Source organism: Dermacentor variabilis, chromosome 10 (genome assembly GCF_050947875.1).
Source record: "Dermacentor variabilis isolate Ectoservices chromosome 10, ASM5094787v1, whole genome shotgun sequence".
Lineage (NCBI taxonomy): Eukaryota > Metazoa > Arthropoda > Arachnida > Ixodida > Ixodidae > Dermacentor > Dermacentor variabilis.
In genome coordinates this window covers 80,971,410-81,115,588 of record NC_134577.1, presented here as the reverse complement: position 1 = coordinate 81,115,588, position 144,179 = coordinate 80,971,410, and the positions used below count along the sequence as shown (strand labels likewise).

The 144,179-nt window shown below is 47.3% G+C and overlaps 1 long non-coding RNA gene across 1 annotated transcript; it reads left to right on the top strand.

Moving 5' to 3' along the window:
• Positions 1-79,158: 79,158 nt before the first annotated feature.
• Positions 79,159-142,262, top strand: LOC142559622 (uncharacterized). Its single transcript, XR_012823177.1, has 2 exons — positions 79,159-79,223; positions 142,169-142,262. It is a non-coding gene; the product is annotated as an uncharacterized LOC142559622 (long non-coding RNA).
• Positions 142,263-144,179: the final 1,917 nt, after the last annotated feature.

Below are 144,179 nucleotides of genomic sequence, written 5' to 3'. Positions count from 1 at the left end.
ACGCAGTGTGGGAATAGATGTAAGCGAAGCATGCCGTGCTGGATGCTTTGATAGACGATAATTAACGCCGATGTTGATCGCTAAAGCTTATTTTCGGCAACGTTTAGTCTAACGCGAGACTGATGAGTTGGTATTAAACGTTACCTTGCGTGCACCACTGCTGCTTGTCTGTGTAGTGCACGGAACACACAAGGAGAGGTGTGTGCTTGAGGCGTTGTTGTGCGCCAAATTTCATAACCTCTGAGAGGGTTGACCATAGCCATTGCCTCGGATGGCACATCGCATTGTGGCAGAAGTATTAAACTTGAATTGGTTTATGGGGCTTTACGTGCCAAAACCACAATTCGAGTATGAGGCACGCCGTAGTGGCAGACTCCGGGTTCATTTTGACATTGTAATGTCCTTGAAAGGACCCCTGAAGCGGTTCAGACAAATTTTCTAGACGCGTAGGGTACAGCTTAAGTAGAACATTCGCACCACAATTTAAGTGAAGCGTTACTTATTAATGGAGCTACAAGCGATTACAAGGTACCCTCCCCTCCCTATCCATGCTTTTCCTTCTCAACTCGTTCGCCGAGCGATCGGGTCCAAGCTCCGCCTTCACTGGCTGTGCGTCACGATGGGACGTCACATCGTCCACTTCCGGTTGTTTTGGAGCCCGCCCTCGCCCGCGAGAAACCTTTCGGCTAGCCGCTCGGCCGTCGACCCCAAGCGAGAGCTATCGAAGCAGCGTGCGTTACGAGCATTCTGTCGTAGCGCCGGACGTGTCTGGTATTCCGCTAATCACACACTACCTGAATATTTCCACGGAAAGGTGGAGGCATGAACTCAAGCTGATGATGTTACTTTAGCGCGAGCTAGCGTACGTGAGCTGCCTGATCGGTCTCCACGATCCAGCCACCTGTTGGCGCAGAGCTTAACCAGCCGAAGAAAGAGCTAATATTGCGCTAACCAAGTGTAAAACATTTTAAACATTTACAACAACAACGTGTTAACGATTACACTGCTGCGAAATATTTACACCTGCAGCAAAGAAGCATACATTTTGTTACTGCTACTGTGTGTGGTTGAGCTCTATGCCACCAGGTGGCTGCACCGTGCACACCATTCACGTTTGCGCTTCTGCTCATCCCCTGAAACGACACGCAAGGGGCACGGCCAGACCCTGTCCCCTTGCGATTGCGCTTACCCTAATACCGGACTCGCCAAACATTATTGCGTTAGTAATCTTCCCCTGTAAAGTGACGGCCGCAATCGCGCAAATCCTGGCGCCGATCGGATAGGGGCAGTCCAATGCACTGCATTCAGTCCGCTCGTCTACTGGCTTGCAGAGGGACACGATGTCGCAGTTTGACACATTGCAAGCCGCTACGTTTGCAGTCCACAACGCAACAAAGTCGAATCATAGCCCTCGAGAAAGGACAGACCGACACTGACGGCGGAGCTCTCGTCAAAGACGGAAGCGTTGCCAGATGGGAAGAGGACTTGGCACCTTTGAAGGCGCCGCGCCCATGAGCTTTCGTGTAATCATCACCCCAGCATCATTCGATACAAAGACGGAGCACGTTGTAACACAAGCAGACGACACTTGCTGTGTGCCGGAAGTGCTTAGGTGTACTGAAAAGTTGTTCTTGTGCATTCCCTTTATGTGACTTTCTTTTTACAAAAAGAAATTAACTAACATCCCAACTATTACGAACATCATCTGTTTACGATCAAGTTGGAAAAATGATCGATCACGCGCCCTGGTCAGCCAGTCGGATACTTCGCCAACCTGACGTCATTGGGGTCGAGAGAGAGAGAGCAAATGATAAAGGAAACGCAGGGAGGTTAACCAGGACTGAGGCCGGTTGGCTACCCTACACAGGGGAAAGAGAAAAGGGGACTGAAAGATTAAAGGAAGAAGAGAAAGTCTACTGGGTATATCGTGCGGCCACTCAGTCCGGATTACTGACGCCATTGGGGTGATTTCGGTCATATGGGCAGGGCGGCTTAAAATTCCTCCGCGCAGTGTGCTGCGATCGGCAGCGATGTGCATATTTAAAACCTTATAAGAAATTACATGCTTTACGCGGAGCGCTTGTATGCGTCAAGTAGTGATCAGAAGGACCTGCACTAACGAGTCAGTACGTTTGTAGAAAATTGACAAAATCGTTTAAGGGTGCCCTTAACATGTCCCAAAATCCAAGTGCACGAGCGTTGTTTATTTTGCACCCGTCGATATGCGGCTGCCGCAGTTGAGATCGAATCCACGACCTCTAGGAATGCAAGAGCAGCAAAGCTACCCCGGCGGGCACAGAAATGTTCACTTGACGGTCGACTGCTTTGCTAGTGTTCCTCGACGTTGCAGTGCGCTTTAATTAATGTGGCTCTGCTGCTTCGCGCCCTGCGTAGTTTGTCTGCTTGAGATATTTGCAAGGTGTTTATTTTTCAGAAATAGCAGCAACATCCTGTACCGTAGCTTGACCCAAAGCTTATCAAGCTCGTATAGTAGTACGGTTAGCTTGCCTTCCATCCGGACCTCCCACCTCCCTTGTATGAGAACTGCCTCTTCCCCTGCCTCCTCTCTACAGTTCTATCTACGTGCCCTCTTGACTCGCACCTTAGTAGAAAGGGAAATGCTGCAGCTGCAGCTTCTGAGGGGAGTCACGCATAATTGCAGCTGTCAAGAGGCTAATGTAGCGATGGCCAGGGAGCTCCAGAGGGCACTGTGCACATTCCATGCGATGGGGGGGGGGGGGGGAGGAATAGTTTGTAACGTTGCGTTTCTTCTCCCACTGGCTCCTGTCATGTAAGCACACCCAGTGACCCTCCCCCACCTCCCACGACGCGGTGTGCTTCGCTTTTAGACACTGCTGGCAACGCCGCGCGCTCCTATTCTCAAGGCGTATGGCTTTCCCGCATAACTTTATAACCAAACCTGGCCGACTAAGTTGCAAAAATCTTTCGCGGCCGCCATCTTGACCCGTGAAAATTCAAGCACGAAAGCGGCCGCCCAATCGTCGTAATGTCGCGAGTAATGGCTTCTGCAATCGCCTTAGCTGCGCGCCAGGAGCAGCTCGTAAGAGCGCCACTGCGAGCTGAAATATTGCAATCATAATGGCGTGACAGCCGATAGAGAGACCACAAAGGGGTCTGTAGCAGTGGCATGCAGGCGCAGACACTGTGCATCATTTGAAGCGAGGACTTGTTGCGCCTCCGTTGGGCGTTAATTTTTATAATGCAGAACAGCTGCTTTTGCAGGTCCTGACATAATAACCTGCATTCGTAAAGAACTTGCTCGAGCAGCTCACGTGAGAGGTAAATTAGCGGCATATACAGTGCTAAACAAATTCTGGTATAGCTACAGACGATATGCCGTCAGTCTGTATACTGTCAACGGCGAGCGCATGTCTTCATAGCGGCGCCTAGCGTTCAGCAGTATAGGAAGCTAGCAGCAGGTGCAAGGCGAGTGTTGAAATTTGCATATATCGTGTCGTACCCGCAAATATCCGTTTTCTCAAGCAAAGATATACCTCGGTGTGATTATTTTAGATATCATAGTGTGGGCAGGAGGACGCCGATATGTAGAATAAAGCATTTCTGAACGCGTCCATTGTATAAGGTGCCTAATGCAACTGAAATGTCGTTATATGTATGAGAGCAAATATAGGAAGAGAATATGCCCCCTTTCTATAGAAGTTCTACAGTAACGTAAATAAACACAACTATAATAGCCTGTATTGTCTTGAGAAACAGCGATAACGATTATGTCTATCGGCAGTGTTTTAGTTCACATCCAAGTTTATCACTTGGAGGCATGCTGAAATACTTCAGCGTTATCGAAGCAATGTCCCTCTCTCAGCATCTATTAGGACAAAAGTACCGCAATGAGAATACCGTTTTCAACTGCTTAGGCGACAACAGCGCCGGGCCCTGGTAGTAGTGACTTTGTCAAGATAGTGTTAATGTTATCTTACATACGCCTCACTGACATCAACCACTGAGGACAAAAAGCGACCGCTTCGCAATTACGGACCCGTATTTTCAGCGGTCATCATTTAAATGTCGTGCATGCGCACGCAAGATCTGGCATGCAGCGCTAGTTTTACCTTACTACGTTAAGGGGCAACGACGTTCGTCCAACTCCCGGCCGTTTCGGTTCGGCAACGTTTGATGTCTCTCTCAACAACCAAAGAAGAAGCAAAGGCCATGTACACGAGTTCTCATTACCAATTCAAACCGGTTACATTGACGACTGGCTTCGTCAGTTTCCAAACATTCGTCCATGCTTGTTGCGCGAGCGCTCAAAAAATCATTGTAAAATATAATTTCGACCTAATATTTGTTGCCGTAATATAATGCATCGGCAAAACACGAGATATTGACTCACCTTATACGAGTGCCGGATGCTTTGAGTTGTGGTCCCGCACGGCTGCACGAGGCGGCGGTCCTGATAGGCGATGCGACCACTCAAATGATATCCACGCACTTCACTCCAGGCAAGCAAAAGTCAAATGGCAGAGAGCAACTCTTCCGTTGGTCTCGTGCTGTCAGGCTAGCCTGCTCCTACTGAGTCGATCGCGATTATGGATGAGCGAGACTGAATAGCTTGCCGAAAAGACAGGCACCACTTGTGGACGCTTTCAGTAAGAAATTCTCGTGATCCATTACAAATATTTGCAGTGATTCGAAGGAAGGAGGAAATGACGCTTCACTCTCCCCACCCCGTTCTTCTGAAGTGGTTGCCCTTGGTGCAGGCAATGTTCTACGAAACTGCCGAACCCTTCCGAACTGAATAGTGCGAGGCCACCGACCTCCGCGACGAATCAATTGGCAGCATTCAGAATTCCAGAGATCTGCTGACCCTTGCCGTGGGGGCCGGTTTTATGCAGCTTGTGCTTCTACTTCCACGAAAGAGGCAAACGACGTGGTTGACATCAGCATAGGACCTGGCCCTTCCTGTCCACGATGGGAAGCCCAAAGGGATATTAAGCGGAACCGGGCCATTGTTAGTGAGAGTCGCCCCAAGCCGACCCGTGTCGCAATCCGCCTTCTTCATTTTCCTGTGCGGCTCCCTGCCGCACGCCGCTGAAAACCTTTTGGAAGGATCTGGGGGCTTTCGCCGCTTGATTTGTGTACCTGCGCCCACGTTGAGTGCGCGTCGGTTGTGCGTTTCGTGGATCGCGAATCATTATTAGTGGCTTCTTCGGGACCGCATGTATTTCCGTGGAAACCACGTTGCGCTCACCGACTGCTGGGTGCATAGACTTTCTCATTATAGCACGGAGAGGCAAATCTGGCGCCACCGTCTATGGGAGTTTCCTAAGGGGCCCTGTGCCGTCATGGGAATGACGGTGTACGTGTCTGCGAGGCTTGTTTTGGCTTGTGTTGTAAGAGGCGTCCTCTAAAACTTAGATTTGGCTAAACAAATAATGCACTCCTAATGTGAGATCTTCATAAAATGTTTCCAATCACGTATATTACATCTTCCAGTGACGTTTACTCACCTACGATTCATAATCAAGCGAAGAAAAGAAAGAACAGACGACTTGCGGTTCGAACGCGAGCACGAATCTTGTCGTCTCTCTCCCAACTTTAGCGGCACGCTGATACTTTTTACATTGCATATAATTGTACATGCAATAACAAGATTTCATAGTTAAACAAAACATGTTTTTGTGTAATAATAAAGATATAAGAGATTTTTGCATGCTCTTTTAGTAAAAAAAAATAATCATTACGGCAGACGGGACTGTGCTTCCCTGGGTCTCCGAGAATGATGCGAATGCGAATTTACTATATACCGGCATTCCCATGCATACGACAGCGTAGCTAGAGTGTACTCTAGCACAGGAGCGCCATATTTCCCTCTATGGGTAATATAGTGAGAAACAATATGGCTTGCCGAGCAGGCCTGAGTGCGCTGTTCTGCAAACAGTGCGGCCGGTATAGGCACGCCGAGTTCCGTTGGGTGACGCAGATGCCTTGGAATTTGTCGCTGACTTCAGCACTGAGACATCGCTTATTGTATTCTTTTTACGCAGTATTTAGACAATTCGCTTTTTCAAGAATTCTTCGAGCGCAACCTTCTGCGTCAGATTTATCAAAGCGGTGCACTTGTTTACATCGACATGTACATCCGCAGATCGTTGTTATCGTCAAGTATTGTGGAAAAGGTGCATCGCTGATATGAAATAATGTCCAGACGTAGGAAAACATACATATCTCTGCCTATGGGCCGTGGTGTTACAGCCTGAGACGTGTTAATATGAGCGGCCGAACCACTTAAACAATGGCAGCTGTGGTCCAGATACGCATATCACAAATGTTGGCTCAGCGCTGTGTCGCCACTTGCCGCTCATGGTGAGCGCGTCATGCGAAGTGAAGTATAGTTCATTTCGAATCGATAAGGCTAGAACTTCACTATATAAGCAGTTTCGTTCGACCTAACTGCTTACAGTTCAGTTCAGGTCCACTGTTAGAGGGTCAACGAACTCGACGATGCCAGGTTTCGCCTTCGCTGAACAGGATCGACATTAGCTCAAACTTCGTGGGCACGGCTTGATATGGTTGAAGCTTGTGCATTTAAACTTGGTAGGCGTCTTTGGCTCATTTTCAGCACGAATAATTATGCATAAAAGCGAAGACGCAGTCGCTATTGTGTTGTCGGTTCGGTCGAACGATGGTCGGCACGCTGATTTTGCCGGTGCCGTCGACAAGAAAGCCCATCGCAGTACGACAATTAGCGCTCGTCTGTTTCGTCGTTGAAGGCCTGGTACGATCGGATCGCTTCGGCGACCCACAATAGTCGGTCAATAGTTGGCATGGGCGTCTTGTCGGTCGCGTATCGATCCTGTGGTACCGCGCTCTACGAGTACGTGAAGTCAGGTACGCGCTGCCACCACCAGCAAGGGAGGACCGACGTTGCAAGAAGACTTCGTTAGTGGCTTGATCTAATTAAGTGTCGTCCAAGTGTAACGCACATCTTTTTTGTTAAATTTGCTAGCCATCAATGAAAGGCGGCAACTACCTGACTCGCGGTGCAGGCCGGACGACTCGGACGAAGCCCTGGCGGATTCCTATCTTAAAGTGGAGTTGCAGTCTTACGCTGCGCATGTTTTCGGCCCCGCACCGACGTCGAGCTACCAGTAGAATTTCAACACGGTACACCGCACGAGTGCTTTAACAGCGCTTTAACAGTGCTTTAACTCCCTTCCAAAATGTTTGGCGACTAATCCGCTAGGACAGAGCTCATGCGCTGTCGCGCCATGAAAAAGGCGGATTGTGGATGCAAGCTATGAAATGGCTGCTATAAAGGGGGCACGTGACAGCCGTGTCCGCGCATGCACAACAGCATTTTTGCAAACCGTCAATTTCTGCAGCGCTTGTTCTTGCGTTGTGAGTGAGCATGCTAATTGTCGACATTCTTCTGTATAACGGGACGCTTCGGAAACCATTGCATTCCACTGACAATTCGCGACGGTAAGAAAGAATAGTGTCAATGGGGAACGACAGTTCTCGGCCATTAGTATAAAAAAGGAAGAAAAGGCCGTCGTTGCCTGGGGTGCCCTATTGCAGGCGTACGCGACAGCGGAGACGGACGAGGTCACAGTCTATGTGGTTGGAGTCGACATACATCGAAAGCATGTCGCCAAGAGTCCGGTTAAAGCGCTTTGCCAAGCCGTTTCTTTGCGGGCGATATGCGGTGGCACGACGATGAATAATGCGCATCCAATGAAAAGTTCTCTAATGAGATCGGCGAGACAGACGCGGCCTTGGTCGCTAAGGAGCTCGCGTGGAGCGTCAGAGAAGTAGAACGAACCGTTGAAGCAGGATGGAGGCTATAGCGTTACGAGCCATCGCGGCTGGCAAAGCGGCTGTTTCTCTATACCTCGTGAGGTGGTCTATGGCAACGATGACCCAGCGAATGCCAGCATCTGTGTATGTCAGAGGGCCGTATATGTCAATCACAACCCGGTCAAATGCTCGCGAAGGGCACTGCAAAGATTGCATTGGTCCTGTGAAGCGACAAGGATAAGGTTTGCGGTGTTGACATTCTGGGCAAGAACGAATGTACTTTTGCACAACTGTATATACATACCGCGCCAATAAAACCTATGACGTAGTCTGGCGTACGTCTTGAAGATACCAGCGTGAGCGCAATAACGACCGGCGTAGAAGAACAGCGCATACATCAGTGTGGAGATGCCGGGGTGTTACTATAGCAGCCATTTTATCGTGCATGGCGAAATGCGACGCTTCTCGGCGTAGCACTCAGAATGACGGGTGTGCAGGCGTATCAGAGGTGTAATCTATCAAATATGAAATACAAGAGTCCTTGTGCTGCTCCCGAAGTCATCTAGAAGAAAGCTATAGGATCAGGTAGTTCGTCTAGGATGTTGACACTCATGATGTCGGAGTGGATAGGCGAGCGCGAAAGATCATCGGCAACGGCATCCTTCTTGTCTGAGCGGTAGACAAACCGGATGTCGTACTCTTGGAGCCTCAGTGTTCACCGCGCTATAGGCGACCGCAGGGATCTTTGAGGGACGACAACCAGCACAGGTCGTGGGGATGGGTAACGACAACGAAGGACAGGCCGTACAGCTATGGACGAGATTTTGTTATGGCCCGGATAATCGCTAGACATTCTTTTTGCGTGACTGAATAATAGACTTCAGCTTTCTTGAGAGTGCGGCTCGCGTGAGAAACAACATGTTCTTTGAAGCCGGGCTTTCGCTGGGCGTGCGCAGCGCCAAGACCAACACCGCTAGCATGCGTATGGATTTCCGTGGGAACAGCTTGATCGAAATGGCGCATTATCGGTGGTGTTGTGAGCAGGCGACGTAGCGTCGCATAGGCATCATCGCAAGGCGGGGACCACACGGAAAGATTGAGGACTCCACGAAGATGCTCTGTCAGTGGTGTCATAATCGAAGCGAAATTTCAAAATGTAGCGGTGGTAGTATCAATTCAAAGGGCAATGAAACCGGGAAATTTTTTTTAGACGTGGGTTTTGGGAATTCTTTAGCAGCACGCAGCTTGGCGGCATCAGGGATGAACCCCGTCCTTCGGCACGACATGTCCGAGAATGGTGAGCTTGTGTGTACCAAAGTGACCTTTCTTTTTAGAGTGTATATGGGGGCCAACGTCACTGAGGCAGCGTAACGCCTGCTACAAGTGACGAATGTCAGTAGGAAAATCTGACGCGAACACTACCGCATCATCCAAATAACACTAGCACGTGTTCCATTTCAGCCCCCGGTATGGTCGCTGCCTTAGCGGTGAGTGAGCACCGATGTCAATCCGGTGACATGCAGTCTTCGTTTGGCCAAGAGAAGCGCTGTGGCTGTCAAAAACAGGGCGAAATTTGTGGATAAGAAGGAGAAGATTTATGGCGTTGTCGATGATGTGGCCGGAAATGTCTTCAGGCGATGTGGCTGTTATAGCACTACAGTAGAGGCTGTTGACTTCTGTGGATCCAAGAGGAAGTTTTAACGTTGTAAGGGTGTCGTAAGGCGTCACAGTGCCTAGAGATTCACCGCGAAGCAATGTAATCGGGAATGGGAAGTGATTGTGTATTACAGGAAGGTGAGTAGCACCAGCTTGAAGGACAAGCATGGCGGTTCGGCGTGGTGAGAGGTGGCGATGACTGAAAGCAGTGGAATGTGTGAAGAGTACGGTAGAGTCGGAGGCAACGGAACAGGGCACAGGTGCCAAACGCGATTTGTGCGGAGGTATCTGGACGTCGTCAGATATGGGATTGTCAAGCGAAAAGATGGCGAGTTCTCCACGAGAGAAATCAATGACAGCTTGGTGACGGGAGGAGAAATCCCAACCTAAGGCAATGTACAATATAACAACGGTAAAGCAACAAAACAATTGCATGCAGAGCCCGGGTGCGGAATTCCACACTTGCACGATACCCAGCATACCTCCAGCAATTATGAGAAAGAAGTCTGACACGGCTGTGGAAGACGCGACTGAAGCCAACTGGAAGACGCATCAGCGTAGGCTTAGCCAGTCACCCACACCAGGAAGAACGCCTATAGCCTGAGCCCCACTTGCGTAGCGCTGGCGATGCGTGGCTCGCACAGCGCACTTCGTGGTTACAGCTGTAACAAACTCAGGCGGAAAAAGATTGCGTTAGGAGCGAAAGTAAACATGAAAAAAGAGAATATTATAGAACTTAAGTTATAATAAATTTCCAATACTTTCACCCGTTTTCGGAACGGTTCAAGAATGCTGCTCACTGCTTCAAAATCAAGGGGGCGACAGATCGAGTACCACGCTTTGGTATAAAAGTTACAAACAGGGATAAAGCGCCTCAGGAAGGCTGGATGACGTTTCCATAGGAGTGTCTACCTTCGACAAAGGCGGCCTTGTCATCCTCGGCAGGTTAGATATGCGGATCCCACGCAGTGTGGGAATAGATGTAAACGAAGCGTGCTGTGCTGTTTGCTTTGATTGGCCATAATTTGTGGTGATATTGACAGAGATGTTTAATTTATTCAACGTTTGGTTCAGTACGGGAGTCGTGAGTTGATGTCAAGCCTTACTCTAGGTGCAACGTTGTTGTTTGTTTGCGTAGTAAATTGAACACACCGGAAAAGGTGTTTGCTTGAGGCGTTGTGGCGCGCTATACTTAATAACCTCTGAGCGGGTTGAGCCTTGTCATTTCCTCGAATGGCACATCAAATCGTATCACGAGTATAGAACTTTATTAAGTCTGTCTGTGTGACGGCAGAGGGGCTCGGCCTCTCTGTAGCGACGTGGGAGCGGCCCGCATCAGTCCGAGACTTATCCCTCAAGACCTAAATAAAGTTATTCATACGATACCATAGAACTTTATTTGTAATATGGAGCTGCACGTGCCAAAACCGCAATCGGGTTATTAGGCACGCCGTAGTGGCTTACTCCGGTTCAATTTTAACACCGTGACGTTATTGAACGTGTTCTTTATTCTCAGTGCACGTGAGTTCTTTCTTTTTTTTAATTCGCCCCGTCGAAAGCGCGGCTGGCGCGGTCAGGGTCAAACCCGCGACCTCTACCAATGGCATAGCGGCCTAGCTACCGCGGTGGGCTGTCAGGATTGGGGGCTCAATTCCATCGCTCGTGATCCGTTGTCAAGGTTGGAGTCGGGCATGAATTAGAAGGTAGCTGGCCCATGCCGTCGTCCAACGTATCCACGCTGAGGACGTTGATGAAGGGAAGGACTGCTTCTCATCGAGAACGACGAATATGGGTTTATTTACAGTATTTATATCAGTCTAACATGACTGCTTGAGAGAGATTGTCCAGAGCAGCCGCACAACAACGGTTTTTAAACACTCGGTCCTCTTCCGATACACGGTGATGCGAACGTTCGTTTCGTCATAGCAAACTAGCCGCCTCCCCGCAGGACGGTCTACACACACAAATGCACACACGTTCGAATGTCCGGAGCCGACGTCAGAGGGGCCCCGTAGAACTCGGAGCCGTTCCGGGTAACGCGTTGGGGAGTTTGGGAACAATAGTTGGCCCGCCGAACTCATTCCGTCACAACGGCGATGAGGCTAGAGGTTGGGGGCGGTTTCAGCACAAAGCCTGCTTCATCGAACGCATCCTAGCTGAAGCGACGGAGAGTGGGGGATGCCCATATTGTTCCCCGATACAAAGTCGATTTAGTCACGCTGTGGCTAGAAGTTGGCGGCGACGCTCTCGGAATGTTGCCGCCTTAGTTGAAACTAGGTGGCAAACTTGCACTGCAGCTGGCCGTTCTTAACAGGGCACAGAAGTGTTGATTTGACCTGCGACCGCTTATGTAGTGTCGCCTATACCGTACGGTGTGCTTTAATGCGGCTCTGCTTTTGTACGGCCTCCGTAAGTTGTCCGCCTGAAAAATCTGGCATTTATACCGTGTTTATTTTGCTAAGATAGCAGAAGGCTACCCTGCCGTAGGTTGAACTTAAATTTATACCGCTTGCCTGCACCTTTCTGTAGTAGTAGCGTTTCCTTGCCTTCTCACGTCACCCGCTTCCTAACTGTCTCCCTCCCCCTCTTGTATTGGAACAGCGAGCGAAGAGTTTCAAGGCTGGTATTCACTTCTTTCGCGACTCTGTCGGTTCTACTCTCTGCTCTCTCCACCCCTCCTGCTTGTCATTCTATCTGGCTTCCCTCTGGTGTTATCATGAGAAGCCTACAAAGACACCAAGGGAAACATAGGGGAAATTACTTGTACGTACTAATGGAATTGAAGAAATGACAAAATGATCCCCATGAAAGTTGATGAAAAAGCAAGTTGCCGCAGGTGGGGAACGAACCCACGTCTTCGAGCATCGCACGCATAATACAAATACATGAGATCGTTCCCCACCTGCGGCAATGTGTTTTTTCATCCACTTTCGTTGCCATTATTTATAATTTCTTTAATTCAATTCGTAAGTACAAGTAATTTCCCCTATGTTTTCCTTGGTGTCTTTGTTTGTTGGCTTCTCATGATACGATTAATAAAAATCGGGCCCCTCGGTTAACGCCCTTTCTCCTCGTTCCCTCTGGTCTGGCACGTTAACAGAATGGTAAGCTCGGCAGTTTCTGCAAAGCTTCAGCTTATGGTAACGGATAATTACAGCTGTCAGCACTCTAATGTAGCGACGACCAGGGAGCTTCAGAGGGCATTGTGCACATGCGACGGGATGCAAAGGTCCGTACGGCTAACTTTCTCTCGTCGCTTTCCTCTCTGCTGTGCGTCTATCATGCGTAGACATGCTCTAAGCACCCCCTCCCCCTCCTCCTCGACTCGGTCTTCCAGAAACAGGATGGATGGATGGATGGATGATTGTGGCTCCACCCTTTGAATCGGGCGGCGGCGGCGCGCGCCACCTAGCCTTTAATGGTTCTATATGCATGCATACCTATGTATTTACTCCTTTACTTTTGCGTTGATATTGTCCACCAATCAGATAGCCTCCGTTTAGTTATTTCTACCTGTTCAAAGTCTATTCTACTTTCACTGTCTTTAAAACCCAAGGCTTTGAATAGTTCCCCGTTAGATTCAACTGCAGGGTGAAGTTGTTTACAAGCAAGTATCAGGTGTTCCGCCGTTTCCTCCTCCTCTCTACACGCCTCGCACACCAAATCTATCTCCTGGTATCTGGCTCGGTACGTTTTAGTCCTCAGTACACCTGTCATGGCTTCGAACAACAATGAGCTTCCCTTAGAGTTATCGTAAATATTTTCTTTGGCTATTTCTTGCTTAAACGTCCTGTATGTCTCCAATGCCGATTTGGTTTGCATCTCTGTACTCCACATACCCCTCTCTGCCTCCTTAACCTTTTTCTTGACAGATGATTCCTTACTTGTTCCCCCGCTACTGCCCAAGTATTTGCTTGTCAATTTTCTAGTTCGCTTCCTCCACCTCGTGTCAACATTCCTCGTGTATAAGTAACTGAAAACCTTCCAGCAGCAGCAAAAGCAGCGCCAGCAGTGGGAAAGTCGAAGCTAGAGGCAAAGACAGCTTCGCTTTAAATTGAGCGATGTAGCTTGACGGACGAGGGGACAAGGGCGGGTGAGTGGGAAGGTGGCAGGAGATTAAAAAAGGAAGACATGGGAGAGTGTTAGGAGGGCGATAGGTTATTTTCCAAGCCTTCGGATAACAGAATAGAAGCCGTAGACAGCGTGCCTTTAGGGTTTTTGGGCTATTGGGTTCGGTTCCCATCTGCGGCAAGTTTTTTCTCATCCACTTAAATTTCCATTAATTTATCGTTTCTTTATTTTCGTTTATTAAGCACAAGTATTTTCCCCTATGTTATCCTTGGTGTCACTGTTTGTCGGCTTCTTATGATATGACTAATAAAAATCGGGACCCTCCAATAAACACCCTCTCTTCAAAGTTTCATTAAAATATTTGTCCTCAACTTGTTCATTTCATGGCCTCTAAATTTTTCATATCAGGTACACGTGTACGATATTACTAACAAAGCGGGCTGCAACCCTAACGAGCGGGCCCACTGCCTGGCTCCTGAATTCACGAACCGTGCCCGAGCTAACAGTCCGGTTCTCCCACAGGATTACCCCTTAAAGATACTCTTGCCAACTACCACGAAGTTACGTCGCATTACAGACAAAACAGGAGTAAATTCCCTCCCCCAAGCCCCAAACTTAACGGGACTCAGGCCGTTACTTTCAGGCTCTTACAGACGAGATCCTACATCACCCCCAAAGTGCTTAGTTGGATAGATCCCAACTTCCCGCAGTCGTGTTCCCAATGTGGTCACGCATGCATGCTGCTCCTTCGACCACATGCTCTGGCTGTGGCGGTACAATGCGGGCTCCGAACATCGCTACAAGTCCAAGTAGGACGCCTTGCTGAAGAGCTCGGAATTCACGCACCAACTAGACGCCGTCCACAGGGCCCGCGATGTCGCAGATAGTCACCACTTCCCGGTTCCATTGTGGGTGGAGTCACCAACTTGATTGGGGAGCGTTGGTACCCGTATCACATTCATCGGGACACTTCGATAAGTCCTTGTCAATTGTCAGTTGCATACAGTGCTTTGCCGGTTTCGAACTGATATATTTCTAAGTGTGTGTGATGTTTTCTGTACCTATTAAATAGACAAAAAAAATGTAAGGATTGGCATCAGCTTTTTCGGGCACAATTTTTGGGACATACGAGTATATTCTTTTGTTAAAAGATACATATTTTACTTGTCCTGACAGTTCGCAGCGTTCATTAATTCGTTTGCAGCATCTTTGGCAGTGGCAATGCAGTTATTATTCACGTATTTGCTCCCTCGACAAGGGCTACAAGTAGGAGGCCGTACTGCAACGTGAGCCCCCACGGCTACGCCACTGAAGCCAGCAGCATTAATGCAGTGCTGCCACTCATTCGCTGCACGATTCGTCGGTGAGGTTTTGCATATCACGGAGACCTCAGAACTCTGGTTGCCAACTCACAAACGCGTACGCGTTTAAGCAATCAGTATGCTGTACTTTATAACGGCCGACTTACGTGCACTAATCTCATACACTACACCCGAAGTACGAAGACTTCACTGCCACGCCACGCCATCTCCTGGTTTTTGAGACTTTCTTTGTCAATTTAAAATTATCATTCATCTTCATCATTATCAGCCTATTCATGTCCACTGCAGCACGAAGGCCTCTGCCATCTCCAATTACACCTGTCCTGTGCCAACCGATTCCAAACAGCACCCGCAAATTTCCTAATTTCGCCACTCCATGTAGTCTTCTGCCGTCCTCTACTGCGCTTCCCTTCTCTTGGAACCCATTCTGTTACCCTAATGGTCCAACAGTTATCTAGTCTGCGCATTACATGACCGGCCCAGCGCCATTGTTTTGTGTTAATGTCTATTAGAATATCGTCTATGCCCATTTGCTCTCTGATCCAAACTGCTCTCAGAAAGAGAGCAGCAGTAAAGCCTAGCATTCTTCGTTCCATTGTTCTTTGCCCGGTCCTTAATTAGTTCTCAAGCTTCTTTGTCAGCCGCCAAGTCTCTGCGGCGTATTTCAGCACCGGTAAAATGCACTGATTGTATACTTTCCTTTTCAATGATAACGGTAAGCTCCCATTGAGGAGCTCACAATGTTTTCCGTATGCGATCCAACCCATCTTTATTCGTCTGTTAATTTCCTTCTCATGGTCCGGGTACCCTGTGATTAGCTCACAATGTCTTCCGTATGCGATCCAACCCATTTTTATTCTTGTGTTAATTTCCTTCTCATGGTCCGGGTACCCTGTTATTAGTTGACCTAGGTAAACGTACTCCACCACAGACTCTAGAGGCTGACTTGCGATCTTGAAATCTTCTTCGCTTGCCAGGTTATTCATCATTATCTTTCTCTTCTGCACATTAATCTTCAGTCCCACTCTTACACTTTCCCTGTTAATGTCCTCAATCATTTGTTGTAACTCGTCTGCATTGTTGCTGAATAGAACAATGCCATCGGCAAAACGAAGGTTGTTGAGGTATTCGCCGTCGATCTTTACTCCTAAGCCTTCCCAGTTTAATAGATTGAATACTTCTTCTAAGCACGCAGTGAATAGCATCGCAGAGATTGTGTCTCCTTGACTTACACCTTTCTTTATAGGTATCTTCCTACTTTTTTGTGTAGAATTAAGGTGGCTGTGGAATCTCTGTAGATATTTTCTAGAGTATTTGCGTAAGCGGTCTGTACTCCTTGATTACGCAATGCCTCTATGACTGCTGGTATCTTCACTGAATTAACTGCTTTTTCGCAATCTAGGAACGCCATAAAGCGAGGTTTATTGTTCTCTGCGGATTTCTCGATAACCTGGTTAATGACATGGATGTGATCCATTGCACAGTAACCTTTCCTGAAGCTATCCTTTCCTCCCTTGGTTGACTAAATTCCAGTGTTGTCCTTATTCGGTTGGAGATTATTTTTCTAAATTTTTTATATAATGCTGGGAGTAAGCTAATGGCCCTATAATTTTTTCGTCCTTTAACATCGGCCTTTTTATGGATTAGTATAATGTTTGCATTCTTCCAGTTTTCTGGAACCGACTTCATGTGGCGCGACTTCATGTGGCGTATAGGGTGGCAAGTACTTCCAACTCGCGACAGGCTAGAGATGTGGGGTGTCGTCTCATTTTCGCTGTGTCCCGACTTCCCCCTTCAAGAATCCAATAAACATGTACTGCATGTGTTGTTGCCGGGATATTTTGGAGGGCCATGCATACTGGTTTCCGTGGCCTTGGAATTAACCGCTTTGTTACATCTAGTCGCCGCTCACGCGGCCGTTTCGCACGACTTTTAATTTATGCGCGGGCATTTTGTCTAAAGCGTAACCGGTGCGAGGCAGCTGCCGCAGGACGTCGTCGCCGCGCTCTCTTTCCACTTCTGGGGAGGCTGTACGCTGAGCTGCTGTCGTTTCTGTTGGAGGAGTTGTTCTTCCTTGGAGAATAAGAGTTCCTTCGACAGTTGTCATGCCGTTTTTCGTCGGTGGCTGATGGACGCGTATGGCTTAATTTTCGACCAGCTTGGTTCTTGTTGCCAAATCATCAGAAGTGTTCATTTATTGTTTATAGAATGTAGGTGCCCGTGATTTTCTTGTGTGTGTGCTGTGGTATGCGTGATCATTTTTGTATACACATCACTTCAAAATTGTGTAAAATGTTACGTCACATCATCATTGTACATAACCATTGTTTACACTGTATATATGGAACATCATTTTATACATACTTTGAAAACGTGCCGTGTTTCGTTCTTTTATATGTTGTCGGCCTATTGGAGTTGTGCCGTGATTGTGACTCAGTGCTCGTATTGTCTCTTGTCGAAATAAACTTTTTCTAAACGCAAATATTTGACAGTATTTTGTCCTTAGCGACATCACGCTCTAGTGGAGTTGGTATGATTACATTAAACAGAACAGTCTTGCGAGATCATCATGGCTTTTATGATGGGACAGGGCGGGTATTGGCATTTGATTGTGTACTATCTTCATTTGGGTTACAGATTTTGTGCGTATATGGACCCGCGCAGGTCATTAAGTCCAATGATTTTTTTCTTGACCTGGACGTGTATTTCCTGGACGATCGTCACGGGCTGCTTGTTGGGGATTTTAACCGCGTCTTAGACACGCGAGCAGATGTGCAAGGCCCGGGCTGGGGTCGCCCTGATTGGAGCGCGCGGTAGTTGCGTCGCCTCGTCCATCACTTTTCGATGCTGGATACATACCGACATTTTCATGGTTCTTCATTTGCCAGGACGTGGCGACGCGGCGCGTCGTCAAGCAGGATAGACCGTGCCTGTGTGCCAAGCACTTAGCTCAGTATGTCACCCGATCTGATGGGATGACTTTACCTTCATTCCCTGTTTATATTTCCGATCACAGACCAGTTATTCTTGAAATTTGCTTCCCTGCTTTTTCGTCCGCAATACCTTGGCGTCCATACATCCGCGTTGTACAAGACGCGCGCTCGCGTTCTTGTTTGTCAAGAGTCTTCCGCGCCTTTGCTTCTAGATCTGACCCAGAGTCATGGGACGCGCTCAAAAAGGTGCAGTGGCGTCTGTATTGTTAAGTTGAAGGACGTGCACTCAGACGACGTGTGTCAGAAGAACTGGCGGATACTGCCAGGAAGCTCCGTATTGCCCTTCGGTTCAATCAACTGACTCCGTTGATGCGGTCATGGCAGCGGGAGCTACGGAGGCGTTTCTAACGCCCCATCGCAGCATCGTCTTTGTCAGCTGCTGCTTGGCGATGCAGACCTAATCCGTGTGCACAACCTGAAGTTCTGCGGTTTGCAAGAAACTCGATTTTTAGACAACCAAATGCATTCGGTTCTGTGGCCCCTAGAGTACTTCCTGTTAGGTCGGCTCCCATGCATTATTTTTCGCACATTGTAAAGCATTTTGAAAACATGGCCCGTACGACTATGCAAATAGATCCTGCTTCTTTCGTACAATGCTTAGTGGGCTGTCTCAGGTTCCACCTGAAGTAGCTGAACGTCCTTCTGCATGATCATCAGCTGATGAAGTGAAGGCAGCATTATCTTCCATGAAGCGTGACTCGGCCCCAGGGCAGGACTGTTTACCCGTTCAGTTTTACGTAACATTCTGGGAACATATTGCTGCCACTTTCATGTCTCTTTTCAGCCGCTGCTTTGAGAACCTTGAATAGCCCTCTAGTTTTCGCGACGGTGGCATTGTGCTGTTACCTTAGCACGATCCATCATGTGTTTGTCCATTGGAATGGAGGCCACTCACGCTTCTCAACGTTAACTACGAAACCTTTACAGCTGTTCTCATCCGATGCCTGGGAAGCCTGATGCCTTTCTTAATAGGACACCATCATGCATGCTCCGTCCCTGACAGAGACATGCTCACACCAGGGCTTACATTCTTGACAAAATTATTCCTCAGCATGTTGAGAATGGCAGGGCACATACAAATGTCAGGAAATAAAACACCGACGGCGCATGCATAACTTCTTTGAGACATAAATTTTAGAAGTGCGAAACAGTAACAGAGCTGAAACCTGAAATTAATGTAATTTAATCAGCCCGGATTTCCACTACCTCCGGGATCGGCCCAGATAAGAGGTTTGAAACATAACCGATACTGGAAAGTGCCGTTCGCAAAGAAAGACATTGGCTTTCATTTTTATACTGTTTTTCATATTGTTGTCACCTGTTACATGTTACCTTTAGCGATGTTGCATATCCCCTCTATGTAATACCTTCCAGCGGAGGGTCTTCAGTGTATACTTAAATAAAATTTTAAAAATAAATAAGATGAGATTGTCCGACGGCAGGATTTAAACAGAGGTGTCCAACGCAACAGCTCGTTTCTACATAGGCTGCTTGCGTTTACTCCAATTCGTACTGCCACTACAGCTACGAACATTGCACTTCGTGTAATCATGGCTACCGCATTCATTACTTGGCCCTCGCATGGAAATGGTGGGGTTTTCTTTTTCTTACGAATTACGAAAGTCACTTATTCGCCTCAACTGCCCCCGAAAAGATTGAAAACGACGAATTAAAGGCACTGGCAACCAATCTCTTTGGTACCCATTGTTTTAGTGCAACGGGAAGCTTACTGGACTGAGTGTCTGTCCAGTAATGCATAGTGCTAATGCGCAAAACGCCGTGGCAAATTTTTAGTGAAAATTTTCGGACATGCCTAGACTATCTTGTCGCGCTCATTAAACATGCTGGAAACAGGGATAGGAGAGTGCGATATCGATGATATGCTGGCATTGGTGGGAAGCCGGCAACAAGTATGGCTCTAGCAGACGAAGGCATTGGCGTAGCGAGAAAACTATATATTTTTTTTTTGGGGGGGGGGCTCTCTGCCGAAAACTACCACTCCTCCCTCTCCTTCACGTTTCTCTCTCTCTCTCTCTCTCTATATATATATATATAACTCTCTCTCTCTAACCCTCTCTCTCTCTCTCTATATATATATATATATATATATATATATATATATATATATATATATATATATATATATATATATATATATATATATATATATATATATATATATATATATATATATATATATATATAAGGAACCGGAAGAAAGGGAACCGAGGGGCCCCATTTTGGTTGACCATAACATCAAAAGGCAACAAACAAGGACACCAAGAGCACCATAGGGGAAATTACACACTTCATAATTATATAAATGAGAAACTAATGGAAATGAAAGTGTATGAGGAAGAACTGGCCGCAGGTGATATACGAACCGACGTACTCGCATCAAGCGTGATGGTCTTGACAATTGAGCTACTGCGGGGACCCCGGGTGTCCATTCACTCTCTGCGGTTTACTCTTGGAATGTTAGCCAGCGCCACCACTCAGGAACCAAGGCGTCGGATGCGGAACATCCATTTTGTCGCAGGCGACACGAGTACATGATCTATTTCGGTGGCGGCAACCGGCCTATAAACGCACACAATCTACGTAAAGGCATTAATGTCGCCGGATCCGAGACCTTCGTAATGTATGATCGAGAAGAAATGGAACCGAGAGGTACGATTTTGATTAACCATATCATAAAAAGCCATCAAGGACAACATAGGGTAAATCACTTGTACTTACAAATTGAATTAAAGAAATGATAAACTAATGGACATGACAGTGGATGAAGCGATACACTTACCAGTTAAGCTACCGCGGCGCCGTTTTGTACGCTTTGCTACTAAATTAACGCTGTGAGTGTTAAATTTCTGCATTCCTTGTATACACAGCATGCAAACTATTTATTAAATGGCCACAAACAGTCTTATTGCCATGACAAGATCAATTTATTGCAATCTTTACTTACAGACAACAAAAACACAAATCTGTCGACAACGAACTTGTTCTCCAGTTTCTTCACGTGCCACTGTGACTATGACATTCTGCTACTAACACAATGTGAGTGGTTCCTGCGTGAATGAAACTCACTCGGTGGTGGCAAAATTACTAGAAATTTTCAGTGCGCCTAGTCCTTCACTGCCCTCCGCCCCCCATTTACATGCCGTCAACATCCACTGTGTGAATATGTCATCGTAATACAGTTAGGCAATCTCGATGACTATACCTACCATCACTACTCTTTTCGGTCTGGGGAGCTAACTGTCCGTTGAGTTCCACCACAGTAGTATCAACGCGCGGTTTGAGATCAGAACTATACATACTCTGATATATCTAGTTCAAGAACGAAACGCCTTCTGACTGTCGGTGTAGCATTTCATACCGAGGTAGTAAGGACGATAATATAAATACACCTGACAGTTTATGTCGAGTGCGTGGTACTGTATTCTTGACTTTTCCCCTGTGTAGAAACTAACTTAAATACAAGGCGCTAAAAGGGAATGAGAATCCGTTAAGGTAAATAAACAAAACTCCGTCATGTTCAAGTTCAAATACATTCGAGTTTTTTACTCCAGTCTCTCAAATTCAGTGTTTGTAGCGAACTGATTCCAGCTCTAAGGTCTAGCTCTGGCTCCAATGCAGAAACACGCATGGATTATTTCTTACTTTCGTCAGGCATGACGATTACAATGCAAAGTACAACACTGACAGTTGACGCTTTACGGACAGAGTTATACAAAAGTACAAGAATGGTCTCGGAACTCGAACACATGGTGGTAGACACGCTGGAAGACGCGCGTCCGCTTTATTGCATGTTTTTAATTGCCGCAACAAAATCCATGGACATTACTTTGCAGAACACTAGCGCCTAATAAGTGCCTCAAATCACTCGCTCCGAAGTGCACAATGCTAATTAAAATAACAGCTGCACATAGTATCGGGTGAGATAGATATACATCTAAGCTTTGTTTCAGGACTGAAATCAGGGTCAATAAAGAAAGATGGCTGCGCCGCTATCGTTGCAAAATTGGCACGTGTCAAGCAAACTCCAATCGCCGTTCATGTAATGTAATGTAACGCGAGGAAAATGACAGGACGCCTCCTCCACTGCTTCAATGCCACCACCTCAAAGCACATTGAATAAACGCTGGAACACTTCCACATCGGCGATGGCAAACAGTGTTCAGTGGCTTCCTAACAGCTTCCTGGGTCGGCGATGTAACGAGTGGGAAAAATCAAGAGGCGCACAACCGAACCCTACTAGTTGAAACGTAACAGCCCTTCTTTACAGCCGCACTTCGACGCCAGCAGGAGGAGCCACCTTGGTTTCTTCTCCCCACACGCGGCCAACCTCTCCAGCCGATCACTGCGGAATGAATCAGATGTTGGTAAAATTTATTGATTAGCATTACCAACACAACGAGGAAGCGATAATCATACATATGTGTGAATACCCTTAGTCGTCTCAGTGTCACACTGCAGGTTGTGTAGAAAATAAAAGCACTCGTGCATTCCAACTCATTCAAAATAGGAGGTCGTAATATGTCATCACTTTCTAGTTTACAAAAGCTCTGTTTCAGTTACGAATGAAATATGTATTGCATAAGTCTAATCTTTCAATCAATTGGACCTTATATGTTACGTGTGTTTCTGGGTGTCATGATAGTATTGACAGTAGTTGAAGTTTGGGCATTATAATTCTGTTCATTTTTTGGGGTCACCGTTTTTTTTTTTTTTGTACTATATACATACAGAAAGAACTCAGTGTGAACGGCCACTAACTTTCCCCTTTCAGCTCCATGTTGTTTCTCTAACATATGGTAGCTTGTGTGCGTTGAAAATAAAGGCGTTAGGAAAAGATGGCCTTTAGCAAGGTAATTTATGAAAAATTAATTAACTCAAGTAAAATGCTCAATTGTGTCCTACATAGCAACTTACTGCGCAGCTCTGTGTGGCAGCAACCGTCCCGATGTTTACATCCCGTGTGGCCATTTTCTGCATTATGACGTCATGACACACAAATCTCCCTAGAAATGAAAGCAAATGTAGCCTGTGGACCAGCTAGTATGAAACATGTTCTAGGTTCGTCTAGCACTGTTGGTAGTATTTTACATGGTACATGCCGAAGACATTCGTTTAATGCAAGAGATGACTAGATAAAATGGCATGTCAGATTATCCTTAAATATACACTGAAACAAAAAAATAAGCAATTGGTAAATGCTACACGCAATCTCAACTATCAAGCTCGTTTACTATTAATTTTTCCCTTTCATTCTATTCCTCCTACTACTCTTTTATGCTCACTAATTGAGCTAACAAGGCCTGAATAACCGGCATGGTACGTTCGCCTTTCAATAAACTCACTCGCACGTACAGCTAGCTGTCAATGAATAAGTAAGCCGACCATCTGGAACCAATCGCGTTGTCTGTTATGTCATCACAAGATTATAATTGTGTATGAAAAACGATAAAGGTAGTATTAAGATAGTAATCTTTTGATACCCCATGTGACTGAAATACTGTCCAAGACGATTTTGAAGATTTACTACATATGCGCCTTCTCAGCTTGTGCGTTTTATACTACCAAAGCAAATATGTGGCACATAGAAAAATCAATCTGAGCTTTACGACTAAGTCATAAAATGGCTAATGACGACCGTAGCAGGAATCTCACAAACTCAACAAATTCTTCGCAAGTTACTGCCGAATGCCTTTCCTGCAATGTATGACAAACTCGTGTTATTTTCATTTTTTGTTTATAGACAACCACATTCGCTTTAGTCATGCTGTGTTAAACGAACTATTCCGTCAAGCCCCGACCCCATGCAAACGGTGAAACAAAAAAAAAAAAAAGCTGCTAGATTGTTTTCACTGACCTAGACTGGCTCCACGTGACACGACGTCCGCTATCTTCAGGAAACTTCGAATGTGGAGCCAGCAGTCGTGGCCAATGTCGGCGAGCTGAAGCCTCCTGGCACCGGGCTGACTGAGGCACTGCACCGCCTCCTTGACGACGCCAGTCATTCTCATAAATTGGTCAATGCTGCTGCTGCGGACGCGAAGCAGCGCGCTGCGGATCATCTCCTTGGCTTCGGCCTTAGTGACGTCATCATCTTCCATCAGCATTTCGAGGAGACGCGGGTGGTCACGCATCAGCTCTATGGCGCGCGCACCCTCGACGCCATTTTGTTCGCCCAGCACGAAGTCTGCAGCGTTCAAGACGGCGGATGCATTCTTCTTGGCCACTTCCTGCGTGTACAGAGATGAGCCACGGTTGGGAAAGGCAAAGAAATTAAGCCTGCGAAAGCCAAACGTTCGAAGCACTTCTGCAGTGTACGCGAAAACGGAACTGAAGTGGATAGCGCGTGCGAATCAATAAGGAAATTGAAAGTAGCCGTGCATATACTATAAAAACGTGACGCGCCTTCTCGATCATAGCATCGCTTGTTTTGTCGCACAAATAATCTCGTAGGTTGCCGATATCAAGTCTACGCAATCTGATTATGAGCATTTTAGCGTTAAGCGCCATCCAGTGCAACCACAGGATTTCACATACTGCAAATCAACATTACAGGGTAACGCCATTGTGGGTGCAGAACCATCACCTTCGTCATCGTCATCATCATCATCATCATCATCAGTCTACTCGTACGTCATCTGCAGGACGAAGGCCTCTCCCAGCGATCTCCAATCCCCGCTGTGCGAGCAGATTCCAAGTGTTGATTCCAAATTCCCGATTACTTCACCCCACCAAAGTGCGCAATATACTCGTTTAAGACATTTTGGCATGTGTGCAGTTGACGCAAGCATCCGACGTAATTGACGAGCATGCTGTCTCATCGTGATGGCCGTTGTGCGTAACACATGCCTCGTTGCAAATGCAATGGGCCGCGGGACTCTGCATCTGCTGATGCAGATTGCTAATGTAACTAAACATTAAGCCGATGCAACCCCGCTCAACACCAACGTAATTTGAAGCATTCACCTTAAGCAGAAAACACTTTTCAAGAATCGTGTCTTCAACGAACGGTTTCTGCCCTTGCTATTGTGTGTCCTCTTTCTCTTTCTCCTAAGATATATATATATATATATATATATATATATATATATATATATATATATGTCCGTGTAATGCAAACAGACAACGAAGGCAAAAAAAGCTTTGGCGAAATTAGCGGTTGTTGAAATGTAGAAAATAATCAAGAAAAAGGGAAATGAAAGCGGACGAAAAGGTCACTTGTCGCCGGACCCACAACGTCAGCAGTACGCGTGCGTTGCACTACCAATTGTGATACAGACAAAGTCATCAATCCGGCGACTAACTTGGGTATCCATATTTACTATATCTACGGCCGTAGGAGTGTTAGCTAGCGGCTTTCATGGTGGCCGGATGCGTAACATCCCCCTTTATTTTTATTTTTATTTTTTTGCCCGATAGCGAGCGTCCTGAACCTGGCAGCCTCGATGTCATTAGGTAGCGTGCGAAGGTTCATTAGCCACGTGCCTGCTCACCTAAGATCACGTGTTACGTGACGCTGAACATGTTATTACATTCGAACCACCTTCACACACAGACATTAGCATTCTCAGACTACCCTTCTCGAAGTAGCCTACGTTTATTTAGTAAACTGTGTCGCTTTCTAGAACTTTATATTCGCAGTTATTATTCCAAAGGCTAATCGTAACCTTTTATTTTGTTCGAGACCATTCAACGTTTTAGTATGTTAAATATACTTCAGGTAAACTTGATGAATCGCATTTTTTCCATTTCTTCTGTGAAAAAGAGACACAGTTCGTTTTTCCTTCGTTCATTAGCAGAAAGTCGTAGAGCAACGTCTGGTCACCCCAGCGTGGCTTTACAAATGACTTGCCAATTTGAAGTCAACTTCCATCGTTTCATTAATTCGGCTTTTGTATGAGCATGTAGGAGGCCGGAGAAGGAATCGTGGCGCTCATAAAGCGCTTCATGGTTTTAAGGCTCGGTGACTCGTTTCGAAGTTCCCGCCTGAGACTTTCATGCAGAGTTTGGAGCCAACGCCTTTCACTACAACTGATGCAAGAAGCGAAATAAGAGATATGCGTGCGACGTTTGACGCTTAGACGACGCCGTTGAGCATCGTCATTGGCGATGCAATATAGGTTGTTTTCCACCAACTTTATATTTTGGTGGATCTTATATCGTGGTTATGTACCTTGCTTGAAGCTTATCATCATCATTGTCATGTAGGGCCTCTTTTGTGACGCCGACGTTGTTTTCATGAGCACGACAACGAGGAACATCGCGAAAAGGACGCCGCCATCTTGACAACATAATGTTTGCCAATGCCCACGTAACGTAATTCTCGCACACTACACTGCTGCTCCTTCTCGCCTACGAAATGCATGAGTATTTTGCCCTCTTGTGGGAGCAGCGTGGAGCGTTGAGCCTTGCACCAATTACACATCATCGATAATCCGCGATTACTTAGTGGTTAGCGCATTCGACACTCTATAATATACATTGCTCCAGTGGCACGGAGTTCACATTCCACTATGACCGGCTGTGGAAATCCGTAATTTTTTTTCTTATCGCGCTTAGGCAAATGGTGAAGCTGGGGATTACGAGTTTGCTTGACGTCATAAGAAAAAGAAAATAATCGTTGTGCCACACCCACCTTCGAGCACTTAGCCACTCTCGCGCAGTAACGTATTCTTGCGGTACGGTCAAGCTCGACTCGCATTCCTCGAAGAAGCGTCCTTATGCGAAGGTAAGGCGAAAATCAAGTTCAATTTCATGAATATCTGAGCGAATATTTTACATGTGGGAAACTTAACGAATCGATTCATTAGTTTAAAAGGGTGGCGGCAAATAAATGCGATGTGCGCCGCAGTCTATAAGTCAACCACAAAGCGAAGCCGACTGTCCAATTAATCGGTGCCAAAATTAATTACGTAAGTCCCGCGGAGTCTCCAACCGGGGATTCTGGCGACCTCATCATTGAGATAACATGTGTATCAAGGATAATAGGTACATTTCTCTGCGCCTACTTGAAGCCTCTAGCATCCTTGTGATGCCTTTTATGACATTATTTAGCATTCTAAATCTGTAAGTACTCAGTCTCCGTACATATGCGGAGACCATGGAGAATGGTGGCGTCGATGACGCAACATGTTAATGAAAATCAAGAGTTTAGCCTAGCAACATTTCTAGAAGATTCGATGTCGACAGTCCCGTGCGTGCGCAGCCTTTAGTAGGTTGTCACTTTCCTTGTAATGACATACAGATAAAAAAAATAGAACAGAGTCATACCAGGATGTCCGCCAGTGCGCCGTCCTTGTGGTCGGATCCTTCGAGGAAGGGTTCGGTCACGTGTACAGGACAGGTCTCTCTATCACACCTCTTGTAAAGGATGCAATGAGGACTCACAGTGAATTCGGTGAGGCTGAGGCTCCTGCTAGCACCTCGCGCGAGCACGTTCAAATCGTCGTAGGACAGCTGCAAACCCTTGAGGCTGACTCTGACTAGCTTGATGTTAGAAGCGAGAGCTGACACCAGTTCTCCCTCCACAGACCGAAGCTCCGGACTTGTGCTAAGGCCATGCCTGGGAATCATGTCTATGTCTACTTCAGTGAGCGCGGTAGAGCCCCTTATACATGCTGCCAAGGCGGAATATTCCTTGCACTTGCATTTGTAGCTTTCAACCCGCAGCGAAGTTATGTGATCACAGCCACTGACAACACGTAAAGATGGGATAATTGATCGCGAGACGTTGCAAACTCGGATCACCGCATTGATGTTTGCATTGCCGATTTGCGGGCATTGCTGCAGCTGCCTGGTGTTGTCGTGCGTGCAGAGTCCCTTGACGACAACGCGGTCATTGAGTCCCAGCTCCCGGATAGTTGTGGAGACTCTGTCAAGTCCGTCGATGCAGGGCAAGGTGTTGACGACCACCGTCTTGAGTGTCGTGTTGTCCGCGACTGCCCGGAAGAAGGCGTTGCACTCTGCTTCTCCGAAAAAAGTCCGCATGTCGATGCAGAGCCGGCGGAGTGTCGAGTTCGGTTTCTGCAGGCCTTGGCGCAAGGACTCTATGCACATGACGACTTGGGGATCCGGAAACCGGAGATATGGATACGGGACAAACGTAAGACATTCGCAATACGTTGAAGGTAGCCTGAGCCGCCGCAGTGTGGCACTCCGTGTGATGACTTCGGCGAAGAGGGTGACCGTGCTCATGCTGGAAACACATGGGGAGAAAAAAAGCTATTTGTTGAAAAATTATGCGTCAAGTAAAAAGCTCTTGAGAGATCCAATGCATTCTAATGCATGAAACAGAAATCGACGTTTCTGAAGGTGTAAAAGAGAACTTATGTTTCAACAAATGAGGACCACAATATATTCCAAAAATCCACAAGGTGTTGATAAGTATCGTGTCAATGAAACGGCGTAAATGAAAAAAGAAAGCATATTTATATCCATGACGTCACATTGAAATGAGGGGCTGAGCTTCTGGCACAAAATTCAACCGGAACCAAGTTTGGCCTTTTCCCTGGTGGTGTTCACCATTTCCCTTCGCAATTACTAGCAGTCATTTGAAAACGATACGTAATTATACTCACTTAGAAAGAGCGTTTTCATGTCCCTATAAGAGCAAGTACAATTTTGTCTAATGACCATTCACTGCTGTCGTCTTAGAGTGACGAATAAAACAAGAGCTTGAATACACGACACCAATGACAATCTTAACAAATGACACTATAAAGTCAAACAAAATAACTAAACTCGCAGTGACGTAAATCGCGTCCATAAGCACGCAATTTCCAATCGTAGTTCCACATCAAGGAAATGCAGGGTGTGTCAGCGAACACTTTCAAAAATCTTTGAAAGTTGCCTTTGGCAGATACCATAATTCTAGTTAATGAGCTGGTCTACTTAAAACGGCGGGCAATACTCGCACAAAAAATTGAGATGCAAGACCGACTAATTAATTACAGTTCACTAATAAAGTGTTTAACTATCTACATCATCACCCATAGTGCAATTTATAAATACTAGCCGTGGAGTTCGCAAGGCCGATCCACTTGGAACGAATTTTTAAGATGTCACCAGTTTCGAGATATAAGTTCCCTAACCTTGCGAACAAATGCATTGGCGTTCCAGTTAAGTTGCTAAGAAAATGTCTTTTCATGCTATGAAGCACACAACTGTAACGCCAATACATTTCTCCGCAAAGTTCGTGAATTGCGAAATCCACTGTTACAATTTGTAAATTGCAATATGGGTGATAAAATAACTAGCTAGAAAGTTAATTAGTGATTTCTTGTTAATTGGTTCATTTCGGATTTAAATTTTAGTGCAGGTAGTGTCTGCCGCTTCGAGTAGACCGGCTTATAAACTAGAACTGCGTTATCTGTCACAGGCAACGTTTAAAAAATTGTGAGAATGTTCGCTGAAACACCTTGTATAAAACAACATGGACCCTTTTATTTCAAGCCATGAAGAGGGATGTCGTTCAAAGAAGTATTTGTTATCTTGAATAAACTGTGGGGCAGATATACAATTATAATTTGTTTGCTGAACCCTCCACAATGTAAAAACTCGCTACAGCGCATGAAATACAATAATATAGGCATTGCGTTAAGTTATGCCCATTAAATTACATTTGAAACTAAGTATGATACTTCCAAGTTTTCTTAATGACATGTTGGGCATTACAGGGCGAAGCAGCCACAGTCCCGTAATACATGCTGCGAGATGCCCTGATGGTATACCGTCGTTTCGTAATGCAATTTAAGCTATACTTACTATATTCCACGTCTCACAACGATGTCAACGTTCAGTTCCTGCAGGGTACTCATATTGCAGACTGCATCGACGATTTCCCTCAGGCGCAAAGTCAACCTTCTACCGTAAATGATCGCTGATTTGATAGTCAATTTTCGCAGCGCGCAGTCTTCTTTGGCGAGGTATCTGGCGAACAGCGCGTTGGAGGCTTCGTCGCGGTAGCCGAACACGCATTGTGAGACAGCGAGTTCAGTGATGCTCTCGTTTTCTGTGAGCTCCCGGATCAGCCAATATGAGTGCTTACGGCACATTTGAACCTCTGACACGTCGAGTGTTGTGAGATGATCCATGCCTAAGCCGACTGACCTTCCAGGCATGGGCACGTCGACTCCCCATTCCTCCTCGACCCTGTTGACCTTGATGGCGGCTTTTCCACGCTGTGGGATAGGATTGAGCGTTTCGAGCAAGATATGGTCGTCGCGAGGTGAGAGAATATCTCGGCAGATGGTAATGCTTTTCAAAAACCGATTGCGGTTTATTGCTGAACGCATCGAGGCGCGACGCATACAAATGGTCCTGAATTTTATCGCTACGATGCAGCGATGCTCGGCGAGTAGACGCTCGGCGAGATCCAGTGCCCTCGCTTGGGGCGAGACTTGCTCCGAGCCGTATGCAGCGTACCCGCAAGCGCGTGCCTTGCCACACTCGACTAGGACGGCACCTCTGCTCTCTCCTCGCCCATCTTCCCCAAGCTCTAGGCAAGCACCTCGAAGGACCTTGTTCAAATCATGACGGTGTTTGATTAAGCTGCAGCTGGCACCATCCTTCTTAGTGCATGGGATGTTCAGCGAATCCCAGTCGGTGCTAACCCGGTCGGGTGCACGTTTGTTGACGAGAGCTTGCGAGGATTCAGACATGCTTCACCGGCCACTTGTTTGGCGAAACGCTGTGCTGGCCACTGAACGCTGTCCTTCAGTCGTCGCACGTGCAACCTGCGCGTAGAAGATAAAAAAATATGCGCGAAAGATTTAGCGACTAAACAGTTGCTTCACTACTAAAGATGACCAGCGCGTTTCGCTCAAGGATGTTAGTTCTATTGTATAGCATATTTTGACCACAAAGGGAAATAATATCGCCAACCATTGGCCATCTATGTAAAAGGCAAGAAACACTGTGAAGATTGGGCGACATTACTACTCGCCTATGTGATGAACAATTTGGGTGACGCCGCCAAAGCCACGGCGAGTGCCCTGACTTCCGAAGTACGCCAAGCCGCCCACAACGGTCGAAAAAATGTCGTTGTTTCGCCGGCATTTGCGAAACAACGACATTAGTGAATAGCTGTACGAAGTAAGGATAGTACTTTTAGCAACCGTGTATAAGTTTAAACATTCATTTACGAACGAAAATAACAATGATAGAATATGTAAGCCCGGAGATCGAGACGCATTGCGCCCGCCTGTGCGAGCAAGAATGGCAGGAGTTGTGCGACACGATGAACGGGAACATGAGCGCTGGACGCACCTGGATGATTCTCAGGCACCTGCTCGACCCAGCAAGCACCAGAACGGTGACCCGTACAGAGATGGCCAAGCTGCGACACACGTACAAGGACGACCCAGAGGCCTTCGCGGAAGAGATCGTGAATACGCACCTCGCACGCACGGAAGGGCAGAGTCACCCAGAGTACCACGGTTCTCCCAACGAGGAGCTGGACGCGGACTTTTCCGTGCAGGAAATTAGAATGGTCCTCCAGCTACTGAAGACCAACTCGGTGCCCGGTCCCGACAGGATCACCAACAAAATTCTGAGGAACCTGAACGACGGCGCCATCGAGAAGCTCTGCGAGTACATCAACGCGTGCTGGAAGGAGGGCCGAATTCCGCAAGAGTGGAAGACCGCGGACGATTTACTGATACCAAAGCCGGGCAAACCGCTGGAGGTCCGAAACATGAGGCCGATCTCCCTCACGTCCTGCGTCGGGAAAGTGTTGGAGCATGCCTGCCTTAACAGGGTGACGACGCTGCTCGAGAAGCAGCACGCCTTCGGCACACACATCATCGGTTTCCGGAAGGGACTTTCAACGCAGGACGCCATGCTGTAGATCAAGGAACAGGTCGTGAACGCTCCGAGCACGCACGTGCGCGCCCTACTCTGGCTAGACCTCAAGAGCGCCTTCGACACTGTGAAGCACATGGCCATATTGGACGAGATCATCCGACTCGATCTCGGGGCAAGGTTCCACCGACACGTCAGCAGCTTCCTGAATGGGCGCGAGGCGACAGTCAAGATCGACGGGGCCCCGCCACGAACGGTCCGAATGGGTGGTGCGGGAACGCCGCAGGGCTCCGTATTCTCCCCCAGGCTTTTCAACCTCGTCATGATCGGCCTGCCGGTGCGTCTTGACGCGATAGAGGGCATCAATCACACGATATACGCAGACGACGTGACGGTGTGGACCACGGAGAACACGAGCGTCGGTGAAATGCAAGACCGACTGCAGTGGGCCGTCCGGGAGGTGGAACGGCACCTCGAAGACACGGGACTCGTCTGCTCACCCGACAAGTACGTCGGAGAACCTGCTCCACCGGCCTTGCAAGAAAGGACCCCTTCCGCAGGCCGTGCTAGACACCCGTCGTTTTGGCCACGACCTACTGTATAAAGGGCGACCTGCGCATCCCGTGGCCGCCTACGGCAGCGCGCGGCCGAAGAAATACCACGTGGTCATTGAGTAGGGACCAAGCATGCCGGTAGAGGCCGCCAGTGCTCACCCTCAAGCAACGCCCGAAACGCTCCGGCCCTGCCTTTAGGAGTACGGCGATGACGGTAAAAATTCGCAGAGGAGCTGCAGTAAACTCGGCATTTCACATTATTGACAGGGTGCGGCTAGAAAAATCCGCGTCGATACATGCGATACATGCCCCAAATATAGTATCTTCGCTGTGCAGTGCAATTAAATTTTAAACTACTTTCGCGGCCGCTAGGATTGAAATAGTGAATTCCCTTAGAGCTTTTTTTTTTTCCTCATTGTCTGCTAAAATGTTGGTTAGTGCCGTGGTGCCAATAAGGTCTGGTGCGCACTTTCCGCGCTAGCCGAGGTCTGAGCGCGCCCGCACTTCATTCTCCCGTAGGTTTCGCTAGTCCCAAGCCGGACGCAATGAACGCACTACGTACCGCTTTGCAGGGCCCACGCGTTCCTTTGCTGCATTCGGCACGTTCACTGAAGTGACGTGCCGTTTAGAGCGCGGCAGAACGTGAGTGGTTTTAATTGCAGTGCATGCCACAATCGTGAAAATGTGCTGTTATTGACGTATTTATTTACGCCACTTTAACAGATGATAACGAAAGTCTAGCTTGAAAAATTCCAAGGGCGCTTTATTGTGCCATCACACAGGTAGTCACTACACTTTAAGCACTTTTCTGGAGTTGGGCTTTTTAAACGAAAAGCTTCGCTGCGTTAGTCGACACCACGCTTCGCGCCAGCCGGCGTATGTCGGAATTGGCTCCGTAAGCGTGTTCGGAGTCGGCGCAGGTGGCCACTGCCGCGCGCTATGCGTCGTCGTTTGACGTTCGCCGCAAGCGCGTGTTTATCGCGGAGGCCGACTATATAACCGCTTGCCAGAGAACAGGCGTGCGCATTCAACATGGAAGGAGAAGAGAGTGACACTACCGATACAGAGAGCTGTGTTTATGGCTGTACAGAAATCGCAAGACAATGTGCCCAACAACGATGAATAAAGAAGATTAATAATCCTGCATAACTTATAATAATAATAATAATATTTGGTGTTTTACGTACCAAAACCACTTTCTGATTATGAGGCACGCCGTAGTAGAGGACTCCGGAAATTTTGACCACCTGGGGTTCTTTAACGCGCACCTAAATCTAAGCACACGGGTGTTTTCGCATTTCGCCCCCATCGAAATGCGGCCGCCGCGGCCGGTATTCGATCCCGCGACCTCGTGCTCAGCATGCATAACTTATGGTATATATCATTCATAAGCAATTTGCATCACTACACAAGGCACACGTATAGCATAACCATAAGCTTACCAAAGCATATCCATAAGTGAAACCATAATCATATATAACCATAGGCTAAATCATAAAGCATAAGCTAAACCGTAAGCCATATCCATAACTTAAACCATAAGCATATCCATAAGTTAAACCGTAAGCAAATCCATAGGCTAAACCATAAAGCATAACCATAAGCTAAACCGTAAGAATAATCATAGGCTAAATCATAAAGCATAACTATACGCTAAACCATAAGCATCACCGAACCTTTTCGCTTCGAGATATCCAGGCTTAACCTTAGCTAAGCCCCAGCCATTTTTTTTTGTTCAGGTTTCAACCATGGTTCCTAATATCGGTCACGGGGAAGTCATGAAATGAAATTCCTCTTGATGCTCGGCCGCTTGACTTTCACAACGGTATGCAGAAGTAAACCATCGTGCATGAAGAAGCCGCAAACGCGAAAGCCGGCGCCCACGGGGCTGAGAATCACAGTGTCACTGAAATAAAATCTGGTAATCAAGATCTAGCGACACCAACAGATCACCAAGCACTCAGCTAATCGATTGTTTCGCGCGCGTGCGTTTGCGTCCTTGCGTGCGGCCGGCCACGCGGTTGGGGTAGGTGGGGGTGAGCACTAGCGCCACTGTTCGCGGCGGCGGTTTGGAAAACTAAAAAAAAGCCACACAAGCAAAAGCAAATCAGCGGCGCTGGCGCAGCGCCGCACGCGCAGGTTATACAGTAGGTCGTGGTTTTGGCGTCCGCGTCACGACGAGGGAGGGGACCCGAATACCGACGGTGTCCAAGTTGCGAGTGCTCGGCCTGTTGCTGAAAGAGAACGGTGCCAACCGCGAGCTTGTTTCCCGACTGCATAAGAAAGTGGCCGCAGTCACGCACCTCGTGCGTCGGGTCGCGAACAAGACGAAAGGAATGAAGGAACACAACGTTACGAGGCTGATATAGGCGTACGCGCTGAGCCACATAGCGTACGTCGCCGCGTACGCCGACTGGAACAGGAGCGAAACCGACAAGCTGAACGTGGCGATCCGCAGGGCGTTCAAGACCGCCCTGGGAGTACCCCAGTACACGCCAACCGATAGGATCCTCGAGTTGGGCGTACACAACACGCTGGAGGAGATCGCCGAGGCGCAGAGAATCGCGCAACTGGAGAGGCTGTCGAGCACCGTAACGGGAAGACGAATCCTAGACTTGCTCGGGATTCGATATCAAGAGGCGCGTGGACTGAAGGAATCACTGGTACTGGAAGTCGGACGCCGTACAGACGGAAAACATGCCGAAGAATATGCACCCGGTGCATGACGTGCGAAGACGTATACGCAGGGCGGTAGCAATCCTCAACAAGCATGGAAGACAAGAAGGCGTTCTCTTCGTAGATGCAGCCAGGTACCCGCGGCCAGTCAGTGACTCTAGTGGCGACGAGGAACGTCGACCACCACCGCCGCTACAAGGGAATGTGCGAGACGAACCGCGGTTACCACCACCACTACTGCTACTACGACAAAAACGGCAGCAGCAACAATGGCAACATCGACATGGCCGGCCGACGGCGGCGGCTCCCGCCTTCTTCATGGCAGTCGTAGATACAAAGGGAAGGATCCGAGTCACGGCATCAGCGAGGCTGCCGTCGGCCGAAGCAGCGGAAGAGATGGCCATTGCCGAGCATCTCGAAAGATTTTCCTCGGGCGATGGACCCATGGCAGCCTTGCCCCGGGCACCAACATTACTAACCGTTGTACAAATAAAGTTTATTCCTATCCTATCCTATGTAAGCCTGACTCAACGACGACGTAGAATGAAGCAGACATCCACAGACAGCTCTGTCTTTGTGTGTCGAATGCTTTCCCCGTCGTTATTCAGTCGCGCTTACACATTCTATCATGGATTGAAACCAACAAGCCCGCCAACGTGGTTTATCTAAATTAACAAGCACGGTGTCACGCGCGCAAAGGTAAACATGAACACATCTCGCTCGATGAGCGCGGAAACTCGCTGTCAAAATGCTGGAGTGGGAAATCGCAGCAGCAGCAAACAAATTTATCTTCGTGCATCTGTCGCTTCAGCGTGAGCAAAACGTTGAAAGCACAGCGCATACCAAGCTACCGGCACTACGTGCACTCTACAAACATCAAAGATCGCTTTGAAGATGAGGCCCGTGCAGGCGCCCTCTTGCGCCACGTCGCAGATCGCTTTCAAGACACACAAGTGCCGACAACGCGTCCGTACGGCTTCCGTCAAAGGTGTCTACTGTGTTGTCCGCCATTCGCGTGAGCAACGCCGTAGTAGACGCCGCAGTTGTCTCCACACTTCGGAGCGGTGAGCGAGGAGGCCACCCCTCCCTCGTTTCAATCGTCACCTACAGCGCATACATAGACACAGGACATAGAAGGACGACGTAGACAAGCGCTTGTCTACGTCGTCCTTTTTAGTCCTTTTTTGTCCTCCGTCTATGTATGCGCTGTAGGTGACGATTGATACCATGGAATACCAACTCGCCCGTACTCAAACCTTGCTTCAGGACCCCTCCCTCGCCTTACCCCCGTACATCCCGCGCATCAGGAGAGGGCACGCATCCGGCTCGCGTTCCTCGCTGGCGCAAGCGAAGTGCAGGATTGAACCGCGGTCGCCTGCTCACCCTCGAACGCTTTCGTTGGCATATACAGCATACGGCGCGCGGCGACGGTTTTATCGCCCTTTGACTTTATATATACGGAACCTCACGGCTACGGCAGGAATGCGCCTGGCGTGCCCATATAATTGCTGTCGCAATAAAACGCTTAGAAGGCCGCAACCGCGAAATGACGTTGGCGTTTGTTCGCGCATTCTCGCCTCGTTCCCCACCGCGCCCTCGACGGCCTCACGTTGGCGTGGGCTCGCCAGTGCTGTCTCCCTTCGGCGAGCAAGACGCTTCGTGTGCGCATTCTCTCCTTCTCTTCCTCCTCGCTGAGGCAATCGCTGGCGGTGTCTGTGCGTGCGTCGGCCTATCCCTCTGCTGCGACAGCGGCGGTTGGAAAACCTTTAAGGGCAACTCTGGCGATTTCTCGATGTCCACAGATGTTAATAAAAGCTCCAATATACGCTCGCTTTTGCACTCTGGCTATCGACCGGTGCCAAACTGTATTGCTGCAAGAAATTTAGGTTTGCTGAAAATGAATTTTAAATGTTTGTTGCGAGTTCTCTACGTACGTCTTTTTACTAGCCACCCTGTGTTTCGGACATCACAGACTACGCCGCCACTGTCGCTGCAATCCTGCCTGAAATCGACGCTGTCTACTCCGCAAAACCTGCGAAATCTACTTGTGTCATCAAGAGATATCATCAGCCGTCAGCGCCGCGTCTTTGTCGTTACCCTCACGTGTATTGCGTGTCCAGCACGCGTTTACACTGTTCCATGCGTGTTTACACTGGGGTAGTGTAGGATCTCACGTCATCGACTCATCGTGACGTTACACAAGGCAAACAACCCTTTCGGTTTCGGTATCTCATATAAGGGTTACTTAAAATTATTGTTCTATTTGTATGCAAATTGCACCACCCTACCGGTGACAGGACTGTCAATACCGTTTGAAAATGACAACCGTCTTATGTGGCTTTAAAAACAGCGGAGTTGCCCTTTATAGGGCTAAATATATTCAGACGTAGCGTGAGCGCACGCACGCGTTACGTCACGTTGGCGAGAACAACCTGCGTCTATACTGCGACCGATGGTTCGACGCACTGGCGCCGCCAACGTAACCTGACGCGACCAACCCGCCCGGCACAACGATCGAGCCATCAGTGGCACGAGCACGTCTCTGTGACCACGTGACGAGCATATACGGGCACTCGCCAGAACTGTGGAGGAGCCAGTTGGAGTAGTTTGCTTGCGTCATTAGTTCACGTCGCGCCGCATTCCGCAGCAGTTGGTGTCGCCGCAGCGCTGTTGCATTTACCGTAATGGCGCCAACAAAAACGGAACCGCTTAGTGAAGAAGAGCGGAAACCCAGCAACGCAGAGTATCGGCGCCAATACAGATTACGCCAGAAACAAATGAACGACGTTGCGCAGATCTTGTGACTACAGCAACGCGCTGCCAAACTCGAGCAACAACGAGAACGCGACACCATGTCGACGTTCCAGGCAAAGCTGCATGCATGTGCTTAATTTCCTACGTCTCCCTTTTCAATTCACCACATGTCCACATCCGCTGCGGTCTCTCCGTAACACGAGTGAACATTGGTTCTACACTCGCCTCTCCTGCGTCCCCTCGTGTAAGGTCTCACTCAACAGTTCGGTGTTGAAACCACGCTTCTCCCTTTCGCGAATCTTTCGCGGACGTTCTCGCGATTGTACCAAACGCTCAAGCACACGATCACGCAACACCGCGTCGTTGCTACGAAATGCGTACACATCATTCAGATAACTCCCGGAGCAGATTCTGCACGTATGATTTTTTTCCATGCAGTGTAAAACGAAGAACACAAGCGTACAGCGTTGGCCTCAGTTTGTTTATGAACGTTCTAAAAAAAAAAACGCCGTATCTTAACGTACAGCTATAGCGTTAATTCCACTCGGCCGGTACACATCGCGCCAGCCAGATAAGCACGGTTACACGCATCTAGATCGCGTAGATCAAGCGGAAAGCAAAGCTAAGACGAGTCTAGACGAGTCTAGCAAAGCTAAGACGAGTCTAGTAAGATGCAATAAGGGGCACTACAATGTAAAGATATTCCAAACGTTTCTCTTCCAATCCTGCACTCAGCCCTCCACGATTACGATTGGTCAAGACATTTTCGGGCCACGTGCACTCCTCCTGTCGTTCACGTGACCTCACGAAACCGCGATAGCTCCCCATCTGATATGACGAGCACACGCTGATGATGCATGATTACACCGAACGAAAGAAAAGCCGTCATTTCTCATTCGATGCCATTTCACCGTTAGTTCTCTGCTATTGGTCAAACGCTTTCGCGCAGCGCCCACTTCGCCTGTCTGCCACGCAACGTCATAAAACCGCGAAAACTGACCGCGTTAAAGATGCATTAATATGCGGAACAAAACTGAAATTGTTTTATGATTAGCCGAAGACTGCCTCGTTACGAAAGGAATAGAATATGGCTCCTGCAGTATTACGGCTGTTAAAAACATATATTTCACATATTGCTTTTGTTTAGTGTTTCAAAGTGATGACGTGCTTTCTAGTGCAATTTGTGGACGCGTTCTGCGTGCTGCTAGACAGTAAGGATCTAGGCAGTAGTATAAAAGGGGAAAGAGCCTGGCAGGGCTTAGTGACAGTTGTGGCGTGCTTGCTGACTGAGCGGTTGAGTTTCGGCGTAGTTCTAACAATTGCTGGGAACGAGAGAAAAAATGGCAACTCTCCCGAAGTCACTTTGCAGTGTCCTGTGTGAACCGGAACATGAGAACGAGGCCTTCTCTGTGCGCTGTGCTCAAGAAACGCCGAAGGACGACCGACTTCGGTTATGAGCATCATCGAGCGACATCCCTCCGGACAGCGGATGCAGTCCCATGACCATCGGGATCTCCTTCTCCCGGCGGGACGGTCTGTTACGTTTCGCCTACGACGCGCAGTATAGCCGGCGCGGATGCAACGGACGCCGGGGCTTCATTCAAAGCGGCGGACATTTTGGCCCGTTCAGCGCTGCCGTAACGCTTCCTGCCAAGCGCGTCCAGGCATGTTTCAATGCCACGTGTCTTCGTGTGTGTGTGTCTGTGTGTGTGTGTGTGTGTGTGTGTGTGAGTGTGTGTGTGTGTGTGTGTGTGTGCCCACGCTTGTCAAAGCGCGGCAGCCGGGGAGAGGAGCTCCCCAACTGTGAAGCGAGGAGGTCTGACCGGCGCCGGCCCGGCGGATGCGTCACTTCTTGTCTCAACGTGTCTCTCAGCGTGTCCGTGCCCCGCCGTCACGTGCGCCCCATCCCGAGCCGTTCCTCCTTGCCCTCGACTCCGAGAGTATAAAAGCAGCTGCCCCCCGCACGCCGAGAGAGGCTCCGATTTCTTCCGTCGACTAACGTGGTCTCCCGTCTCTCCACTTCGGTCTACCTGACCGGCCGCTCTTTTGCGATGCTAGAATAAACAAGTTGTTCTGTTAGCAGTCGACTCATGCTTTGCCAGGACCTTCGGATGCTTCCAGTTGTGCCCCAGGCCGCCAGGCCAACGCTACCCTTGGGGCTTGCGACCCATTTGCAACACTGTGTAGTTCACAGAACACACAGGGAGAGCTGTTTGCTTGAGGCGTTGTGCGCCATATTTCATAACCTCTGAGAGGGTTGACCATAGGCGTTGCCTCGAATGGCACATTGCATTGTGGCAGAAGTATTAAACTTGAATTGGTTTATGGGGCTTTACGTACCAAAACCACAATTAGAGTATGAGGCACGCCGTACTTGCAGACTCCGGGTTAATCTTGACACTGTAATGTCCTTTAATGGGCCCCTGAAGCGGTTCAGACAAATTTTGTAGACGCGTAGGGTACAGCTTAAGTAGAACATTCGCACCATAATTTAAGCGAAGCGTTACGTATTATTGGAGCTACAAGCGATTACAAGGTACCCTCCTCCCGAACCATGCGGTTCCTCCTCAACTCGCTCCCCGAGCCATCGTAGGTATGCTCCGCCTTCACTGGTTCTGCGTCACGATGCGACGTCACATCGTGCACTTCCGGTTGTTGTGGAGGCCCCCCCCCCTTCCGCCCGCGCGAAACCTCTCCGCTGGCCGCTTGGCCGTCGACCCCAAGCGAGAGCTATCGAAGCAGCGTTCATTGCGAGCATTCTGTCGCAGCGCCGAACGTGTATGGTATTCCGTTAAGCACACACTAGCGGAACGTTTCGACAGAACGGTGGAAGCATAAACTCAAGCTGATAAAAGAACTGATGAACCGTAGACGTACGTGAGCTGCCTGATTGGTATCCACGGTCCAGCCACCCGTGGGCGCAGAGCTTAACCAGCCAGAGAGCTGATATTGCTCTAACCAAGTGTAAAACAGTTTAAACATTTACAAAAACAACGTATAAACAATTACACTCCCGCGAAAAATTTACACCAGCAGCAAAGAAGAATACATTTTGTTACTGCTACTGTGTCTGGTTGAGCTCTATGCAACCAGATGGCTGCACCGTGCAGACCATTCACATTTGCGCTTCTATTCATCCTCTGAAACAACATGCAAGGGGACGCGGCCAGGTCCTGTCCCCTTTGCGGTTGCGTTTACCCTAATGCCGGACTCGCGAAACGCTATTGCGTTAGTAATCTTCCGGTGTAATGTGACGGCCGCAATCGCGCAAATCGAGGCGCCGATCCGATGGCGGCAGTCCGATACACTGCAGTCAGTCCGCTCGTCTACTGTCTTACAGAGGGACACGATGTCGCAGCTTGACATATTGCCAGCCGCTACGTTTGCAGTCCACAACGCAACAAGTCGGATCATAGCGCTGGCGAAAACACAGGCCGCTCACTGAGGGCGGAGTTCTCGTCAAAGACGGAGCACGTTGTAACACAAGCAGACGACACTTGCTGGGTGCAGGAAGTGCTAAAGTGTACTGAAAAATTTTTCTTGTGCATTCCCTCTGTTACTTTCTTTTTATAAAAACAAATTAACTAACATTCTAACTATTACGAACATCATTTGGTTACCATAATGTTGGAAAAATTATGGATCACGCGCCCTGGTTAGCCAATCGGATAGCTCGCCCCCCTGACGTCATTGGGGTGATTTGCATAATATGGGTAGGGGTGGCTTAAAATTCCTCCGCGCAGTGTGCTGCGATCGGCGGCGATGTGCATTTTTAAAATCTTATAATCAATCACAGGCTTTACGCGGAGCACTTATATGCGTGAAATAATGATCAGGAGGACCTACTCTAACGACTCTGTACGTTTGTACAAAATTGTCAAAGTCGTTTCAGGGTCCCTTTTACTTGTCCTAAAATCTAAGTGCGCGTGCGTTTTCCATTTCGCCCCCGTCGAAATGCGGCTGCCGCGGTTGAGATAAAATCCACGACCTCTACAAATGCAATAGCAGCAAAGCTACCCCGGCGGGCACAGAAATGTTCACTTGACGGTCGACTGCTTTGCTAGGGTCGCCTGGACGTTGCAGTGCGCTTTAATTAATGCGCCTCTGCTGCTGCGTGCCCTGCGTAGTTTGTGCGCCTGAGATATTTGCTGGTGTTTATCTTTCAGAAATACCAGCAACATGCTGTACCGTACCTTGAACCAAAACTTATGCAGCTCGTATAGTAGTAGGGTTTGCTTGCCTTCCATCCGGACCTTCCACTTCCGTTGTATGGGAACTGCCTCTTGTCTTCCCTCCACTCTACGGTTCTATCTACGTCCCCTCTGGACTCGCACATTAGTAGAAAAGGAAGCGCTGCAGCTGAAGCTACTGAGATAAGTCACGCATAATTACAGCTATCAAGAGTGGGGGGCGGGGGGGGGAGCTAGTTTTTAGCGTCGCGTTTCTTCGCCGACTCGCTCCTGTCATGTACGCACACCCAGTGACCCACCCCCGCCTCCCACGACGCGGTGTGCTTCGCTTTAAAACACTGCTGGCAATGCCGCGCACCTATTCTGAAGTCGTGTGGCTTGCCTACCTAACTTTAGAGCCAAATATGGCCGACCGAGTTGCAAAAATCTTTCGCTGCCGCCATCTTGACTCATGAATGTTCATGCACTAAGGCGGCCGCCGCATCGTCGTTGCAATGTCGCTAGTAATGGCTCCTGCAATTGCCTTAGCTGAGTGCCAGGAGCAGTTCGTAAGAGCTCCACTGCAAGCTGAAATATTGCAATCATAATGGAGTGACAAAGCCGATAGAGCGACTACAAAGGGGTCTATAGAATTGGCATGCAGGCGCAGACACTCCGCATCGCACCTATCATTCACAGCGAGGACTTGTTGCGTCACTGTTGGGCGTAAATTCTTATAACGCAGAACAGCTGCTTTTGCAGGTCCTGACATAGCAACCTGCATTCGTAAAGAACTTTCTCATGCACCTCATGTGAGACGTAAATTATCGGCATATACAGTGATAAACAAATTCCCGTATAGCTACAGATGATATGCCTTCAGTCTGTACTGTCAACGGTGAGCGCATGCCTTCATAGCGGCGCCTAGCGTTCAGCAGTAGAGTAAACTAACAGCAGGCGCAAGGAAAGTGTTGAAATTTGCATATATTTATTTTTTTGCTTATCGTGTCGTCACCACAAATATCTGTTTTTTCAAGAAAAGACGTGCCTTCGTGTGATTATTTTCGATATCATAGTGTGCAGAGGGACGCTGACATGTATAATAAAGTATTTCTGAACGCGTCCACTGTATAAGGTGCCTAATGCAACTGAAATGTCCGGCCACGGCGGCCGCATTTCGATGGGGGCGAAATGCGAAAACACCCGTGTGCTTAGATTTAGGTGCACGTTAAATAACCGCAGGTGGTCAAAATTTCCGGAGTCCTCCACTACGGCGTGCCTCATAATCAGAAAGTGGTTTTGGCACGTAAAACCCCAAATATTATTATTATTAACTGTAATGTCTTTATATGTATGACAGCAAGTATCGGGAGAGAATATGGCCCCTTCCTATAGCAGTTCTACATCAACGTAAATGAACACAACTATAATCCAAGTTTATCTCTTGGAGGTATGCTGAAATATTTCAGTGTTATCGAAGCATTGTCCCTATCTCAGCATCTATTAGGACAAAAGCGCCGCAATGAAAATACTGTTTTCAAATGCTTAGGCGACAACTGCGCCTGGCCCTGGTAGTAGTGACCTTGTCAAGATAGTGTTAATGTTATTTTACATGCGCCTCACTGACATCAACCACTGAGGACAAAAAGCGACCGCTTCGCAATTACGGACCCGTGTTTTCAGCGGTCATCGTATAAATGTCGTGCATGCGCACGCAAGATCTGGCATGCAGCGCTAGTTTTACCTTACTACGTTAAGGAGCAACGACGTTCGTCCAACTCTCGGCCGTTTCGGTTCGGCGACGAAATATCTCTCTCAACAACCAAAGAAGAAGCAAAGGCCATGTACACGAGTTCTCATTAACGATTCAAACCGCTTACATTGACGACTGGCTTCGTCATTTTCCAAACATTCGTCCACGGTTGTTGCGCGAGAGCTCACAAAAACGTTGTAAGATATAATTTCGACCTAAAATTTGTTGCCGTAATATAATGCATCGACAAAACACGAGATATTGACTCACCTTATACGAGTGCCGGATGCTTTGAGTTGTGGTCTCGCACTACTGCACGTGGCGTCGGTCCTCCTAGGCGATGCGACCACTCAAATAATATCCACGCACTTCACTCCAGGCAAGCAAAAGCGAAATGGCAGAGAGCAACTCTTCCTTTGGTCTCGTGCTCTCTGGCTTGCCTGCTCCTGCTAAGTCGTTCGCGATTGTGGATGAGCGAGACTAAATAGCTCGCCGAAAAGAGAGGCACCACTTGTGGAGACTTTCAGTAAGAAATTCTCGTGATCCATTACAAATATATGTAGTGATTCGAAGGAAGGAGGAAATGACATTCCACTCTCCCCACCCCGTTCTTCTGAAGTGGTTGCCCTTGGTGCAGCCAATGTTCTACGAAACTGCCGAACCCTTCCGAGCTGAATAGTGTGAGGCCACCTACCTCCACGAAGAATCCATTGGCAGCATTCAGAATTCCAGAGATCTGCTGACCCTTGCCGTGGGGGCCGGTTTTATGCACCTTGGGCTTCTACTTCCACGAAAGCGGAAAAAGACGTGGTTGGCATCAGCACCGCACCTGGCCCTTCCTGTCCACGATGGGAAGCCCAAAGGGATATTAAGCGGAACCGGGCCATTGTTAGTGAGAGTCGCCCCAAGCCGTCCCGGGTCGCAATCCGCCTTTCTCACTTTCCTGTGCGGCCCCCTGCTGCACGCCGCTGAAATCCTTTTGGAAGGATCTGGGGGCTTTCGCCGCTTGATTTGTGTACCTGCGCCCACATTGAGTGCGCGTCGGTTGTGCGTTTCGTGGATCGCGAATCATTATTAGTGGCTTCTTCGGGACCGCATGTATTTCCTGGAAATCACGTTGCGCTCACCGACTGCTGGATGCATAGACTTTCTCACTATAGCACGTAGAGGCAAATCTGGCGCCACCGTCTGTGGGAGTTTCCTAAGGGGCCCTGTGCCGTCATGGGAATGACCGCACAGGGCCCCTTAGGAAATCTTGTCGTCTCTCTCCCAACTTTAGCGGCACGCTGATACATTTTACATTGCATATAATTGTATATGCAATAACAAGATTTCATAGTTAAACAAAACATGTTTTTGTGTAATAATAAAGATGTAAGAGATTTTTGCATGCTCTTTTAGTAAAAAAAATAATCATTGTGGCAGACGGGACTGTGCTTCCCTGGCTCTCCGAGAATGATGCCAATGCGAATTTACTATATACCGGCATTCCCATGCATACGACAGCGTAGCTAGAGTGTACTCTAGCACAGGAGCGCCATATTTCCCTCTATAGGTAATATAGTGAGAAACAATATGTTTGGGTGCGCAGGCCTGAGTGCGCTGTTCTGAAAACAGTGCGGCCGGTAATGGCAGGTTGAGTTCCGTTGGGTCATGCCACTGCCTTGAAATTTGTCGCTGAATTCAGCACTGGGACATTGTATTCTTTTTACGCAGTATTTAGACATTTCGCTTATTCACGAAGGCTTCGAGCACAACCTTCTGCGTCGGATTTATCAAAGCGATGCACTTGTTTACATCTACATGTACATCCGCAGATCGTTGTTATCGTCAAGTATTGTGGAAAAGGTGCATCGCTGATAAGAAATAATTTCAAGACGTAGGAAAACATACATATCTCTGCCTATGGGCCGTGGTGTTACAGCCTGAGACGTGTTAATATGAGCGGCCGAACCACTTAAACAATGGCAGCTGTGGTCCTGATACATATATCACAAATGTTGGCTCAGCGCTGTGTCGCCACTTGCCGCTCATTGTGTGCGCGTCATGCGAAGTGAAGTATAGTTGATTTTAAATCGATAAGGCCAGAACATCACTATATAAGCTGTTTCGTTCGACCTAACTGCTTACAGTTCAGATCAGGTCCACCGTTAGAGGATGAACGAACTGGACGGCGCCAGGATTTGCTTTCGGTGAATAGGATCGACATTGGCGCAAACTTCGTGGGCACGGCTTGATTTGGTTGAAGCTTGTGCATTTAAACTTGGTAGGCGTCTTTAGCTCATTTTCATCACGAATAATTATGCATACAAGCGAAGACGCAGACGCTATCATGTTGTCGGTTCGATGGACGATCGCGTGGGGTTCGGTCGAACGATGGTCGGCACGCTGATTTTGCCGGTGCCGTCGAGAAGAAAGCGCGTCGCAATACGACAATTAGCGCTCGTCTGTTTCGTCGTTGTAGGCCTGGTACGATCGGATCGCTTCGGCGACCCACAATAGTCGGTCAATAGTTGGAGTGAGCGTCTTGTCGGTCGCGTATCGATCCTGTGGTACCGCGCTTTGTGAGTACGTGAAGTCAGGTACGCGCTGCCACCACCAGCAAGGGAGGACCGACGTTGCAAGAAGACTTCGTAAGCGGCTTGATCCAATTAAGTGTCGTCCAAGTTTAACGCACAGCTTTTTTGTTAACTTTGGTAGCCATCAATGAAAGGCGGCAACTACCAGACTTGCGGTGCAGACCGGACGACTCGGACGATGCCCTGGTGGATTCCTATCTTAAAGTGGAGTTGCAGTCTTACGCTACGCATGTTTTCGGCCCCGCACCGACGTCGAGCTACCAGTAGAATTTCAACACGGTACACGGCACGAGTGCTTTAACAGCGCTTTAACAGTGCTTTAACACCCTTCCAAAATGTTTCGCGACTAATCGGTTAGTACAGAGCTCATGCGCTGTCGCGCCATGAAAAAGGCGGATTGTGGATGGCAACTATGAAATGGCTGCTATACAGGGCGCACGTGACAGCCGTGTCCGCCCATGCACAACAGCATTTTTGCAAACCGTCAATTTCTGCAGCGCTTGTTCTTGCGTTGTAAGTGAGCATGCTAATTGTCGACATTCTTCTGTATATCGGGACGCTTCGGAAACCATTGCATTCCTCTGACAATTCGCGACGGTAAGAAAGAATAGTGTCAATGGGGAACGACAGTTCTCGGCCATTAGTATAAAAAAGGAAGAAAAGGCCGTCGTTGCCTGGGGTGCCCTATTGCAGGCGTACGTGACAGCGGAGACGGACGAGGTCGCAGTCTATGTGGTTGGAGTCGACATACATCGAAAGCATGTCGCCAAGAGTCCGGTTAAAGCGCTTTGCCAAGCCGTTTGTTTGCGGGCGATATGCGGTGGCACGACGATGAATAATGCGGCATCCTATGAAAAGTTCTCTAATGAGATCGGCGAGACAGACGCGGCCTTGGTCGCTAAGGAGCTCGCGTGGAGCGTCAGAGAAGTAGAACGCACCGTTGAAGCAGGATGGAGGCTATAGCGTTACGAGCCATCGCGGCTGGCAAATCGGCTGTTTCTGTATACCTCGTGAGGTGGTCTACGGCGACGATGACCCAGCGAATGCCAGCATCTGTGTATGTCAGAGGGCCGTATATGTCAATCACAACCCGGTCAAATGCTCGCGAAGGGCACTGCAAAGATTGCATTGGTCCTGAGAAGCGACAAGGATAAGGTTTGCGGCGTTGACATTCTGTGCAGGAACGAATGTACTTTTGCACAATTGTGTATACATACCGCGCCAATAAAACCTATGACTTAGTCTGGCGTACGTCTTGAAGATACCAGCGTGAGCGCAATAACGACCGGCGTGGAATAACAGCGCATACATCAGTGTGGAGATGCCGGGGTGTTACTATAGCAGCCATTTCATCGCGCATGGCGAAATGCGACGCTTCTCGGCGTAGCACTCAGAATGACGAGTGTGCAGGCGTATCAGAGGGGTAATCTATCAAATATGAAATACAAGAGTCCTTGTGCTGCTCCCGAAGTCATCTAGAAGAAAGCTATTGGATCAGGTAGTTCGTCTAGGATGTTGACACTCATGATGTCGGAATGGATAGGCGAGCGCGAAAGATCATCGGCAACGGCGTCCTTCTTGTCTGAGCGGTAGACAAACCGGATGTCGTACTCTTGGAGCCTCAGTGTTGACCGCGCTATAGGCGACGGCAGGGTTCTTTGAGGGACGACAACCAGCACAGGTCGTGGGGCTGGGTAACGACAACGAAGGACTGGCCGTACAGCTGTGGACGAGATTTTGTTATGGCCCGGATAATCGCTAGAAATTCTTTTTGAGTGACTGCATAATAGACTTCAGCTTTCGTGAGAGTGCGGCTCACGTGAGCAACATGTTCTTTGAAGCCGGGCTTTCGCTGGGCGTGCGCAGTGCCACGACCAACACCGCTAGCAGCCGTATGGATTTCCGTGGGAACAGCCGGATCGAATTGGCGCATTATCGGTGGTGTTGTGAGCAGGCGACGTAGCGTACGCATAGGCATCATCGCAAGGCGGCATCATCGCAAGGCGCAAAGATTGAGGACTCCCCGGAGAGTCTCTGTCAGTGGTGCCATAATCGAAGCGAAATTTCAAAATGTAGCGGCGGTAGTATCAACAGAGGGCAATGAAACCGGGAAAGTCTTTTTTAGACGTGGGTTTTGGGAATTCTTTAGCAGCACGCAGCTTGGCGGCATCAGGGATGAACCCCGTCCTTCGGCACGACATGTCCGAGAATGGTGAGCTTGTGTGCACCAAAGTGACCTTTCTTTTTAGAGTTTATATGGGGGCCAACGTCAGTAAGACAGCGTAATGCCTGGTACAAGTGACGAATGTCAGTAGGAAAATCTGACGCGAACACTACCACATCATCCAAATAACACTAGCACGTGTTCCATTTTAGGCCTCGGTATGGTCGCTGCCTTAGCGTTGAGTGAGCACCGGTGTCAATCCGGTGACATGCAGTCTTCGTTCGGCCCAGAGAAGTGCTGTGGCTGTCAAAAACAGGGCGAAATTTGTTGATAAGAAGGAGAAGATTTAAGGCGTTGTCGATGATGTGGCTGGAAACGTCTTAAGGCGATGTGGCTGTTATAGCACTACAGTAGAGGCTGTTGACTTCTGAGCATCCAACACGAAGTTTTATCGTGGTAAGGGTGTCGTAAGGCGTCACAGTGCCTAGAGATTCACCGCGAAGCAAGGTAATCGGGAATGGGAAGTGATTGTGTATTACAGGAAGGTGAGTCGCACCAGATTGAAGGACAAGCATGGCGGTTCGGTGTGGTGAGAGGTGGCGATGAATGAAAGCAGTGGAATGTGTGAAGAGTACGGTAGAGTCGGAGGCCACAGAACAGGGCACAGGTGCCAAACGCGATGTGGTCGTCGTCAGATATGGCATTGTCAAGCGAAGAGATGGTGACTTCTACACGAGAGAAATCAATGACAGCTTGGTGACGGGAGGAGAAATCCCAACCTAAAGCAATGTACAATATAACAACGGTAAAGCAACAAAACAATAGCATGCAGAGCCCGGCTGCGGAATTCCACACTTGCACGGCATCCAGCAAAGCTCCACCGATTATGAGAAAGAAGTCTGACACGGCTGTGGAAGACACGACTGACGCCAACTGGAAGACGCATCAGCGTAGGCTTAGCCAGTCACACACACCAGGAAGAACGCCTATAGCCCGAGCCCCACTTGCGTAGCGCTCACGATGCGTAGCTCTCACAGCGCACTTCATGGTTACAGCTGTAACAAACTCAGGTAGAAAAAGATTGCGTAAGGAGCGAAAGTAAACATGAAAAAAAAAAGAATATTATAGACCTAAGTTATAATAAATTTCCTATACTTTCACGCGTTTGCGGAACGGTTCAAGAATGCCGCTCACTGCTTCAAAATCAAGGGGACGACAGATCGAGTACCACGCTTTGCTGTAGAAGTTACAAACAGGGATAAAGCGCCTCAGAAAGGCTGGATGACGTTTCCATAGGAGGGTCTGCCTTCAACAAAGGCGGCCTTGTCATCCTCGGCAGGTTAGATCAGGTTATTAAGGTGACGTCACGTGGGGTCGCTCTCAGCTGTAGATCAGGTAACATAAAAAGAAACAAAAAAGATATGCGGATCCCTCGCACTATGGGAATAGATGTAAGCGAAGCTTGCTGTGCTGTTTGCTTTGATTGGCCATAATTTGTGGCGATGTTGACGGAGATGTTTAATTTATTCAACGTTTGGTTCAGTACGGGAGTCGTGAGTTGATGTCAAGCCTTACCTTACGCGCAACACTGCTGTTTGTTTGCGAAGTAAATCGAACGCACCGGAAAAGGTGTTTGCTTGAGGCGTTGTGGCGCGCCATACTTGATAACCTCTGAATGGGTTGAGCCTTGTCATTTTCTCGAAGGGCAAATCAAATCGTGTCACGAGTATAGAACTTTATTTGTAATATGGAGCTGGACGTGCCAAAAGCGCAATCGAGTTATTAGGCACGCCGTAGTGGCGTACTCTAGGTAAATTTTAACACCATGACGTTATTGAACATGTTCCTTATTCTAAGTGCACGTGATTTTTTTTCGCTGTCGTCGAGAGCGCTGCTGGCGCGGTCAGGATCAAACCCGCGACCTCTAAAAATGGCATAGCGGCATAGCTACCGCGGTGGGCACAGAAGTGTTGATTTGTCCTGCAACCGCTTACGTAGTGTCGCCTAGACCGTACGGTGCGCTTTAATGCGGCTCTGCTTTTGTACGGCCTCCGTAAGTTGACCGCCTGCAAATTCTGGCATTTATACCGTGTTTATTTTTCAGAGATAGCAGAAACCTACCCTGCCCTAGCTTGAACTTAAATTTGTACCGTTTTCCTGCGAACACATTCGTGTCTGTAGTAGTAGCGTTTCCATGCCTTCTCACGCCGCCCTCTCCCTATCTGTTTCCCTGGCCCCTCTTGTATTGGAACAGCGAGCGAAGAGTTGCAAGGCTGTTATTCGCTTCTTTCACCACTGTGTCGATTCTTCCCATCATCTGCCCTCTCTCCTCCCTCCTGTCTGCCATTCTATCTGGCTTCCCTCTGGTCTTATCATAAGGAGCTAACAAAGACACTGGAAGGAAAACATAGGCTAACTTACTTGTACTTACTAATTGAACTAAAGAAATGATAAAATAATGTCATTGAAAGTTGATGAAAAAGCAACTTGCCGCAGGCGGGGACCGAACCCACGTCTTCGAGCATCGCACGCGTAATGCGAAGACGTGGGATCGTTTCCCACCTGCAGCGAGTTGTTTTTTCGTCCTCTCTTTTTGGCATTAATTTATCATTTGTTTCATTCAGTTCGTAAGTACAAGTAATTTCCCCGATGTTTTCCTTGGTGTCTTTGTTTGTTGGCTTCTCATGATATGAATAATAATATCCTGGCCCCTCGGTTAACACCTTTTCTCCTCGTTCCCTCTGATGTTGCACGACAACAGAAAAGTAAGCTCGGCAGTTTCTGCATTGCTTTAATTTATGGCAACGGATAATAACAGCTCTCAGCACGCTAATGCAGCGACGACGAAGGAGCTTCAGAGGGTATTGGCCACATGCGACGGGGTGTAAATGTCCGAACGAGTCACTTTCTCTCGTCGCTTTCCTCCCTGCCATGCTTCTGTGATGCGTACGCACGTTCTGAGCCCCCCCCCCACCCCCCCCACCCGGTGTGCCAGAGACAGCAACCGGCAAAATCAGCAGCAGTAGTGGGAAAGTCGAAGCAAGAGGCAAAGAAAGCTTCGCATTAAATTGGGCGCTGTAACTTGACGGACGAGGGCACAAAAGCGGGTGAGTGGGAAGGTGGCAGGAGATTAAAAAAGGAAGACATGGGAGAGTGTTAGGGGGGCGATAGGTTATTTTGCAAGCCTTCGGATAGCTGAATAGAAGCCGTAGACAGCGTGCCTTTTGGGTTTTAGAAGAGCCGGTCCGCGTGAGTAACAAAAGGACACATGTAGAAAGAATGAGTTGAGTCTTCTGTTTCTCAGGGTCATCAGCATACATAGCGTAAATTGTTAACGTGTTGGCTCCCTTTATCCCCTGTCAGTGCTCTTTCTTTCTTTTTTTTTTTTCTGCTGAATTCGCCGACATCAGAGCGCAGCTTGAGCTGTGGCGCATGCAATGGCGTTAGGGCTTCGCAACAACAAATGGCAGAAAACTCTGCTCGATTGTCTGCCATGCAGCGCAACCAGCAGACGGCAATCACAGCTATAATTTTCGAGAGTACGACGATTCTTCCAAAAAGAAAGTGGGCAAGGTGGGGCTTCGAGCATTAAGCGAGAGCGATGATTGTGCTCGTAAATACAATATATCATTGTACCAGAACGCCACCTACTGAAAAACACGCGTTTCAAGACATCACTGGGCGTCGAAACACACAACATTCGATTTGTTGCGCGCAGCTTGAAATGGTGGAAGTCACGCAGCCACCTGCACATTCCGCTGCAATTGGGGGAATAAGGGCTCCCTCAATATTTACTGCTAATCCTGGCGTTGAACCGACGTCGCGTGGAACAGGGCAACCACACTACCACGGCAAACATGGCGTGGGGAAAGCAAGTTTCCAGATATCGGCACCCCAGCCTGGAAACTATAGAAGGAGGCGAGGGCCAGTTCCCTACGAGCTTCAAGACCGCTTCCACAGTCACTTGAGAACGAAACTGAGCACGTATGAAATTTCTGGCATCTTAATTAACTGCACTTCTCCTAGGCCCAATGGCACAATAGCTTAACCTGCCAGCTAGCTGGCAAGCGCTCACGACGTTCCGTGCACGGCGCTTTCTTTGTTTGTTAGTGTTTTTTTTTTCCTACACTCCAGGCGCATTCGTGCCGTCCCCGTCTCCTACATGTTCCGTATAAAGTCCGAGGGCGGTAACATCGTGACCGAGCGCCGCATGCTGTATGTGCGAGTGAAAGAAGGGGGGGGGAGGTTGCATGGGTGCCGACGATGGTGGCTCAGCCTTGAGTGTGCAAGGGAGGAAAGCGGGGAGGAAGCGCACCGCCTCCCGTTGCGCCCTATTATGAGGGGGCCTGAGGATTCTGTGATCTCTGAATCTGTGATTTCCCAACATGTTTATTTGACTTGTTTGACGCATTATATACAGTGACTTTGTCTCATGTACCTAGATTAATTGGAGACTTAAACGTAATATTCGATTTTCTTTGTGCAAGGTTTTGTGTGTACGTGAAGTGAACTTTGTTTCCAGTGACACTCTTTTGCCCTTTATCAAGCTGTCTCTTCGCATTTGTATATTCCATCCTATCTTTGCATTGCTAATGTACGAGGGCGAGTCAAATGAAAATGAGCCAAGCCACCGTGCACAATAATGGTTCGATCCATAATCTGCGTGGCATGTTCGTAGCACACAGGCATCTCTCATTGGCAAAAGTGACGCGCCGGTGTGAGGATAAATTTTCTTTATTGCTCTGATACAATTGGTTGAACATGGTTACATGACATAATGGAAGTTCCAGAAGTTGAACAGGCTGGTGTCGTGAGGATTTTGACAGCTGCAGGTGGTTCCCAAAAGTAAGTTAGTAGCCCTGTGGCTGCCTTTTACATTGAACATTATATTTCATTGACCACTGTGAATCGTTGGAGCAAGCGGTTCAAAGAAGGACGTGAAAGCTGCAAAGGCGACCCAAGACTGAGCCCCCAACACAATTGCAAAAGTTGATTAATTGATTAGGCCAGAACGGAGGATAAGCATTGATGAACTGGCAGTGTGTGTGAACATAAGTTCCGGTTCGGTACACCAAAATTCACGAACAGCTCGTTTATCGGCTCTTATGTGCGTAGTGGATTCCCAAGATATTGAACCACCACCAGAAGACGGAGAGGCACGGCGCTGCCTTGGCTCATTTGATCCGGTATCACAATGATGATGATGCCTTCTTGTCTGCAATTGTGAGCGGCGACGAATCATGGTGCCCATACAACGAGCCTGAAACTCATTGGCGAAGCTTGAGGTGGAAACATTCGAATTCACCGCCCCCAAAGAAAGGAAAGGCCGTCATTTCCGCCGGAAAGGTGCTGTTGTGTGTGTTTGTGTGTTTTATCGTCAAGCGCCATTACTGATCCAATTTGCTAAACCTGGAGAGGCTGTCAATCGTTTCCGGTATTGGGAAACGCCGGATAGGCTGCGTGTCGCAATCAAGAAGAAACGACGTATAAAATTGACGAATGGGGTCAGCTTGCTCCAAGACAACGCCCGTCTCCACGTTGCTGATGGGATTAACACAAGACTGGCAAAGTTCACGTGGGATACGCTCCAACATCTGCCATACCGCCCAAACCTATCGCCTTGGAACTAAATGACGTGAAATAGTCATTTACAGACTTTTTGAACCAGCAACACAAGGAGTTTTATGATACGGCAATCACGCGACTTGTTGGTCAGTGGGACAAATCTCTTAATGCTCATGGAGGCTACTTTTAAATAAAGCACCCCGTTTGTCATATATTCGCATTGGCTCACTTTCACTTGCCTTGGATTCGTATAATTTGCAGAACTGCTGCTTTCTATATATTCTCTCTGTTGAGGTTATAATTTTGCTGGCATTACTCACAATGCACGACCGGTGACAGCTGTTTCTGCGCAAAACATCGGAACAAGGGACAGCGTCATTGAGATTTTCCCCTCGCCGTTGTATATGTACAATAATGTAAAGGAGGTCCTTGAATGACAAAGTTTCATTAAAATATTTGTCCTCAACTTGTTCATTTCATAGCTTCTAATTTTTCATATCAGGCACACGTGAGCGATATTACTATCCAAGCGGGCTGCAACCCTAACGAGCGGGCCCACTGCCTGGCTCCTGAATTCACGAACCGCGCCCGAGCTAAGAGACCGGTTCTCCCACAGGATTTTCTCTTCAAAGAATCTGTTGCCAAGTATCACGAAATTACGTCGTATTAAAGACAAAGCAGGAGGAAAATCCCTCCCCCAGCCCCAAACTTAACGGGACTCAGGCCGTTACTTTCAGGCTCTTACAGACGAGATCGTACCTCACCCCAGAGTGCTTAGTTGGATAGATCCCAACTTCCCGCAGTCGGGCTCCAAATGTGGTCATGCATGCTTGCTGCTTCATCGACCACATGCTCTGGGTGTGGCCGTACAACGCGGGCTCCGAACTGCAATACAAGTCCAAGTGGGACGCCTTGCCGAAGAGCTCGCACTTCACGTAGCAACTACAGGCCGTCCAGAGAGCCCGTGACGTCGCAGATAGTCACCACTTCCCTGTCCCTTTGTGGGCGGAGCCACCAGCTTGATTGGGTCCCTTCGGATACCCCCTATCACGTTCCTCGGGACACTTCGATAAGTCCTTGTCAATTGTCAGCTGCATGCTCTGGTCTGCTGGTTTCCAACTGATATATTTTTAAAGTTCGTGTGATATTATCTGTCCCTAATAAATAGACAAAAAAACATGGAAAGATTGGCATCAGTTTTTTCGGCCCCAAATTTACGGACATACGCATGCATTCTTTTGTTAAAAAATACATATTTTACTTGTCCTGACAGTTCGCAGCGTTCAATAATTCGTTTGCAGCATCTTTGGCAATGGCAATGCAGTTATTATGCATGTATTTGCTCCCTCGACAAGTGCTACAAGGAGGAGGCCGTACTGCAACGTGAGCCCCCACGGCTACGCCACTGAAGCCAGCAGCATTAATGCAGTGCTGCGACTCATTCGCTGCACGATTCGTCGATCGGGTTTTGCATATCGCGGAGTCCTCAGAACTCTGGTTGCCAACTCACAAACGCGTACGCGTTTAAGCAATAAGAATGCGGTACTTAAGAACGGCCGACTTAGGTGCACTAATCTCATACACTACGCCCGAAGTACCAAGACTTCACTGCCATGCCACGCCATCTACTGGTTTTTGAGACCTTCTTTGTCAATTTGAAATTATCATTCGTCATCGTTATTATCAGCCTATTACTGTCTACTGTAGGACGAAGGCCTCTCGCTGCGATCTCCAATTACCCCTGTCCTGCGCCAACCGATTCCAAATAGCACCCGCAAATTTCCTGATTTCGTCGCTCCATCTAGTCTTCTGCCGTCCTCTACTGCGCTTCCCTTCTGTTGGTACCCATTCTGTTACCATAATGGTCCAACAGTTATCTAGTCTGCGCATTACATGACCTGCCCAGAGCCATTTTTTTCTCTTAATGTCTATTAGAATATCGTCTATGCCCGTTTGCTCTCTGATCCAAACTGCTCTCTTTCTGTCTCTTAAAGTTATGTCTTGCAGTCTTCGTTCCATCGCTCTTTGCGCAGTCCTTAACTTGTTCTCAAGCTTCTTTGTCAGCCTCCAAGTTCCTGCGCCGTATGTCAGCACCGGTAAAATGCACTGATTGTATACTTTCCTTTTTAATGATAACGGTAAGCTCCCATTCAGGAGCTCACAATGCCTGCCGTATGAGATCCAATCCATTTTTATTCTTCTGTGAATTTCCCTCCCATGCTCCGGGTTCCCTGTGATTAGCTGACCTAGGTAAACGTACTCCTCCACAGACTCTAGAGGCTGACTTGCGGTCTCGAAATTTTGTTCCCTTGCCAGGTTATTCATTATTATCATTGTCTTCTGCATATTAATCAATCCCACTCTTACACTTTCCCTGTTAAGGTCCTAAGTCATTTATTGTACCTCGTCTGCATTGTTGCTGAATAGAACAATGTCATCGGCAAACCGAAGGTTGTTGAGGTATTCGCTGCCGATCTTTACTCCTAAGCCTTCCCAGTTTAATAGCTTGAATACTTCTAAGCACGCAGTGAATAGCATTGGAGAGATTGTGTCTCCTTGTCTGACCGCTTTCTTTGTAAGTATCTTCCTACTTTTCTTGTGTATTAGTAAGATGGCGGTGGAATCTCTGTAGATATTTTCTAGGGTACTTACGTAAGCAGTCTGTACTCCTTGATTACGCAATGCCTCCATGAGTGCTGGTATCTCTACTGAATCAAATGCTTTTTCGTAATCTATGAAAGATATAGAGAGGTTTGTTGTACTCGGCGGATTTCTCGATAATCTGGTTAATTACATCGATGTGATCCATTGTAGAGCAACCTTTCCTGAAGCCAGCCTGCTCCCTTGGTTGACTAAATTCCAGTGTTGTCCTTATTCTGTTGGAGATTATTTTGGTAAATAATTTATGCAATACTGGGAGTAAGGTAATGGGCCTATAATTTTTTGTTCTTTAACATCGCTCTTTTTGTGGATTAGTATAATGTTTGCATTCTTCCAGTTTTCTGGGACCTTTGTAGTCTATAGACACTTCGTATAGAGCCGCCAGTTTTCCTAGCATTATGTGTCCTCAATCTTTGATTAAATCGACTGTTATTCCATCCTTTCCTGTCGCTCTTCCCAGTTTTATGCCTTGCAAGGCCTTTCTGACCTCATTTCTAGTTAAAGGAGGAGTTTCTGTATACTGTTCATTATTGTTTTGAATAGAGCGCTCCTGAGTGTCTAGGCACTGTAAACGTCAGTATAGAATTCTCCCGCTGCTTTTGCTATATCTTCGAGATTGCTGATGATATTACCCTGCTTATCTTTTAGTGCATGCATCTTGGTTTGTCCTATGCCAAGTTTCCTTCTCATTAATTTCAGGCTGCGTCCATTTTTACGGCTTCTTCAGTCTTTCTTACGTTATAGTTTCGAACATCACTTATTTTCGCCTTGTTTATCAGTTTTGACAGTTCCGCAATTCTATCTTATCTCTTGAGTTGGACACTTTCATTCTTTGTCGTTCCTTTATTAGGTCCTTTGTTACTTGGGAGAGCTTGCCTACTGGTTGCCTTGGTGGCTTGCCTCCCACTTCAATCGCTGCCTCTGAAGCCAGCCTCGTTACGGTTTCATTCATTACCTCTATGTCATCATCATCTTCTCTCTGTTCTAAGGCTGCATGTTTGTTTTCAAGTACCAGCCTAAATTTGTCTGCTTTTACCCTTACTGACCCTAAGTTGACCTGTTCTTTCTTGACCAATTTTACTCTTTATCTGTTTAAATTCGCGTGGATCCTCGCCCTCACTAACCTATATATGATCACTACATTTTACCCTACCTATACTTGAACATCCCGCACTATTCAGGGATCAGCAGAAAGTATGAAATCAATTTCATTTCTTGTTATACCATTAGGGTTTTTCCAGGTCCATTTTCTGTTGCTACGTTTCCTAAAAAAATTGTTAATTATTCTCAGCTTATTCCTTTCAGCGAATTCTACCAGCATCTCACCTCTAGTGTTTCTAGAATCGACACCGTAGTTGCCAATTGCCCGTTCACCCGACTGCTTTTTCCCCACTTTTGCATTGATGTTAATCGTTAATGTTAATCGTTAATTCAACATCTTCATAGAACTGGCCTGCTTCCTCATTGTCGGGACTGGACGTTGGCGCGTAGGTTTGCATTATCTTTAATCTATAGCTTTTATAGACCATTCTTTCATGGGCGCCACCATATTGCACGCAGTGGCGCCATCTATGGGCAGTCGGCATGCTGGCTTGGACGTGCGTTCCGTTTGGCATGGCAGGTAGACGCTCGGCGAAAGTTTCTGGCGTTTGTTTTCGCGCTCGTGCGGTCTATTTAGTATGACGTGGCGTCTTCTACGTGGAAAATGGTTCTATGAGGCGTACTGAAGTGGTATAAGTTGGCATGGCCGGACTTCCTCTTCGCGTTGAGGCGGGCGGAGCACGCAGCGTAACATGTGCGCGCATGTTTGAGCCTACAGTCAGCCTCGAAGATCAACTATGTATTTATGAAAGTTCCATTCACTAATTCGGCTTTTACTGTAGTATTATCCTCGAGTTCTATGCTGTGGTTTAGGAGCAATGAAACATAATCGACGATCGTAGCAGCGTGGGTACCGTTCTGCTACGATATAGGAGCTGTGGTGTTGTGCTTTGGCAAGCGTTCAAACTATTCGTTGCAGATAATAATGCGTGACTACTTGGTTCGTTAGACGAAGTTTCCACCGATGAATAAAATAGTTTTGGTTAGTAATGACAACATACCTTACAGCGTGAACTATACTTTTCCAGCAAAGCGACCGTTCACGAACTGCACGATTCTCCTAAGCAGTGGCAGGTACTGGATTACAGATATCTTTGTTCTATATAGCGCATGGTCCAAGCATGCGGCATCGACGTTTATAGCCCTATAAACGTTGTGCGACGTGACTATTCGAGGTCGTACTGCGGCGGTATTCCGTTCTCTTTCTTTTCCGAGAAAGATTATGATAACCGACTTCTTTTTCGCTTGTGTTCGTTCCGTTCTCTATAAGACGCACTCACACGCATTACGGAAACTTTGTCCTCAAAATAGCCATCGCGTTCGTTTTATGGGATCCATCTCGGATATTACGGCTTTACAAGACAAAAAGGCAATGCCGAAGCTAGCGAAGACATATAGTGATTTCAAGCCTACTAGACTTCAATCGTCGTGAGAACGACGCCGGTCTATCACAAATATTTGATAGCTTATGCCGCTTAGATGTTTCGTAGTTGCCTTAGGTTGGCCGTACACGAGCATGTGCTCTTGTTTTAGTCCTTACGCCAAGCGATGAGATAATGAGCAGATTTACCATTTCATGCCGGTTATACAGAGACGCCGGTTATCTTCGTTGAATCAAAATCGATATACGCAAAACAGTTCAGAACACATATACACACCGCGGCTGTTAATGCGCGTCACATGTTTGCGCCCCCAAGAGATATTTCCCCGTACTGTAGTTAGCGATGCACCGAAAGGCTTCCCTGACAGCCTTATATGAACGGACACTGCGAGAATTTCACCAAGTACGATCTAAAACTTCTCGAAATCGTTCCGCAGCACGCGAAAGCAATACTTGCAAGCAGCGCCACGCCCGATCGCACAAGCCAACGAGGAGGAAAGACTCGCCGCGTGCCCTTTCCTCCTCGCCCAATGAAAAGATCTATTGAGTTAAATTACGACTACTGCTACCCTCTCATTGATGCTGTAGAATTCGTCAATGTTGCCCGCTATGTCTTTATGGATTAGGAATCCCACCCCGTATTGCTTCTCATCCGGGAGACCTCTATAGGAGAGGTCATGGTCGTTATTCAGCAATGTGTAAGCTTCACCAGGTCTTTTAATCTCACTAAGGCCGATAATATCCCGAACAATGTCTGATAGTTCTTCGAAGAGTCCTGCTAAGCTTACCCCACTCGAGATGGTTGGGGTGTTAAACGTTGCAAGGGTCAGTTTCCATTGGCGGCCTGTCTGGACCCAGACATTCTTAGCACCCTCTGCTGCGTTGCAAGTCTGACCGCCGCCTTGGTGAGGGGCTGCGCAGCCACTGGGGACTGAGGGCCATTTCATTAAGGAGATCATTTCATTAGGCAGGTTGTGGCCGAATACTGCACCAGGGAGGCCAATTCTTGTTCTGGTGAGGGAGTGTGGTTTTTCAAGCTTAGTGGGCCTTCCTAATTTGGTTGTACCTTGATTAGTATAGCCCCACTCGCTCTCGGCATCTTTCGCCGGTATCAGGCGCCACTCCAAGCCTGCAGATGTGGTGTACTGGAGGATGTCATACGCAGATACACCATCGATTAATAAAAAAGTAGAAAAAAAGACAGAAAAAGAACTAGGGGCCGGATTTGAACTTCCGACTACCACAACCGCGCATAAGACATAGCTCAGTGAGATAATGCCGCAGGCTGCTAGGGGACTTTGTCGCCGAGAAGTACGCCCCAGGGGCCCTTCATGCGTAAGAGATCCGCTAATTTGTCCGGCCTTTGCGGATTTTTGCTGATCGGTATAGGTTGCACGACATAGTGTCAATTCTCGGTTGCCCTATCTTCTTGTTTCCCGCATGTCACGCATACACGCGGACTTGACCGCGCCAAGGTACAATATACATTTTTGATAAATTTGAACAGCGCTTAGCACTTGTGTGCAAAAATAAAACGGAAGTTTTTCAGCGCTTACCAAGAGGCTCCGAGTGTCGTATGATCCGCTCGTCGCGTCTGCTTGTCTCTCGTCGTCCGAACACCCGCGTTCTCAGGTGGCAATTTAGAATGCTCAGTTGGACTATCGCGCTGTGATTCGCACAAAGCAGGTGACCTTGACGACTCTCGGTGGTGTATTCACCTTTTCTTCAGCTTTGGACAGTGACTATACTAGTGCTAATGAGAAGGACCGAATGGGGGGGGGGGTATTATTATTTTAGTCGGTATTATTATTTTCCACAGAACTCACTTGCGAGATCATCATGTATCTTATGATGGGACAGGGCGGATATCGGCATTCGATTGTGGATTATGTTCATCTAGGTTACGTATTTTGTGGATATATGGGCCCGCGCAGGCCATTAAGTCCAATGATTTGTTTCGTGACCTGGACGTGTATATCCAGGATGGTATTCACGTGGTGCTTGTTGGGGATTTTAGCTGCGTCTAAGATACGCGAGCAGATGTCCAAGACCCTGGCTGCGGTCGCCATGATTGGAATGCACGGGGGTTGCGTCTCCTCGTCCAGCACTTTTCGTTGCTGGATTCACATCGTCTTTTTCATGGTTCTTGATTTGCCTGGACGTGGCGACGCGGCGCCCCGTAAAGCAGGTTTGACCGCACGTATGGGCCAAGCAATTCAGCTCAGTATGTCACCCGATCTGATGTGATAAATTTTCCTTCCTCCCCTGTTTATGTCTTAATCACAGACCAGTTATGCTTGAAACTCGCGTCCCAATTTTCTTGTCAGCAAAACCTTCGCGTCTAGACATCCGTGTTCTACACGCGCACTCGCGTTGTTGTTTGTCAAGAGTATTGCACTCCTCTATTTCTAGATCTGACCCAAAGTCATGGGACGCGCTCAAAGTGCAGTGGCGTCTGCATTGTTCAGTTGAAGTACGTGCAATCAGAGGACGTATGTCAGAAGTCCTGGCGGATACTGCCACGAAGCTCCGCGCTGCCCTTCGGGTGAATCAACTGACTCCATTGATGCAATCATGGCAGCGTCAGCTACGGAGCCGTTTCCAACGCCTCATCGCAGGGTCCTCTTTGTCAGCTGCTGCTTGGCGATGCAGACGTAATCCGTGTGCACACCCTGTAGCTCTGCGGTTTGCAAGAAATTCGCTTTTTAGACAGGCAATTCGGTTCGGTTCGGTGGCCCCAAGAGCACTTTGTGTTACGTGGCCTCCCTCTCGTGATTATCCGCTGATTGTAACGCATGTTGAAAACATTGCCCGGACGACTATGCAAATAGATTTTGGCTCTCGAGGATTTCGTACAATGCCTAGTGGGCTGCCTCAGGTTCCACCTGAGGTAGCTGACCATCTTAGTGCACCACCATCAGCTGAGGAAGCGAAGGGAGCATTATCTTCCATGAAACGTGGCTCGTCCCCAGGGCGGGAGTGATTACCCGATGAGTTTTATCTAACTTTCTGGGAAGATATTGGTGCCACTTTCGTGTCTGTTATCAGCCGCTGCTTTGAGGACTTTTAATTCCCGCGTAGTTTTTGCGACAGTCGCATTGCGGTGATACCTAAGCATGATCCATCGTCAGTTCGTTCAGAAGAATGGAGTCCAATCACGCTTTTGATCGTTGACCACAAAACCTTCATAGCTGTTGTTACCCGGCGCTTGGGAAGCCTGATGCCTTCTTTAATAGAACACCATCAGGCATGCTCAGCCGCTGACAGAGAGATGCTCACACCAGGGATTATATTCTTGACAAAGTTATTCCTCAGAATTTGTAGAATGCAGCCCACAAACAAATGCCATAAAACAAAATAATGACAGCGCATGCATAATTCCTTTGTGGCTTAAATTTTAGAAGTGCAAAGCAATAACAGAGCTGAAACCTGAAAATGATGCTTATTGTATTGGCCCGGGTTTGCACTGCCTCCGGGATCGGCCCAGAAAACAGATTTGAAACATACCCGATACGGAAAAATAGTGTTCACCAAGAAAGACATTGGCTTTCATTTTTATATTATTCTTCATATTGTTGTCACCTGTTACATGTTACCTTTAGCGATGCTGCATTTCCCCCCTATGTGATACCTTCCAACGGAGGGCCTTTAGTTTATACTGAAATAAAATTTAAAAAATTAATACAATGAGATTTTCCGATGGCAGTATTCAAACAGAGGTTGTCTAACGCAACAGCTCGTTTTTACATAGGTTGTTTACGTTTATTGCAATTTGTACTGCCATTACAGCTACAAACATTGCGCTTCGTGTAATCATGGCCACCGCATTCATTGCTTGGCCCTCACGTCGAAGCTGGATATTTTTTTTTACGAATTAGGAAAGTCACTCGTTCGCCTCTACATTCCTCAGAAAAAATTGAAAACGGCGATTTAAAGGGTCTGACAACTAATTTCTATGGTACCCGCTGTTTAAGTGCAACGGGAAGCTTACTGCATTGAGTGTGCCATCACATAGTGGTAACGCGCAAAACGCCGTGGCACATTCTTGAGTGAAAATTTTCCGATATGCCTTGACGATCGTGTGCTGATTAAACATGCTGGAAAGAGGGATAGGAGAGTGCGATATCGATGATACGCTGGCACTAGTCGGAAGCCGACGACAAGAGCGGCTCTAGGTGACGAAGAAGGCAGTGGCATAGCGAAAGACTTGGTTCAGGGGTGGGGGGTGTTCTTTGCCGAAAACTACCACTCCTGCCTCTTCTTCACGTCTCTCTCTCTTTCCATGTATATACATATATAACGAACCAGAAGAAAGGGAACCGAGAGGCCCCATTTTCGTTGACCAAATATAATCCAACAAACAAGGACACCAAGAGCAACGTAGGGGAAGGTACACACTTAATTAAAGAAATGAGAAACTAATGGAAATGAAAGTATATGAAGAAGAACTAGGCGTAAGTGATATACAAGGCGATGTGCTTGCATCACGCGTGTGATGCTCTTCCCAATTGAGCTACTGCGGCGGCCCAGGTTTGCCATTCACTCTGCGGTTTACTGCTAGAACTAACCCTTGGAGTGTTAGCCAGCGCCACCACTCACGAACCTAGGCGTCGGATGTGGAACGTCCGTTTTGTCGCAGGCGTCACAAGTCCGTGATCTATTCGGGCGACGGCAACCGGTCAATAAACGCACTCAAATTACATCAATGAATCAATGTTGCCAGATTCGAGACCCTCGTAATGTAATGAACGAGAGGAAGGGGAACCGAGGGCCTTGATTTTTATTAACCATCTCATAAGAAACCGACAAAGAAAGGCACCAAGTACAAGATAGGGTAAATCACTTGTACTTTCTTATCGAATTTAAGAAAGGATAAATTAATGTACAAGCAAGTGGATCAAGCGATACCCTTACCACTTGAGCTACCGCGGCGCCGTTTTGCCATCCACCATCTGGGGTATCTGTACTGTGCTACTAAGCTAACCGTGAGAGTATGAAATTTCTGCATTTCCAGTATACACAGCATCCACTGTATTCAATAAAAAACCACAAACAGTATTTTTGCCACGACACGCTCATTTATTGCAATTTTTACTTACAGGCAACAAAAAACACAGATCTGTCGACAAACGAAATTTTTTTCCAGTTTGTTGACGTGCCACTGTGGCTATGACATTCTGGTGCTAACACAAGGTGAGTGGTCCCTGCGGGAATGAAATTGACTTGATGGAGGCAAAATTAATAGGAAATTGTCTGTACGCCTAGTCCTTCGTTGCCCTCGGCCCCCCATTTACATGCCGTCAATATCTACTGTGTCAATATGTTATCGTAATAGAGTTAGGCAATCTAGATACAGGGCTATACCTAACATCACTACATTTTCGGTCTGGGAAGCTAATTTTGTCCGTTGAGTTCCACCACAGTAGCATCAATGCGTGGTTAGTGATCAGAACTATACCTACTGTGATATATCTAGTTCAAGAACGAAACGCCTTCTGACTGTCGGTGTAGCATTATTTACCGAGCTAATAAGTGCGATAATTTAACTATACCTGACAGTTTATGTCAAGCGCGTGGTACTGTATACTTGACTTTTCCCCTGTGTAAAAAGAAACTTAAATACAATGGTTTTAAGAAGAAATGAGAATCCGTTGAGGGAAATCAACAAAACTGCGTCACGTTCAATTCAAACACGTTCGAGTTCTAGTCAGCAGTCTCTCACATTCAATGTGTGTAGCGAACTGATTCAGGCTCTAAATGCTAGCTCGGGCTCCACTGCGGAAACACGCATGGATTATTTCTTACTTTCATGAGCCATGACGATTACAATGCACAGTACAACACTGACAGTTGGCACTTTACAGAGAGAGTAATACAAAAGTAAAAGAGTGGCCTCGGCATCCGAACACATGGTCTTAGACACGCTGGAAGACGCACGTCCGTTTTATTGCATGTGTTTAATTACCGCAACAAAACCCATGGACATTACTTTGCAGAACATTAGGGCCTAATAAGTGCCTCAAATCACTCGCACCGAAGTGCACAATGCAAATTAAAGCAACAGCTGCACATAGTATCCGGTGAGATGGATATACATCTAAGCTTTGTTTCAGGACTGAGATCAGGGTCAACAAAGAAAGGCGGGCACGCCGCCATCGTTCCAAAATTGGCACGTCTCAAGCAAACTCCTATCGTCGTTTATGTCACGTGAAGTAATAGGAGGGAAACGACCGAACGCCTCCTCCACTGCTTAAACGCCACCACACAGTGAATACACGCTGGAACAATTCTGGATCGGCGATGGCAAACGGTGTTCAGTGGCTTCCTAACAGCTTCCTGGGTCGGCGATGTAACGGATGGGAAAAATCAAGAGGCGGACAACCGAGCCATACTAGTTGAAACGTAACAGCCCCTATTTACAGCCGTACTTCGACGCCAGCAAGAGGCGCCACCTTGGTTTCTTCTCCCCTCGGGCTGCCAACCTGTGCTGCCGAAGACTGCAAAATGAAATAGATATTGGTAAAATTTATTGATTAGCATTAACAACACAACGAGGAAGCGATAATCACACAAATGTGTGAACACCCTTAGGCGTCTCAGTCTCACTCTGCAGGTTGTGTAGAAAATAAAAGCATTCGTGCATACCAACTCATTCAAAATAAGAGGTCGTGATATTTCATCACTGTCCAGCTTATAAAAGCTCTGTTTTAGTTACGAATGAAATATGTATTGCAGAAGTCTAATCTTTCAATCAATTGGACCTTATATGTTCCGTTTGTGTCGCTGTGTCATGACAGTATTGACTATAGTTGAAGTTTGAGCGTTATAATTTCGGGTCTCTCTTTCTTTTTGTACTATATACATAGAGGAAGAAGAAAGTATGACCAACCACCACCTAACCCTTTTCACCGCCGTTTTATTCCTTTAACTTGTGGTAATTTGTGCGCCCTGCAAATAAGGGCGTTAGGAAAAGAAGACCACTAGCAGTTCAATTTATGAAATCAAAATTAATGACGTCAAGTAAAATGCTTAGTTATGTCCTACACAGCTACTCACTGCGCGGCCCGGTTTGGTAGCACAGCAGAGCACCGAGAGAAAGGTGTTTGCATCCGGTGTGCCCATTTCCCGCATTACGAGGACATGATACACAGATCTCCCGATAAATGAATCCAAATGTAGTCTGTGGACCAGCTAGTATGAAGCATGTTCTAGGTTCGTTTAGCGCTGTTGGTATGTTTTTATATAGTACATGCCGAAGACATTCGGGTAATGCAAAAAATGGCTAGATGAAATGGCCTTTATATACTTTTCCTTTATATATATAGAACAATCGGTAAATGCTGCACGAAATATCAAGTGTCAAGCTCGTTTATTCTTAAATTTTTCCCCTTAATTCTACTCCTCCTCATGCTATGTCATTGCCACTAAACGAGCTAACAAGGCCGGCATAACCGGGAGAGCATGTTCACCTAGCAATAAAATCTCTCGGCTGTACAGCTATCAATGAATAACAAAGCCCGACAACCATCACTGACAACCAATCTGGTTGTCAGTGATGTCATCTCATTATTATGTATGAAAAATAAATAAAGATATAAATAACATGGCAATTTTTTTATCGCCTATGTGACTGAATTGCTATCCAAGAAGGTATTGAATACTTCCGATATATGCGCCTTCTGAGGTTGTGCGTTTTGTACTATCAAAGCAAATATCTGGCTCATAGAAAAATCAATCTGAGCTTTCCAATTAAGTCATAAGGCTAATGATGCCCATTGTAGGAACCTTACAAACTTAACAACTTCTTCGCAAGTTACTGTCGAATTCTTTTTCAGCAAACTACGAAACATTCGTGGTATTTTCATTTTTATTCAATTTCGCCATGCTGTGTTAAACGAGCAACTCCTTCAAGCCCCGACCTCATGCAAACGGCGAGAACAATGAAAGCCGCTAGATTGTTTTCACCCACCTAGACTGGCTCAACGTGACACGACGTCTGCTATCTTCAGGAAACTTCGAACGTGGAGCCAGCAGTCGTGGCCAATGTCGGTGAGCTGAAGCCTCCTGGCACCGGGATGACTCAGGCACTGCACCGCCTCCTTGACGACGCCAGTCATCGTCATAAATTCGTCAATGCTACTGCTGCGGACGCGAACCAGGGCAATGCGGATCCTCTTCTTGGCTTCGGCCTTAGTGACGTCAGCACCTTCCATCACCATTTGGAGCAGACGCGGGTGGTCACGCATCAGCTCGATGGTGCGCGCACCTTCGACGCCATTTTTTTCGCCCAGCACGAAATCTGCAGCGTCCGAGACGGCGGATGCGTTCTTTCTGGCCACTTCCTGCGTGTACGGAAAAGAGCCACGGTTGGTAAAGCCAGAGAAATGTAAGCCTGCGAAAGTAAAACGTTCGAAGCACTTCTGTAGTGTACGCGAAAACGGAACTGAAGTGGATAGCGCGTGGAATCGATAAGCAAATTGAAGGTAGCTGTACATATATTAAAGAAACTTGACGTGCCGTCTCGATCGCAGCATCGCTTGCTTCACCCCAGAAATAATCTCGTAGATTGCCGATATGAAGTCTACGCCACTTGATTATGAGCATTCTGACGTCAAGCGCCATCCAGTGCAACAACAGGATTTCACATAGAGCAAACAAACATTACAGGTGAACGCCGTTGTAGGTGCAGGAACTTCACCTTTATCATCATCGTCATCATCATCAGTCTATGTTTATGTGATCTGCAGGACAAAGGCCTCTCGCAGCGATCTCCAATCACCGCTGTGCGAGCTGCAAGCTATAGCTTGCAAATTTCCCGATTTCTTCACTCCACCGAAGTACATAATATATACGGTCACAAAATTTTGGCATATGTGCAGTTGACGCAAGCATCCGATGCGATTGACGAGCGTGCTGTCACATCGTGATGGCCGCAGTGCGTAACACATGCCTCGTTGCAAATGCAATGGGCCCGGGACTCGGCATCCGCCGACTCGATAGCTTGCTAGTGTAATTAAACACTAAGCCGATGCAACGCCGGTCAACAGCTACGTAATTTGAAACATTCACCGTTTATTAAAAAAATACTTGGCATGAATCGTGTCCCAAACGAACTGTTAGTGCTCTTGCCTGGTCTGTGTGCGCGTATATATATAATATATGGGACGCGCCTGCATGTATCCGAAGTTTCTGGAATGTTGTCGATGCTTTTATTCGCGGTCTGTTGTCGCCGAACCTCATGTTATCTGATTTCATCGCCTGCCGCGAATGGCGTAGAACTTTGTGGAAGGCACACGGGTCCCAACGACTAGTCTGGAACATTCGACGACTGTTGTATAAAAGCCGACGCGCTTGACCCGCTGATCAGATTTTCGACTATCGCCGACCGTGTTCGCCGCTATCGTTGTGCTATAAGTGTAGCCTGTTTTGTGGGTACAGGTTCGCCTAAGAAAAGTTAGCTTTGTCGTTCACAGTATTGCTACTATGTTCTTCAACGTCACCACCACGTGACAATATATATATATATATATATATATATATATATATATATATATATATATATATATATATATATATATATATATATATATAGCAAACAGGCAATGAAGCCGAGGAAAACATTCGTGAATTTATCTGTATTTGGAAAATAATCAAGAAACATGAAAATCAAAGCGGACGAAACGGTAACTTGTCGCCGTTGGGAGCTGGACCCACAACGCCAGCATTACGCGTGCGTTGGACTACCAGATGTGCTACAGCCACGGTCATCAATCCGGCCAGTAACTTGGGTATCCATATTTACTAGATATAGGGCCGCATGAGTGTTAGCCAGCAAACATCCTTCCTGCTAAACGTATGTGTAACATCCCCCTTTTTTTTTCGCCCGGTGGCGAGGGTGTCGAATTTGGCACCCTTGATGTCATTAGGTAGCGTACGAAGGTTTATTAGCCACGTGCCTACTCACCTAAGATCACGTGTTACGTGACGCTGCATATGTTATTAAATTCGAACTACCTTCACACAGAGACTTTAGCATTCTCAGACTCTCCTTGTCGAAGTAGCCTACGTTTATTTAATAAACTATTCCTAGAACTTTCTAGAACTTTATATTCGCAGTTTCCTTTGTTCGCGACCATTCCTTTTCATTCGCCCGCGGCCATTCAACGTATTAGTATTTAAATATGTTTGAGGTAAACTTGGTGAATCGTGTTTTTTTATTTGTTTTCTGTAAAAGAGACACAGTTCGTATTTCCTTCGTTCGTTAACAGAAAGTCTCAGTGCAACGTCTAGTCACCCCAGCGTAGCTTTCGAAATGACTTATTACAAAGCTTCATGGTTTTAAGGCTCCGTGGCTCGTTTCGAAGTTCCCGCCTGAGACTTTCAAGTAGAGTTTGGAGCCAACATCTTTCACTACAACTGATGCGAGTAGCGAAATGACGGAGTGTGGCGCCACGAGATATGCGGGCGCCGTTTGACGCTTACACGTCGCTGTAGAGCATCGACGTTGGCGTTGCATATTCAGGTTGTTTTCCACAAATAATTTTAATTTCGGTGGATATCCTATCGTGGTTACGTGCCTTGGTTGAGGCTTTCATCATCATTGTCATGTAGGGCCTCTTTTGTGCCACCGGCGCTATTTTCACGAGCACGACAACGAGGAACATCGCGAAAAGAACACCGCCATCTTGTCAAGAACACATAGTGTTCCAATGCACACGTACTGTAAACCTCGCGCACTGCAATGCTGCTCCTCCTCGCCTTCTAAATGCTTGAGTATTTGCACTCCTTTGAGAATCAGCCTGGAGCGTGAAGCCTTGAACTAATTACCGAGCATCGATGTTCCGCGATTACTTAGTGGTTAGCGCGTTCGACTCTGCAATGTACATTGCTTCAGTGGCACGGAGCTCAGATTCCAGTGTGGTCGGCTGTGGAGATCCGTAGTATTTTTTTTCTTCGCGCTTAGGGAAATGGTGGAGCTGGAGATTACAAGATTACGTCGAAACAAAAAATAATCGTTGTGCCACACCCAGCTTCCTGTACTTCACCGGTCTCGCAGTAACGTTTTCTGGTGGTTCGGTCGTGCTCGACTCGCATAGCTCGAACAAGCGTCTTTACATGAACGGAAGGCGAAAAGCAGGTTCAATTTGATGAATGCTACAAAAGTCACAGCAATTCAGGAAACCATGGATTAACAGATATCTTTACAATAGAATTAGAGAATGGGATAACCTATACCATAACTTCATCAGACTGAGAGACGTATCTATATTACATGAATACAAAAAAGTTCGCAACAAGTTAAACTCAGATTTGAAGAGAGCTCGTATTCAATATTATCAGGCAAGGTTTGCTGGGGTCTGCCGTAATAGCAGGAAAGCTTGGAACTCGGCACGTCTGCTCATAAGAAAGAACAAAGGCTAGCCTTCCTACGACACTAACCATTGACGGCGTTCAGTTCACTGAAGCCGACCTAGCAGAGAAATTCAATAATAATTTCCTAACTGCTGGTGCAGCAAGTCAGACAAATAATACAACAAATGACTATGAACAATACATTTCTTCTTCCTGCGCGCAATCTATTTTCTTGGCCCCATGTAGTGAATTAGAAATAGTTACATACCTGAAATTGTTAAATAAAAATACTGCCGCTGGCTGGCTATGATGACATTAAGGCTGACCAAATTAAACATGTTGCTGAATCGCTATGTGGCCCACTTTAACACATCTGCAATCAAGCTTTCACCAAGGGGAACGTTGCTGAAGACATGAAGATAGGCAGAGTAGCAGTCATTCACAAAGGTGGCTCTCATAATGACTTGAATAACTATTGGCTTATATCTGTGCTACCTTTACTTTCTAAAGTGTTAGAATATACAATAAAATCACGAATAATTAAGTTTATTGGCGACCCACAAACGCTTTTCAAACCGCAATTTGGCTTCCGTGAAAAGAAATCAACCGAAACGGCGCTCTGAGATATTAAAGAAAAATTAGTTAATAATATTGATAATAAGCAATACCTTCTTAGTTTATTTCTAGACTTTAAAAAGGTGTTCGATTCTATTAAGCAACCCATATTGTTTCGCAAACTCCCACACTATGGTGTTCGATGTTTGTTATTAAATCTGATACGCAGTTATCTATCCAACAGGGCGCAATTTACTAGCCTAAATGGTTACCGTTCCCAATTACAGCCGATAAAATATGGCGTACCGCAAGGGTATATCCTTGGACCATTATTCTTTATTCTTTACATAAATGATCTTGTGAACATACCGTGAACTCCTGACATAGTTCTTAATGCAGACGGCACAAGCATTTTTTTTACGGGTAAACACTTATCTGAACTTCAAAAGACAGCTAAGAGATGGTTAACTAATCTATGAAACTGGTTGCCTTGTAATCAACTTCAATGAAATGTACAAAAGACTAAGTATATTATTTTCAGAAGCCGTATTAAGCCTGATGGCTATAGTACCTGTATTAGATTAAAGCATTGTGCTATCGTACGGGTTTCTACTTATAAGTTTCTAGGTGTCATCTTTGAAGAAAACTTGAGCTGGACACCACATGTAAGCAAGATACGGGCAAATATGTGCAGGTCAATTTTTATGTTGCATAGAACCAGGGCCTTGGTGCCAAAATGGTTAAAACTACAGCTATATTGTGCTCTTTTTCATTCACATATACACTATTGTCAACTTATCTGGGATACAACTACTAAGACAAATTTAGATAGGTTAATAATCCTACAAAAAAGAGCTGTGCGTTGCATAGAAAGCCTTCAATGTAGTGACCACACTGCACCATACTTTTTCAAGCTAAACATACTCACAATAGATCATCTATTCCAACTAAGGCTTGCTATGTATACACATAGGGAAATTCTGCATGACCCAAATGCGCTGTTCACATTTTTGTCATCCGACAACTCACAATATCACGTTAGGCATAACAGACTTAGAATACCTATATTTAGAACCAAACTCGGACACTCGCCTACCTAGTACCTCATTTCCTCAATAATAATCCAGAAATCGCTACTATGATTCAGGAATGCAGATCTGCTTATAGTATAAAGAAGAAGGTTAGGAATTATCTTATGCTAAGTTCCTAATGGTACTTAACGGTACTTGCGGTCTCGATGACTTTTCATTTTTGTCGTTTCTTCTTTTACATTTTTTCTCCTATTTGCTATATAATGTTTTGTAACACACATACGTATTATTCGCTTGTTAAAATATTTCCATGTTCTCCCGCATTACTGATAATATACTATGTATAAAGTGTAACAATCTTACTTCTTTTGTATACTTGATTGCTTGCCGCATACATTTTCTTTTTTTTCTACATTGTTCCACTGTATTTTCATGATGTTCCATCCCCTGAGCAATGTACAGGTGGGGGGGGGGGGCTTTGTCAGGCATTGCATATGCCTTTAGCCCCTACATCCCAGACAATGTATTGTCTAAATAAAGCATTCATTCATTCATTCATTCAAGTGCCGGAGGGAAAGTTTTGCATATGGGAGACTTAACAATGTACTTCATTAGTTTAAAAGGCGCACGCAAAGAAACGCGCATGTGTGTCGCAGTCGATGTGTCAACGACCCAGCGTAGCGTACAGTCCGACTAGCCGGTACCTAGATTATTTCCGTAAGTCTTACCGAGTCTCCCACAGGGAGGTCTTCATTATTCAGCTGACATGTGAATCATGGGTAATAGGTACATTTGTCTGCAGCTACTTGTAGCCTCGAGCATCTTTGCGACGCCTTTTATGGCACCATTTATCTTTCTATATAGGTAACTTTACTCTGTCTTCAAATCAATTTCATTAGTCGCTGTGAATATGCACAGACCACGGACAATGCTGGCGTTTAGGACGCAATATCCTAATAACAATCAAGAGTTCCGCCTGGTAACTTCCATAGAATATACAAAGTGGACAATCCCCTGCGTGCGTTGTCTTTAGTAGGTTATCACTTTCCTTGTTATGGCGAACAGGCAAAAAAGATGTTAGGACAGAGTCATACCATGATGTCCGCCAGCGCGCCGTCCTTGAGGTCGGATGCTTCGAGGAACGCTTCGGTCTCGTGTACAGGACAGCTGCGCCGCAGGACTTGAAACCACTCGTAAAGGATCCACGCAGAAGTCGCGGCGAATTCGGTGAGGCTGAGGCTCCTGCTAGCGCCTCGCGCGAGCACGTTCAAGTCGTCGTTTGACAGCTTCAAACCCTTGAGGTTGACTCTGACTAGCTTGGTGTTAGAAGCGAGAGCTGACAGCAGTTCTCCCTCCACTTCCCGAAGCTGCGGGCTTGTACTAAGGACACGCGTAGGAACCAGCTCTATGTCTACCTCAGTGAGCGCGGTAGAACCCCTTATACATGCTGTCAGAGCGGAATATTCATTGCATTCGCAGCTATAGCACACAACCCGTAGCGAAGTTATGTGATGGCAGCCAATGACAACACGTAAAGATGGGATTATCGAGCGCGGGACGTTGGCAATTGGACTCTCCGCATTGATCGTTGCATTGCAGATTTGCGGGCACTCCTGCAGCTGCCTTGTGTTGTCGTGCACGCAGTGTCCCTTGACGACAACGCGGACATCGAGTCCCCGCTCTCGGATAGTTCTGGAGACTCTGTCGAGTCCGTCGATGCAGGGCAAGGTGTTGATGACCACCGTCTTCAGTGCCTTGTTGTTCGCGACTGCACGGAAGAAGGCGTGGCACTCTGCTTCTCCGAAAGTCCGCATGTCGATGCAGAGCCGGCTGAGCGTCGAGTTCTGTTTCTGCAGGGCTTGGCACAGGGACTCCATGTACTTCGCGGCTTGGTGATCCGGAAGCTGGAGATATGGATTCCAGAATGACGCAAGACATTCGCATGACGTCGAAGGTAGCCTCAGCCGGCGTAGTGTGGCACTGCGTGTGATGACTTCGGCGAAGAGAATGACCGTGCTCATGCTGGAAACACATATGGAGAAAAGAATATAGTGGTTGAAAAATTATGCCTAAAGTAAAAAAGTTATTTAGAGCTCCAATACATTGAACTGCAAGAAACAGAAATCGACGTTTGTGAACGTGTACAAAAGAATTTATGTTTCAAGAAATAAGCACCGCATCATATTTCAAAAGATCCACAAGGTGTCGACAACTGTCTCGTCAATGAAACGGCGTCAGTGAAAAAAAAAAGACATTTTGATATCCATCAGGTCATATTGAAATGAGGGGCTTAGGTTCCCGCACAAGATTCAACCAGAACCAAGCTTGGTCTTTTCTCTGGCGGTGCTCATCATTTTCCTTCGCAATTACTAGCATTTATTTGACAACGATACGTAATTATAATCACTTAAAAAGAGCGTTTTCGTATCCTTTTCAGGGCAAGTTCAATTTTGGCTAATGACCATTCACTGCTGTCGTCTAGAGTGACGAATAAAACACGAGCTTGAATACACGACACCTGTGGCAACCTTAACAAATCACAATACAAAGTCAAAGAAAATAACTAAACTCGCAGTCATCTAAATCGCGTTCATAAGCACGCAATCTACAATCCTAGTTCGACTTCAAGGAAATGCAGGGTGTTTCAGCGAACACTTTCAAAAATTTGTAAAAGTTGCCTGTGGCAGATATCGCAATTCTAGTTCATGAGCTGGTCTAAATTGTTAACATAACGTCGTTTCATGCACTGAAGCACACAAGTAACTGGACCGCCAATGCATTTCTTCGCGAAGTTCGGGAATTTATATCTGGAACCTGGTGTCACTTTCAAAATTCCTTCCAAGTGGATGCGCCTTGCGAAGTCCACTGCTAGAATTTGTAAAATGCAATATGGGTCCTACGATAATTAGCTGAAAGTTAATTAGTGAATTCTTGTTAATTAGTCGATTTTGGATTTCAATTTCTTGTGCATGTAGTATCGGCCGCTTCGAGTTGACCTGCTCAAAAACTAGAATTGAGTTATCTGTCAGAGGCAACGTTTAAAAAATTGTGAACGTGTTCGCTGAAACACCTTGTATAAAACAACATGTGCCCTTTTATTTCAAGTCAAAAAGAGCGATTTCGTTCAAAAAAAAATCTTCGTTAGCTTAAATAAACTGTGGGGCAAATATACAATTATTAATTTGTTCACTGAACTCTCAACAATTGAAAAGCTTGCTACAGCTCATGAAGTACAATAGTATAGGCATCGCGTTAAGTTGTGCCCTTTAGGTTACATTTCACACTATGTATGATGCTTCAAATTTTCTTATATGACATGTTGGGCATTACAGGGCGAAGCATCCAAGGTCCCGTAATACGTGCTGCAAGATGCCCTGTTGGTAGCGTCGCTTCGTAATGCAATTATAAGCAATACTTACAATACTTCGCTCGTCGTCTCGATGTCTGCGTTCAGTTCCTCCAAAGTATTTATCTTGCAGACTGCATCGACGATTTCCCTCAGGGGCAACCCTCTGTAGTAAATGTCCTCCGATTTCAGAGTCAGTTTGCGCAGCGCGCAGTCTTCTTTGGCGAGGTATCTGGCGAAGAGCGCGTTGGAAGCTTCGTCGCGGTAGCCGAACACGCATTGTGAGACACTGAGTTCGGTGATGCTCTTGTTTTCAGTGAGCTCCCGGATCAGCCAACATGCGTGATTATCGCTCATTTGAACCTCTGACACGTCGAGTGCTGTCAGATGATCCATGCCTAATCCGAGTGAACTTCCAGGCATGGGCACGTCGTCTCCCCATTCCTCCTCGATCTCGCTGTCATTGAAGGTGACATGTCCACGCTGTGGGATAGGATTGAGCACTTCGAGCAAGATAGGGTCGTCGAGAGGTGATAATATAAGTGCTCGGCACATGGTAATCCTTTTCAAAAAGCGATTGCGGTTTATCGCTGAACGCATCGAAGCGCGACCCATCCAAACGGGACTGAATTTTATCGCTGTGATGCAGCGATGCTCGGCGAGTAGACGCACGGCGAGATCCAGTGCCCTCGCTTGGCGCGAAACGTGCTCCGGGCCGTGATCAGTGAACCCGCAAGCGTATGCCTGGTCACACTCGATTAGGACGGCACCTCTGCTCTTTCCTCGCCAATCTTCCCCAAGCTCTAGACAAGCACCTAGGAGGACCTTGTTCAAATCACGACGGTGCTTCATTAAGCTGCAGCTGGCACCATCCTTCTTAGTGCACGGGATGTTCAGCGAGTCCCAGCCGATGCTGACCCGGTCGGGTGCACGTTTGGTGACCACAGCTTGCGAGGATTCAGACATGCTTCACCGGCCGCTTGATTGGCGAAACGCTGTGCGGCCCCCTGAAAGCAGTCCTTCAGTCGTCTATCGTAGAACCTGCGCGTAGAAGAAAAGAAAACAAAAAGCTGCGCGAAAGATTTAGCGAGTAAACAGTTGCTTCACAGTGAAAGATGACGAGCGCGTTTACCTCAAGGGATGTTACTTCCGTTCTATAGCATCTTTTGACCACAAAGAGAAAGAGTATCGCCAACCATGGGCCATGTATATAAAAGGAAAGAAACGCTGCGAGGATGTGCCGGTTTCTTTTGCTTTCTTTTTTTGTTATTGTTAACCATGGACTGGGGGTTAAAAATTTCACACGGCCTGTGAGCCAAGATTAGCATATTGTTACGCGAACGAAGGATTAAGGAGTGGAGACTATTTATGAAGTATGTTTACAAAGGATAAAGCAGCGCTGGCCAGTTCAGCCGACAGCTAGAGAGCCAGACAGCGTTCGTCGTCTTCGTCAGGGCGCCCGCGTGCATCGTCCCTAAGAAACATGCAATATGCATGCATAATTATCCCCGGCGGGAGAAGCACCATCCCGGTGTGTCTAAAATATCGGTGATAAGAGGAGAGTAATATGGTTTCAGGCGTGCGACATGCACAACGTCAGTGGAATTCGAGGCAGATGAGTACTGGTACTGACTGGGGCGATTTCGTACGTAACTGGAGTCACTTGCAAGCAGCACTCGATATGGGCCTTTGTACCGAGACAGCAGTTTTTCTGACAGGCCAACATGACGAGTCGGCGGCCACAGGAGTACCAGAGATCCAGGCGAAAAGTGGACGTGTTTGTTTTGGCGATCGTACAAACGCCGTTACTTTCTTTTGCTAGGTCAGGAGGCGAGCGCAGGCAATTTGGCGTGCTTGTGATGCCCTCGTGATGGCGCCAAGTGCATACTCGGTGGTCTCTGCTGCGGAGGATGGAAGGGATGCGTCCAGTGGCAATGTGGGTTCTCGGCCGAACAACAGAAAGAACGGGGAATAACCGGCAATGTCGTGACGCGAATAATTATATGCAAAAGTCACACAGGGTGGGGCAAGGTCCCAATCGGTATATTCGGACGAGACATACTTTGCAAGCATGTCTGTTAGGCTACAATTCAGACGCTCCGTGAGACCATTAGTCTGTGGATGGTAAGACGCAGTCAGCTTGTGCTTGGTTGCGCAGGACTGCAGGATGTCGTCGATGACTTTAGGAAGAAATGTCCGACCACGCTCAGTGAGCAGTTGTGGAGCGCCATGCTGTAGAATCACGTCGCGTAAAAGAAAATCGGTGACATCGGTGGCGCAGCTCGTTGGAACAGCTCTGGTGATGGCGTAGCGCGTGGCGTAATCTGTCTTCACGGCGACTCACTTCTTGCCAGACGTGGATAGAGGGAAAGGGCCAAGTAATTTCAGGCGATCGCGGAAGAACGGCTCTGACGGAATGCCGAGCGGTTGAAGGCACCCGGCAGGGAGCGTCGATGGTGTTCTTCGGCGCTGGCATTTCTGACACGCCGCAGCGTATTTCCGGACGGAGCGGGCAAGCTCTGGCAAAAAGAAGCGTCGGTGAATCCCGTCGTATAGGTGCGGGAGACACCAAGGTGACCTGCCATTGGCAAATCGTGAAGTTCTTGGAGAACAGCTGACAGGAGGGGGTTAGGAATGACGAGGAGTAGGGCAGGACCGTCGGGGCGTACACTGTGGCGGTATAATATACCAACCCGTAGAGCAAACAGGTGAAGGGAGGAATCAGGAGACGAAGATTCCAAGCTATCAATGATGGCGTGCAAGGTGGCATCACGGCGATGCTCGTCGGCAACGTGTAGCAGTTGAGAAACGGAGAAAACGCAAGTGTCGGCATCGGGGTCAGGGTCGGCAGGTGGTTCTTCCAATGGATAGCGTGATAAACAGTCTGTGTCTTGGTGCAATCGGTCCGACTTGTACACTATTGCATAGGGATGTTCCTCCAGCGGCATAGCCCAGCAACCAAGCCGGCCGGTAAGATCCTTGAGTGAGGAACGCCAGCAGAGCGCGTGGCGGTCCGTGATTACAGAGGAGTGCGTGCCATGCAAGTACGGGCTGAATTTGCAAACCGCCCTGATGAGAGCCAGACATTCCCGATCGGTAATGGAATAGTTGCGCTCCGCTGCTGTGAGCAGGCTGCTAGCGTAGGCGATAACACTGGGCTGGGCTAAGATGGCACATTGGTACTATTGGCACATTGGCAGCTAACACATTGGCACTGGGCTAAGATGGCTCCGATACCGTGACCACTGGCATCGGTACGCACCTCTGTAGGAGGGGACAGGTCAAAGTGGGCCAGTGTAGGTGGCGTGTTGAGAATGTTGGTGAGCTGGGCAAACGCGGCAGTTTGAGCGGGGCCCCACGTAAACGGCACGTCCTTCTTCAGAAGATCAGTAAGCGGTCGGGCAATCACTGCAAAGTCTTTAACGAAGCGGCAGAAGTAGGAGCGGAGTCCTACAAAATTTCGGACGTCTTTGACAGACTGATGTACAGAAAAAGACGTGACAGCACGAATTTTCTCCGGGTCTTGTTGAATACCGGAAGCGTCGACGAGGTGTCCCAGCACTGTAACCTGGCGACGACCGAAGTAATACTTCGATGAATTTAGTTGCAGCCCAGCCTCGCGGAAGACTTGAAGAACAGCTGATGAGCGCTCAAGGTGTCTCTCAAATGTCGGTGAAAATACGAGAACGTCGTCATTGGCTGCAGAGGCATGTCGACCATTTGAACCCTTAAAGCAAAGAGTCTATCATGCGTTCGAACGTTGCTGGGGCATTGCATAGACCGAATGGCATAACTTTGAATTGATATAGGCCATCAGGGGTAACCAACGCGGTGTTCTCTTGGTTCTTTTCATCCACAGAAATTTGCCGATAACCAGACCGAAGATCTATTGATGAAAAGTATTTGGCACCGTGGAGGCAATCGAGGGCGTCGTCAATGCCAGGTAAGGGGTATACTCGTTTTTCTTGGCAATGCGGTTTAGATGACGACAATCTACGCAGAAACGCCATGTGCCATCTTTCTTTTTAACAAGTACCACGGGCAACGCACAAAGGCTCGAGGAAGGTTCAAGAATACCTTTGGCAAGCGTCTTGTTCACTTCATCTTGAATAACCTTATGCTCTGAAGCAGAAACTCGATATGACCGGTGATGAATAGGACTGGCATTACCAGAGTTTATGTGATGCTTAACAATTGAGGTCTGGCACAATTGGCAATTGTTGAGGTCGAAGATGTGGCAGGAAACAAAAAGGTGACACAGCTGCTGCTTGTTCAGGCAATAGGTCCGCAGTAATCATGTGACGAAATGTTGCGTCAGGGTAAATAGCATCCTGTGGACATGAAGAATCTGAGCAGACGTCTACTGAAAACGCCATGACGTGGTCATCTCCTATAGCACGCAGCACCCGCCGTGGTTGTTCGGTGGCTATGGTGTTAGGCTGCTGAGCGCAAGGTCGCGGGAGTCAATCCCGGCCACGGCGGCCGCATTTCGATGGGGGCGAAATGCGAAAACACCCGTGTACTTAGATTTAGGTGTGCGTTAAAGAACCCCAGGAGGTCGAAATTTCCGGAGTCCTCCACTACGGCGTGCCTCATAAACAGAAAGTGGTTTTCGCACGTAAAACCCCATAATTTAATTTTTTTATCGCACGCAGCGTTGGAACCGATATGCCTTGGGGTAGAACTTCCTTTGCTAGCCAAAACTGACGACGGGGAGGCATGCCCGGTTATCGGCGACCGTGACGACGGAGTGGGGCACAGTGATCTTCCGCATCAAAAGGACATCAGGAACAGGTGTTGCGACGTAATCACCATCGGGCACATAAAAAGATGATAGCAAATCGAGGAAAGTCAAGGCTTTAGGCGGCAGGCGGTCGAAGATGGTCGTACTAAAGTTGTTCGGCAGTTCGGCACGAATGCGCGCGAGTAGAGGAAGTTCGAGGCAAAGGGTACCGGCAGAACAGTGGATCAAAGAGGAATGCGCCGTAAGAAAGTGGAGTCCGTGGATTAGGTCATGGTGACAATTGGTCACCACTGTAAGCAGAACAGGAACGTGGCGGTCGGCAGTACTTATATGGAAAGTACACATTCCAGTGACGTCAACAGTGATAACAGTGCTCAACAGTGCTCGAGTAGTAGGAGGTGTAAGAACCTCCCTTAGTCGACGACGGAGGGTACAACTCATTATGCACACCTGGGCTCCAGTATTATTAACGTCGCGGACGATGTTACGACAGACATATGTGATGAAGAATGTGTGTCACCCCACCAAAGCGAAGGCGAATGCCCTGACGTTTGAAGAATGCCAAGCCCCTCACGACAGTTGAAAAAATTGTGGCAGTTTCGCCCGGAAGGCGTAGCACCGATTGCGATAGCAAATTATTGGATAGCTGTACGGAGTAAGGATAGTACTTTAAGAAACTGTATAAACTATAAACATTCGCTTACTAACGACGTTAACAATTATAGAATATGTAAGCGTGACTGAACGAGGACGTAGAAAGAAGCAGACACCCAGAGACAGCGCTGCCTTTGTGTTTCCGCTGCTGTTTACGTTGTTGTTTAGTCGCGCTTACACATTCTATCATAGATTGAAGCCAACAAGCCCCCCAACCCATTTTAACCAAATAAACAAGCACGGTGTCACGCGCACACATGTAAACATGAACACATCTCACTCGATTGGCGCGGAAACCCGGTGTCAAAACGCTGGAGTGGGGAATCGCGACAGCAGGAAGCGAATTGATCTTCGTGCATTAATCGCTTCAGCGCAAACAAAACGTCAAAAGCACAGCGCATACCAATCCACCGGCAATACTCACACTCTGCAAATTTCGCACATCGCTTTGAAGATGAGGCACACAAGGGCGCACACTTTCGCCACGTCGCAAATCGCGTTCAATACAAACGAGCGCCGGCAATGCGTCCCTACGGCGTCCGCCAAAGGCGTCTTTATACGGCGTCCGCGATTCGCGTGGCCAACGCCGTAGTAGACGTCGCGGTTGTCTCCACTCTGTACGGAGCGGCGGGTGAGGAGGACATCGGGGCACCCTAGCAGCCGCCGGAGAACAGCTACCAGTCCCTCGCCTGACACCCGTGCCCCGCGCGCGTCAGGAGAGGGCACGCTTCCGGCTCGCGTTCCTCGCTGGCACACGCGAGGTGTTGGATTTAATCGCGTTCGCCGACTCACCCTCACACGTTTTACCTCGCACATACAGCATACCGTCCACGGCGATGGTTTTATCACCCTTGGACTTGATAGGGAACTTCACGGCGACGGCAGAAACGCGCCTGGAGTGTCCACATAAATGCTATCGCAATGGAACGCCTAGAAGACCGCAACCGCGAAAAGACGTTGGCCTCTGTGCACCCATTCTCGTTTCCTTACCCACAGCGACCTCGACAGCCTCAGGTTGGCGTGGCCTCGCCAGTGCTATCTCCCTTCCACGAGCAACACGCTTCGTCTCCTTCTCCACAGTCAAAACGACACAGTCAAGAAACGTGTGATTAACCTTACACTTCTGGCGCTCATGGCAGTTCACGTAACACGACACCATGGCAAGAAATTGCGTCGCCAAAAACCTTTGCAAATGAACAATGCTTTCTTCAGCTCTCCTTAGTAAAGGAGTGAGTGAAACAACGACATGCCTCTGCGTGTTCTGTGTCCAGAGAACTCAAATAAAGCATTGCTAAACGTACCATTGTAACAATCAACAAAGACTTAGTCCGCGGCAAAGTCGGCTGTACTAAGCTACATAGGAAATCACGAGAACGACTATCCACAACGTATTTGACTAGAGAGTTTCCCGGTGAATGTGCGAGTGTGGTCGCAAAGGCCAAGGGAAAACACGCTAGAGTGTGCCAGCCTGCAATAAGAGCACAGTGGGCTCCCATAGGCAGGAGCAATGAGACCGTAACTTCGTATATGCGCGATAACTTTACTTGCGAGAGAGTCAGCTTTCTCCTTGCACAAGCCAATGCAATGACATCCACAAATCACAGGCTGTGCACGAGTAGGATAAGAGGCACCCTCTGCGGCTTCTGTACGTCGCTTCATCGCGTGCCACCGCTGTTGAAGGCTTCTACCTAACAAATCGAAACAATGACATTACATTTAAGTATCGCTGTGGTACCACGGATCGAGCACTTCGTGACGAGATGCTTTTGCTAAACAAGCGGAAATTATGCACTTGATCACGTGACCGACAGGCTGTACCGAGCCGCAACACACTGAGACGTCTCAATCGTGCCCTTCAATGTTCAGGCTACGTGCCCCAGACATTGAACTGGATTGCGCAATGGCGAAAACAGACATCATCGCTTGGCGGAGACTGGCAGTGCCGACCCGCAACCGACTTTCAACGAGTGTGCTACCGCAAACGACAGCCTGTCGCGATGAACAGTCGCGATGAACACCGGCGCTGGAGCCGGCGATGAACACCGGCGATGAACACCGCGTGCGCTGGAGTGGCCACTTACAAAAACGAAATGACCGCCCGTCCGTCCATTTGATCGAGAATGCTGTCCTGACCACCGGATTGCGAAGCCATGTGCGCAGTGGTTGACGACGTTGCTGACGCATGTGATCTGCATCTCAAGTGCGGCGACGTCGACGTTGCACTGGCCGCTGTTAGCATCGGTCTTTCGGCGACGCAGAAAGAAATCAAACGCTTCCTTGCACAAAACTTCGCCGAATATGCACCCGGGGCATTGAACACTGGTTGGGACACCACCAGCGTAAATACGACGCCGCCGGTGTTCATCGCGACTTCACCATTGATTTTAGGAAACGCGAAAACCGCTGGCTGCCAACCTTTATGCAAGGGGTGTTTCCTGTGCGCCTCGGGAGATGCGACTACAACACACCATTACCAATATGTTGCAACAGAACTGTTTGTTGGCCTTGCTGGTGCTTGCTAAAAGACGCGCTTTTTGCCGCAAGGGGTCACAGCCCAAATTAAATCAGTTGGAAGTGCCGCCCGTGTTGTCTTTGTGTGTCTTCGATTTGTGTGTGTTCACTTAGGGCAAAAAACCTGTCTTTTAACAACATTGCCAACTTATTGAAGCATTTCCTCCTAAAAGGAAGTACAGCAGTTTTCTTGTGTGAAATAATCATGCCTCTGCTTTTGAAAAAAGATAATTAACTAGCGGTAATCCAGGTTGTAGATTTTGCTGAATGGTTCGGGTACTCGAGTCAGATACCCATATGTACAAGTCGTTTGCATATAGTCAATCATTCAAAGTAACAGACAAGAGATTCCAGATCGTGCTAGACTCTCAGCTTCTGCAAATTGTGCGACAAGTTTTAGGTATTATCATACGTAGACGGCTATCATGGGCAATATCACAGTACTAAGGCCCGTAAGCGTAAAGTCTAGGCTCCTCAACTTCGAATGACGGATCGACTTTTACTCGCAACATAGTTAAAAAATACAGAAAAGAAAGAAAGCACAAAAAATTTTGCAGATCCCACAGTGCGATGTTAGCGAAGGATTCCGCGCTGGATGCTTTGATTGGCGATAATTAGCGATGATATTGTTGTCTAAAGCCTAATTTCTTCAACGTTTACTGTCACACGAAAATTATGAGTTGATACTAAACGTTACCTTGCGGGCACAACTTCTTTTTGTCTGCGTAGTACACAGAGCACACAAGAAAAGGTGTTTGCTTGAGGCGTTGCTGTGCGCCATATTTCATAACCTCTGAGAGGCTTGAGCATAGTCATTGCCTCGCATGGCACATCGCATTGTGGCAGAAGCATTAAACTTAAATTGGATTATGGGGCTGGTACGTGTACAAACCACAACTGGATTATGAGGCACGCCGTAGTGGAGACAGCGGGTTAATTTTGATACCGTGATGTTCGTTAACCTGTCCCACATCTGAGCCCACCGGCGTTTTCTATATCGACCCCGTCGAAATGCGGCTGCCTCGCTTGGGATCAAATCCACGACCTCTAGTAATGCCATAGCCGCAAAGCTACCGCCGCGGCCACAGAAATGTTGATTTTACGGTCGACTGCTTCCGTAGTGTCGCCTGGACTCTGCATTGCGCTTCAATTAATACGGCTCTGCTTCTGCGCGGCCTGCGTAATTTCTCCGCTTGAGATGTCCGCAAGGTGTTGATGTTTCAGAAATAGCAGCAACATACTGCAGCGTACCTTGAACCTCAGTTTATGCAGTTCCCCCGAAACCGTCGTCGTATAGTAGTAGGGTTCCCTTGGTGCCTCTTCTCCTCCTTCACCTCCCTTGTATGGGAACTGCCTCCTTTCCTCCCTCCCTCCTCTCTACAGTTCTATCTGCGTCCCCGCTTGTTCGCACCTTAGTAGAAATGGAAGCGCTGCAGCTGCAGTTTCTGCAATGCTTCTGAGGGGAGTCACGGATAATTACAGCTGTCAAGAGGCTAAGGTGGCGACGGCCAGGGAGCTCCAGAGCGCATTATGCACATTCGACGCGGTTTGGTGAAAACTAGTTTTTAGCGTGACCTTTCTTCTCCGACTCCCTCCTGGCATGTAGGAACACGCTTTGACCCGCCCTTGCCACCCCCCCCCCCCCTCCCTCTACCGAACTGTATACTGTCCACCGCAACTGAACGCCTGACAGCAGCGAAAGCAGCAGCAGCAGCAACAATGGGGAAGCCGAAGGAAGCGGCCAAGAAAACTTCGATTTAAAACACTGTTGGCAATGCCGCGCGCTCCGATGCTTACGGGGTGTGGCTTTCCCGCGTAACTTTAGAGCAAATGTGGCCGACTGAGTTGCAAAAGTCTTTCGCGGCCGCCATCTAGACCCGTGAACATTCATTCACGAAGGCAGCCGCGCCATCGTCGTTGCAGTGTCGCGAGTAATGGCTTCTGCAGTCGCCTTAGCTGCGCGCCAGGAGCAGCTCGTAATAGCGCCAGAGCAAGCCGAAATATTGGAATCATAAGGCCGTGACAAAGCCAATAGAGATGCCACAAAGGGGTCTATGCAGGCGTCTGCAGAAGCTAGCGGTATAGACGGTGCTAAACAAATTCCCGTATAGCTTCAGGACAACATTCATTTGGGCTATGTGGTGCATACTTGAATTAGGAAGGAACAGCGCCAACTGAGACAATCACGAGAGGGAAAACGAGACAGAACAAGCGCCATCACATAAAAAAGGGCTCTGTGTTTTCGACACATGGTTCAGGACAACATTCATTTGGGCTAGATAGTGCATACTTGAATTAGGAAGGAACAGCGTCAACTAAGACGATCACGAGAGGGAGAACGACACAGGACAAGCGCTTGTCCTGTGTCGTTCTCCGTCTCGTGATCGTCTTAGTTGGCGTTTTTCCTTCCTTATTCCCGAATAGCTACAAAGGATATGCCTTCAGTGTATACTGTCAACCGCGAGTGAACGCCTTGATAGCGGCGCTAACTTTCAGCAATATAGTAACCTAATAGCAGCTGCAAGGTCAGTGATAAAATTCGCAAATCTTTTTTTGATCTATCGTGTCGTCCTCCACAAATAGCCGTTTTCTAAAAAAAAAGTATAACTCCATGGGATTCTTTTACATATCAAAGTGTGCATGCGGATGCCGACATGTATAGTACAGCAGTTTCTGAACGTATCCACTATATAAGCGTCCAATGCAGCTTAAATATGTCTTTATATGTATGACAGCAAATATTGGAAGCGAAGATGCAGCAACCTATAATATAACGCAACTATAATAGCCCGATTTGTCTTGAGAAAATGCGAAAACGATTATGTGTGTCGGCAGTGTTTTAGTTCCCATCTAAGTTTATAACTTGGGAGTTATGTTGAAATATTTCAGCGTTATCGAAGCTTTGTCCCTCTCTCAGCATCAGTTAGGACAAAAGCGCCGGAATGAAAATACCGTTTTCAAAGGCTTAGGCGACAGCTGCGCCAGACCCTGGCACTGCTAGTACTGACCTTGTCAAAATAGTGTAAACGTTATTTTACATGCGGCTCACTGACATCAACCACTGAAGACAAAAAGCGACTGCTTCGCAATTACGGACTCGTGCTCTGAGCTGTCGCCGCTGAAATGTTTTGCATGCAGTCATGTTGGACTTAAACACGCAACATCTGGCATACTGCGCTACAATATTACCTTACTACGTTAGGAAGAACGACGTTCGTCCAACTGTCGGCCGTTGCAGTTCATCAATGTTTGTTGTCCCTCTCAACAACAACAGAAAAAGCAAGGACTGTGTATGCGCGTTCTTATTAACAAATTAAACCGCTTAGATTTACGACAGGCTTCGTCATTGTCAAAACATTCGCCCACGCTTGTTTGTGCGAGCGCTCAAAAAACGTTCTATGAGATAATTTGGACCTAAAATTTGTCGCCGTAAGATAATGCATCGACAAAACACGAGATATTGACTCACCTTATACGAGTGCCGGGATGCTTTGAGTTGGGATCCCGCACGGCTGCACGTGGAGTCGTTCCTGACAGGCGATGCGACCGCTCAAAAAATATCGACGCACTTCACTCCAGGCAAGCAAATCCGAAATGACCGAGAGTAACTTCTTTTGGCCGAGTGTCGTCAGGCTAGCGTGCTCCTACTGAGTCGAGCGCGATTGGGAATGAGGGGGACAAAATTGTTTGCCAAAAAGAGAGGCACCACTTGTGGACACTTCCAACAAGCACTTCTGTTGATGTATTAGAAATATATATATAGTGATTCGGAGGAAGGAGGAAATGACGATGCACCCTCCCCACCCTGTTCTTCTGTAGTGATTGCTCTTGGTGCCGGCAAAGCTCCACGAAACTGTCGAACCCTTCCGAACTGAATAATCCGGGGCCACTGAGCACCACGACGAATCCATTGGCAGCCTTCGGAATTCCAGAGACCTGCTTACCCTTGTCGTGGGGACCAGTTTTACGCAGCCTGGGCTTCCACTTCCACGAAAGAGTAAACGACGCGGTTGACATTAGCACCGGACCTTCCCCGTCCAGTCCACGATGGGACTTCCAGAGGGATATTAAGCGGAACAGGTCCATTGTTAGAGAGAGAGAGAGTCGCTACAAGCCAAAACGGGCCGAAATCCGCCTTTCTCATTTTCCTTTGCTGTCCCCTGCCAGCACGCCGATGAAAACGTTTTGGAAGGATCCCGGGGCTTTCGCCGGTTGATTTGTGTACCTGCACCCATGTTGAGTGCGCGTCGGTTGTGCGTTTCGTGGATCGCGAATCATTATTCATGGCTTTTTCGGGAACGCATGTAGTTCCTGGAAACCATGTAGCACTCACCGACTGCTGGGTGCATAGAGTTTCTCACTATAACACCTAGAGGCAAATCTGGCGCCACCGTCTGTGGTAGTTTCCTAAGGGGCCCTGTGCCGTCATGGGAATGACGATATATGTGTCTGCGAGACTTATGCTCACTGGTGCTGTTAGAGGCTTCGTCTAAAACGTGGATATGGTTACACAAATAACGTGTTCTTGAAGTAAAATGGTCATAAAATGTTTCCATTCACGCAAATTATATCTTTACTCACCTGCAATCCATGACGAATGCAACAAAAGCTAGAACAGACGACAAACTGTTTCAAAGCGAGCACGAATCTTGTCTGTCCTCCAGCTTTAATGGCCCGCTGATACTCTTTACGTTTCATATAATTGTACATGCAATAACAAGTTTTCATAAGTTAAACAAAACCTGTTTTTGTGTAACAATAAATATAAAACAGCTTTTTACGTACTGTTTTAGCGGAAAATTAATCATTGTGACAGACAGAAATGTGCTTCCCTTGCTCTCCGAGAACGATGCCAATCCGAAGTCACAATATACTGGCATTCCCACAGCGCAGCTAAAGTGTACTCTGGCGCAGCAGCGCCAGATTTCCCTATAGTGAGAAACAATATGGCTTGGTAATATAGTGAGAAACAATATGGCTGGGTGAGCAGGCCTGAGTGCGCTGTTCTGCAAACAGTGCGGCCGATAAAGGCACGCCGAGTTCCATTGGGCGACGCGGCTGCCTTGGAATTTGTCGCTGAATTCTGCACTGGGTCATCGCTTTTTATATTCTTTTTACGCAGTATTTAGACATTTGGCTTATTCAAGAATTCTTCGAGCGCAACCTTCTGCGTCGGATTTATCAAAGCGGCGCACTTGCTGATATTGACATCTACAGCCGCAGATCGTTGTTATCGTCGAATAATGTCGATAAGGTGCATCGTTGATACGAAATAATGTCGAAACGTAGCACAACATGCATATATGTGCATATTTTCCATGTTGTTACATCCTTAGACGTGTAAACTTGAGAGGCCGAACCACTTAAGCAATGGCATCTGTGATCCTGATATATATATATTACGGGCCGTTAATTTATTACTGGTTCTCGCTTTTCTTTAACTCTATCATAGTTACAGTTTGCGCATGCCATAGGGCATTGTTAGAAAAACTGTGCTCGCATAAGCGCAAATTTCTAGGCCGTGTTATTCTTTCGCGAAAACGCGTGGATGCCATCGCTCACACGCCGTTGGTATAACTGAGCAAGGCGGTTGTTTATCGCAATTTTCACGTACGGTGGCGCCGTCGTGCGGCGGCGGCCGGAAACAATCTAAAGATTATACTCGCCGCTGGCTGACGCCCGTTGGCGTAGCGTATTGGTGTTGTCTAGGCTTTTCTTCACTTTTGGTTTGTTTTAACGCGTTCAAAGCTCCCGTGGGATCCTGAAGGGCACTTAACATGCTCAGAAGGAGCAAACATAGAAGTAACCGTATTTGCTGCGTGCCGCAATGGGTACCGAGCGGTAGTGATGCGGTAGGTGATGTGAGCCTTCACTCATACCCAGCGGCTGTGTCCATGAGGAAGAAATTGATTATTAAGCTGCGGATCGGCAAAGCTGTCACAGAAGCGATGTAGGTTTGCAATGCGCACTTCATGCCGGAGGACTTTTTTTTGGAATACGACAGATGAGTGACGATTCCGAGCACTTGAAATCGCGAATAGACCCACCTCCATAAAGACGCAGGCATAGCACTATATTACGTGCAGGTAAAGAAATAATGCGCAATCTTAACTCAAATGTGCTGTAGGATGATTGACGCTTGCGTTCCTGCCACTCATGCCATTGCGTCTACGTTGGAGCGCAAACATTCTCCGTGAAGCCTTGTACCTGCTTCAAAATTTCTTGTTCTCGTTCACGCATTCGTGCTCTGCAACGCCGGCTTGACATTCCACCATTTTTGAACAGATAGATAAGTTTCTCATTTGTGCATTGAAAAAAGTGACGCATGCGCAGAGGGACCTGGAATTCGTACCTCGCCTGCCTCTTCGATGCGCGGCTTCAACGTGTGCACAGGCGCGCATGACTGAACTCGTAAGGTAGCAAATCCTAGTACAATAAACGTTAAGCGGCTGTTCAGTGTTCGCGTAGCGAACCCTCAGCTGATCTGCGTGTATATTTTGTTATAAGGATAACTGGAAGAATGAAGCAAGCATTGCCGCGGACCGGTGAATATCGGCTATGTATCGCTTGATCTGTCTACAGGCAAGAAGCGGTAGGACGCAGGCTGTAAAACTACCGCATGACTGTAGCTTGTACAGCACGCATCAAGCGCAACAACTAAATTAGAAGGGTGAACAGTTATCGTATTAGCTCGCCAAAGCGGTAACATATGTTTTGTGTTTACTTCTCGAGTCCAACATCCAGATTTGTCAACACAGGCAGGAATAACTAGACAAGAAATTTTCGCACACAAAACGCTGCTTTAGGGCTGATTTTCACGCAGTCGATGTAGAGGACTTCGGTCGCGCGACACCAGGAAGGTTTTTTCTCTCGACACGGCGGCTTATTCGAGCGGTCTAAGTAACAACTTGCAGAGAGCACCACACCGTATAAAAGTGCATGGTACCCGTTTATTAAGAGGTCAAATGAATAGAATAGTAGATAGAAACCACTGTCACTTCTTTTAGTAACACCATCACGGTAAAACTGAAACCACAGCTCGTGTGGTTTGCTTCGAAGCCGCGAAGTTTGCACGCAAAGGCCTTCAACATTCACGGAGGTCGACGTGCACGCTTTTATGCCGCAGCACACAAGATCACCAGCGTTTAGGACTTCCTCGCCTTCAAGCATGCTTCGAATCCTGCGTTCTGCTCGCCCAATGTGAGCCATTGCGCAGGCTAACGACAGCGGGCGTGTAAATTGAAGAGAAATTTCAACATGACGACGCGACACAACATGTCACTGAACAAGACAACCGCAGCACTGCACCGACTGCTCTAGTTCTTAATCTCTCGGACAGCCATGTTGGGTTTAAGGTGGCGCCCCCTATAGGCTGTGAAAGTTGCGAATAGGGTTTTACCCGGAGCTTACCGTGCTTCGAAAGATGCCCAGCCCATATCCCCCTGTACTGCTTCGTTTGCGGTTTTCCCGTGGGCACCCAGTGTTAATCTTCCAACAGCTCTCTGATTTACTTCTAGCCTTGACTGAACTTCTGCCCTTAAGCACAGGACCGCATTCCCGAAAGTAAGCCCCGGCACCATTACTCCCTTGCAAATACCTCTGAGTACTTTATACCTGTTGTACCCCCCACAATGCCCTACATTTCATTATCCCGGCATCTCTTCGCCCTTTTGCTATGAGAGACTGCCCGTGCTTTTCCGTGTACATCTGCCCTTTGTTTATTCATACCCCGAGATATTTGTATTCGGCCACTCGGGGTATTACATGGCCTTGTATTGTAAGCTCCCGATCAGTTGTATCGTTGAAAAAATCCCACCGAACTTAGCTGCACTGAAACTGAAACCTAAGTAGTCTACTTCGTCTCCACAGTAATTAAACAGAGTTTGCAAGTCTTCCTGGCTATCTGCTAACAGTACAATATCTTGCACATACATTAAAGCCGGTAGTCATTGTTCAACAACCTTTCCTCCTAATCTGTACGACAGATTATACCCTAGAATGCTTCCTTGTAGCCTTCTTTGGGTACTTATCATATAAAGCATGAACAGCAGCGGTGATAGCGGACAACCTTGCCTTAATTCTTTGTGTACCTCGACAATTGTCGTACTTTTCATTCCTTCCCATGTTATTTCAACATTATTTTCGCGATTTATTTCCTGTTGAAAATCAATTACCTCATGACCGATACCTTCATCTTTTATTATGTTCCGCAGGAGTTCCCTGTTCAAGTTGTCGTATGCACCGCTTATGTCCAGGAAGGCTAAATACAGATGTTTATTTTCCACCTTAGCTATTTCTATGCACTGGGTAAGCACGAACAGGCTACCATCTAAGCGCCTACCACTTCGGAAACCGTTCTGAAGTTCTCCGAGTATTCTATTACTTTCTACCCATCACTTCATTTTTAATTTCAAGGCCTGCATCGCCAACCTATATATAACTGATATTATCGTAATTGGTCGGAAGGATGTTATGTTCGTCTTATCGCCTTTCGCTTTATAAATCAAATTCATTGTATTCTGTTTCCAGCTGTGCGGAATTTGCTTATTTGTTGCCTCGAATGCTTTCATCAGCGTTTCCATGCTTCTTGGGTCAAGTTCATTAATTATCTTGATTGGAATTTTGTCTATCCCAGTGAAAGTGCATTTTGGAACATTTGATTCCTCCTTTTCCAGATAAGATTGGTCAGTTCTAAGCTGTTTTCTATTGTGCTATCCTGTGTGGCTCCCTCATTTGGCGTGATTAATCATCTTTCCTAAATGACTCAGCTATAACTTAACCAATGTAGTTCACAACATCATCTCCCTGTAAACAATTTCCCTCGGCATCGTGAGTCTGTTCCTGCTCTCTGTGATTCGCTTTACGCAGCCAGCTTATATGGTTCCAGAATTTTCTTGACCCCCCTTTAGTTGCATCGCGCACTGCTTGACCACCCTTTAGTTGCATCGGAGGGCTGCTTTACTTTAGCCTGGACGAGGACCTGCACTTGTTGCTTCTTTTGTCGATAAGATTCCCATTTTCCGCCCATTTCCTCTTCAGATAACTGCGCCCTCTTTGCTTCTCTGTATTCCCGTGATGCCAAACGTCGTTGTTCGATGGCCTCCCTAATTTCCTTATTCAACCAACTTCGTGGCTTCCTCTTTCATCTCCAGCGGTTTACTCCTTTTATATCTTTTATTTTTGTACAAATGAGTAGTTCTAACTGACTATAAACCCACTTTTCCATGGGATGTTTCTCTATTGCTTCCTCTATGCCGGCCGCTATTTGCGTTTTTTGTTCGTCATTTAATTTTGCATACTCTTTTTAACTTCCCTGCATTTCTCTTTTGAGCTGGGCTCCCAACTATAGACTAATACGCTTATGATCACTTCCGAGGCTGTACTTCCCCTCTCCATCTATTTCCATTACTCCGAGCTTGCTATACATCTCGGCGACATTTATTTATTTATTTATTTATTTATTTATTTATTTGTAAAATACCTTACAAGGCCCCTATATGGGGATTGAGTAAGGGGGGCATACAATCAAGTACATAAAATCTAGTAACAACAATAATAAAAGAAAACAGCAGCCAAGTGCACAGCCTAAAAGTCAGAGAACCATATTAGCTACATAATGCTGCATATGAGCACAATAAAAAGGAACTATATCAGTTTGTAACAAACGTATAACAGTGCAAGACAAAGGCAGACAAAATAACACAGAACAGTGAGTGTGATATTAATGGTAACAAGCAACAACAAAAGTGATGGACTGGTTTCGGACTAATTTAGTCGATATCAATGGGTCCAAAGCTCAACTAATCTGTTTGCTCAACCCTGTCAAGCAAGTTACGCTATCGTCCCCATTATATTTGCACACATCACATTGCAATCCTTGTTCTTGTGACCCTGTTCAATACGCTTGTTCAATTAAATACCTTGGTGTTTCTTTTTTTACAGTGATTTATCCTGCAACTCTCATTTCGCACATATTTTCCAGAAACTTCGCGCAGTGTCTTGTGTTTTGTATACTATTAAATTTTACGTGCCATTGTCTGTACGAATGCTTGTAGTACATGCCTTATGCTACAGTGTAATCCGGTATGGAATATCTACATATGATCATGGCGCTCAACATTTGGTAAACCGGGTCAATTCCGTCCTCCGTAGTATTGTGAAGCATGTTGCAAATGATGTCTCCCCGGAATCTGATGCGTTCAAATCTTTGTCTTTACCTGATTTCAATTCTTTGCCGATAGAAACTGTTGTCTTAAAGCATTTTTGGATAAGCCAGTATAAAATTGCTTATGTGCCTATTCGTTGCCTGAGACCAAGGAATCCTTATGTTACACCCCGCTTTAAGACGAGATACGGTCGAAGACTCCGTAACTATTATGCCCAGCAATGCTTCATTTACTTCCCCAAGGCATACAAGATGTGAAGACGAAATATGGTCTCAGAAAGGCTCTTAGACACATTAATGCGTGATCGGAAGCCTCTTCATGTGTGTGTGTTTTTTTCTTCACTGTTGTCTACAAACTAACAGCGTGTTACTGATGGCTCTTTCGGTGTCTGCCAGGCAGCTGCCGTTCAAGCCCACTGCGGCTTTGGCAGGCCCGATTAATTCTTGCACTGTATTATTGTGAAGTCACCAATAAAGTATAATAATAATAATAATAATAATAATAATAATTATTATTATTATTATTATTATTATTATTATTATTATTATTATTATTATTATTATTATTATTATTATTATTATTATTATTATTATTATTATTATTATTTACTTACTTACTTACCATTGTGCATGACGTGCGTCTTCTGCGCGCTAAACGATTCTGTCAGGCGTTCTGAAGTGGTTTAAGTCGGTATGGACGTTCTATCTGCTGGCATCGAGGCGGACGGAGCGCGCAGCGCGATTAGTGCGCGCATATTTTTCAGCCTACAATCAGCCTCGGAGATCAATTGTGTGTTTCTGAATATTCCATTCACTAATTTGTACTTATTGCAGTATTATCCTCTAGTTCTAAGCTGCGGTTTAGGAGAAATGAAACATACGCGACAATCGTAACAGCGTGGGTACCGTTCTCCTACGATAGGAGATTTGCAGCTATACTTTGACAAGCATTCAACCGTTTGCTGCAGGTTACATAGCGTGACTACTTGGTTCGATGGATGAGGTTTCCACCCATGAATAAGATAGTTTTGGCTAGTAATAGCAGCATACCTTACAGTCTGAATTAAGCTTGTCCAGCAAAGCGACCGTTTACGAACTGCGCGAATGTCGTAAGCAGTGGTATAGGTGCTGGACTACAGATCTCTTTGTTCCATATAGCGCATGGTCCAAGCGTACGGCATCAGCGGTTATATATCTATAATTGTTGTGCGGCGTGACTATATGCGAGGTCGTATTACGGCGTTAGCCCCTTTTCTCTTGCTTTTACGAGAAGGAGGATGATAACCTAATTATTTTTTTTTCGGCTGTGCTCGTTCCGTTCTCGACGACGTACTCACACGCGTATTACGGAAATGTTATCCTCAAAAACAGCCATCGCATTCTTCTTATGCGATCCCTCTCATATATTATGGCTGTATGCAGGCCAAAAAGGCAGCGCCGAAACACACAGCTTATGTATGTGCCGCGCTGGTTCACGAACCGCAGTGATCGCAGTGTTGAGCAGCGGCATCGGCCTCATGCAGGAAGGCTATAGCGTAGATATATCGTAATTTCAAGCTGATAACTAGACTTGAAATGCGCCAGAAGGATGGTGGCGTATCACAATTATTTGATAGCGCCTGCCGCTTACATGTTTCGTGGTTTCCTTAGGTTGGCCGTGCATGAGCATGCGCTCTTATGTTTTATGTTTTACTCCCTACGCCAAGCGATCAGACAGTGATGACGTGTGGTGTTTTATTGGCGCAAGGGCTAGGTTTGGCCAAAGAGCGCCATGACAAGTGGTAACGTTAACGATGTATTATGGATGACGTGCACAATTAATTCCTCATGGTAGATGTGATATGGCTGTAAAAGGGCCTAAAACTATCGCTGTAACTGGCGTATAGAATATATAGGAGCTAAAATAATGACGCTCACTGGGTAGTGATGTCGGCTATGGCAATGGGCTTTCATTAAAAAAAAAAACATGATGCAACAAAACATAACAATGACACCAGAGTTCCAAGAGAGCCCTCGAATGCAGGTCTGTTGGCCATGTGCTAAAAGTTGCCTGGTCAAATGATTTTCAAGGTGTCGGTTTCGCCTAAGAAATCTAAAACGATTTGCACAATTAAAAACGGTTCATCGATAAGAAAAAATGCAGGGTGGAGAGTTATATTTTCGCGTTATGCAGAAGGGAAATATTTTTTCTTCTCTGTTTCTATTGCTGGACACTGAATAAGAACAAGGAGGCCTTTGAGACCATTGCCGCACTTAACACAAGTCGGAGGATCGCCCCCGGTCAAGAGATAAGAGTTAGTGCCGTATGTGTGGCCTATCCTTAATCAGCAAAGAAGCACTTCCTTGCTCCGTGCTGTTTTCCCATTTATCCAGTTCCCCAGTTTTAGGTTTTTTACGTGAAGCTTATTCATTGCTTGTGTATCCCACTCGCCTTGCCAATGATTCCTCAATTTACGGTGTAGGAAAGGCTTTAGGTCTGTGGCAGGGATGGGGATATTGCCATCTGCATCTCTAAAGGTTACTGACCTAGCGCTTTCGTCAGCAGCTTCGTTGCCTTTTATACCCTTGTGACCAGGTACCCAGCATATGACAATTACTTGTTTGCAAACAGACTGTACAGCTCACTAAAAACTGAGTTCTCATATTTTCTTGGACTAAGTAGGGCTCTGACGACACTTAATGAATCTGTAAACACAATAGCCCTAGCAAGGTTTGTGACCCTTATGTTTTGAATAGCCGATAATATAGCGTAGGCTTCCGCTGAAAAGATACGTGTGTGTGGATTTAGTGCTCCAGGTACTGAAAATGAAGGACCCCGAACTGCGTAGGAAACTCCTTTAGAGGACTTGGAAGCGTCTGTGTAGTATTCTAGGAGTACTTTTCCTGAAGTTCACGAAAATGAAATTGTATATGTGCTTCTGCCGCCCTCTTAGATATTTCTACGAAACAGATGTCGCATTCAATGGTCTGCCATTCCCACGGTGGGGGCAGGCGAGTGGGTGCGATTAGGGCATTTTCTGGGACTAAGACACCTGTTTCTTCTGACAGTGCGATCATGCGAAGGTTCAACGGAGCCCCAATCGCTGGGCGTTTACGAAATAGCCTGGCAGTACGTAGGTCACGAATAGATGAGTGGCACGGATGCTGCACGTCTGATTTAACCTTGAGAGCGTAGGAAAAAATTAAATATGTCCTTTCGAGATGTAATGACCATCCATTACGCTCCACATACAGGCTTTCTACGGGACTTGTCCTAAAAGTGCCTGTAGCCAGGCGTATACCCAAGTGGCGAATGGGATCTAGCATCTTCAAAGCTCTAGCCACAGCAGAGCTGTATACTAAAGCTCCATAGTCGAAGCGGGAAAGTATAAGTGTTTTGTAGAGGCTAAAAAGTAATCTCCTGTCACTTCCCTAAGATGCGCGGCCACTTCTCCCTATCCTTCACATCTCTCTCTCTCTCTCTCCCCTTCTCTCTCTCTATATATATAATAGAACCCGAAGAAAGGGATCCGAAGGGCCCCATTTTTGTTAACCATATTATAAGAGGCCAACAAACAAGTGCACCAACAGCACCATATACGGGAAAATACATACTTAGTAATTACAAAATGATAAACTAATGGAAATGAAAGTGGATGAAAAAGAACTGGCCGCAGGTGGGATACGATCCGATGTGCTCGCATCACGCGTGCGATGCTCTTACCAATAGAGCTATGGCGGCGCCGTTTTCCCATTCACTTTCTGCGCTTTACTACTAGAACTAACCCTAGGAGTGTTAGCCAGCGCCACCACTCACAAAGCTAGGCGACGGATGTTGAACATCTTATATGCCGCAGGCGTCACGAGTACGTCATCTATTTGGGTGACGGCAACTGGTCAATAAACCCACACAAACCACCTCAAGGCATCAATGCTGCCGGATTCGAAACCCTTGTAATGTAATGAACGAGAAGAGAGGGAAGCGAGGGGGCCGATTTTCATTAACCATATCATAAGAAGCCAACAAACAAAGGCACCAAGGACAAGATAGGGTAAATCACTTGTACTTACTGATTGAAATAAAGAAATAATAAATTAATGGAAATGACAGTTGATGAAAGAAGAAACTGGCCGCAGGTGGCATACGAAGCCATGCCTTCTACGTAACCCGTGCGATACTCTCACCAATTGAGTTAACGCGGCACCGTTTTGCCATCCACCTTCAGGGGTAATTATGCTTTGCTACTAAAATCAGCCCGGGAGTGTTCACTTTCTCCATTTCTAGTGTACGCAACATGCACTTTATTCAATAAAAGGCCACACACAGTCTTTTTGCAATGACACACTCATTTATTGGAACCTTTATGTACATACAGGCAACGAGAAACACAAATCTTTAGACAAGGAACTTGTTTGCTCTTCAGTTTATTCATGTGCCACTGTGGCGACGACATTTAGCTGCTAAAACACGGTGAGGGGTTCCTGTGTGACTGAAACTCACCTTATGCTGGCAAAATTACTACAAATGTCAGTCCGCCTAGTCCTTCGCTGCCCGCGGCCGCCTATTTATATGCCGTCAACATTTACTGCGTCGATATGTCATCGTAATAGAGTTCGCCAATCTATACACGGCTATACCTAACATCACTACTCTTTCCGGTCTGGTAAGCTAATTGTGTCCGTTGAGTTCCACCGCTGTAGTATCAACGCGCGGTTAGAGATCATAACTACACATCCTGAGATATATCCAGTTCAAGAACGAAACGCCTTCTGACTGTCGATGTAGGCACACCGAGGTAGTAATTGCGATAACATAACTATTGGTGACAGTTTATGTCGAGTGCGTGGTACTGTATACTTGACTTTCCCGCTTTGTAAAGAGAAACTTAAATAGGATGCTTTTAAGGAGGAATGAGAATCCATTGCGGGAAATAACCGAAACTCTGTCACGTTCAATTAAAATACGTTCGAGTTCTCGTCTCTAGTCTCCCACATTCAATGCTTCTAGCTGACCGATTCCAGCTCCAAATGCTAGTTCGGGCTCCACTGCGGAAACACACATAGATTATTTCTTACTTTCGTCAGGCATGACAATTACAATGCACAGTACAACACTGACAGTTGACACTTTACGGAGAGAGTAATACAAAACTACAAGAATGCTCTCGGCACTCGAACACATGGTCCTAGACACGCTGGAATACGCACGTCCGCTTTATTGAATGTTTTAATTACCGCAACAAAACCATGGACATTACTTTGCAGAACACTAGCGCCTAATAAGTGCCTCAAATCACTCGCTCCGAAGTGCACAATGCTAATTAAAACAACAGCTGCACATAGTATCGGGTGAGACAGATATACATCTAAGCTTTGTTTCAGTTCTGAAATCAGGGTCAGTAAAGAAAGACGGGGCCGCCGCTATGGTTCCAACATTAGCACGTGTCAAGTGAACTCCAATCGCCGTTGATGTCACGCGAAGTAATACGAGGAAAACGACAGGACGCCTCCTCCACTGCTTGAACGCCACCACCTCAAGACACATTGAATAGACGCTGGAACACTTCCACATCGGCGGTGGCAAACGCCGAAAAGTGGCTTCCTGCCAGCTTCCTCGGTGGACGGTGTAATGATTGGGCAGAGTCAAGAGATGCAGAACAGCCCCTATTTACAGCTGTACTTCGACGCCAGCAGGAGGAGCCACCTTGCTTTCTTCTCCCCTCAGGCTGCCAATCTCTGCTGCGGAAGACTGCAGAATGAAGCAGATATTGGTAAAATTTATTCATAAGCATTAACAACACTGCAAGGAAGCGGTAATCATACATATGTTTGAACACCCTCATTTGTCTCAGTGCCACACTGCAGGTTGTGTAGAGAATAATAGTATTCGTACATGCTCATTCAAAATAAGAGGTCGTGATAGTTCATAACTTTCTAGTTTACAAAAGCTATGTTTTAGTCAAGAATGAATTATGTGTTGCTGAAGTGTAATCTACCAGGAAATTAAATGGTCTATTTGTTTCTGTGTGTCATGACAGTATTGACGGTAGTTTCTGTTTGCGCATTATAATTATCTTCGTTTTTGGGATCTCTTGTTTTTCGTACTAGGTTCATAGAGCAGGAAGACTGCATGAATGGACACCAACACCCCCTTTCACCACCATTTTGTTTCTCTAACGTGTGTTAATTTGTGTGACCTTAAAATGAAGGCGTTAGTGAAAGGCGAAGACCATTAGCGTGTTAATTTATGAAACAATTAATTAATTAACTGAAGTAGAATACTCAGCTATGTTCTGCACAGCTACTCACTGCATGCCCCTGGGCGGCAGCACAGCAGCGCACCGAGTGATGAAACAAGTGACCCAACCGTCCCGGTGTTCACACCACATGTGACCATTTTCTGCATTATGACGTCATTATACACAAATCTCCCGAGTAATTAGACTAAATGTAGTTTGTGGCAATCTAGTATGAAATATGTTCTAGGTTCGTTTGGTGCTGTTGGTAATTTTTATATGGTACATGCCGAAGACATTCGGTTAGTGCAAAAGTTCACTAGGTAAAATGGCATTACAGATTTCCTTTATATATAAAGGAAAACAAAAACAAATAGCAATTTGTAAATGCTATACGGAATCTCAACTGTGAACCTCGTTTCTTATTAATTTTTTCTTTTCATTCTATTCCTCCTACTCCGATTTTATTCTCACTAATTGAGCTAAAAAGGCCTGCATAACCGGGATGGTATGTTCACATTTCAGTAAACTCACTCGCCTGCACAGCTGTCAATGAATAACAAAGCTGACCATTTGGAACAAGTCGGGTTGTCTGTGATGTCATCACAAGATTATTATTGTGTATGAAAAACGGTAAAGGTATTAATAAGATAGTAATGTTTTTATACCCCATGTGAGTGAAATACTATCCAAGACGGTATTGAATATTTACTATATATGCGCCTTCTGAGCTTGCGCGTTTTATACTATCAAAGCAGATATGTGGCACACAGAAAAATCAGTCTGAGCCTTATGATTAAGTCATAAAAACGCTAATGACTACCGTAGCAGGCATCTGACAAACTTAACCAATTCTCCTTAAGTCGCTGCTTAATGCCTTTCCAGCAATCTAGGACAAATTCATCTTATTTTCATTTTTTTTTGTTTTTCTATAGTCACATTTACTTTCGTCTTGCTGTGTTATAAGAACTATTCCTTGAAGCCCCGACCCCATGCAAACGGCGAAACAAAAAAAGTTGCTAGATTGTTTTCACCGACCTAGACTGGCTCAACGTGACACGACGTCCGCTATCTTCAGGAAACTTCTAATGTGGAGCCAGCAGTCGTGGCCGATGTCGGCGAGCTGTAGCCTCCTGGCACCGGGATGACTGAGGCACTGCACCGCCTCCTTGACGACGCCAGTCATTGTCATAAATTCGTCAATGCTACTGCTGCGGACGCGAAGCAGGGCTCTGCGGATGCTCTTCTTGGCTTCGGCCTTAGTGAGGTCAGCACCTTCCATCACCATTTCGAGTAGACGTGGGTGGTCACGCATCAGCTCGATGGCGCGGGCACCCTCGACGCCATTTTGTTCGCCCAGCACGAAGTCTGCAGCGTCCAAGACGGCGGACGCGTTCTTCCTTGTCACTTCCTGCATGTACAGAGACGAGCCATGGTTGGTAAAGCCAGAGAAATGTAAGCCAGCGAAAGTAAAACGTTCCAAGCACTTCTGTAGTGTACGCGAAAACGGAACTGAAGTGGATAGCGTATGCGAATCCATAAGGAAATTGAAAGTAGCGGTGCATATACTATAAAAATATCATTCGCCCTCTAGATCATAGCATCGCTTGCTTCGTCGCAGAAATAGTCTCACAGATAGCCGATATGAAGTCTACGCAACGTGATTATGAGCATTTTACCGTTAAGCGCAATCCAGTGCAACCACATGATTTCGCATAGAGCGAACAAATATTACAGGGGAACGCCGTTGTGGGTACAGAAAGATCACCATCATCATCATCATCAGTATATTTTTACGTCATCTGCAACACGAAGGGCTCTCACTGCGATATCCAATCACCGCCGTGCGAGCTGATTCCAACCGTAGCTTGCAAATTTCACGATTTCTTCACTACACCAGAGTACGTAATATATTTGTTCACAAAATTTTGGCATATGTCCAGATGACGCAAGCATCCAACGTGATTCACGAGCGTGCTGTGACATCGTGATAGCCGTAGTGCGTAACCACGATCTGCTGACGCCATAGCTTGGTGGTGTACATAAACATTAAGATGATGCAATGCCCGTCAAGACCTAAGTAATTTGAAGCATTCACCGTTTAGTAAAACATACTTGTCATGAATCGTGTCTCCAACGAATGGGTACTGCTCCTGCCTAGCGCGTATCCTTCTCTCCATATATATATATATATATATATATATATATATATATATATATATATATATATATATATATATATATATATATATATATATATATAGCGGGGAGGCATTAGGGAAATTAGCTGTTGTGGAACTGTACACAATACTCAAGAAATATAGAAATGAATGTAGGCGAAAAGGTAGCTTCTCGCAGTTGGGAGCGAGAAGCTACCAACTGTAGAAGCTACCAAACATGGGTATCCATATTTACTAGATCTAGGGCCGTAAGAGTGGTGGCCGGATGTGTAACACCCCTTTTATTTATTTCCCGATGGTGAGGGTCTCGAATCTGGCAGCCTCGATGTCATTAGGTAGCGTGCGAAGGTTCATTAGCCACATGCCTACTCACCTAAGATCACGTGTTACGTGACGCTCAACATGTTATTACATTTGAACTACCTTCACACACACACACTTTAGCATTCTCAGACTCCCCTTGTCGAAGCAGCTTATGTTTATTTAGTAAACTGTACGGCTTTCTAGAACTTTATATACGCAGTTATTATTCCAAAGGATAATGGTAACCTTTTCTTTTGTTCGAGACTATTCAACGTTTTAGTATTTTAAATATACTTCAGGTAAACTTGGTGAATCGTTTTTTTTTTCATTTGTTTTGTGTAAAAGAGACACAGTTCGTATTTCCTTCGTTCGGTAGCAGAAAGTCTTAAGAGCAGCGTCTAGTCACTCCAACGTGGCTTTTGAAATGTCTCACCAACTTTAAATCTCCTTCCATCGCTTCATTAATGTTGCTTTTGTATCAGCATGTGGTACGCCGGTGAAGGAATCGTTGCGCTATCAAAACGCTTCATGGTTTTAAGTCTCGGTGAATCGTTTCGAGGTTCCCGCCTGAGACTTTGAAGCAGAGTTTGGAGCCAACATCTTCAACTACAACTGATGCGAGGAGCGAAATAACGGAGTGCGGCTCCACGAGATATGCGTGCGTCGTTTGACGCTTAGACATCGCTGTTCAGCATCGACGGTGCCGATGCACATTCAGGTTGTTTTCCACCAACTTTAAATTTCGGCGGATATTCTGTCGTGGTGACGTACCTTGTTTGAGGCTTATCATCATCATTGTCACTAAGGGCCTCTTTTGTACCGCCGACGCTGTTTTCACGAGGACGACAACTAGAAACATCGCGAAAAGGACACCGCCATCTTGTCAAGAACACATTGTTTTCTAGCGCCCACGTAATGTAATCCTCGCGCACTGCAATGCTGCTCCTTTTCGCCTACGAAATGCATGAGCATTTTGCACTCCTTTGAGAATCAGCCTGGAGCGTGAAGCCTTGAACTAATTACCCATCACCGATGTTCCGCGATTACTTAGTGGTTAGCGCGTTCGACTCTGCAATGTACATTGCTCCAGTGGCACGGAGCTCAGATTCCAGTTTGGGCGGGAGTGGAGAGGCGTACATTTTTTTGTCTCCTCGCTTAGGCAAGTGGTGAAGCTGGGGATTACGAGGTGGCTTGGGACGTCGAAAGAAAAACGTAATCGCTGTGCCGCACCCAGTTTCGAGTACTTAACCGCTCTCGCAGTAACTTTTTCGGGTGATTCGGTCATGCTCGACTCGCATACCTCGAACAAGCGTCTTTACGTGAACGGAAGGGGAAAATCAAGTTCAATTTCATGATATTTCGGAGGTTTACTTTACATGCGGGAGAGTTAACGAAGCATTTCATAAGTTTAAAAGGTTCAGGTAAAGACAGGCGCAGTATGTCGCAGTCTATGTGTCAACGACCCAGCGAAGCTTACCGTACGACTAGTCGGTACCAAGATTAATTCTGTAAATCTTACGGAGTCTCCCACAGGGCACTCTGGCGAGTTCATCATTCAGCTGACAAGTGAATCATGGATAATAGGTACATTTGTCTACGCTTCCTGTGGTATTGAGCATTCTTGTGACGCCTTTCATGACAGCATTTCGCTTTCTAAATTTGCAAGTACTCACAGTCTTCAAAGCAATGTTATTTGTCACAGTGCATACGCGCAGAGCATGGATAATGGTGGCATTTATGACGCAATATGCTAATGACAATCGAGAGTTCCGCTAGTAATTTTTTTAGAATATTCAATGTGGACAGTCCTTTGCGGGCGCTGTCTTTAGTAGGTTGTCACTTTCCTTGTTATGGCGAACGGACAAATAAAATAGTTAGGACAGAGTCATACCATTATGTCCGCCAGCGCGCCGTCCTTGTGGTTGGATGCTTCGAGGAACTCTTGGGTCACGTGCAGAGGACAGCTGCCTCTATCATACCCCTTGTAATAGATGCACGCAGGACTCACGGTGAATTCGGTGAGGCTCAGGCTCCTGCTAGCGCCTCGCGCGAGCACGTTCATGTCGTCGCAGGACAGCTGCAAACCCTTGAGGTTGACTCTGGCTAGCTTGATGTTAGAAGCGAGAGCTGACACCAGTTCTCCCTCTACTTCCCGAAGCTCCGGGCTTGTCCCAAGGACACACGTGTGAATCAGGTCTATGTCTACCTCAGTGAGCGCGGTAGAGCCCCTTATACATGCTGTCAAGGCTGAATATTCATTGATTTCGCAGTCAAAGCATTGAACCCGCAGCGAAGTTATGTGCTCGAAACCACTGACAACGCGTAAAGATGGGATAATTGAGTGCGGGACGTTGGCAATTGAGAGCACCGTATCGATGGTTGCATTGCAGATTTGTGGGCATTGCTGCAGCTGCCTTGTGTTGTCGTGCGCGCATTGTGCCTTGACGACAACGCGGTCATTGGGTCCCCGCTCCCGGATAGTTTTGGAGACTCTGTCGAGTCCGTCGATGCAGGGCAAGGTGTTGACGACCACCGTCTTCAGTGTCTTGTTGTCCGCGACTCCCCGGAAGAAGGCGTGGCACTCTGCTTCTCCGAAAATCCGCATGTCGATGCAGAGCCGGCTGAGCGTCGAGTTCGGATTCTGCAGGCCTTGGCACAGGGACTCCATGCAGTTCTCGGCTTGGGGATCCGGAAGCTGGATATCTAGACCCCATTTATGTGCAAGACATTCGCAATACGTTGAAGGTAGTCTCAGCCGCCGTAGTGTGGCACTCTGTGTGATGACTTCGGCGAAGTGGGTGACCGTGCTCATGCTGGAAACACATGGGGATAAAAAAAGCTACTTGTTAAAAAATTATGCCTCAAGAAAAAGCTCTGGAGAGATCCAATGCATTCTAATGCAAGAAACAGAAATCGACGTTTCTGAAAGTGTAGAAGAGAACTTATGTTTCAACAAATGAGGACCACACTATATTCCAAAAGATCCACAAGGTGTCGATCACTATCGCGTCAATGAAACAGCGTAAATGAAAATAAACGCATTTTGATATCCATGAGGCCATATCGAAACGAAGCGCTGAGGTTCCGGCACAAAATTCAGCCAGAAGCAAGTTAGGACTTTTCTCTGGTAGTGTTGACCATTTTCCTTCGCGATTACTAGTAGTCAATTGAAAATGATACGTAATTCTACTCACTTAAAAGAGCGTTTTCGTGGTTCTTTAAGAGGAACTTCAATTTTGTCTAATGACCATTCACTGGTGTCTCCTGGAGTGACAGAATCCCGGCCACGGCGGCCGCATTTCGATGGGGGCGAAATGCGAAAACACCCGTGTGCTTAGATTTAGGTGCACGTTAAGGAACCCCAGGTGGTCAAAATTTCCGGAGTCCTCCACTACGGCGTGCCTCATAATCAGAAAGTGGTTTTGGCACGTAAAACCCCAAATATTATTATTATCCTGGAGTGACTAATAAAACAGGAGCTTGAATACACGACACCAATGGCAATCTTAACTAATGACAATACAAATTCCTAGAAAACAGCTAACTCGGAGCGACGTAAATCGCGTTCATAGGCGCGTAATTTCCAATCGTAGTTCGACATCAAGGAAATGCAGGATGTTTCATGCGAACACTTTAAAAAATATTTAAAGGTTTCCTTTGGCAGATATCACAACTTTAGTTCATGAGCTGGTCTACTCGAAACGGCGGACAAAGCTTCTACAAAAAATTGAGATGCAAGCGTGAAAATTAATGAGAATTCACTAATGAAGTTTTTAACTAATTACAATTTTTGGCCCCTAGTGCAATTTACAAATTCTAGCCGTGGAGTGCGCAAGGCGCAAACAGTTGTAACGAATGTTCGAGATGACACCAGTCATTGGAACGCATTGGCATTGGCACGCATTGGCATTCCAGTTAAATTCTTAACGAAACGTCGTTTCTTGCACTGAAGCACACGAGTAACTGGAACGCCAAATGCATTTCTCCTCAATGTATTTTTCCATTTCTCCGATTTATATCTCGAAACTGGTGTCCTGAGAATTCGTTCCAAGTGGACCCGCCTTGCGATGTCCACTGCTAGAATTTGTAAATTGCAATACGGGTGATAAGATAATCGGCTAGAAAGATAATCAGTGAATTCTTGATAAGTCGGTTTTGGATTTCAATCTTCTGTGCCAATATTCTCCGCCGCTTCGAGTAGACCGGCTCATAAACTAGAATTGAGTTGTCAGCTACAGGCAACCTTTAAAGAATTTTCAAAGTGTTCGCTGAAACACCCTGCATTAAACATGTGCGCTTTTATTTAATGCCATGAGGACAGATTTTGTTGAAAAAAATCTCTGTTATATTAAATAAACTCTATCCGTGGGCCACATATACAAATAATGATTTGTTCGCTGAACTCTCCACAATTCAAAAGCAAGCTACAGTGTATGAAAAACAATGCTATAGGCATTACGTTAAGTTGCGTCCATTAAATTACATTTCACACTAATTATATGATACTTCTAAATTTCCTAATGACATTTTGGGCATTACAGGGCAAATACGTGCTGCGTAGCACGTAATACGTGCTTCGAGATGCCCTGTTGGAGTACCGTCGCTTGGTAGTGATATTAGAGGCAATACTTACAATCTTACGGGCGCCAAGACGATGTCTGCGTTCAGCTCCTCCAAAGTATTCATCTTGCAGAGTGCATCGACGATTTCCCTCAGGGCCAGGTCCGACCCTCTGCCGTAAATGATAGTCGATTTGAGAGTCAGTTTTCGCAACGCGCAGTCTTCTTTAGCCAGGTATCTGGCGAACAGCGCGTTGGAGGCTTCGTCGCGATAGCGGAACACACAGTGTGAGACACCGAGTTCAGTGATGCTCTTGTTTTCAGTGAGCTCCCGGATAAGCCAATGCGCCTGATTACCGACCATTTGGACCTCTGACACGTCGAGTGCTCTCAGATGATCCATGCCTAAGCCGAGTGACCTTCCAGGCATGGCCACGTTGACTTCCCGTTCCTCCTTCATCTGGTTGAACTTGAAGGCGACATTTCCACGCTGTGGAATTGGATTGAGCATTTCGACCAAGATAGCTTCGTCGGGAGGTGATGATATAATTGCTGGGCAGATGGTAATGCTTTTCAAAAAGCGATTGCGATTTATTGCTGAACGGATCGAGGCGCGACCCATCCAAATAGTCCTGAATTTTATCGCTTTGATGCAGCAATGCTCGGCGAGTAGACGCTCCGCGAGATCCAGTGCCCTCGCTGCGCGCGAGGCCTGCTGAGGTCCGTGTGCATCGTACAGGCAAGCGCGTGCCTGGCCACACTCGATTAGGACGGCACCTCTGCTCTCACCTCGCCCATCTTCCCCAAGCTCTAGGCAAGCACCTCGAAGGACCTTGTTAAAATCTTCGCGGTGTTTCATTAGGCTGCAGCTGGCACCATCCTTCTTAGTGCATGGGATGTTCAGCGAGTTCCAGTCGATGCTGACCCGGTCGGGAGCACGTTTGCTGAAGAGAGCTTGCGAGGATTCAGACATGCTTCACCGGCCACTTGTTTGGCGAAACGCTGTGCTGCCCCCTGAACGCACTCCGTCAGTCGTCGCACGTTGAACCTGCGCGTAGAAGAAAAAAAAAGGTGTGCGAAAGATTTAGCGACTAAACAGGTGCTTCACTATTAAAGATTACCAGCGCGTTTCACTCAAGGGATGTTAGGTCTTTTGTATACCATGTTTTGACCACAAAGAGAAAGAATATCGCCATCCATTGACCATTTATGTAAAAGGCAAGAAACGCTGCGAAGACCGGGCGATGTTACCACTCGCCTATGTGATGAACACATTGTGTCACGTCACCAAAGCCACGGCGAGTGCCCTGACGTTCGAAGTACCCTAAGCCGCCAACAACGGCTGAAAAAAAAATGTCGCAGTTTCGTCTGAAAGCAAAGTATACCGATTCGATAGCAAATTAGTGGATTGCTGTACCAGGTAAGAAGAGTAGCTTTAGCAACCGTATATAAACTTTAAACATTCAATTACTATCGAAAATAACAATGATAGAATATGTAAGCCTGACTCAACGAGGACGTAGAAAGAAGCAGACATCCACAGACAGCTCTGTCTTTGTGTGTCGAGTGCTTTCTGCGTCGTTGTTCAGTGGCGCTTACAAATTCTATCTTGGATTGAAACCACCAAGCCCGCCAACGTGATTTATCTAAATTAACAAGAACGGTGTCACGCGCGCACAGGTAAACATGAGCACATCTCGCTCGATGAGCGCGGAAACTCGCTGTCAAAATGCTGGAGTGGGGAATCGCAGCAGCAGCAAGCCAATTTATGTTCGTGCATCTGTCGCTTCAGCGTGAACAAAACGTCGAAAGCACAGCCCATACCAAGCTACCGGCACTACGCGCACTGTACAAACATCAAAGATCGCTTTGAAGGGGAGGCCCGAGCAGGCGCCCACTTGCGCCACGTCGCAGATCGCTTCGAAGACACACGAGTGCCGACAACGCGTCCGTACGGCTTCCGTCAAAGCCGTCTACTATGGCGTCCGCCATTCACGTGAGTAACGCCGTAGGAGACGCCGCGGTTGTCTCCACTCTTCGGAGCGGTGAGCGAGGAGGACATCGACGCACCCTAGCAGCCGCCGGAGAAAGTCACGCCTCCCTCGCCTGACCCCCGCGCATCCCGCGCATCAGGAGAGGGCACGCTTCCGACTCGCGTTCCTCGCTGGCGCACGCGAGGTGCTGGATTGAACCGCGTTTGCCTGCTCACCCTCGAACGCTTTCGTTCGCACATACATCATACGGCGCGCGGCGACGGTTTTATCGCCCTTGGACTACGGAACCTCACGGCTACGGTAGGAATGCGCCTGGAGTGCCCATATAATTGCTGTCGCAACAAAACGCTTAGAAGGCCGCCACCGCGAAAAGACGTTGGCCTCTGAGCGCGCCTTCTCGCCTCGTTCCTCACCGCGCGCCTCAGGTTGGCGGGGGCTCGCCAGTGGTGTCTCCCTGAGGCGAGCAAGACGCTTCGTGTGCGCATTCCATGCTTCTCTTCCTCCTCGCTGATGCAATCGCCGGCGGTGTCTGTGCGTGCGTCGGCCTTTTCCTCTGCTGCCACAGTGGCGTTTGGAAAACCTTAAAAAGTCAACCCTGTCGATTTCTCCGTGTCCACGGATGTTAATAAAAGCTTCAATATACGCTCGCTTTTGCACTCTCGTTATCGACCGGTGCCAAACTGCATTGCTGCAAGACATTTAGGTTTGCTGAAAATGAATTTTAAATGTGCGTTGCGAGTTCTCCAGTCGTGTCTTTATACTAGCCATCCTGTGTTTGGGACGCCAGAGACTACGCCGCCACTGTCGCTGAAATCCTGCCTGAAATCGACGCTGTCTAGTCCGGAAAAACTGCAAAATCTACTTGTGTGATCAAGAAATGTCATCAGCCAGCAGCTCCGCTTCTTTGTCGTTAGCGCCACGTGTATTGCGTGTCTAGCACGCGTTTACACTGTGTCATGCGTGTTTACACTGCGGTAGTGTATGATCTGACGTCATCGACTCATCGTGACGTTACACAAGGCAGACAACCCCTTCGGTTTCGGTATCTCATTTAAGGGTCACTTAAAGTTATTGTTCAATTTTTATGCAACTTACACCACCCTACCGGTGACAAGACTGTCAATACCGTTTGAAAATGACAACCGTCTTATCTGCTTTTAAAAACAGTGAAGTTGCCCTTTATAAGGCTAAATATGTTCCGACGTAGCGTAGGCGCGCGCACACGTTACGTCCGGTTGTCGAGAACAACCTGCATCTATTCTGCGACCGATGGTTCGACGCACTGGCGCCGCCAACGTAACCAGACGCGACCAACGCGCCCGGCACGACGATCGCGCTATCAGTTGCGCGAGCGCGTCACTGTGACCACGTGACGATCACAGGCGGACACGCACCAGAACTGCGTAGCAGCCACTTGGAGTAGTTTGCTTGCCTCATTTGTCACGTGGCGCCGCATTCAGCAGCAGTTCTTGTCGCCGTAGCGCTGTCACATTTACCGTAATGGTGCCAACAAGAGCGGAGACACTTAGTGAAGAAGAACGGAAACCCAGGAACGCAGAGTATTGGCGTGAACACAGATTACGCCAGAAACAAATGAACGACGTTGATCTGAGCGGGTGACTACAGCAACACGCTGCCGAACTCCAGCAACAACAAGAACCACGCCATGCCGACGTTCCAGGCCAAGCTGCACGTATTTATTTCATTTCCTACGTCTCCCTCTTCAGTTCACCACACGTCCACATCCGCTGCGGGCTCTCCATAACACGAGTGAACATTGCTTGTATACTCGCCTCTCCTGCGTCCTCTCGTGTAGGGTCTCACTCAACAGTTCGGTGTTGAAACCACGCTTCTCAGTTTCGCGATTCATTCGCGTTCGTTCTCGCGATTGTACCAAACGCACCAGCCCACGACAACTCAACACCACGTCGTTACTACGAAAGCGTAAGCATCGTTCAGATAACTACCGGAGCTGATTCTACACGTACCTTTTTTTTTTGCCTCCAGTGTAAAACGAAGCAACACTAGCGTACAGCGTTGGCCTCAGTCTGTGTATGAACATTACAAAAAAACGGCGCGTCTTATTGTACAGCTACAGCGTTCATTCCACTGGGCCGGTACTCATTGCGCCAGCCTGATAAGCACGGGTACACGCATCTACCGCGTAGTTGAAGCGGAGAGCAAAGCTACCAGGAGTGTAGTAAGATCGCAATAAGCGGCGCTATAACGTAAAGTTTTTCCAAACGTTTCTATTCCAATTGTGCAGTCAGCCCTCCACGATTGGTCATGTCATTTTCGGGCCACTCGCACGTCACCTGTCGGTCACGCGACGTCACAAAACCGCGATAGCTCCCCATCTGATATGACGAGCACACGCTGATGATGCATGATTACACCGAACGAAAGAAAACTATTCATTTCTCATTCGACGCCATTCCGTCGTTAGCCCTCTGCCATTGGCCAAACGCTTTCGCGCAGCGCCCATTTCGCCTGTCTGCCACGCAACGTCATAAAACCGCGAAAACTGACCGCGTTAAAAGATGCATTATTATGCCGAACAAAACTGAATTTGTTTTATGATTATCCAAAGACTGCCTCGTTCCGAAAGGAATATAAGATGGCTTCTCGCCGAGCGCTCCGACACTGGCTACTAGCACCTTTCGGAGAGCGTGGATTTATTTCCCTATAATAAATCTTTTTGCCTGATAGTATAACTTTATTGAGACTTTCGCCACGTATACGACATCGCACTGCCAGCTCTTTGTTGAGTAACCGTTCTAGCGGCATTCCTAACCTATAGTCCAATCCTAGCCTTCCGTCGCACGCCACCGCGATTTTCGACCAGCCACCTCAAGCCAAGTAAGGGGAAGCGGACCAATCGCGGACTCCATCGCCCTCACGCGGTTCTCTATATTCACCGCGCTTGCTTGGTCCCATGGAAACCATGTCTGCTTCAGCATACTCCTCGCTTCTTGACAGCCAATTAGATCAGAAAAACCGCCCAATGTAGGCAATGTTATTAGTGTTGAAGAGAAATAAAAGAGACCTCCTATATACAAACGTAAGATTGGCCTTTTCAGACAACGCTGCAGGTCACCGCCTGAAGCTTACGTCGTTGGTTACGTAAATTTTACGTCAGGAGATTGGAACAAAAGCAAATTGGGATAATTTCACGCTATAGGACCCAAGGTTGCCAACATGACTAAGCAAGTGCGAGCTTGTGTATCGGCCTCGAAATTACGCCGACATCTGTTTAGCGGTAGCTAACTAAACTCTGATGCGTGTTTGTGCCTGTTGCTTACATTTTATGGTATCTTGACTGAACTATGAAACGCTCAAAAGGGCTTCAGCGCAATTACTTTGGTAGCAACATTTGTTATTCCCCGGCGGGCACAGAAATGTTCATTGGTGTTCCTAGTGTTCGCTAGTGTCCCTGGACGTTGCAGTGCGCTTTAATTAATGCGGCTCTGCTTCTGCGCGCCCTGCGTAGTCTCTCCGCTTGAGATATTTACAAGGTGTTTATTTTTCAGAAATAGCAGCAACATCCTGTACCGTAGCTTGACCCAAAGCTTATCAAGCTGGTATAGTAGTACGGTTTGCTTGCCTTCCATCCGGACCTCCTAGAGTCACTGGAAAAAAATTTCAGAGTACCGCATTCGTTTTCCCCGCGCCGCCGACGCGTTCATTGGCCCAAACGTACCATGTGACCTCTGGGGTGCCATATACCTTCCTAGCGCCGGAAGGGCCGGCTGAGTTAGAGCGCAAGCAGCGCAGGTTCCCTACGTTTTTTTTTTTTTTTTGCGTGTGTGTGTGTGTGTGTTCGAATTGTCGCGCTCGCATTTGACTGCAAGGAAATCATGTTTGGCTGCTGCGCCTTCGGATGCAGCAGCCGAACTGAGTCTTGAAATACTTTTTTCTAGATTCCGACCGGGAAAAATGACCGAGAGCGTCGTTCTACGTGGTTGCACAGAATAGGCCAGGAGAACTTCAAGCCTACAAAAAACACCCGCGTGTGCGACGTATAAGTACACCTTGCTTGTGCTTTTCGGCACTGTTTTAGAGGATATTTATGCGAAGTGCACGTGCTGTTAGCGATGCTACGAAAATAGAGAAGTGGTTATTGTGGGGTAGGAGGAAAGGCTAGCACTATTTTCTGCAACCCATGCGGGAGCACGGCTCAGCGCCAGTAGGGTGGGGAGTTGGGAGTAAAAGAGAGAGAAGGTAGGAGGGAGAAAAGTAGAAGGTCGTCCTGGCAGCATCAGAGCAGCCTGGCACGGAGGGCCCGGGAATTCATTGCAGGGATCGTTCGCGTCTTGCACGCTTGACGCGGGTACACGTGTACGCGTTTGCTGCTCAACACACGCGGTCATTCCGTGCTCGTGGCACGCGAAGACACACTTGTCGCGCAAGAATTTCGCGTTCTCACATGCACCAGGTACTCGCATGATTTCTCCGCGCACGTGAGCGCGCTCTCGCCTCGACTCACTCGACCCATATGGCACTCGTTTTTCGCAGATCGTGACGATCGCAGTCAATAAAAAACATGGTCAATACGAGGCCCATGATACTTCCTTTTTTTACACTTATCATTTGCTCATTTATACATACGCATTTCGGGGCTTCAAACCAATGGCCAGGTGATATTCACAACACATGCTTCAAATTTTGAGCTTGTAAGCCGAGCACATGCAATGAACTGAAGTCAGCATACATATTATGTTTTATGTTGAAATAATACGGTGCATACACAAATAATGTTGTGGTTGATGCATAACTAGAAATACAAAACAGCAGAACATTCAGTAGCTTTAGTTTCACTCTGTCATTAAGCATGTTACATAAGCCGATCTAAAAGCACAAGAATTTTATACATCGCCTATGTAACTTAGAAAAAAAAATGCTGCGTCACCAGCGGGCGTTTCTGCTCTTTCTTTTTACACAGGCAGCAAATCTTGGCAGTCTAAGAAAAACAGCCATAAATAAGTTGAGAAGAGTAGCCGCTCACGGAACGCACTAGACAGCCGCGTTCATAAATCGCAATGTAGCAAACTCTCGCTCATTATCAGTGTACAGAAGTACACATACGTTGCTGTAATCACGAAAGTGGCTCATATTGGCCTTCTACAAGGTTTACTGCGCAATATTGTCATCGAAGTTAGGTTTTACGACTGCTATGCACAGATCGTCGTAGGATCACGGCGAAACACCGGTGCGCACACGGCAGTCGCAGTGTGTCGTGAGTATACGGAGGACAAAGTCGCCCTGCAGAATCGTAAACGCGCGGTATCCGTTTACAAACTAAATTAGATGTATCCGATTTAGCTTGTGAAATTATACAGTGAACGTACGTGCTGTGACACTGTCAGGTGTTAGTTTCGTCCTTCTTGGAAACGTTCAATAGAAGCCGACGGCGGTCCACAATGTTCATGCCCAAAAGCACAAGCTTGCCTCATTCCGGCTCGAAGTGACCAAATGTTTCCTCCGTAGCTCGTTCCGCGGCAGGGAAAGAAAAACGCGTGCATAAGCTCCCGATAGCAGCGCTAAGCTGCGGCCCACAGTCGTAGCACAGTCCCAGCAGTAAACACGATCGGCGTGCAAAACAACAACCGGCTGCATTACTTCGCGCAACATAACATTTTATTTTCGTTCTTAGCAACCATTATCTCTGGGAATAAAGTATTTGTATTTCAGTAGAAATCAACCCGATGTGTCACCGAATATCAAGCTCTTCCAACACGGCGGCCTTGCCGCGACGCAGTCGGCTTGGAAAGTATATGGCGGTGGCTGCTCAGTGTTGCCAGTCAAATCCCGACCTTTGCGGTATTCTGAAATTTTTTTCAGTGACTCTAGGACCTCTCACCTCCCTTGTATGGAAACTGCCTCTTCTCCTGCCTCCTTTCTAGAGTTCTATCTACGTCCCCTCTGGACTCACAAATTAGTAGAAAGGCAAGTGCTGCAGCTGCAGCTTCTGAGGGGAGTCACGCATAATTACAGCTGTCAAGAGGCTAATGTAGCGATGGCCAGGGAGCTCCAGAAGGCACTGTGCACATTCCATGCGATGGGGGGGGGGGGGGAATAGTTTTTAACGTCGCGTTTCTTCTCCGACTCGCTCCTGTTGTATGCACACCCAGTGTCCGACCCCGACCTCCCACTACGCGGTGTGCTTCGCTTTAAGACACTGCTGGCAACGCCGCGCGCTCCTATTCTCAAGGCGTCTGGCTTTCCCGCATAACTTTATAACCAAACCTGGCCGGCTGAGTTGCAAAAATCTTTTGCGGCCGCCATCTTGACCCGTGAAAATTCAAGCACGAAAGCGGCCGCCCCATCGTCGTAATGTCGCGAAGAATGGCCTCTGCAATCGCCTTAGCTGCGCGCCAGGAGCAGCTCGTAAGAGCGCCACTACAAGCTGAAATATTGCAATCATAATGGCGTGACAGCCGATAGAGAGACCACAAAGGGGTCTGTAGCAGTGGCATGCAGGCGCAGACACTGTGCATCATTTGAAGCGAGGACTTGTTGCGCCACCGTTGGGCGTAAATTTTTATAATGCAGAACAGCTGCTTTTGCAGGTCCTGACATAATAACCTGCATTCGTAAAGAACTTGCTCGAGCAGCTCACGTGAGAGGTAAATTAGTGGCATATACAGTGCTAAACAAATTCTGGTATAGCTACAGACGATATGCCGTCAGTCTGTACTGTCAACGGCGAGCGCATGCCTTCTTAGCGGCGCCTAGCGTTCAGCAATATAGTAAGCTAGTAGCAGGTGCAAGGCGAGTGTTGAAAATTGCATATATCGTGTCGTACCCGCAAATATCCGTTTTCTCAAGAAAAGATATACCTCCGTTTGATTATTTTAGATATCATAGTGTGCAGGGTGACGCCGACATGTATAATAAGGTATTTCTGAACGTGTCCACTGTATGAGGTGCCCAATGCAACTGATATGTCTCTATATGTATGACAGCAAATATAGGAAGAGAATATGCCTCCTTTCTGTAGCAGTTCTACTGCAACGTAAAAAAACACAACTAGATCAGGCCGATTTGCCTTGAGAAATAGCGAAAACGATTATGGTGTGTCGTCAGTATTTTAGTTCCCATCTATGTTTATCACTTGGAGGTATGCTGAAATATTTCAGCGTTATCGAAGCTTTGCCCCTCTCTCGGCATGAGTTAAAACAAAAGCGCCGCAATGAAAATACCGTTTTTAAAGGCGTAGGCGAAAGCTGCGACGGGCACTTCTAGTAGTGACCTTGTCAAGATAGTGTTAATATTATTTTACATGATCCTCACCGACATCAACAACTGAGTACAAAAAGCGCCCGCTTCGCAATTACGGACCCGTGTTTTCAGCGGTTGTCGTCAAAATGTAGTTCATGCAGTCCCGTTCGGTTTAAGCACGCAAGATTTGGCATGCAGCGCTAGTTTTACCTTACTACGTTAAGGAACAACGACGTTCGTCCAACTCTCGGCTGTTTCGGTTCGGCAACGTTTGATGTCTCTCTCAACAACCAAAGAAGAAGCAAAGGCCATGTACACGAGTTCTCATTAACAATTCAAACCGCTAACATTGACGACTCGCTTTGTCATTTTGCAAACATTCGTCCACGCTTGTTGCGCGAGCGCTCAGAAAAACGTTGTAAAATATAATTTCGACCTAAAATTTGTTGCCCTAATACAATGCATCGACAAAACACGAGTTATTGACTTACCTTATACGAGTGCCGGATGCTTTGAGTTGTGGTCTCGCACTACTGCACGTGGCGTCGGTCCTGATAGGCGATGCGACCACTCAAATAATATCCACGCACTTCACTCCAGGCAAGCAAAAGTCAAATGACAGAGAGCAACTCTTCCTTTGGTCTCGTGCTGTCAAGCTAGCCTGTTCCTACAGAGTCGACCGCGATGGTGCGTGAGCGAGACTAAATTGCTTGCCGAAAAGAGAGGCTCCACTTGTGGACACTTTCAACAAGAACTTCTCGCGATCCATTACAAATATATGTAGGGATTCGAAGGAAGGAGGAAATGACATTCCACTCTCCCCACCCCGTTCTTCTGAAGTGGCTGCCCTTGGTGCAGGCAAAGTTCCACGAAACTGCCGAACCCTTCCGAACTGAATAGTGCGAGGCCACCGACCTCCACGACGAATCAATTGGCAGCATTCAGAATTCCAGACATCTGCTGACCCTTGCCGTGGTGGCCGGTTTTATGCAGCTTGGGCTTCTACTTCCACGAAAGAGGCAAACGACGTGGTTGACATCAGCACGGGACCTGGCCCTTCCGGCCCACGATGGGACGCCCAAAGGGATATTAAGCGGAATCGGCCCATTGTTAGTGAAAGAGTCGCCAGATGCCGACCCGTGTCGCAATCCGCCTTTGGATGGATGGATGGATGGATGATTGTGGCTCAACCCTTTGAATCGGGCGGCGGCGGCGCGCGCCACCTAGCCTTTAATGGTTCTATATGCATGCATACCTATGTATTTACTCCTTTACTTTTGCGTTGATATTGTCCACCAATCAGATAGCCTCCGTTTAGTTATTTCTACCTGTTCAAAGTCTATTCTACTTTCACTGTCTTTAAAACCCAAGGCTTTGAATAGTTCCCCGTTAGATTCAACTGCAGGGTGAAGTTGTTTACAAGCAAGTATCACGTGTTCCGCCGTTTCCTCCTCCTCTCTACACGCCTCGCACACCAAATCTATCTCCTGGTATCTGGCTCGGTACGTTTTAGTCCTCAGTACCCCCGCAGGGGCGTCTGCGCAAGCAGGCGTTTGGTGCGTTGCGACACCACGGACCCGAGCACACGAGGGTTGGACCCTCCCGCGTGTAGCCGTGCGCGGCTTAGCCGTGTCTGGGGAAAAGGGGATCCTGGGGGTTGAGCCGATGCTGGGTGTTTTGGACCTTTAAGGCCCCCCGGCGGAGGCAACACACCTCTTCGGCCTCTGCTTCGCATAGACGGCACCTCCAGACTGACCCACCTGGAGGAAATCGGCAGTCGCTTTTTCCTGTCTCTCTCTACCCTCATCTTCGCCTTTCTCTCCCACTTTTCCATCTTTCCTGTCTTCTATTCATTTCTTTTAACTTCCTATTTTCTGGGCGGCAAGGGTTAACCTTGTGTAATATATCCAGTCTCGGGTATATGTATATTAGGTTATAGTGGGAACGTACCGCTGGCGTACGCAGAATAGAAGTTTTCTAATCCTGTGACGTCCCCAGGTTGGGCTCCGGGGTGGGCGGCGGGCATTCCTGCCGAATAAAGTAATCCTATATATGGCTTCAAATTTCCCCACACTCCCTGATCGCTCCCTGAAGAGGGGGCGCACCGATGAAACGTTCAACTTTCTGATGAAACCAAAAGAAATATTTCCCAAATACCACGTAATACATAGTCAACATGAAACCAAGACAGTCCGTACAATATCCCCATTTGTGGTTGCAAAATGTCTGACAGAAGCAATCGGCTCTGGTTACAAAGTTACTAAGATGGGAAGCGGCGACCTTCTTCTGGAAGTGCGTGACAAGCTTCAATACAGTAAACTGACTAAACTTGTTGCCTTTGGTGACATTCCTGTCTCTGTGGGCCCCCACCGGTCAATGAACACTGTGCGTGGTGTCATTTCTGATGACGACCTCCTTGAACTAAGTGAAAGCGAGCTGTTGGATGGATGGCAAGACCAAAACGTTGTAAAGGTGCAGCGAATTAAGTTAAGACGCGATGACAAGGAAATCCCAACAAAGCATGTAATAATAACGTTCGGAACAAGTGAACTGCCTGATTCGATAGAGACCGGATATTGCAAACTTCGCGTACGACCATATATCCCCAATCCGCGCCGATGCTTCAAGTGTCAGCGTTTTGGGCATGCATCTCAGAGCTGCCGAGGGCGTGCTACTTGTGCAAAATGTGCATCTAAAGACCACACATCAGATAACTGTTCTTCCGCGACCCACTGCACTAACTGTGATGGAGACCACCCCGCCTATTCGCGATCGTGCCCATCATGGAAGAAAGAAAAACAAATAATCGAACTGAAGGTTAAACTAAACATTTCTTTTCCAGAAGCGCGGAAGCGTTTTTCTGTCCACCACCAATCAAATCCGTCCTACAGTGATGTGACGCGCCGGGGGGCAGTGCCACATCCTCTGGCGGCCGCGCAAGTCACACGGAGTGTGACGGCGGTTACGCCATCAGCCCCCCTGGCGGGAGCAGCCACTGCTCTTCCGCCCCCTAGCACGAAGGGCCAGCAGACCCCCGAGCCTGCCGGTCCCAGGGCCACTGCTCGAGCAGACAGGCCCCAAAAACCCCCGAGAGTGCCCGCTGAACGGGCGTCATCCAGCGCCTCTGACGAGGCGATGGATGTAACAAAAACTTCTCCGGCGTCTCAAACGCCGAAGGAACGGCGTTGCTCCCTGGAGCGCGTCAAGAAAAAAGAAATACCCCGCATCCAGGGGCCTGGAAAGGTCCCTTGAGCCAACCTAAGTGATATCTCTTGACACACATCACATAAACACAAACAATATGGATACACAAATATTACACTGGAACGTGAGAGGCTTGATCCACAACCTCGACGATGTCAAAGAACTCTTACACAAATACAATCCAAAGGTGCTGTGTGTTCAGGAGACACATCTTAAATCTACACAAACAAACTTTCTTAGGCAATACGCTATTTTCCGGAAAGACCGAGATGATGCTGTTGCATCGTCCGGTGGCGTAGCAATAATAGTCGACAGAGGCGTTGCTTGTCGGCAACTGCAACTCCAAACTCCTCTTGAGGCAGTGGCTATCGAAGCAGTTATATTCAATAAACTAGTCACCATCACGTCTGTATACATCCCCCCAAGTTATCAACTCTCTAGCACAACATTTCAAAGCTTTATTGATGAGCTGCGTCACCCTTACATAGTCGTCGGTGATCTAAACGCGCATAGCACACTGTGGGGCGACTCACGCTGTGATGCGAGAGGACGGCTTATAGAAAACATCCTATTCACTTCAAGTTCCTGCTTGCTTAACAAGAGGAGGAGGAGGAATAAACTTTTATTCTAGAACCAGCACTTTATGATGGCCGGGCCTAAGCCTCCCACGAAGGGACGTCGAGGGCTTGCCTCGCCGCCGCATCGCGGGCGTGCTGGGTCGCCCAGGTTTGGTCGTCGAGGGCGGAGCTCCGCAGAGCCTCATGCAACCTCGACGAGAGAGTCGTGGTGTTAGTCTGGGTGTACTGTGCTGGGCACTCCCATAGCATATGCGGAAGCGTAGCCGGGTGAATTCCACAGCACCGGCAGTTGGGGGTAGTGTAGACGTCCGGAAATATAAGGTGGAGGCGGGCGGGTGAAGGGTACGTGTTTGTTTGTAGTAGACGCAGGGTGGTAGCCTGCGCCCGGCTGAACTTTGGGTGAGGCGGGGGGAAGATTCGGCGACTGAGGTGAAATGCCTTAACGAGATCGTTATAAGTTGTCAGACTTTCCCTGGTGTCCAACTCATCTCCAGTGACTCCGGCGCGGTTGACTAGACCTCGCGCAATGGAGTGGGTGACCTCGTTGAGATTGGGGAGGTGTGGGTGGACAGGGCCCGCATGGGCCGGGATCCATGTTAGGGAGATTATGCTGTCTTTAGAGTGTGGTGCCTGGCAGAGGATGCGAAGAGCTTGGGGAGAAATACGGCCTTTGCTGAAGTTAGTAACGGCTGAGCGAGAGTCACACACTATGGTGTGACAGGTGGGATCTAAAGTGGCCAGGGCGATGGCCACTTCTTCAGCCGTCTCGGAAGTGGGGGTAGTGACGCTGCAGGCGTGGCGTAGGGCTCCATCGCGTGTGGCGACGGCCACAAATCGTGTGCCATGGGAGTATTGGGCTGCATCAACAAATGTGACGCCAGGTACGTGGGCAAGGGCTTTTATGATAGCTCCGGCCCGAGCTTGGCGCCGGGCCCTGTTGTATTCAGGGTGCATATTTCTAGGGATAGGGTCTATGTAGATCCAGCTACGTATGTCGGTCGGGATCGGTTGTTTGGGGCCCTGTTGCTGATGGTAGGTGAAGCCAAGCGTGGACAGAATAAAGCGCCCCGTTTCAGTAAGGGTGAGCCGTTCAAGCTGGGAGCGTTGTTGGGCTTCAATGAGTTCGGTAAGGTTGTTGTGAACTCCCAGTTGGTTGAAGAGTTCAGTGCTGGTGCAATGCGGGAGCCCAAGTGCTTGCTTGTAGACCCCTCGTATGAGGGTGTCAAGCTTGTTTTGCTCAGCCCGGTACCAGTTGAGGTACGCAGCAACGTACGTAATGTGGCATATGACAAAGGATTGGACGAGTCGGAGAAGGCTTTCTTCTTTGAGTCCTCCTCGACGGTTAGATATACGTTTAAGAAGTCGTAGGGTGTTTTGCGATTGGGCACAGATCTTGTTGAGAGCCAAGGCGTTGGAGCCGTTGGTAGAGATGGTGAGACCGAGAACCCGGATACTAGGGACGTGTGGGATAGGACTGCCATCTTGAAGGCGTAGGGTGATGGCGTCACAGGGTCGGTGATCAGATTGGTGTTTGGGAGGGCGACCCCGCTGAATGGGCTTGTATAACAGAAGCTCCGATTTAGCCGGCGAACAGCGCAGTCCGGTCCCTTGGAGATAGGCTTCAACCGTGTCAATCGCCGTTTGGAGGGCTGATTCCACTTGACCATCACTGCCTCGGTACGACCAGATGGTGATGTCGTCGGCGTAGATGGTATGGTTGATATTGTCGACTTGCTGTAGGTGCTTGGCAAGGCCAATCATGACTAAGTTAAAGAGCATGGGAGAGATAACTGAACCTTGCGGGGTGCCTTTGCTGCCAAGGGGAAGCTTGTCTGATCGTAAATCCCCGGCCGAGAGGGTAGCCGTGCGATTGGAGAGAAAGTCACGGATGTAATTGTAGGCTCGCTCTCCCAGGTGGAGGTTGGAGACCTGGTCAAGGATAGCTGCATGGGAAATGTTATCAAAGGCTTGAGCGAGGTCGAGTCCGAGGATGGCTTTCATGTTACGGGAACGATCGTTTAGCACTTGATGTTTGAGCTGCAACATAGCGTCTTGAGTAGAAAGGTGAGGGCGAAATCCAATGATGGTGTGGGGATAGAGAGAGTTGTCCTCGAGGTGACTGTTGATGCGTGCTAAGAAGGCGTGTTCCATCACCTTGCCTACGCATGAAGTGAGGGAGATGGGCCTTAAGTTATTGAGGCTAGATGGTTTGCCAGGCTTTGGGATTAGGATAACGTTGGCAGTCTTCCAGGCGGCTGGAAGGGCACCACTGCGCCAGCAATCGTTGATGTAGTCAGTCAGATGGGACACGGACTCGTCATCGAGATTGCGAAGGCTTTTGTTAGTGACCCCATCTGGCCCTGGAGAAGAACGACCGTTAAGCTTGCGTAGAGCGGCATGTATTTCAGATACGCTGAAATCGGCGTCTAGTGTAGGGTTGGGGCTACCGATGTAATTGCTGTGTGGACTGACTTGTCCCCTGGAGATATATCTGGCGCAGAGGTAGTCAAGCACCTGTTGTGGACCTTGCTTAAGGGTCTCCGTATACAGGAGCTTCTGCAGCTGATCCTGTTGGGTGGTGCGGGTGGTGGTATTATCAAGCAGATGTTTGAGGAGTTTCCACGAGGAAGGGCGATGAAGTTGTCCATCCACCGTGTTACACAGCTCAGTCCATTGTTGCCGGCTGAGGGTTTGACAATGCTCCTCGATGGCTGTGTTCAGTTTGGAGATCTTAGTTCTGAGGCGACGGTTTAGGCGCTGCCCCTTCCATCGAGCTAGGATAGAGGCTTTAGCCTCCAGAAGATGGGCGAGGCGGCTATCCATGCGTTCAACTGAGGCATCTGTAGTTACCACCCGAGTGGCCGTTTGAACATCAGTGCGTAGCGCTTGCATCCAGGTGCTAATGTCGGTAATGCCTTCTGCTGAGGTAGAACCTATGCGTATTTTTCGAAAAACGTCCCAGTCGGTAATGGTGAATTCTTTAGTGGGGGCAGGGGCGGCAGCGAGTTGGGGTAAAGAGAGAGCAAGGATATAATGGTCGCTGCCCAGGTCTTGCTGGGTATTGGTCCAGTGTGCCAACATTTTACAGCCCTACGCATAAAACATTTTCTTCCATAGACCTAAGCATAGCGTCTAGTACAATTGTGCCATATCTCCAGTGGGATGTCATTAATAACCCTTATGGCAGTGATCATTTCCCCATCGTTCTAAACCTTAAAAAACAAAGTCCGTGTCATGCACATCTTCCTCGATGGAACGTTGAGTCAGCCGACTGGACGAAGTTCCGCGAACTAACGCAGCTGCCCTGGAATGATATCTCTGAACTCAGCTTAGACGACGCAGTAGCATACATAACCGCGTTCATTATTGAGGCTGCATCAGTATGCATTCCCCAAACAAATGGGTCGTCCTCTAAACGACGTATTCCATGGTGGAATGAGGAGTGTAGGGAAGCCAGGAAAAAGCAAAACAAGGCTTGGAATCTCCTCCGTAACTCACCAACCACAGAGAATCTAATTAATTTCAAGGCAATCAAGTCGCAAGGGAGAAGAACGCGCCGCCGCGCTAAACGGGAAAGTTGGAAAAACTACATAAGCAGCATCAATTCATATACAGACGAACGAAAAGCCTGGAACAGGGTGAACAGAATAAAAGGCCGCGAAACTCATTCCTTACCTTTATTAAATACACAAGGAGACACTCTTGAGGATCAGGCAAATTGTCTAGGATCACATTTTGAGCACATTTCCAGTACATCTCATTACACGGATACATTTCTAAAATACCAGCGGCTTGCAGAACAGATGAATTTGGGTCGGAACAGCTCATCCAATGAAGGATACAATCGTCCATTTGGTATGGCTGAGTTCCAAGCCTCACTGAACTGTTGCAACAAGTCCGCTCCAGGAAGTGACAGAATAATGTATGAGATGATAAGACACCTACACCCTGAAACCCAAAAAACATTACTGTCACTCTTCAATTCCATGTTCTCTGCCGGCTACATTCCTTCTGTCTGGAAAGAAGCAATCGTGATCCCTATTCTCAAAGAGGGCAAGGACCCTTCCTCACCCAACAGTTACAGGCCTATAGCTCTGACTAGTTGTCTATGCAAATTATTTGAGAAAATGATTAACCGTCGCCTCATCCATTTTCTTGAAAGCAACAAGATACTCGATCCATTTCAGTGCGGTTTTAGGGAGGGTAGATCCACAACAGATCACCTTGTCCGCATCGAGACAAATATCCGTGATGCCTTTGTCCACAAACAGTTCTTCCTATCAGTATTTTTTGATATGGAAAAGGCATACGACACAACCTGGCGCTTTGGAATTCTCCGTGATCTGTTTGAAATGGGAGTTCGAGGCAGCTTGCTGAACGCGATTCAGAGTTACCTCTCCAATCGCACGTTCCGGGTTAGAGTTGGTAACGTTCTGTCTCGTCCATTTACGCAAGAGACTGGTGTTCCACAAGGTGGTGTGCTCAGCTGCACTCTTTTTATTGTAAAAATGAACTCGATCCAGTCTGCCATCCCACATACTATGTTTTATTCTGTATATGTGGACGACATCCAGATAGGTTTCAAATCATGTAACCTAAGTATCTGCGAGCGACATGTGCAGCTTTGCATAAATAAATTATCTAAGTGGGCGGACCAAAACGGTTTCAAGCTAAACCCACAAAAAAGTACATGCGTCCTGTTTTCTAACAAGAGAGGCATACTTCCGGACCCCGCAGTAGAACTGAATGGAGAACGGCTATCTGTGAGCCATGAACACAAATTTCTAGGAATCCGTTTAGACAGCAAGCTGACTTTTGTACCACATCTGAAGTATCTGAAATCAAAGTGCCTCAAGACTATGAATCTGCTGAAGCTCTTGTCGCGCACATCTTGGGGAAGCGACAGGCGGTGCCTTTTAAAGCTTTACGAAAGCCTAATATTAACACGGCTTGACTATGGAGCAATAGTTTATAATTCTGCTGCACCTAGCGCTTTGAAAATGCTAGATCCTATTCATCACTTAGGCATCCGCCTTGCTACAGGTGCCTTTAGGACTAGCCCCGTACAAAGCCTGTATGCTGAATCTAACGAGTGGTCCCTGTATCTTCAAAGAACATATTTAAGTCTTTCTTACGCCCTCAAGGTGAAATCAGATTTGCATCATCCATGCCATTCAATTATTTACGACCTGTCTACGGCTAGGCTTTTCCATAACCGCCCAGGCACTAGACCTCCTCTGTCCCTTCGGTTGGAAGCATTGTCTCAAGAAACGGGTGTGCCGATATTAGAGAATGTCATAATGGCAACTACGCGGCTTCCACCGCCGTGGGAGTGGCAGACTATCGAATGTGACATCTCGTTTGCAGAAATATCAAAACGAGCACCTGAAGCACACATACGGTCACATTTTCTTGAGCTTCAGGAGAAATATTCTTGTGCTGAATTTTACACAGATGCCTCTAAGTCTTCGTCTGGTGTTGCTTACGCAGCACTAGGACCAGCATTTTTAATATCCGGTACATTGAACCCACATACATGTATCTTCACAGCGGAAGCATATGCAATCCTCTCTGCAGTGAAGCACATCAAGCAAACAAATCTGACTAAGGCTATAGTGTTCACAGACTCACTGAGCGTAGTGCGAGCTTTAATGAATGTACGTAAACCTAAAAACACTGTCTTTAATGAACTGTATTCATTGCTATGCTCAGCTTATAGTGCTAAACAAACGATCATCCTATGCTGGGTACCTGGCCACTGTGGCATAAAAGGCAACGAAGCTGCTGACGAGAAAGCTACTTTAGTAGCTTTTAGTGACACGGACATAGACATACCCATCCCAGCCCCAGATCTTAAAGCATACTTGCGTTACAAGCTCAAAATCTGTTGGCAGCAACAGTGGAATGCCGAGATATCGAATAAACTGCACTTGATAAAGCCTAAATTAGGATATTGGGTATCGGAGAGAATGTCACGATATAACGAAGTCCTCCTTTGCCGATTAAGAATAGGACACACTTACGGCACTCACTCTTACCTCTTGACTGGGGGGGATCCTCCCACTTGCAGTAAGTGCGGTCAAAACCTCACAGTCCTGCACGTTCTTATTCAATGCCCTGCAATAGAAACACAGAGGAAAAAGTATTTCATTTCTGCCTATCGCGAAAATATTCCTCTTCACCCGAAATTTTTTCTCGGCAATGAACCGCTTTTTAATCCGAATCTAGTTTTAGCGTTTTTAGCTGAAACAGACAGTCTCCAAATCATTTGGCCAGGACATCTTTAGCTCACGTATACCAGCCTTGTATTCAAAGGCTTTCTTGAATCTTAAGTGTCAGTGCTATGTTTTATTGCATCATGCTTCTAACGAAACCCTATTACCATAGCCCACAGCTTTACTTAGTCATTATTTTAGCGACTATATATTTTACGCCATCCACAGCGACCGATTTTAGGCCTTTTTACAGCCATGTCACATACACCATGAGAAATTCATTGTCTAATTCATTGCCTGCATCATTCACAATGCACTGTTAACATTACCTTTGTCATGGTGCTCTTTGGCCATCCCTGGCCCTTGCACCATAAAACACTACACATCATCAGTCCTCAGTACACCTTTCCTGGCTTCGAACAACAATGAGCTTCCCTTAGAGTTATCGTAAATATTTTCTTTGGCTATTTCTTGCTTAAACGTCCTGTATGTCTCCAATGCCGATTTGGTTTGCATCTCTGTACTCCACATACCCCTCTCTGCCTCCTTAACCTTTTTCTTGACAGATGATTCCTTACTTGTTCCCCCGCTACTGCCCAAGTATTTGCTTGTCAATTTTCTAGTTCGCTTCCTCCACCTCGTGTCAACATTTCTCGTGTATAAGTAACTGAAAACCTTCCTAGCCCACCGAATTTCCCCCATTTTTCTCAATCGCTCCTCAAATGCTATCTTGCTACTAGCCTCTCTGCCCTCGAAAGAAGACCATCCCAGATCCCCCTGCACTCCAAGATTTGGTGTCTTGCCATGTGCTCCCAGAGCGAGCCTACCCACACCACGTTGCCTAATTTCCAACTGTTGCCGGGTCTCTGTTCTAATACATAGAACTGCATTGGCAAAAGTCAGGCCTGGTACCATTACCCCCTTCCATATCCCTCGTACTACCTCGTACCTATTGTAGTTCCACAGTGCCCTACTCTTCATAATCGCTGCACTTCTGTTACCTTTAGTCGTTAGATATTTTTCGTACTCTGTCAGATACTCAATGCCATTATTTATCCACACCCCAAGGTACTTGTATTTATCGACTATCTCCAGCGTGGCCTCCTGTATCTTATGCTCGCCGCAACTGTTACCATTAAAAATCATGACTGCTGATTTTTCTTTGCTAAACCTCAAGCCCAACCTGTCTCCTTCTGTACCACATATGTCCATTAATTCCTGCAGATCTTCTGCATTGTCAGCCATTAATACAATATCATCCGCGTACATCAGTCCTGGTAATGACTGTTCAATCAATTTTCCTTGCTTGAGAAATGATAGGTTGAAGCCGAGTCCGCTTTGCTGTATTTTGGCCTCTAGACCTTGTAGGTACAGCATAAACATCAGAGGTGACAATGGGCACCCCTGCCTAAGCCCGCGCCGAATCATCACAGGCTCCGAAACCTGCTTTTCCCATTGTATAATCACCCGGTTACCTTTATAGATATCTTTTAAGAAATTGGTTACTCCATCTTGCACTCCTAAAGTTTCCAGAATGCCTCACAAGCCCTCTTGAAGTACACTGTCATAGGCTCCCTTGATGTCCAAAAAAGCCAGCCATAGCGGTCTGTGTTCCTTTTCAGCTATTTCAATGCACTGTGTTAGCGAGAACAGATTGTCCTCTTTTCATTTTCCTGCGCTGCCCCCTGCTGCATGCCGCTGGAAACGTTTTGGAAGGATCCCGGAGCGTTCGCCGGTTGATTTGTGTACCTGTGCCCAAGTAGAGTACGCGTCGGTTGTGCGTTTCGTGGATCGCGAATTGTTATGAGTGGCTTCTTCGGGACCGCATGTATTTCCTGGAAACGATCTAGCGCTCACCGACTGCTGGGCGCATAGAGTTTCTCACTATAGCACCTAGCGGCAAATTTGGCGCCAACGCCTATGGGAGTTTCCTATGGGGCCCTGCGGGGCTTGTTTTGGCTGGTGTTGTAAGGGGCTTCGTCTGAAACTTAGACTTGGCTACACAAATGATGCGTTCTTAATGTAAGATCTTCATAACGTGTTTCATTTCACGTATGTTGCATCTTCCAGTGAAGTTTACTCACCTACAATTCATAATCAAGCGAAGTAAAAAAAGAACAGACGACGAACGGTTCCAACGCGAGCACGAATGTTGTCGTCTGTCTCCCAACATTAGCGGCCCACTGGTACTTCTTACGTTGCATATAATTGTACATGCAAGGACAAGATTTCATAGTTAAACATAACATGTTTTGTGTTATAATAAGGCTAAAAGAGATTTTTACGTGCTCTTTAAGTAAAAAAAATTAATCATTGTGACAGACGGGACTGTGCTTCCCTGGCTCTCTAAGAACGATGCTAATGCGAATTCACAATATACCGGCATTCCCATGCATACCACAGTGCAGCTAGAGTGTACTCTAGCGCAGCAGCGCCATATTTCCCTCTAGGTAATATAGTGAAAAACAATATGGCTGGGTGAGCAGGCCTGAGTGCTTTGTTCTGCAAACAGTGCGGCCGGTAATGGCACGCCGAGTTCCGTTGGGTGAAGCGACTGCCTTGGAATTTGTCGCTGAATTCTGCACTGGGACATCGCTTATTGTATTCTTTTTACGCAGTATTTAGACATTTAGATTGTTCAAGAAGGCTTCTAGCGCAGCCTCCCGCGTCGCATTTATCAAAGTGGGGCACTTGTTTGCATCTACATCTACATCCGCAGATCGTTGTTAACGTCAAATCTTGTGGAAAAGGTGCATTGCTGATATAACATAATGTCAAGACGTAGGAAAACATACCTATCTCTGCCTATTTGCCGTGTTGTTACAGCCTGAGACATGTTCATATGAGCGGCAGAACCACTTAAACAATGGCAGCTGTGGTCCAGATACATATATCACAGATGTTGGCTCAGCGCTGTATCGCCACTTGCCGCTCATTGTGTGCGCGTCATGCGAAGTGAAGTATAGTGGATTTCAAATCGCTAAGGCCAGGACTTCACTATACAAGCAGTTTCGTTCGACCTAACTGCTTACAGTTAAGTTCTGGTCCACTGTTAGAGGGTCAACGAATTCGACGGCGACAGGCTTTGCCTTCGCTGAACAGGATCGACATTAGCTCAAACTTCGTGGGCACGGCTTGATATGGTTGAAGCTTGTTCATTTAAAGTTGGTAGGCGTCATTGGCTGATTTTCAGCACTGATATTTATACGTACAAGCGAAGACGCTGTCGCTATCGTGTTGTCGGTTCGATCGAACGATGGTCAGCACGCTGATTTTGCCGGTGCCGTCGACAAGAAAGCGCGTCGCAATACGATAATTAGCGCTCGTCGGTTGCGTCGCTATAGGCCTGGTATGATCGGATCGTTTCGGCGACCCACAATAGTCTGTCAGTCGTTGGAGTGAGCGTCTTGTCGGTCGCGTATCGATCCTTTGTTACCGCGCCTTACGAGTACGTGAAGTCAGGTACGCGCAGCCACCACCAGCAAGTGAGGACCGATGTTGCAAGAAGACTTCGCAAGCGGCTTGATCTAATGAAGTGTCGTCCAAGTGTAACGCACGGCTTTTTTGTTAAATTTGCTAGCCATCAATGAAAGGCAGCAACTAACCGACTCGCGGTGCAGACCGGACGACTCGGACGAAGCCCTGGCGGATTCCTATCTTAAAGTGGAGTTGAAGTCTTACGCTACGCATGTTTTCGGCCCCGCACCGACGTCGAGCTACCGGTAGAATTTCAACACGGTACACGGCACGAGTGTTTTAACAGCGCGCGTCCGAGCGCGTTTTTTTTTTTTTCGGGGGACTTACCGGTGGCAGGCCACGCGCGCGACCCTTGCAAAATGTTTCGCGACTAATCCGGTTAGGACACAGCTCCATGCGCTGTCGCGCCATGAAAAAGGCGGATTGTGGATGGCAGGAATGAAATGGCTGCTATATAGGGCGCATGTGACAGGCGTGTTCGCGTATGCACAACAGCATTTTTGCAAACCGTCATTTGCCGCAGCGCTTGTTCTTGCGTTGTAAGTGAGCATGCTAATTGTTAATTGTCTACATTCTTCTGTATATCGGGAGACTTCGGAAACCATTGCATTCCGCTGACAATTTGCGACGGTAAGGACGGATAGTGTCAATAGGGAACGACGGTTCTCGGCCATTAGTATAAAAAAGGAAGAAAAGCCCGTCTTTGCCTGGGGTGCCGTATTGCAGGCGTACCTGACGCGGAGACGGACGAGGTCCCAGTCGGGTTGGTTGGAGTCGACATACATCGAAAGCATGTCGCCAGGAGTTCGGTTAAGGCGCTTTGTCAAGCCGTTTGTTTGCGGGTGATATGCGGTGGCACAGCGATGAATATTGCGGCACTCAATGAAAAGTTCTGGAATGAGATGGGCGAGACAGACGCGGCCTTGGTCGGTCAGGAGCTGGCGTGGAGCGTCGGAGACGTAGAAGGGACCGTTGAAGCAGGATGGAGGCTACGTCACGAGCCCTCTTGGCTGGCAAAGCGGCCGTTTCTGCATACCTCCTGAGGTGGTCAATAGCCACGATGACGCAGCGATTGCTAGCAGCTGTGTATGTCAGAGGGCCGTATATGTCTATCCCAACACTGTCAGAGGGTCACGAAAGGCACTGCAAAGTTTGCATTGGTCCAGAGAAGCGACAAGGATAAGGCTTGCGGCGTTGACATTCTGTGCAAGAACGAATGTACTTTTGCACAATCGCGCATGTCTACCGCGCCAATAAAACCTATGACGAAGTCTGGCGTAGGTCCTGAACATACCAGCGTGTGCGCACTAACGACCGGCGTGGAATAGCGGCGCATACATCAGCGCGGAGATGCCGGGGTGTTACTATAGCAGCCATTTCGTCGCGCATGGCGAAATGCGACGCTTCTCGGCGTAGCACTCGGAATGGCGGGGGTGCAGGCGTATCATGTAGCTAATCTATCAAATATGAAATACAGGAGTTCTTGTGCTGCTCCAAAGTAACCTTGACGAAAGCTGATGGATCAGGTGGTTCGTCTAGGATGTAGACACTGATGATGTCGGCGTGGATAGGCGAGCGCGAAAGATCATCGGCAACGGCATCCTTCTTGTCTGAGCGGTAGACAAACCGGATGTCGTACTCTTGGAGCCTCAGTGTTGACCGAGCTATAGGTGACGGAAAGGTTCTTTGAGGGACGACAACCAGCACAGGTCGTGGGGATGGGTAACGACTACCAAGGACAGGCCGTACAGCTATGGACGAGATTTTATTATGGCACGGATAATCGCTAGACATTCTGTTTGCGTGACTGAATAATAGACTGATGCTTTCATGAGAGTGCCGCTCGCGCAAGCAACATGTTCTTTGTAGCCGGGCTTGCGTTGGGCGTGCGCAGCGCCAGGACCAACACCGCTAGCATCCGCATGGATTTCCGTGGGAACAGCTGGATTGAAATGGCGCATTGTCGGTGGTGTTGTGAGCAGGCGACGTATCGGAAAGGCATCATCGCAAGGCGGGGACCACGCGGAAAGATTGAGGACTTCCCGAAGAAGCTCTGTCAATGGTGACATATTCGAAGCGAAATTACGAATGTAGCGGCGGAATGATCAACAGAGGGCAATGAAACCGGGAAAGTATTTTTGAGATGTGGGTCTCGGGAATTCTTTAACAGCACGCAGCTTGGTGACATCAGCGATGAACCCCGTCCTACGGCACGACATGTCCGTGAATGGTGAGCTTGTGTGCACCAATGTGACTTTCTTTAGTTTATTTGGGGACAACGTCACTGAGACAGCACCGGCTACAAGTGACGAAGGTGAGTAGGACAATCTGGCGCGAACACTGCTACATCACTCAGATAACACTAGCACGTGTTCCAATTGAGGCTTCGGTATGGTCGCTGCCTTAGCGGAGAGTGAGCACCGGTGTAAATCCGGTGGCATGCAGTCTTTGTTCGGCCCACAGAACTGCTGTGGCTGTCAAAAGCAGGGCGAAATTTTTCCATGATGAGGAGAAGATTTAAGGCGTTGTCGATCATGTGGCTGGAAACATCGAAATGCGGAAACGCCCCCGTCTTAATGCGGCTGCCGCGGTTGAGATCACATCCATGACCTCTAGGACTGCAATAGCAGCAAAGCTACCCCGACGGGAACAGGCATGTTTACTTGACGGTCGACTGCTTCGTTCGTGTTGCCTGGACGTTGCAGTGCGCTTTAATTAATGCGGCTCTGCTTCTGCGCGCCCTGCGTAGTTTGTACGCTTGAGATATTTGGAAGGTGTATATCTTTCAGAAATAGCAGCAACATACTCTACCGTACCTTGAAGCAAAGCTTATCCAGCTCGTATAATAGTAGGTTTGCTTGCCTTCCATCCGGACCTCCCACCTGCCTTGTATGTGAACTGCCTCTTCTCCTCCCTCATCTACAGTTCTATCTACGTCCCCTCGGGACTCGCACCTTAGTAGAGAGGGAAGTGCTGCAGCTGCGTCTTCTGAGGGGAGTCACGCATAATTGCAGCTGTCAAGAGGCTAATGTAGCGATGGCCAGGGAGCTCCTAGGGCATTGTACTCTTTCGATGCGGGGGGGGGGGGGAATAGTTTTTAACATCGCGTTTCTTCGCCGACTTGCTCCTGTCATGTATCCACACCCAGTGACCCACCCCCACCTCCCACGACGCGGTGTGCTTCGCTTTAAAACACTGCTGGCATTGCCGCGCGCTCCTATTCTCAAGGCGTGTGGCTTTCCCAGCTAACTTTAGAGGCAAATATGGCTGACCGAGTTGCAAAAATATTTCGCTGCCAGCATCTTGACTCGTTAAAGTTCATTCACGAAGGCGGCCGCCGCATCGTCGTTGCAATGTGGCGAGTAATGGCTCCTGCAATTGCCTTAGCTGCGAACCAGGACCTGCTCGTAAGAGCGCCACAGCAGGGAATCATAAGGGCGGGACAAAGCCGTTAGAGAGACTACAAAGGGGTCTATAGCAGTGGCATGCAGGCGCAGACACTGCGCATCGCAACTATCATTTACAGCGAGGACTTGTTGCGCCACTATTGGGCGTAAATTTTTATAGTGCAGAACAGCTGCTTTTGCAGGTCCTGACATAGTAACCTGCATTCGTAAACAACTTTCTCAAGCAGCTCACGTGAGACGCAAATTATCTGCATAGACGGTGGTAAACAAATTCCCGCATAGCTACAGACGATATGCCGTCAATCTGTACTGTCAACGGCGAGCGCATGCCTTCATAGCGGCGCCTAGAGTTCAGCAGTATAGTAAGCTAATAGCAGGCGCAAGGCGAGTGTTGGAATTTGCATATATTTTTTTTACTGATGGTGTCCCCACAAATAACCGTTTTGTCAAGAAAAGATGTACCTCGGTGTGATTATTTTAGATATCTTAGTGTGGGCAGGAGGACGCCGATATGTAGAATAAAGTATTTCTGAACGCGTCCACTGTATAAGGTGCCCAATGCAACTGAAATGTCGTTATATGTATGAGAGCAAATATAGGCAGAGAATATGCCCCCTTTCTATAGAAGTTCTACAGTAACGTAAATAAACACAACTATACCTGTATTGTCTTGAGAAACAGCGATAACGATTATGTCTGTCGGCAGTGTTTAATTCGCACCCAAGTTTATCACTTGGAGGTATGCTGAAATATTTCAAAGTTTTCGAAGCATTGTCCTTTTGTGAGCATCTATAGGACAAAAGCGCCGCAATGAAAATACCGTCTTCAAATGCTTAGGCGACAACAGCGCCGGGCCCTGGTAGTAGTGACTTTGTCAAGATAGTGTTAATGTTATCTTACATGCGCCTCACTGACATCAACCACAGAGGACAAAAAGCGACCGCTTCGCAATTACGGACACGTGTTTTCAGAGGTCGTCATTGAAATGTCATGCATGTGCACGCAAGATCTGGCATGCAGCGCTAGTTTTACCTTACTACGTTAAGGAGCAACGACGTTCGTCCAACTCTCGGCCGTTTCGGTTCGGCAACGTTTGATGTCTCTCTCAACAACCAAAGAACGAGCAAAGGCCATGTACACGAGTTCTCATTAACAATTCAAACCGGTTACATTGACGACTGGCTTCGTCAGTTTCCAAACATTCGTCCACGCTTGTCGCGCGAGCGCCCACAAAAACATTGTAAAATATAATTTCGACCTAAAATTTGTTCCCGTAATATAATGCATCGACAAAACACAGTTATGGACTCACCTTATACGAGTGCAAGATGCTTTGAGTTGTGGTCCCGCACTACTGCACGTGGCGTCGGTCCTGATAGGCGATGCGACCACTCAAATAATATCCACGCACTTCACTCCAGGCAAGCAAAAGTCAAATGACAGAGAGCAACTCTTCCTTTGGTCTCGTGCTCTCTGGCTAGCCTGTTCCTACTGAGCCGAGCGCGATTGTCGATGGGGGAGAGTAAACTGCTTGCAAAAAATAGAGGCACTACTTGTGAACACTGTCAACAAGAAATTTATATAGTGATTCGAAAGAAGGAGGCAATCTAGCTCTACTCTTCCCACCCCGTTCTTCTGAAGTGTATGCCCTTGGTGCAGGAAAAGTTCCACGAAACTGCCGATCCCTTCTGAACTGAATAGTCAGGGACCACAGAGCACCATGACGAATTTATTGGCAGCCTTCAGAATTCCACAGATCTGCTGACCCTTGCCTTCGAGACCGGTTTTATCCAGCTTGGACTTGTACTTCCACGAAAGAGGCAAACGACGTTGACATCAGCACCTGATCTGCCCCGTCCTGTCCTCGATGGGACGCCCAAAGGGATATTAAGCGGAACCGGGCCATTGTTAGTGAGAGTCGCCCCAAGCCGACCCGGGTCGCAATCCGCCTTTCTCACTTTCCTGTGCGGCCCCCTGCTGCACGCCGCTGAAAACGTTTTCGAAGGATCCCGGGGCTTTCGCCGGTTGACTTGTGTACCTGGCCCCACGTTGAGTGCGCCTCGGTTGTGCGTTTCGTGGATCGCGAATCATTATTCATGGCTTCTTGGGGACCACATGTATTTCCTCGAAACCACGTAGCGCTCACCGACTGCTCGGCGCATAGAATTTCTCACTATATCACCTAGAGGCAAATCCGGCACCACCATGTATGGGAGTTTCCTAAGGGGCCCTGTGCCGATATGGTAATGACGGTATACGTGTCTGCGAGGCTTGTTTTGGCTGGTGTTCTAAGAGGCTTTGTCTGAAACTTAGATTTGGCTACACAAATGAAGCGTTCTTAATGTAAGATCTTCATAAAATGTTTCCATTCACGTATATTACACCTTCCAGTGAAGTTTACTCACATACGATAGATAATCAAGCGAAGAAAAGAAAGAAGAGACGACGAACGGTCCAACGCGACCACGAATCTTGTCGTCTGTCTCCCAACTTTAGCGGCCCACTCATACTTTTTACGTTGCATATAATTGTACATGCAATGACAAGGTTCCAAAGTTAAACAAAACGTGTCTTTCTGTAATAATAAAGATAAAAGAGATTCTTACATGCTCTTTTTGTAAAAAAATAATCATTGTGACAGACTGGACTGTGCTTCCCTGGCTCTCCGATTACGATGCCAACGCAAAGTCACAATATACTGGCATTCCCATGCATACCACAGCGCAGCTATTGTATAATATAACGCAGCAGCGCCAGATTCCTTCTAAGTAATATAGTGAGAAACAATACGTCTGGGAGAGCAGGCCTGAGTGCGCTGTTGAGCAAACAGTGCGGCCGGTAATGGCACGCCGAGTTCCATTGGGTGACGCGGCTGTCTTGGAAATTGTCGCTGAATTCTACACTGAGACATCGCTTATTGTATTCTTTTTACGCAGTATTTAGACATTTCGCTTATTCAAGAATTCTTCGAGCGCAACCTTCTGCGTCGGATTTATCAAAGCGGTGCACTTGTTTACATCGACATCTACATCCGCAGATCGTTGTTATCATCAAATCTTGTGGAAAAGGTGCATTGCTGATATAAAATAATATCAAGACGTATCAAAACATACATATCTGTGCCTATGTGCATTGTTGTTACACGCTGAAACGTGTTAATATGAGCGGCCGAACCACTTAGCAATGGCAGCTGTGATCCAGATACATATATAACAGATGTTGGCTCAGCGCTGTGTCGCCACTTGCCGCTCATTGTGTGCGCGTCATGCGAAGTGAAGAATAGTTGATTTCAAATCGCGAAGGCCAGGACTTCACTATACGAGCAGTTTCGTTCGACCTAACTGCTTACAGTTCAGATCAGGTCCACCGTTACAGGATGAACGAACTGGACCGCGCCAGGATTTGCTTTCGGTGAACAGGATCGACATTGCCTCAAACTTCGTGGGCACGGCTTTATTTGGTTGAAGATTGTGCATTTAAACTTGGTAGACGTCTTTGGCCCTCACTAACCTATGATCACTACATTTTACCCTACCTAATACTTGAACATCCTGCACTATGATGGGATTGGCAGAATGTATGCGATCAATTTCATTTCTTGTTTCACAATTAGGGCTTTTCCTGGTCCCATTTTCTGTTGCTACGTTTTCTGAAAAAAGTTGTTCATTATTCTCAGCTTAATCCTTTCTGCGAATACTACCAGCATCTCACCTCTAGCGTGTGTCGAATCGACACCGTAGTTGCCAATTGCCTGTTCATCCGCCTGCTTTTTGCACACTTCTGTATCGAAGTCCCCTATTACTACTGTATACCGCGTTTGCACTTTTCTCATCGGTAATTCAACATATTCATAAAACAGATCCACTTTTTCATCGTCCTCACTGGACGTTGGAGCGTAGATTTGTACTATATTTATTCTATACCTTTTATAGACCGTTTTTTTTTCATAGGAGGAGGAGGAAACAACTTTGTTTGATAGTAGGGGAAGGGGGAGCTAGCTCATGGGGGGAGGCTAGGTTGGGGCCCAGGGGGCCGCCGCTGTCGCCGTCCATTCCGCTAGCCTGGACTTTGATTCTTGGTCGACACTTCTCGGCGCATTCTCCCATTCCTCAGGTGAGGGGGCTAGCCGCAGGAGCTCTTTTGGGGGCGGATGGTGGTCGCATCCCCATAGAATGTGATCCTGTCCAGCCTGTGCTAAGCCGTAAAACGTACATGCTGAGACGCTGTTATCCTTCAGGATGGCCGCTAGTCTCCTGGGGCTGAGCACACTGCACGTTTGAGCTCGGCGCAGGGTCACGGCCTGTTGTCTGTTTTGGCCGCCGCATGGAGGCGGGTAAATCTGTCGTTCCTCTCTTTGCCGACGGAAGCGATCTCCGTAACTTAGTGAAAGGGTTTCAGGGTTTTGCGGAGGAGGCGGCCCCTCGACCCGATTAGTAGTTGCGCGGGCTGTGAGGTGGGCAGCTTCGTTACCGGTGTTTCCCTCGTGGCTAGGGACCCAGAGAAGCGTCATGCTTATTCCCAGCCTCTGTAGTCTTTCTGCCGCGGTTTGGCTTACTTGTCCCGATCTGAAGCTTTTGATCGCTGACATTGAGTCCGACACTATGAAGAGCGTCCCTGCGACTGCTGTTGCACTAGCAATGGTGGCCTCTTCCGCTTCCAGGGTAGACCTTGCTGCGATTTCCTCGGTTCGGAGGATCCGCCCCGTTCCGTCCACAACCGCTATCGCATATGTGCCGTTCCGCGCAGGCGAGGCGTCCACATATGCGGCCGGTTTTTCTGCTAGAGTCTTCTGAAGGGATTCCGCGCGTGCGCGTCGGCGTCCCTTGTTGTGTTCTGCCATGTTCTTCGGGAGTGGTGGAATGACCAGTTGGTTCCTAATGTCTCTCGGAATTTTCACTCTCTTGGTAGTTCCTGTGTGTGTGGGGGGGGGGGGGTAGATTCAGGATCTGTAGGATCTAATGCCCTTGCTGTGTGCATGACAGCCTCCACCACTGCGCCGCTCTCTGCGCTTCCACGCAACAGCCCGATTATCTGGCGAGAGGTGTTCGCCAGTCTCTTCGCAGTTTCTTTGCACGAGTTTTTTTCCTCTAGGAAGAGCCCCAGTACTCTGATGGTGGCGACTTGGGGTATACTTTTTTATTGACTACTATTTGCAGCGTAGTTTTGATTGCCTGCGTTGTTTTTCCGGGAATAAACAGTTCCGACTTGGTAGAGGAGCATTTGAGGCCGCTGCCGGCCACGTAGGCTTGTACCGTGTCGGCTGCTGTATGCAATGCCTGTTTAACGGCCCCGGCATTGCCTTGCCTCGTCTAAATGGTAACGTCGTCCGCATAGATGGCATGGCGGATGAGCGGGATCTTGTTAAGTTCCTTGGGTAGGTTCCTCATAGCACAGTTGAAAAGCAAAGGTGATAGTACTGCACCCTGGGGTGTATACCCCTAGCGCCGAGATTGATCTGAGGGCTTTTGATATCTCCAATCTTGAAGGTGGCTGTCCGGTCGCAAAGAAAGGCAATGATGTATCTGTGCGCCCGTGCCCGAACATTCATGTCCGATAGGTTTCTGAGTATGGCCTCGTGTCTTGTACACATCGAGCCCTAGGATCGTGCGCACTGCCCCTGGGATTTCTGCATCCACTAGCGTCCCTTTGAAGCATCCACATGATGTCTTGCGTGGACACAACTGGCCGAAAGCCAAAGAGGGTGGGTGGGAATAATTGATGTTCCTCTACATGCTCGGCGAGGCGTGTTAAAACCACGTGCACTAGTGCTTTGCCCAGACATGACGTAAGTGAGACAGGGCGGAGATTCTCCAGTTGCAGCGTTTTTGCAGGTTTTGGAATAAACACTACGGCAGCCTCCTTCCATGGCTGTGGCAGTTCCCCGGTGCGCCACACCTGATTGAAGAGGCCGGTTAGGCTTCTAATTGTCCGGTCATCGAGGTTGTGCAGCATGTTATTTGTTATGCCGACTGGACCCGCAGCCGAGGTGGTTTTTAGATCGGCGAGCGCTGCCCTTACCTCAGCCTCGGTTATTTCGGCATCTATGCTCTCATTCGCTTCGCCAGTGTACTCTGCGTACGCCAGCTCATTTGTTTCTGTTTTAAAATAGCGGCTGGTGCGATCTTGTATGATATCTTGCTCTGAGGCCGGATGCGCCCAAAGGAGCCGATTGACCTTCTTGGCCGTTGACCATCTGCTGATATCGGGATCGACTAAATGTCTAAACAAGAACCAGGGGTTCTTCGAGCCGAGCTGGCCATTTAGCCGGTTGCACAGCTGCCTCTATTGAGGCGAATTTAGCTCGCGTGAATACTACTTCCGCCTCAGCCTGAGCGAGTGCTAGTTTAAGTGTGCGGTTATGTTTGTGCTTCATGCATTCTGCATAGAGAGTCTGTTGCTCCTCCCAGAGGCTGATCAGCTCAGAGTCGGGCCTGGGGCCATCTTCCTCGGTGGGCAGCTCCATCGTGGCTTCTTCCGCATCTTGGAGGAGCTGCGCCGTCCACTCGTTTAGGTCTTTACTCTTCGTTGCTGCCTGATGGTTGCGTTTGAATCTAAATTGGTCCCACTTGGTATGTTTGACGAGCAGTTTCTTCTTTTTGATCACTGCCCAAATTGAGGCCTGTATTGGACCACGTCGCGCCCTCCACTTGCCGGACGAAGGTCAGATCGGGAGTGGTGTTTCGTCATTCGCTGTTGCCAATACGCGTCGGCTGCGTGGGATCTGTGAGCAGGGTCAAATCGTGGTTGTTGGCCCCATTTGCTATCGACACTGCCTTCTTAGTATATAGCGGGTAGCCCCGCACGGTATGGCTTGCATTAAAGTCTTCCAGGACGACGATCTGGGCTTGTGCCGCCTCTTTCCTCGCTTTTCTCATGATTGTGGGGAAGGGGGTAGTATTGCACTTTGGCGGGCTATATATGTTTACTATAAAGAGGCAGTTATGCTTCCTGTTTTTGGGCATTAGCTCCACAAAGGTGTAGTGCAGATTTTCGATCTATAAGTCGATTTGCATTACGGTGATGTTTCGATGCACAGCAATGGCTGTTCTTGCATCGGTTTTTTGCTTGTAGAGAGCTCATTAAAACAGGTATAGTCCATTATTTTGATTGCCGTTTCTGTTTCCTGTAGCGCGATGACATCGACCTTGGGGTCGAGGTCCGCCAATGCGAAATGCAGCGCTGCCCGTTTTTTGGCAAACGACCTGCAGTTCCACTGTAACAGTTCCACTGTAACAGTTCCACTGCAGTTCCTCTTCGTCAGCTGCTGCTCGGCGATGCAGACGTAATCCGTGTGCACACCCTGTACTTCGGCGTTTTGCAAGAAACTCGATTTTTAGACCGGCGAATGCATTCGGTCCGGCGGCCCCAAGAGCACTTTGTGTTACGTCGCCTCCCTCTCGTGATTATTCGGTCATTGTAACGCATGTTGAAAACATGGCCCGTCGGGTTACCCATTCAGTTTTATCTGACGTTCTGGGATGATATAGGTGCCAGTTTTTTTATCTGTTATCAGCCGCTGCTTTGAGGACTTTGAGAACACCATCAGACATGCTCTGTCCCTGACAGAGAGATGCTCCCAGGGATTACATTCTTCACAAAGTTATTCCTCCGTATTTTGAGAATGGAAGCCCACAAACAAATGCCATGAAACAAAACAACGGCAGCGCATGCGTAATTCCTTTGAGACTTAAATTTTAGAAGTGCGAAACAATAACAGAGCTGAAACTTGAAAATGATGCTATTTTATTAAAACTTGATTTGCAATATACCTCCGTGATCGGCCCAGAAAAGAGATTTGAAACATACCAGATACGGAAAAATGGTGTTCGCCAAGAAAGACATTGGTTTCATGTTTAAATTGTTTTTCATATTGTTGTCACCTGTTACATGTTACCTTTAGCGATGTTGCATTTCCCCTCTATGTAATACCTTCCAACGGAGGGCCTTTAGTTTGTACTGAAATAAAATGTTAAAAAATAAATAAAATGAGATTGTCCGATGGCAGGATTCAAACAGAGGCTGTCCAACGCAACAGCTCGTTTATACATAGGCTGCTTACGTTTGCTCCAATTGGTACTGCCACTACAGCTACGAACATTGCACTTCCTGTAATCATACACATCGCATTCATTGCTTGGCCCTCACGTCGAAACTGATATTTTTTTTTTACGAATTATGAAAGTCACTCGTGCACCTCAACAGTCTCTGAAAAGATTGAAAACGATGATTTAAAGGGACTGACAACTAATTGCTATGGTACCCGGTGTTGTAGCTCAACGGGAACCTTACTGCACTGAGTGTCCAATCACATAGTGGTGACGCGCAAAACGGTTGGCACATATTTAGTGAAAATTTTCCGATATGATTCAACGACCTTGTCGTGCTGGTTAAACATGATGGAAACAGGGATAGGAGAGTGCGATGTCGATTATACGCTGGCATTAGTGGGAAGCCGACATGTGCGCATCTAGGTGACTAAGAAGGTAGTGGCGTAGCGAGAAACTTAATCGGGGAGGGGGGGGGGGTTGCCAAAAACTACCTCTCCTCCACGTCTCTCTCCACACACACACACACACACACATATATATATATATATATATATATATATATATATATATATATATATATATATATTTAAATACATACATATAAACGAACCAGACGAAAGGGAACCGAGTGGCCCCATTTTTGTTGACCATATCATAAGCCAACAAACAAGGACACCATGAGCAACGTAGGGAAAATTACACACTTAATAAACAAAAAGTATGAGAAACAAATGGAAATGAAAATGGATGAAGAACTGGCGACAGGTGATATACGAACCGACGTGCTCGCATCAAACGTGCGATTCTCTTGCGAATTAAGCTACTGCGGTGACCCCGGTTTACCATTCGCTCTATGTGGTTTACTGCTATAGGACTAACCCTGGGAGGGTTAGCCATCGCCACCACTCGCGAACCTAGGCGTCGAATGTAAAACACCTTTTTTGTCGCAGGCGTCACAAGTCCGCGATCTATTTGGGTGACGGCAACTGGTCGATAAACGCACACAAGGTAAATCAAGGCATCAATGTTGCCGGATTCAAGACCCTCTAAATGTAATGAACGAGAAGAAAGGGCGCCGAGGGGCCCGATTTTTATTAACCATGTCATAACAAACCAACAAACAAGGGCACCAAGGACAACATCATAAGGTAAATTACTTGTACATACAAATCGAATTAAAGAAATGATAAATTAATGGAGATGAAAGTGGATCAAGCGATATTCTTACCATTTGATACCGCGGCGCCGCTTTGCCATCCACCATCTGGGGTATCTGTACTTTACTACTAAACTAACCCTGGGAGTGTTAAATTTCTGCATTTCTTCTATATACAGCATACACTTTATTTAATAAATGGCCACAAACAGGCTTTTTGCCATGACACGCTCATTTATTGCGATTTTTACTTTCAGGCAAAAAAAGAACACAAATCTTTCGACAACGAACTTGTTCTCCAGTTTATTGACGTGTCACTGTGGCTATGACATTCTGCTGCTAACACAAGGCGAGTGTTCCCTGCGTGAAAGAAAATCGCTTTATAGAGGCAGAATTACTAGCAATTGTCACGGCGCCTAGTCCTTCACCGCCCTCCGTCCCCCATTTACATGCCGTCCACATCTACTGTGTCAGTATCTCATCGTAACAGTGTTAGGCAATCTATATACATGGCTAATCCCAACATCACTACTGTTTGTGGTCTGGGAAGCTAATTGTGTTCGTTGAGTTCCATCACAGTAGTATCAACGCGTGGTTTGAGATCAGAACTATACATACTCTGATACATCTAGTTCAAGAACGAAACGCCTTCTGACTGTCGACATACCGAGGTAATAAGTGCGATAATATAACTATGCCTGACAGTTTATGTCGAGAGCGTGGTACTGTACACTTGACTTTTCCCCTGTGTAAAAAGTAACCTAAATACAATGCTTTAAAAGGGAATGAGACTCCGGTGAGGGAAATAAACCAAAGTCCGTCACCTTCAAGTTTAAATAAATTCAACTTCTTTTCTCCGGTCTCTCACATTCAGTGTTTGTAGCAACTGATTCCAGCTCTGTATGAAAGCTCAGGCTCCACTGCGGAAAGACACATGGATTATTTCTTACTTTCATCAGGCACGACGATTACAATTGTACAATGCAACTCTGAATGCGTGACAGTTGACACTTTACGGATAGGGTAATGCAAAAGTATAAGATTGATCTCTCCACTCGAACACACGGTGGTAGAGGCGCTGAAAGACGCACGTTCGCGTTATTGCATGTTACTATTTACAGCAATAAAACCATGGACATTACTTTGCAGAACACTAGCGTCTAATGAGTGCCTCAAACCACTCCCTCCTAAGTTCACATAAAAATTAAAACAACAGCTGAACGTAGTATCGGGAGAGAGATATATACATCTAAGCCTTGTTTCAGGACTGAAATCAGGGTCAACAAAGAAAGATGGGCTCGCCGCCATCGTTGCAAAATTGGCACGTGTCAAGCAACCTCCAATCGCCGTTCATGTCACGTGAAGCAATGCGAGGAAAACGACAGGACGCCTCCTCCACTGCTTCAACGCCACCACCTCAAAACACATGCAATTGACGCTGAAACACTTCCACATCGGCGATGGCAAACGGTGTTCAGTGGCTTCCTAACAGCTTGCTGGGTCGGCGATTTAACGAGTGGGAAAAGTCCTGAAGTGCACAACCGAACCCTACTAATTGAAACGTAACAGCCTCTCTTTGCAGCCGCACTTCGACGCCAGCAGGAGGAGCCACCTTCGTTTCTTCTCCCCTCGGGCTGCCAAGCTCTGCAGCCGAACACTGTAGAATGAAACAGATATTGGTAACATTTATTGATTAGTATTAACAACACAACGAGGAAGCGATAGTGATAGAAATGTGCGAATACCCTTAGTCGTCTCTGTGTCACCATACAGGTTGCGTAGAAAATAACTCATTCAAATTAAGAGGTCATGATATGTCATAACTTTCTAGCTTACAAAACCTGTTTTAGCTACGAATGAAATAAGCATTGCAGAATTCTAATTTTTCATTTGAACCTTATATGTTCCATTTGTGTCTGTGTGTCATGACAGTATTGACGGTAGTTTAACTTTGCGCAGTATAGTTATCTTCACTGTTTGCGGTCTCCTTTTTGTACTATATACATAGAGCAAGAAAAAGGTATGAACGACCACCAACTCGCCTTTTCTCTTCCATTTTTTCCCTCTGACTTGTGGTAATTTGCGTGCCTTCAAAATAAAGGCGTTAGGAAAAGGAGAATGTCATTAGCAAGTTAATTTCTGAAAACTTAATTACCTGAAATAAAATGCTTAGTTATGTCCTACACAGCTACTCACTGCGTGGCCCTGTGTGGTTGCACAAGAGAGCAACGAGAGACAGAACACGTGACGCAACCGTCCCGACGTTCG